At 43.5% G+C, this 144,179-nt stretch overlaps 7 protein-coding genes and 2 pseudogenes across 13 annotated transcripts in view; 4 read left to right on the top strand and 5 right to left on the bottom strand.

The window, feature by feature from the left end:
- Window positions 1-2,019: 2,019 nt before the first annotated feature.
- Window positions 2,020-12,241, bottom strand: LOC121565750 (annotated as a pseudogene).
- A 24,076-nt stretch (window positions 12,242-36,317) lies between these two features.
- Window positions 36,318-44,225, top strand: LOC121565801 (TLC domain-containing protein 1). Its single transcript, XM_041876219.2, has 4 exons — window positions 36,318-36,918; window positions 38,258-38,340; window positions 39,625-39,707; window positions 42,504-44,225. Exons 1-4 carry the CDS (start codon window positions 36,713-36,715, stop codon window positions 42,906-42,908), a joined length of 777 nt encoding a protein of 258 aa, XP_041732153.1. The 5' UTR covers window positions 36,318-36,712; the 3' UTR covers window positions 42,909-44,225.
- A 3,409-nt stretch (window positions 44,226-47,634) lies between these two features.
- Window positions 47,635-52,866, top strand: LOC121565766 (ras-related protein Rab-34). 6 transcript variants are annotated; one of them, XM_041876203.2, is made up of 13 exons: window positions 47,635-47,761; window positions 47,861-47,905; window positions 49,631-49,659; window positions 49,879-49,982; window positions 50,110-50,201; window positions 50,336-50,404; window positions 50,602-50,703; window positions 50,794-50,858; window positions 50,990-51,041; window positions 51,148-51,229; window positions 51,455-51,545; window positions 51,710-51,817; window positions 51,982-52,866. In XM_041876203.2, exons 3-13 carry the CDS (start codon window positions 49,644-49,646, stop codon window positions 52,047-52,049), a joined length of 849 nt encoding a protein of 282 aa, XP_041732137.2. In that variant the 5' UTR covers window positions 47,635-47,761; window positions 47,861-47,905; window positions 49,631-49,643; the 3' UTR covers window positions 52,050-52,866. The 6 variants fall into 6 exon arrangements, with proteins under 6 accessions (XP_041732137.2, XP_041732148.2, XP_041732146.2 ...); XM_041876214.2 differs by lacking the exon at window positions 49,631-49,659; XM_041876212.2 differs by lacking the exon at window positions 49,631-49,659 and having other exon boundaries at window positions 49,873-49,982.
- A 1,973-nt stretch (window positions 52,867-54,839) lies between these two features.
- LOC121565813 (adenine phosphoribosyltransferase) lies at window positions 54,840-58,133 on the bottom strand. The gene is made up of 5 exons (XM_041876224.1): window positions 58,005-58,133; window positions 56,519-56,661; window positions 55,999-56,099; window positions 55,314-55,409; window positions 54,840-55,139 (listed from the first exon to the last, which is right to left on the bottom strand). The coding sequence occupies exons 1-5, from the start codon at window positions 58,131-58,133 to the stop codon at window positions 54,904-54,906; spliced, it is 705 nt and encodes a 234-aa protein (XP_041732158.1). The 3' UTR covers window positions 54,840-54,903.
- A 9,178-nt stretch (window positions 58,134-67,311) lies between these two features.
- On the top strand, window positions 67,312-71,390 carry LOC121565827. The gene is made up of 4 exons (XM_041876226.2): window positions 67,312-68,103; window positions 68,227-68,359; window positions 68,906-69,040; window positions 69,233-71,390. The coding sequence occupies exons 1-4, from the start codon at window positions 67,533-67,535 to the stop codon at window positions 71,121-71,123; spliced, it is 2,730 nt and encodes a 909-aa protein (XP_041732160.1). The 5' UTR covers window positions 67,312-67,532; the 3' UTR covers window positions 71,124-71,390.
- A 707-nt stretch (window positions 71,391-72,097) lies between these two features.
- Window positions 72,098-74,565, bottom strand: LOC121557495 (proline-rich extensin-like protein EPR1). Its single transcript, XM_045220926.1, has 2 exons — window positions 74,550-74,565; window positions 72,098-73,878 (listed from the first exon to the last, which is right to left on the bottom strand). Exons 1-2 carry the CDS (start codon window positions 74,563-74,565, stop codon window positions 72,098-72,100), a joined length of 1,797 nt encoding a protein of 598 aa, XP_045076861.1.
- On the bottom strand, window positions 74,124-110,793 carry LOC121565842 (transcription elongation factor SPT6). 2 transcript variants are annotated; one of them, XM_041876228.1, is made up of 37 exons: window positions 110,610-110,793; window positions 109,921-110,051; window positions 109,562-109,747; window positions 109,275-109,345; window positions 108,907-109,096; window positions 108,723-108,807; window positions 108,198-108,453; window positions 107,495-107,596; window positions 107,260-107,373; window positions 107,075-107,164; window positions 106,835-106,977; window positions 106,498-106,643; window positions 106,300-106,416; window positions 105,911-106,040; window positions 103,965-104,115; window positions 94,358-94,512; window positions 93,888-94,083; window positions 93,487-93,629; window positions 91,923-92,040; window positions 91,562-91,638; window positions 91,234-91,369; window positions 90,869-91,006; window positions 81,612-81,779; window positions 80,749-80,876; window positions 80,346-80,553; window positions 80,026-80,173; window positions 79,684-79,826; window positions 79,371-79,511; window positions 79,084-79,279; window positions 78,536-78,774; window positions 78,251-78,364; window positions 77,924-78,048; window positions 77,303-77,415; window positions 77,105-77,182; window positions 75,984-76,180; window positions 75,633-75,853; window positions 74,124-75,401 (listed from the first exon to the last, which is right to left on the bottom strand). In XM_041876228.1, the coding sequence occupies exons 2-37, from the start codon at window positions 110,018-110,020 to the stop codon at window positions 75,215-75,217; spliced, it is 5,250 nt and encodes a 1,749-aa protein (XP_041732162.1). In that variant the 5' UTR covers window positions 110,021-110,051; window positions 110,610-110,793; the 3' UTR covers window positions 74,124-75,214. The 2 variants fall into 2 exon arrangements, with proteins under 2 accessions (XP_041732162.1, XP_041732161.1); XM_041876227.1 differs by having other exon boundaries at window positions 109,921-110,029.
- Window positions 110,794-120,651: 9,858 nt separating this feature from the next.
- Window positions 120,652-122,241, bottom strand: LOC121567131 (annotated as a pseudogene).
- A 9,918-nt stretch (window positions 122,242-132,159) lies between these two features.
- ca4b (carbonic anhydrase IV b) overlaps window positions 132,160-144,179 on the top strand; it is a 13,309-nt gene continuing 1,289 nt past the window's right edge. Inside the window, exons 1-6 of the mRNA XM_041871111.1 lie at window positions 132,160-132,214; window positions 132,950-132,994; window positions 134,561-134,725; window positions 134,992-135,137; window positions 135,307-135,399; window positions 135,522-135,588. Of these exons, the coding sequence (XP_041727045.1) occupies window positions 132,160-132,214; window positions 132,950-132,994; window positions 134,561-134,725; window positions 134,992-135,137; window positions 135,307-135,399; window positions 135,522-135,588 (571 nt within the window). The remainder of the gene's footprint in view (window positions 132,215-132,949; window positions 132,995-134,560; window positions 134,726-134,991; window positions 135,138-135,306; window positions 135,400-135,521; window positions 135,589-144,179) is intronic.

The raw sequence follows: 144,179 nt of genomic DNA, 5'->3' as shown, positions 1-144,179 counted from the left end.
ACAGTGAGGGAAAAAAGTATTTTATCCCCTGCTGATTTTGTACGTTTGCCCACTGACAAAGAAATGATCAGTCTATAATTTTAATGGTAGGTTTATTTGAACATTGAGAGACAGAATAACAACAAAAAAATCCAGAAAAGCACATGTCAAAAATGTTATAAATTGATTTGCATTTTAATGAGGGAAATAAGTATTTGACCCCCTCTCAATCAGAAAGATTTCTGGCTCCCAGGTGTCTTTTATACAGGTAACGAGCTGAGATTAGGAGCACACTCTTAAAGGGAGTGCTCCTAATCTCAGCTTGTTACATGTATAAAAGACACCTGTCCACAGAAGCAATCAATCAATCAGATTCCAAACTCTCCACCATGGCCAAGACCAAAGAGCTCTCCAAGGATGTCAGGGACAAGATTGTAGACCTACACAAGGCTGGAATGGGCTACAAGACCATCGCCAAGCAGCTTGGTGAGAAGGTGACAACAGTTGGTGCGATTATTCGCAAATGGAAGAAACACAAAATAACTGTCAATCTCCCTCTGCCTGGGGCTCCATGTAAGATCTTACCTCGTGGAGTTGCAATGATCATGAGAACGGTGAGGAATCAGCCCAGAACTACACGGCAGGATCTTGTCAATGATCTCAAGGCAGCTGGGACCATAGTCACCAAGAAAACATTTGGTAACACACTACGCCGTGAAGGACTGAAATCCTGCAGTGCAGGAGAGGAGAGAGAGAAGAGGGGGCAGGAGAGTGGGCCAGAGAGGGATGGAGGAGAGGGGCCAGGAGAGTGGGCCAGAGAGGGATGGAGGAGAGGGAGCAGGAGAGTGGGCCAGAAAGAGATGGAGGAGTGGGAGCAGGAGAGGTGGCCAGAGAGGTTCCAGAGAGGGATGGATGAGAGGGGGGCAGGAGAGTGGGCCAGAGAGGGATGGAGGAGAGGGGGCAGGAGAATAGGCCAGAGAGGGATGGAGGAGAGGGATGGAGGAGTGGGAGCAGGAGAGGTGGCCAGAGAGGATGGAGGAGAGGGCAAACCAGAGAGGGATGGAGGAGAGGGGCCAGCGAGGTGGCCAGAGACGGATGGAGGAGAGGGGGCAGGAGACAGCCACTGATGGGGGATGAGGGGGTAAGAGCAGTGTTGCTCATCGGAGGCGTGTACCACTGACACATACACACACACACCAGAGGAGGCTGGTAGGAGGAGCTATAGGAGGATGGGCATATTGGAATGGCTGGAATGGAATAAATGGAACGGTATCAAACACATCAAACATATGGAAACTCTTCCATTTATTCCATTCCAGCCATTACAATGAGCCTGTCCTCCTATACCTCCTCCCACCAGCCTCCTCTGACACACACGTATACATAAACACACTAGGCATTCATGCACCTAAGGGTATTCTGTTGATGCCTCTCTCTCTCTCTCTCTCGTTGCATCCAATGGCAGTGTACGCGATAAGCTAATGCAAGGAGCTGCTTGTGGATTTGCCATCTCCAACGCAGTTCCACCTCCGATTTGATAGAATCTAGCCCTTCACATTGCATTATCCAGTAACCACATCAACCTTTAATCCACATCTTATACTTTTCTCATATTTTGTGTGTTCTTTCTTCCATATGGGAATGAATGCTGACAAATAAATGCTCATATTATTTTATTGATGAAGTATTCCACTAAATGAAAGAAGATAGAAATGAACTTTTGACCAATGCTAGCTGATAATATTTACTCTTCCATATGCGTTGTGTTCTTACATCTTCTTCAGTATGAGGTCTGGGATGTACACCATGTGATTTTCTTTGCCATATGCCTTTTTCAACAGCTTTTCTCTTTCTTTCTCCCTCTGTTTCTTTTCGTTATAGTTCCTTGCCACCTCGTCCAGGTGGGCTTTCACCCTCTCCTTATTCTTCCTCACTTCTTCCTTACTCTCTGCTTTTCTAGCTCTGAGCAGTTCTTTTACTTTGTTCTTCTCCAACAAGTCTCTTTCTTTCCTCTCCTTTTTCTCCTGCTTTGCCCTGACTCTCTGGGCGCGTTTAGTTTCCATCTGAAAGAGAAAGTCCATACATGTTGGTCAGTGATCTGAAATATTATTATTACTCCTTCTCTAGCATGCAGTCAACTTAATCTGTTGAATCTGATAGTATAACCATTAGGAGGTGACTTATGACCTCCCTGAACTGTGACTGGTTAAATGGAGTACTGTACCTGTGCCTGCTCTTGCTCTCTGAACCTCAGGACAGTCTGCATCTGGTACAGCTTTATGTACGCCTCCTTCATCCTCTCCACCACATCCCTCTTCTCTATTGCCCATCTCTCTTTCTCCCTTTGCATTTTCTCAATTTCACTACTCTTTCTCTCCCGCTCCTCTGTAATCTTCCAGTTCTCCTTCTCCATCTCTCTCTTTTCCATCTCCCATCCCTTCTTCTCTTGTCCATTCAGGCACAGAATCCTCATCTTTTCTCTTTCCAGAGCCTCTATCGCTCTCTCCTTCTCTCTCAGCTCAATTATCCACTCCTCTGCTGCCTGCGTGCTCCTCCTCTTAATCTCCTCCTTCTCCTTCATCCATCTTTCCCCCCGTTGATCCAAGAGGCTTCGTAGGCCAGCCTTGGCCTTGGCCCATCTCCCCTGTCCTCCTTCCAGGCTACTAGGGTCTGATTCCTCTCCTGGTCTGCTTTGGCCAAAGCTGTCTCCAAACCATTTCTTATGAGGTTCCATCCATTCCTCTCTCTCACCCTCTCCTTCCCCACCCTTTCATTCTCAGCTAACAGTCTCTTCTTGTTCTCCACTGTCACCTTCCATAACTTGGCCAAGGACATCTTCACCATTGTTTGTTTGTCGGTCGCTGCGCTTTCTCTCTGTTTGTCCATCACCTCTCGCTGCCTTTCATTCTCAGCTAACAGCCTCGTGTTCTCCACGGTCAACTTCCCTATCTTGGCCAAGTGCAGTATGTTCTGCATCTTCAGCTTTGCCATCTTGAGCTCCATATTTTTTTCTGTCTGACACTGCACTTTCTCTCTGTTTCTCAAACAACTCTCTCTCCAGCTTCCATTGGTAGCAGTTTACCTCAATAGAAGCCTCAGTCTCCCTTATCTGTCTCAGCAACTCTTCAATTAGCCTTTCTCTTTCTTGCTCTGGTTCCACCCTCACCTTGTTGACTTCCTCCAACACCTCTCTCTGCAGCTTCCACCGGTAGTGGTCTACCTTGTTACAAGTCTCAATCTCCTTTCTCATTCTCAGCAGCCCCTCCATTTCTCTTTGTCTTTCTATCTCTCGTTCCCCCCCTCATCTTGTTGCCTTTCTCCATCTCCTCACTTTCAGTCATCTCTTTCTCCATCTCAATGACTTCTCTCTGCATCAATATGTATGGAGAAACATGTATTCCTTATTTTGTTTATTTTGTGTGAATCTTTTCCATGTCATTTTCTTAAAACTGTCTGGCCATGCCAGTTTTCCAACTTCAGTTACCTTCAGGCTAACTGGTATAATTTATTAAATGGTAATAAGTAGGCCTACCTTCACTGATTTCCTTAGAAGTCAAACACTTTTACACATTATTATGTTCTAACTCACCTCTCCTCCGCGATTTCTGTCCACTTATGAAGATTTAAAAAGATATACACTTGAGTAGTTATGGTGTGGTGAATGGATATGCTGGTTGTTTTCTTTGGTTTGGAACTTGTTGTAGCCAAGTTCTAATTCCAAATTATATGGTCGTAGCCTAGCTTAATTGTTGAGTCATAATGAGATTGGAATGTTGGCTTGAATTCTGTATTATGGACAAAAATCTCAGAATTCTGAAGATTTTATAATTATATTTAAAAATTATTGTTTGTCATACATTCTATATACAACATTCTAGCCCTTGGATGCTCTCTCAGAGTTATAAGTCTTATATTCTCAGCCCAAAAGAAATTTGGTCTATTTCAAAAATATTCAAAATAAGGATTACTTTGTAAGTATTGGTTGTCATGGTGCCGTGAGGAAGCCTAGGCAGAGAGCTCTGTTAATATGTGACCGACCGCCTTGATTCGGTCTTATGTAGCGACATTTGAAATTGTGTTTTTACATTGGATAAAAGTAGAGACTCAGAGCTAGAACATTGTATATCATACACTGCAGTTGAGGAACAATGGGGAAGTCATTGTGCTTTGAAAGTTGATAAACTTGTAACCCCAACTTCGAGAAAATGGCCCTTGAATGTTTTGGTACACCTACTGGAGAGCTCTTCTTTGTCTACACCCATTCAGCATCGTTCACACCCTCTTAAGCCTTAGCCCCACCCATCTCTTTAAAGATTCACATGTGAGGCCATGTAGTAAGCACATGCTATATCAAATAAAATCTAAGTTTATTTGTCACATGCACAGGTAACAGAAGGTGTAAACGGTACAGTGATAGTACTTGCATACTTGCATAGTAGCAATATCAAAAACAGAAAGTGTCCAGATACAATTATTTGATAAATATTTTGTCATTATTTGATGACGCTTACCCGACACACTTGTCTAATTTGATGGGTCATGTGAAGGAATGCTATAACCACCCCTCATCAAGTTTGATGGGTCATGTAATAATCCAGCCGAAGTAGTGTCTTTTGTTTAGACATGTAGCTAGCTAGCTAGCTAAACAATTAACCCGGCATAACCCCAACTCATACTACTACCAATACAAACATTGTCATAGCTCTAGTATGAATCTGCAGGTAGCTAAAGCTAACACACTAGGTTCAATGTTAACTAGCTAATATTAGGCTGGAACTAGCAATGCAAATGGATTTCAGATTCAAATAATACAGTGAGGGAAAAAGTATTTGATCCCCTGCTGATTTTGTACATTTGCCCACTGACAAAGAAATGATCAGTCTATAATTTTAATGGTAGGTTTATTTGAACAGTGAGAGACAGAATAACAACAAAAAAATCCAGAAAAGCACATGTCAAAAATGTTATAAATTGATTTGCATTTTAATGAGGGAAATAAGTATTTGACCCCCCTCTCAATCAGAAAGATTTCCTGGCTCCCAGGTGTCTTTTATACAGGTAACGAGCTGAGATTAGGAGCACACTCTTAAAGGGAGTGCTCCTAATCTCAGCTTGTTACCTGTATAAAAGACACCTGTCCACAGAAGCAATCAATCAATCAGATTCCAAACTCTCCACCATGGCCAAGACCAAAGAGCTCTCCAAGGATGTCAGGGACAAGATTGTAGACCTACACAAGGCTGGAATGGGCTACAAGACCATCGCCAAGCAGCTTGGTGAGAAGGTGACAACAGTTGGTGCGATTATTCGCAAATGGAAGAAACACAAAATAACTGTCAATCTCCCTCTGCCTGGGGCTCCATGTAAGATCTTACCTCGTGGAGTTGCAATGATCATGAGAACGGTGAGGAATCAGCCCAGAACTACACGGCAGGATCTTGTCAATGATCTCAAGGCAGCTGGGACCATAGTCACCAAGAAAACATTTGGTAACACACTACGCCGTGAAGGACTGAAATCCTGCAGTGCAGGAGAGGAGAGAGAGAAGAGGGGGCAGGAGAGTGGGCCAGAGAGGGATGGAGGAGAGGGGCCAGGAGAGTGGGCCAGAGAGGGATGGAGGAGAGGGAGCAGGAGAGTGGGCCAGAAAGAGATGGAGGAGTGGGAGCAGGAGAGGTGGCCAGAGAGGTGTCCAGAGAGGGATGGATGAGAGGGGGCAGGAGAGTGGGCCAGAGAGGGATGGAGGAGAGGGGCAGGAGAATAGGCCAGAGAGGGATGGAGGAGAGGGATGGAGGAGTGGGAGCAGGAGAGGTGGCCAGAGAGGGATGGAGGAGAGGGGCCAGGAGAGTGGGCCAGAGAGGGATGGAGGAGAGGGGCAGGGAGAGTTTGCCAGAGAGGGATGGAGGAGGAGCAGGAGAGGTGGCCAGCTGACGGATGGAGGAGAGGGGGCAGGAGAGACAGCCACTGATGGTGGGATGAGGGTAAGAGCAGTGTTGCTCATCGGAGGCGTGTACCACTGATACATACACACACACACCAGAGGAGGCTGGTAGAGGAGCTATAGGAGGATGGGCATATTGGAATGGCTGGAATGGAATAAATGGAACGGTATCAAACACATCAAACATATGGAAACTCTTCCATTTATTCCATTCCAGCCATTACAATGAGCCTGTCCTCCTATACCCTCCTCCCACCAGCCTCCTCTGACACACTTATACATAAACACACTAGGCATTCATGCACCTAAGGGTATTCTGTTGATGCCTCTCTCTCTTCTCTCTCGTTGCATCCAAGGCAGTGTACGCGATGGAGCTATTGCAAGGAGCTGCTTGTGGATTTGCCATCTCCAACGCAGTTCCACCTCCGATTTGATAGAATCTAGCCCTTCACATTGCATTATCCAGTAACCACATCAACCTTTAATCACATCTTATCACTTTTCTCATATTTTGTGTGTTCTTTCTTCCATAAGGGAATGAATGCTGACAAATAAATGCTCATATTTTTATTGATGAAGTATTCCACTAATGAAAGAAGATAGAAATGAACTTTTGACCAATGCTAGCTGATAATATTTACTCTTCCATATGTGTTGTGTTCTTACATCTTCTTCAGTATGAGGTCTGGGATGTACACATGTGATTTTCTTTGCCATATGCCTTTTTCAACAGCTTTTTTCTTTCTTGTCTCCCTCTGTTTCTTTTCGTTATAGTTCCTTGCCACCTCGTCCAGGTGGGCTTTCACCCTCTCCTTATTCTTCCTCACTTCTTCCTTACTCTCTGCTTTCTAGCTCTGAGCAGTTCTTTTATTTGTTCTTCTCCAACAGTCTCTTCTTTCCTCTCCTTTTTCTCCTGCTTTGCCCTGGCTCTCTAGGGCGCGTTTAGTTTCCATCTGAAAGAGAAAGTCCATACATGTTTGGTCAGTGATCTGAAATATTATTACTCCTTCTCTAGCATGCAGTCAACTTTAATCTGTTGAATCTGATAGTATAACCATTAAGGTGACTTACTTGACTCCCTGAACTGTGACTGGTTAAATGGAGTACTGTACCTGTGCCTGCTCTTGCTCTCTGAACCTCAGGACAGTCTGCATCTGGTACAGCTTTATGTACGCCTCCTTCATCCTCTCCACCACATCCCTTTCTCTATTGCCCATCTCTTTTCTCCCTTTGCATTTTCTCAATTTCACTACTACTCTCCCGTCTCTCTGTAATCTTCCAGTTCTCCTTCTCCATCTCTCTCCACCTCCCATCCCTTCTTCTCTTGTCCATTCAGGACAGAATCCTCATCTTTTCTCTTTCCGCCTCTATCGCTCTCTCCTTCTCTCTCAGCTCAATTATCCACTCTCCTTGCCTGGTGCTCTCCTCTTAATCTCCTCCTTCTCCTTTATCCATCTTCCCCCGTTGATCCAAAGAGGCTTCGTAGGCCAGCCTCGGCCTTGGCCCATCTCCCCTGTCCTCCTTCCAGGCTACTAGGGTCTGATTCCTCTCCTGGTCTGCTTTGGCCAAAGCTGTCTCCCCAAACCATTTCTTATGAGGTTCCATCCATTCCTCTCTCACCCTCTCCTTCCCCACCTTTCATTCTCAGCTAACAGTCTCTTCTTGTCTCCACTGTCACCTTCCATAACTGGCCAAGGACATCTTCAACCATGTTGTTTCTGTTTGTCGGTTGTTGCGCTTTCTCTCGTTTGTCTATCACCTCTGCTTCTCTTTCATTCTCCAAGCTATAGCCTTTGTGTTCTCCACGGTCAACTTCCCTATCTTGGCCTAAGTGCAGTATGTTTCTGCACCTTCAGCTTTGCACATCTTGAGCTCCATATTTTTTTCTGTCGACACTGCGCTTTCTCTCTGTTTCTCAAACAACTCTCTCTCCAGCACTTCCATTGTTAGCAGTTTACCTCAACAGAAGCCTCAGTCTCCCTTATCTGCTCAGCAACTCTTCAATTAGCCTTTTCTCTTTACCTTTCTGGTTTCCACCCTCACCTTGTTGATCCTCCAACACCTCTCTGTGCTGAGCTTCACCGTAGTGGTCACCTTGTTACAAGTCTCAATCTCCTTTCTCATTCTCAGCAGCCCCTCCATTTCTCTTTGTCTTTTTCTATCTCTGTTGATGGGTCATGTGAAGGAAATGCTATAACCACCCCTCATCAGCTATAACCAGCCCATCCCCAGGCGACCTGCCACAGAGGGGAACAGATAGGGAACATGAGGGAGCAGAAAGCAGAACATTCTGTTAGAATGCCAAGCTCTTCCACAGACACTGCTAACATAAACCAAGAAGACAGAGAGTGACTGACGACCCCAAAAATAAACTTGCTAATTTACCATTGTCTCCTCTTCCCCAGGAGAATACTTCTCTGTCATTGGTCACAGCAAGCACATGGGAAGCACCACATGACACCTGGACCAGCTCATATCCAAGTAAGGCCTCCACGATCTTGGGCTGGGCATAAATACATACAGAGAAATAATATCAAGCTTTTTCACCAGAACGACTGACCACAATAATGTTTATAACATACCTCAAAATCATAGACATTTACCTGTGTTACGTCATTAAAATTCCCATGTCCGAGACAGCCATTGCTTCCGCTTCCAAACGTCATAATAATACCTCGGTCTGCAAATTGAAAATAAATAGAGGAGATTACGATGAGTTGATGGGTGTGGTTATATCACAGTGTGAGTTTTAATCCCTCACAAGGGAATACTAACTTGCTCCACCACGGTGATAAATGGTGATGAGAAATATAGAGCTGGGGCTCAGAGAGGTTCTTTAATCCTGTGTCATCTGCTTTTGGTATTGGACTAATGACAGTTCCCTCAAGACTTTGACTGTGACTAACGGTGTATCCCGGTTGGAGAAAGTGTACCTCCTAAACGCCAGGACAGCAGTGTGGAGATTACATTCTGTAGGGGAGGACAAACACTGATGAATGTTCTCTTGTCAGAAGTGCAGTAAAAGAGGTGATTACATCCACACGTTCAAATGCAGCTTCCATTCCAATGCTGCTCCAGTGCTTTATGATAGCACTATATACTGCAGTGTGTGTGTGTGTGTGTGTGTGTGGCAGCAAAAACACACAGTGAATAAATATTGATTTCCTATAGTGAAGCTCCCCTACTGAGGCTGATCTGACACGGATGCTGTCGTCCCCAGCAGGAAACACAATGAGAGATGGCGTGCATCCCAAATGGCACCCTATTCCCAATATAGTGCACTATTTCTGACCAGAGGCCCATGGGCCCTAGTCAAAATTAGTGCACTATATATGGAATAGGGTGCCATTTGAGACGCTATTATGGCCTGTACCTGTCATACAGGTGGTAAAGAGATCCCCACAGGACACAGACTTGATGGTGACTCCAGACTGGCCCTCCAGGAAGCGAGAGATTAACTGCGGCTGCATCTGTTCCACTGCACCAGGCAGAGTGGGCTCACCTGATCCTACTGATGGAGCCTGGCACCGCACCATTAGGACGTGGTTAGGAAATGTGTGATAACACTCTCATATTGTTAAAAACAAATCCTTTAATGTGGAATGTCACTGACCTCTGAATGACCTTGTGCCGGTAATTCGCCCTCCTGGTCTACCATGACCTCCTGACTGCACGGTGGACATTGGTTTCTCGATTCTGGACCAGAAATCAAAATGTATTTTGGTAATGTATGTATACATCAGATAAATGTTGTTTTCTTATGATGGGTCTGGTGACTAGAAGCTACAGGCTTTGGCTGCGTCCAAAATGGCACACTATTCCCTATATAGTGAAATGTATAGGGAATAGTGTGCCATTTGGGATACACCCTTTGTGGCATTCATTACCTGCGCATTTTGACATTGCCTATATCAGTGTAGAGGTTGAGCAGGGGTCTGATGCAAACAGGGTGGGCCATGATCTCATTGAGCTGTGGGCGTTTGGACGGGTCCAGATTGAGCATGTTCATGATGAGCTGCCTGAGTTCTGGACTGTACCGGTCTGAGATCGGGGCAAAGGTACCGCTCATGATCTTCAACACTAGGGCAGGTAGGTTCTGTAAGAGAAGGAAGAGTGACTTAGCCCAAGGAGAGGAGTTAAATATTCAAACTAGGTTAATGATTTCTTTATGAGTTTACTTTTGGACCAGTAAGCTTAAGGCATCATCCCACAAATGTAAATACATTTTATATGGAGATGGAAAGATAAACTCTTCAAAGACTCATGTGAGATATGATTAACTTCAATGCTATTTCTGGATCTATTGACACATAATTCCAAAGTGCAAGGACAGTTTATGAAATTGGAATGACAATGTATGAAGTGCATTTGAAAAGATTGTGTACAGCAGCCTCGAAAGCTCTCTTGAGGCTGGCTAGCTCATATAGAACACAGCCCAGGGCCCAGATATCACTCTTCTGGTTGTAGGGCTTCCCCTCACACAGCTCTGGAGAGATGTAGCATGGGGTCCCCACCACCTGAATGGAAATAAAACAAAAACAAAAGATAAACTCTACTGCCAGTGCTGCCTATGACTATGCTTATCATCAGAGTATGCATTTGGCCATTACTATGTAGTCAGGTGACCAATGCTACGTCATGTTCACTCACAGTGTAGGCTTTGCTCTTGCTGACTAGGATTTTGGAGATTCCAAAGTCACCTATTTTGACGATCATTTGATGCTTGTCAAGCAGAATGTTCTGGGTCTTCAGGTCGCGGTGTAGGATGAGCTTGTTGTGCACGTGGTACAGGGCCAGCAGGATCTGGACAAAGAAGTGCAGGATGGTGTCCTCATCCAGCAGGGAGTTACAAGCGCTTCTGAATGTAGTCGGCTAGGGTTCCACCTACAGTAAGAAAGCAGGTAAAGAATACAGTTACAGTAGAATAGATCATGCTCTCAGGCCACCCAGAGTTTTGTAACATAATGCAGTGCCCTTTATTATATATCTCCTGAAGCGCTGCATCAGGGACTGACATCTGATGAGACTGAATAAGATCTCATGGGGAATGTCTGACAAGCAAAACATATTTGCATTGACCCCCCGTATATAGCCTCGTTACTGTCATTTTATTGTTGCTCTTTAATAAATAAATAGTTTTTCTTTTTTTCATTTTGATTTTATTTATTTATTGTTTACTTTAGTTGACTTAGTAAATACTTGAACACTTATTTTTTCTTAAAACTGCATTGTTGGTTACGGGCTTGTGAGTAAGCATTTCATTGTAAGGTCTACACCTGTTGTATTCGGCGCATGTGACAAATACAATTTGATTTGATTAGATATTTGACACCCTATGTTACAGTATAGGTGTCAGACTTTCATGAGAACAGTGAGCTATGTCCCTTATGTGTTATGCAACAAACAATTGAGGGGCTAATGTGATAGTACCTGGTGCATATTCCATAGCGATCATCAGAGCCTTGTCCTCCAGGAAGTTCTCATAGTACTCTATGATGTTGGGGTGGTTGAGCAGCTTCAGCACCTGGCACTCGTTCTGGGCAGCGAGGCGTTCATCACGGGACATCTGCTCTACTGGGATCTCCTTCAGGATCACAAAGGCCCCATCACTGCGCCGGCGACACAGGTGCACTATCCTGTCACACATGACATGGGAAGGTGAAGAATGAGTAGTGTGGGGAAGAGTTGGGAAAGTGTGTTCTGGTGGCTATCCCCTTACAGTGGGCCTACTTGCTTGTACACTCTTGTACATTATTGCCACTGATATTGGTGCTATGTAATGCATGCATGTCTGTGGGCATTAGAAAAACATCCTAGAAACTAGAATTTTACAAATTTATATAATGGGCAAATAACATAACACATTACAGTTATGACTAAAAGACAACACAGTAACTTTGCACTCATCATGTACTAGTATTGTCCTATATTGATTAGGGCGGCCATAGAAATAGAATGAGCGCTTAATTCTACTTGTATCTTAATTCTACTTGTATGCGGGCGGCCTTTTAATAAAAGATGCGCGCGCCGTTCCGTACTCGACTGAACCAATTTACATGCATTCCGTGATTTGGCTGGCAAAGGAGACAATCGGCGACGTTTTACACTTTACCTTAAGTTTGACATGAAGAGAAATAAAACATCACAAACAAAGTATGAATAAGACTACTGTTCAAAGTTCAAAGTTAATCACTTTTGGTTTACCCAAAAGCTCCTCTTCCGACCACTTTGATTTTCTCATACTTCTCCATCTCCTTTGCTCAAGGCTATAAAAAAACGAAAGTCGTCTCCAGGCAACACTTCCGCTGCTCCTACAGGGAACAACTAGGGACAAAAAGCACGCAGTCCTGAAAGCACGCTTCTTCTGTTTTCCTTGGGCTATTTGTGGTTACTTCATACAATTTTACTAAATTAGATTTTGTCATCAGGAATACTGTGTGTGTGTGTGTGTGTGTGTGTGTGTGTGTGTGTGTGTGTGTGTGTGTGTGTGTGTGTGTGTGTGTGTGTGTGTGAGTGAGTGAGTGAGAGAGAGACAGAGAGACAGAGAGAGAGAGAGCGTTAATTCCCACACAATATCTCTCCTGTCCTAGGTATGACTGCAGGTAACAGTGTCTAGACGGCATATAATTATGGAGCGCTTTCCCCTCGGCTGAGATAAGCAGGCAGCTGCCAAGCTTGGCTCCTGTCCTTTCTGCTTCCGTCTCTGCTTTAATGTGGGCCATAACAAACGCATTGTGTTCTCTCTGACAAGGCCTTGTCAGGTCTGTAATGCATTGGCTACACATCACAGCCCTCATCATTTGAAGCAGCAAATGTTCTGCTTATTCTCAGATACATCTTCCAACACCACATGCTGATCTAGACTATACATTACTGTACCTTGGCACTGGTGAAAATCATTCAAACAGTGTCCGTTTACGTGCATGCGTGTATGTGTGTGTCACGGAATGGATGGGATGGTCAATGTCCAGGAATGCACTGTTTGAAGGTGTAGCGTAGGGTGCTCACCGAAACTACTGATGTTAAAGCGCTTAGTATGCACCTGAGTGGGAAGATAAGAACAGCTGAAACTGCTTGACTGGTTCTAAATCAATCTGTAGAGATCATCACATTTAAGAGATCTCATGAGATGAGACGCCTCCTAAAAGTGCCAGGAATCAATGGGTGGAAGTCAGAATCACATAAAAATATGTTATTACCTCACCTCCACTTTTCACTGCAGATTGTTTACTAGATGTGGAAACTAGAGAGGGTGGTTACGTCCCAAATGCTACCCTATTCCCTATATAGTGTACTACTTTTTGACCAGGGCAATAGCAGGGTGCCATTTAGGACTCAGTCTGTGCCTGTCAAATCAAATGTTATTTGTCACATGCATCGAATACAATAGGTGTAGACCTTACCATGAAATGCTTACTTACAAGCCCTTACTTAAAAGCCCTCGTTAGTGGTTCAGTTCTATAATGAGGTTGACTTACTGACCAAGACAATGTGTGGTTTATCTAGTTTATCTACATGACAGAGGTGCAGGGCTCTTGTCTGCTGTGTTCATGGTGGTGTGACTGTATTCACAGCAGTGAAGTGAGGCTCTATTGAGTTGATTTAGTTCTTAGGGCCATGTTGACACCTGCTGCTCCTTGACTCTGTGTGTGTGTGTGTGTGTGTGTGTGTGTGTGTGTGTGTGTGTGTGCGGGCGCGCGCGTTCAGGGAGTGATGGGTTTCTGTTGATTTCAGACAGTCAACAACATTGTTACAGCTTAAACACCGTTCTTTGTCAGTGTGTCAACAAAATAAACCGTCATTCATTAATAGGCAGAGGAATGTGTGTTACGTTTGTTTCCGTCATCTCACCTGTGACTTATGTACAACATAACAACCCTTTGTTCATTGGAACTCCATTTGGGCAATCAATTGACATTCTCTGAATACCTTTTCTATGGCATTCATTGATTTTAATGCTATTGTTTACATTTCTTCATTCTTCAATAGTGCACTACTTTTGACCAGAACCCTATGGGTTAGTGCACTATATAGGGAATAGGGTGCCATTTGGGACAGACCCTAGAATCAATACAGCCCAAATGAGCACTGAACCAGGCACAAAGATTCCATTCAGCCACACCACATCATATTGGGATTGGGACACCTACTTTGGACACAAAGAGGTATTTCATCCATTAGCCTCTACAAGATTGCCAAGCACAACGCACATTTCCACTGAGGATTTACCCCAATGTTTTTACCCAAAGGCTCACGCTTCGAACACACCGACTGCGTCATGGTACACCAGAAGTACATTCATTTCCAATGGAACGCTGCATTTGCCTTGCAGCATTGCGTTGCAGAGACAGTTGCAGTGCGTTCTGTGTGGTGCATATGTTGGATTTATCGAACGTATGCGTCAAACTGTATGTACTCCTGAGTGGCGCAGTGGTCTAAGGCACTGCATCGCAGTGCTAACTGTGCCACTAGAGATCCTGGTTCGAATCAAGGCTCTGTCGCCGCCGGCCGCGACCGGGAGACTCATGGGCGGCGCACAATTGGCCCAGCGTCGTCCAGGGTAGGGGAGGGAATGGCCGGCAGGGATGTAGCTCAGTTGAATCGGTTGTGGGTTCGATTCCCACGGGGGGCCAGTATAAAAAAAAGATGTATTCACTAACTGTAAGTCGCTCTGGATAAGAGCGTCTGCTAAATGACAAAAAAAAAAAAAAAAATGTGTAAAACGGGTTGACAGAAATAATAATATAATAATAATAATATGCCATTTAGCAGATGCTTTTATCCAAAGCGACTTACAGTCATGCGTGCATACATTTTTGTGTATGGGTGGTCCCGGGGATTGAACCCACTACCTTGGCGTTACAAGCGCCGTGCTCTACCAGCTGAGCTACAGAGGAAATGGTAGCAGAAGGTGAATGTTGAACTTTTGTTGCACACATATATATAGATGATGCTGAATACTATTTTGCGCAATGACGCAGTCGGTGTGTTCAAAGCATCAGACTTTTGTGTTTCCATCTACACCGGCCAGCACCTGTGTCTCACTGGGCAATGGCTCCGGTGGGCCTGCTCTAATTTGAAGCCAAGGCAAGGCCCTGTGTACTTTTCAGCTAGCATTTACATAACAATGGCTAACTGTGACCTTTAACACCTTCTCACAAAGCAACAGTCTTGAACGATGCAGAGGTTGTTGATTCTGCTCGCCACAAGTATTTAGTGTCACACTCCTGATGGAAACACAACAACACTATAGCTTACACTACCGGTCAAAGGTTTTAGAACTACTCATTCAAAGGTTTTTCTTTAATTTTACTATCTTCTACATTGTAGAATAATAGTGAAGACATGAAAACTATGAAACAACACATGGAATCACGTAGTAACCAAAAAAGTGTTAAAAAAATCAAAATATATTTTATATTTGAGATTCTTCAAATAGCCACCCTTTGCCTTGATGACAGTTTTGCACACTCTTGGCATTCTCTCAACCAGCTTCATGAGGTAGTCACCTGGAATGCATTTCAATTAACAGGTGTGCCTTCTTAAAAGTTAATTTGTGGAATTTCTTTCCTTCTTAATGCGTTTGAGCCAATCAGTGTCACGTTCGTTGTATAAAGGATTGGACCAAGGTGCAGCGTGGTATGCGTACATAGTAGTTTATTATAGAAACACCGACAAAACAACAAAAGCAACGTAACGTGAAGTTCTAACGGGCTACACATAAAACAAGCCAAACCAGAAACAAGATCCGTCTGTAGCCATGAAGTGCTTTGAAAGGCTGGTCATGGCTCACATCAACAGCATTATCCCAGAAACCCTAGACCCACTCCAATTTGCATACCGCTCCAACAGATCCACAGATGATGCAATCTCTATTGCACTCCACACTGCCCTTTCCCACCTGGACAAGAGGAACACCTACGTGAGAATGCTATTCATTGACTACAGCTCAGCATTCAACACCATAGTGCCCTCAAAGCTCATCACTAAGCTAAGGATCCTGGGACTAAACACCTCCCTCTGCAACTGGATCCTGGACTTCCTGACGGGCCGCCCCAGGTGGTAAGGGTAGGTAACAACACATCCTGCCACACTGATCCTCAACACGGGGCCCCTCAGGGGTGCGTGCTCAGTCCCCTCCTGTACTCCCTGTTCACCCATGACTGCATGGCCAGGCACGACTCCAACACCATCATTAAGTTTGCCGACGACACAACAGTGGTAGGCCTGATCACCGACAACGATGAGACAGCCTATAGGAAGGTCAGAGACCTGGCCGTGTGGTGCCAGGATAACAACCTGTCCCTCAACGTGACCAAGACAAAGGAGATGATTGTGGACTACGGAAAAAAAAAGAGGACTGAGCACGCCCCCATTCTCATCGACGGGGCTGTAGTGGAACAGGTTGAGAGCTTCAAGTTCCTTGGTGTCCACATCACCAACGAACTATCATGGTCCAAACACACCAAGACAGTCGTGAAGAAGGCATGACAAAGCCTATTCCCCCTCAGGAGACTGAAAAGATTTGGCATGGGTCCTCAGATCCTCAAAAGATTCTACAGCTGCACCATCGAGAGCATCCTGACTGGTTGCATCACCGCCTGGTATGGCAACTGCTTGGCCTCCGACTGCAAGGCACTACAGAGGGTAGTGCGTACGGCCCAGTACATCACTGGGGCCAAGCTTCCTACCATCCAGGACCTCTATACCAGGCGGTGTCAGAGGAAGGCCCTCAAAATTGTCAAAGACTCCAGCCACCCTAGTCATAGACTGTTCTCTCTGCTACCGCACGGCAAGCAGTACCGGAGTGCCAAGTCTAGGTTCAAAAGACTTCTCAACAGCTTCTACCCCCAAGCCATAAGACTCCTGAACAGCTAATCATGGCTACCCGGACTATTTGCACGGCCCCCCCACCCCATCTTTTTACGCTGCTGCTACTCTGTTAATTATTTATGCATAGTCACTTTAACTCTACCCACATGTACATATTACTTCAACTACCTCAACTAGCCGGTGCCCCCACACATTGACTCTGCACCGGTACCCCCCTGTATATATAGCCTCCCTACTGTTATTTTATTTTACTTCTGCTCTTTTTTTCTCTCAACACTTTTTTGTTGTTGTTTTATTTGACTTTTTTATTAAAAATAAATGCACTGTTGGTTAAGGGCTGTAAGTAAGCATTTCACTGTAATGTCTGCACCTGTTGTATTCGGCGCATGTGGCCAATAAAATTTGATTTGATTTGATTTGATAAAGGTAGGCAAAATGGCTGCCTAAGTATGATCCCCAATCAGAGACAACGATAGACAGCTGCCTCTGATTGGGAACCACACCCGGCCAACATAGAACTAGATAAACTAGAATCTACACATAGATATTCACACTCTGACCAAACCAACTAGAGATCTCTATGTCAGGGCGTGAAAATCAGTTGTGTTGTGACAAGGTAGGGGGGTATACAGAAGATAGCCCTATTTGGTAAAATACCAAGTCCATATTATGGCAAGAACAGCTCAAATAAGCGAAGAGAAACGATAGTCCATCATTACTTTAAGACATGAAGGTTAGTCAATACGGAAAATGTCAAGAACTTTGAAAGTGTCTTCAAGTGCAGTCGCAAAAACTATGATGAAACTGGCGCTCATTAGGACCGCCACAGGAATGGAAGACCCAGAGTTACCTCTGCTGCAGAGGATAAGTTCATTAGAGTTACCAGCCTCAGAAATTGCAGCCCAAATAAATGGTTCACAGTGTTCAAGTAACAGACACATCTCAACATCAACTGTTTAGAGGAGACTGTGTGAATCAGGCCTTCATGGTCGAATTGCTGCAAAGAAACCACTACTAAAGTACACCAATAAAAAGAAGAGACTTGCTTGGGCCAAGAAACACGAGCAATGGACATTAGACCGGTTGAAAAGCTGTCAAAGCTGTCATCAAGGCAAAGGGTGGCTATTTGAAGAACCTCAAATATAAAATATATTTTGATTTGTTTCACACTTTTTTGGTTACTACATGATTACATATGTGTTATTTCATAGTTTTGATGTCTTCACTATTATTCTACAAAGTAGAAAATAGTACAAATAAAAGAAAAACCCTTGAATGAGTAGGTGTTCTAAAACTATTGACCGGTACTGTACATTAACATAAAACACTAGCGACCCACTGGTGTGAGGATAAGTCTAGATGGAAAAACACCAACATGTATCAGGGCCTTTTCATTACACTGTTGCAGCTTCTTTGCCAGTGTCGACAGACGTAACTATCTGCTTCTTTCAAGAATTCAGATTCGTAAGATGGTATTCAAGATAGGTCCTGTGACAGAACCAGCCCTGGAGGAGGGTAGTAGACCTATCATGGGTGATGGACAGACATGCTGCTTTTTGACTGTAACACCAGTCTATACAACCTTACAGTGAGGGAAAAAAGAATTTGATCCCCTGCTGATTTTTTACGTTTGCCCACTGACAAAGAAATGATCAGTCTATAATTTTAATGGTAGGTTTATTTGAACAGTGAAAGACAGAATAACTACAAAAAAAATACAGAAAAACGCATGTCAAAAATGTTATAAATTGATTTGCATCTTAATGAGGGAAATAAGTATTTGACCCCTCTGCAAAACATGACTTTGTGATTGCCAACAAGGGTTTTGCCACCAAGTACTGAGGTCAGACGTTTCTTGTAGTTGGCAGCAGGTTTGCACACATCTCAGGAGGGATTTTGTCCCACTCCTCTTTGCAGATCTTCTCCAAGTCATTAAGGTTTCGAGCCTGATGTTTGGCAACTCAAACCTTCAGCTCCCTCCACAGATTTTCTATGAGATTAAGGTCTGGAGAATGGCTAGGCCACTCCAGGACCTTAATGTGCTTCTTCTTGAGCCACTCCTTTGTTGCCTTGGCCGTGTGTTTTGGGTCATTGACATGCTGGAATACCCACCCACGACCCATTTTCAATGCCCTGGCTGAGGGAAGGAGGTTCTCACCCAAGATTTGAAGGTACATGGCCACGTCCATCGTCCCTTTGATGCGGTGAAGTTGTCCTGTCCCCTTAGCAGAAAAACACCCCCAAAGTATAATGTTTCCACATCCATGTTTGATGGTGGGGATGGTGTTCTTGGGGTCATAGGCAGCATTCCTTCTCCTCCAAACACGGCGAGTTGAGTTGATGCCAAAGAGCTCCATTTTGGTCTCATCTGACCACAACACTTTCACCCAGTTCTCCTCTGAATCATTCAGATGTTCATTGGCAAACTTCAGACGGGCATGTATATGTGTTTTCTTGAGCAGGGGGACATTTCGGGCACTGCAGGATTTCAGTCCTTCACGGCGTAGTGTGTTACCAATTGTTTTCTTGGTGACTATGGTCCCAGCTGCCTTGAGGTCATTGACAAGATCCTCCCGTGTAGTTCTGGGCTGATTCCTCACTGTTCTCATGATCATTGCAACTCCACGAGGTGAGATCTTGCATGGAGCCCCAGGCCGAGGGAGATTGACAGTTCTTTTGTGTTTCTTCCATTTGCGAATAATCGCACCAACTGTTGTCTACTTTCATCTTCCTTTTCAGTTGTGACTGAGCTGTAATGGAGTTCTCCAGTGATGAAGCGCCAGGGTTGTGGGTTCGATTCCCACGGGGGGCCAGTATAAAAAAATATAATGTATGCACTCACTAACTGTAAGTCGCTCTGAATAAGAGCGTCTACTAAATGACAAAAACAAAAAAAAATTGTGCTATTCTGAGGCCTGAGAAATTGCAGTGTGTCTGGAGGCAAGAACCCTGCTGTAAACAGTGATCGGACCCTGTCATCATGAGATGCCTCAGCTCAGTCAGAATGCATCAGCTTCTGTATCGTTGTGTGAATGTGTGTGTGTTTGATTCTGTGATGGGTAGGACACGCCACCGCAGGCCTCTCTCCTCACACACTAACATTATTTTATTATTTAAAAAAATTAACAGTAGCCAACATATCAGAATGAATAAAAAATGAATAAAGAACAGAGTCTAAGCTTCGTAACGATATTAAACTTGTGTAGGCCTATTCAAAAATTAGGGCAGAGGTGCGTTCAACAAGGGAAATAGTTTGCAAATGTTAGCCAACACTTTCCAATTGTTTTGTGTTAACTGCGATCGTTTGCTAACTTTAGCTAATGGCTTGTGTTAATATAGAGCGGCATCACGAGGTGAAACATCGGAAGCAATTCAAATTCAATGGAAGGAAAGCGAAGAGAAGCGGAGTGGGCAGGGGACCGTCGAGCGAAGCAAGCATGGGCGAGGGAGCTGAACAGGGCAGGACTAAAGTTGGGTAAAGCTGAACTTTAGGCAAATCCTTTGATATTGTGACATGAGTGACCAATCAAAGCTCACAATAGCTTCCAGCCCTTACTGGATTGGCTTACAATGGTTGTTGATACCTAGCTTGCTTGCTAGCTTGTTAGCACCCACGAGGGCGAAGTTAGAGTGGCTAGACGAGTGCCGCTTGCATAGTAAAAAAAAACGGAACCGGCCCGTTAACTATTACTTGTATTCCGCCTCTCCACGCTAGCTTCTGACTGAAATAAGCAACGTTTGGTAAGATTGCATACCGGCTATCCTTAGGCAAACACATTTTGAAGGGAAATAAGTGGGCAGAATACTTTTTTTGAAATTCAATAAAAACTGAAACACTTTAGAAAGGGGGCATTTTGCCCCCACTATCGGGTAAAATAAATTGTGATGTAAGTGGTTTCTGTGAGAATTACAGGACATGGGCGTTTAACCCTGAGGGGTGTTTAACCCCAAGCCACCCTATAGGCATCTCATGATAAAAAAAACCAGGGTTAAACGCCCCCTGTTTTGTTACACTGTTTTGGGTTTGGTACAATAGTCGTTCTAGTGATTTCAAAGAAAATTTCAACCCCTCAAACTAAGGGACTTCTCGTAATTCATAATACCAGCACGACCTGGAAAAATGCAAGGGCTGCGCTACGTCATTGGAGCTTGTACTAACTATGAGGGTTCGACTAATCCTGCCCGTATAGGCGTGTTTTGCATTGTCTGAAGGTTGATTGCATGCGATTTGGAATAGCCAAACCGGGCTGCGTCCCGGGCGTGAGACAGGTGCCGCGTTCAAATTCCAAGGCGAATTCGGCTTAAAACAAAAGTGATGTAGTTAAGCACGTGTCGTAATTACTATTCTGTTTTTTCCCATGCAAAATGGGTTGCTTTTGATAAAAACGCTTTATATGCCTTCCCAATGAAAACTTGGTAGAAAATTCAAACATTTATTTTGCCTTGTTGACAAAATGACTGAGCAGCGCAGATTAGGCCTACTGTTCAATTGGAGAAGTGCGCGCCTCCCTCCCCACTTTCGCCCGATGAAGTGACGGGACTTCAGTGCATTCGGAAATTACTCAGACCCCTTTACTTCTAAATTTGATTAAATCATCAATCTACACACAATACCCCATAATGACAAAGCGGAAACAGGTTTTTACACAAGTATTCAGATCCTTTGCTTTTTACATTTACATTTTAGTCATTTACTCTTATCCAGAGTGACTTAGTTAGTGAATGCATACATTTTCATGAGACTCGAAATTGAGCTCAGGTGCATCCTTTCCATTTATCATCCTTGAGATGTTTCTACAACTTGATTGGAGTCCACCTGTGGTAAAGTTAATTGATTGGACATGATTTGGAAAGGCCCACACCTGTCTATATAAGGTCCCACAGTTGACAGTGCATGTGAGAGCAAAAACCAAGCCATGAGGTCGAAGGAATTGTCCGTAGAGCTTCGAGACAGGATTGTGTCGAGACACAGATCTGGGGAAGGGTACCAAAACATTTCTGCAGCATTGAAGGACCCCAAGTACACAGTGGCCTCCATCATTCTTAAATGGAAGACGTTTGGAACCACCAGGACTTCCAAACTGAGCAATTGGGGGAGAAGGGCCTTGGTCAGGGAGGTGACCAAGAACCTGATGGTCACTTTGACAGGGCTCCAGAGTTCCTCTGTGGAGATGGGAGAACCTTCCAGAAGGACAACAATCTCAATGCAGCACTCCACCAATCAGGCCTTTATGGTAGAGTGGCCAGACGGAAGCCACTCCTCAGTAAAAGGCACATGACAGCCGCTTGGAGTTTGCCAAAAGGCACCTGAAGGACTCTCAGACTATGAGAAACAAGATTCTCTGGTCTGATGAAACCAAGATTGAACTCTATGGCATGAATGCCAAGCGTCACGTCTGGAGGAAACCAGGCACCATCCCTACGGTGAAGCATGGTGGTGGCAGCATCATGCTGTAGGGATGCCTTTCAGCTGCAGGGACTGGGAGACTAGTCAGGATCGAGAGAAAGATGAACGGAGCAAAGGTTCACCTTCCAACAGGACAACGACCCTAAGCACACAGCCAAGACAACGCAGGAGTGGCTTTGGGACAAGTCTCTGAATGTCCTTGAGTGGTCCAGCCACAGCCCGGACTTGAACCCGATCTAAAATCTCTGGAGAGACCTGAAAATAGCGGTGCAGCAACGCTCCCCTTCCAACCTGACAGAGCTTGAGAGGATCTGAAGAGAAGAATGGGAGAAACTCCCCAAATACAGGTGTGCCAAGCATGTAGCATCATACCCAAGAAGAATCGAGGCTGTAAATCGCTGCCAAAAGGTGCTTCAACAAAGTACTGAGTAAAGGGTCTGAATACTTATGTAAATGTGATATTTCCATTATTATTTTTAATACATTTGCACAAATCTCTAAAAACCTGTTTTTGCTTTGTCATTATGGGGTATTGTGTGTAGATTGATGAGGAAAAAAAATAATTGTATCCATTCTAGAATAAGGCTGTAACGTAGGGGTCAAGGGGTCTGAATAATTTCCGAATGCACTGTATGCCCGGTGCCCCGCTGTTCAGAATAATCGAATCCGCCCTATTTCATTCAAAGTAAAGTTTCTGCATGAATATGTGCATTTAGTGAGTATGTCCGATCCCTCTTGCATGAAGTTGACTGAGGACAGGTGTGGGTTTGCCTCAGACACACACACAAACACACACAGTAGGCCTTGATCACAACAGGATGAAAAAAACATAACTGCATTGTTGTATTACATGCCCTCTTTTTGAAGAAAAAAAAAAGGATGAAAAACAAAGTTATTTATACCTGTCAAAAGGATTCCTCTAAGCCTAAAAGCTCTAAAAGTGATCTTAGAAAAATAGCCCTGTAGACGTAAGCATGGAGTACCCCCAAGTGATTCATTTCAGAATTTATCCATGTTCAACTGCTTCCTCTTCACAATGCAACAACATCCCCTTCAAACTCAGTGCAGGGCCTCCAGAGTGGCGCAGTGGTCTAAGGCACTGCATCGCAGTGCTTGAGGCGTCACTACAGACCCGGGTTCGATCCCAGGCTGTGTCATAACCGGCCGTGACCGGGAGTCCCATAGGGCGGCGCACAATTGGCCCAGCGTTTTCCGGGATAGGGGATGGTTTGGCCAGGGGGGCTTTACTTGGCTCATCGAGCTCTAGCGACTCCTTGTGGCGGGCCGGGCGTCTGCAGGCTGACCTCGGTCATCAGTTAAACAGTGTTTCCTCCAACACATTGGTGCAGCTGGCTTTCGGGTTAAGCGGGCGGGTGTTAAGGAGTGCGGTTTGGTGGGTCATGTTTCGGAGAACGCATGACTCGACCTTCGCCTCTCCCGAGCCCATTGGGAGGTTGCAGCGATGAGACAAGATTGCAATTGGATATCACGAAAATTGGGGAGAAAAAGGCGGTTAAAAAAACAAATACAAAAAAAATATATACTATAAAATACTCAGTGCCTCACTTGAGGGTTTGCTGTCACCTGGGTCCGTGTAACGCTTATCAATGTAATGATCTAATACACTCGTTCAAATTGAACAATGGAGTATTAGTTTAAATGTTTACATTTTCTGATCCACTCATTTAAATTGAATAATATAATTTGTTTCAATTTGTTTCAATTTCTCATTGGTTTTCAATTTTACGACTGGGTCAGAACGATTATTTTTACAAAACATACACATACAAACAACAACATATAGACGCACACAAACATCCGCAACATCACCCCACCCAGACCCACCTTCTCACACCCCCATCTCCGGCGCCTGCATCACTTTCCTCCACATGGTCTCAAACTGCACCATTTTGTTTCTCTCCGTGGCCCATGCACTTTCAACATTTACACTGAACAAAAATATAAATGCAACAATTTCAAAGATTTTACTGAGTTACAGTTCATATAAGAAAAATCAGTCAATCTATGGATTTGACATGATTGGGCAGGGGCGCAGCCATGGGTGGACCTGGGAGGGCATAGGCCCACCCACTTGGTAGCCAAGCCCACCCACTGGGGAGCCAGGCCCAGCCAATCAGAATGAGTTTTTTCCCACAAAAGGGCTTTATTACAGACAAATACTCTTCAGCACCCCTTCCCTCCCCTCAGACGATACCGCAGGTGAAGAAGCTGGATGTGGAGGTCCTGGGCTGGCGTGGTTACACGTGGTCTGCGATTGTGAGACCGGTTGGATGGTAGAGAAATGAACAGCTCTGGTGGACATTCCTGCAGTCAGCATACAAATTACACACTCCCTTCAAACTTGAGACATCTGTGGCATTGTGTTGGATGGATTATCTTGGTAAAGGATAAATGCTCACTAACAGGGATGTAAACAAATGTGTGCACATTTTAGAGAAATAAGCTTTTTGTGCGTATGGAACATTTCTGGGATGTTTTATTTCAGCTCATGAAACATGGGACCAACACTTTACATGTTACGTTTATATTTTTGTTCAGTATAGATAATAAAGCATTTGACCTTTCCATTGTGTTAACAATGGAGGATTGGTTGATTTCCAGTTAAGTATACGTTTTTTCAAGATGATCGACAAGAAAAGTATCGTCCAACCCATCTGGTGTCTCACTGCATCCTCATTTGCCATGTCTGCAGACAGATGGATTAAAAATAGATTTATATTGCAATACTTCTGACCGCAAACTTTCTAACTCTGCCCATAATTTTGGGAGTTCATAGCATTCCCAGAAGGCATGGATTATTGAGTCATTGTTAGTTTTACACTTAAGACATGACTTTGCCGTTGTGTTATAGAATTTGTGAATTTTGTCTCGTGTAATAAATTCTATACATTACTTTATAATGGATTAAGCGTACATTTTTGTTAACGGTAATTTCGGTAGTCATGCTCCAACATTCCCTCCATCTTGTGCCAATAGCAGTTCTTTAAGTCTTGGTTCCAATAGTTTCTATTTTTTTCTAAGAGATTATCAGTTGGATAGGCTCTCTGCAAGGTTTTGTATCTACAGTATCTGACCTGTTATATGATTATCCTTACCTGACTCAAATAGGATTACCTCAAGATTGCTCTGATGTCCAAACAATTTCAAATATAAACTTTTTTATATTAAACTTTTTTAAATTAGCATGTATTTTGAAATATCTACATTGGTCAGTCCAAAATTCCTTTTTAATTCTGTTATGGAAGTAATTGTATTTCATATTACCAAGTCATTTACGGTTTCTATGACGTTAGTTTTCCATGCAGACCAATTTATCTGTGAATTCTGAAAAGTTATCCATGGATTGTTCCATAGGGTTGTGTTTTTAGGGAATGATATTGGTTCTAGTAGAATATGTTTCATTTTCTTCCATATTGTTTATACTGTTCTTAACTATGAAGTTGTTCATGTTCTTAGCTTTATCCTTTGAAAATAGACATGTGAAAATATTAAATATATTATTATTTTTTACTTCTACCCCTTTTTCTCCCCAACTGGTAGTTACAGTCTTGTCCCATCGCTGCAACTCCCCTACGGACTCAGGAGAGGTGAAGGTCGAGTCATGCGTCCTCCGAAACATGACCCTGCCAAGCCGCACTGCTTCTTGACACACTGCTCATTAAACCTGGATGCCAGCTGCACCAATGTGTCGGAGGAAACACCGTCCAGCTGGCGACCGAAGTCAGCTTGCAGGTGCCCGGCACGCCACAAGGAGTCGCTAGAGCGTGATGGGACAAGGAAATCCCGGCTGGCCAACCCCTCCCCTAACCCGGACGACGCTGGACCAATTGTCCGCCGCCTCATGACCCTCCCGGTCACGGCCAGCTGTGACACAGCCTGGGATCGAACCCGGATCTGTAGTGACGCCTCAAGCACTGCGTTGCAGTGCCTTAATCTGCTGCGCCACTCGGGAGGCCCACGTTAAAAGATTCTGGGGATGAGCATGCGCATCTTCAATATGTACCCATTGTTCCTCTTTAGTGCATTTAACAAAATGTCGCAAGTAAAAGCCTTGGGTAGCGAGTTGATACAATTCCAAGTTTGGAAGGTTAAAACCACCCTCAGTTTTAGGAAGATGTAAAACTTTCCATTTTATTCTATGAGTTTTATTTGCCATATAAAGTCTTATGACCGAGTACACTTTTTTAAATAATTCCTTCAGTAGGGTAATTGGGATTACCGAGAATAAATATAAAAACTTTGGGAGCCATGCCATTCTGAATAGGTTTATTCTACCTGTAAGATCTATTTAATTAGATCTGCTATCATATTGTTGAGTAATGGGATGAAGTTATCATATGTTGTTTGTTGTCACTTATTAAGCATCTTAAGTATTTTATATTTTTTGTGGCCAATTTAAAGGATTGCTGTAGATCATGAGTTATTGAGAAATGTAAAACATTGAAACTAATTATATTATTTCATTTGAATGATCGTATTCAGTGGCAATTTTAGCATGTAAATCTTGGTGGGGCAAACTCAAGATAAAAAAAAAAATGCATGCCAGCAAAGTCTACTACACTACACAACACTAAACAATACATTAATTGCACTATCACGGTGACAAACGGTGCCCACAAAAACTGTTGGGACAGCTTTATGTAGGTCCTAACCGCAGAGCTTTCTTTTCAGCACCATGGAGTGAATACTTACCACTGCTACACCTGGCTATCAGCAGAGCCTTGTCTGGCAGCGAAACAATTAATTCAGCCTCATTTACTGCCTTAAAAAAACCCCCATAGCTGATATGACTGACTTGCTTGAACAAATGTGGTTTCTACTGACAATTGAGATGTACATACTATGGCATAAGGGGACGACGAGCGCATAAGAGGCAATCCGTAATTTCGATTAAGACATTAATGAGCGAGCTAGGACGGACGTGGTCAATATAACTATTTGTTCAGCACATTTGAAATGTACAGCGACAGAATTCAGAACATGGGCTGTTCTTACAGTATTCTCCCTGTACACCAAGTCAGAACCATAGGATATATAAGGAGACAATGAAAGCTCTTACAATATTTGATGGTGACATTTCTCTATAACAGGCTATAGGCTACATGTGCACCACCAAGTCAGAACAGTTAGGAGGGGGAAAGGGACCAAATTATTAGTGTGAGGCACATGGGCTACTAACAGCTTACTACACAACATACACAAAGTATTACTTTCTTAGCTACAGTATACTTTTTCAACATTGTTACGTTACAGGCTTATTCTAAAATTGATTAAATTGTTTTTTTTCTCCCCCTCATTAATCTACACACAATACCCCATAATGACAAAGCAAAAACAGGTTTTTAGAAATTTGTGCAAATGTATAAAAAAATAATGGAAATATCACATTTACATAAGTATTCAGACCCTTTACTCAGTACTTTGTTGAAGCACCTTTGGCAGCGATTACATCCTCCAGTCTTCTTGGGTACGACGCTACAAGCTTGGCACACCTGCATATGGGGGGTTTCTCCCATTCGTCTCTGCAGATCCTCTCAAGCTCTGTCAGGTTGGATGGGGAGCATCACTGCACAGCTATTTTCAGGTCTCTCCTGAGCTGTTCGATCGGGTTCAAGTCCGGGCTGTGGCTAGGCCACATTCAGAGACTTGTCCCGAAGCCACTCCTGCGTTGTCTTGGCTGCGTGCTTAGGGTCATTGTCCTGTTGGAAGGTGAACCTTCGCCCCAATCTGAGGTCCTGAGCGCTCTGGAGCAGGTTTTCATCAAGGATCTCTCTGTCCTTTGCTCCGTTCATCTTTCCCTCGATCCTGACTAGTCTCAGTCCCTGCCTCTGAAAATCATCCCCACAGCATGATGCTACCACCACCATGCTTCACCGTAGGGATGGTGCCAGGTTTCCTCCAGATGTGACGCTTGGCATTCAGGCCAAAGAGTTCAATCTTGGTTTCATCAGACCAGAGAATCTTGTTTCTCATGGTCTGAGAGCCTTTAGGTTCCTTTTGGCAAACTCCAAGGAGGCTGTCATGTGCCTTTTACTGAGGAGTGGCTTCCGTCTGGCCTGATTGGTGGAGTGCTGCAGAGATGGTTGTCCTTCTGGAAGGTTCTCCCATCTCCACAGAGGAACTCTAGAGCTCTGTCAGAGTGACCAGCGGGTTCTTGGTCACCTCCCTGACCAAGGTCCTTCTCCGCCTATTGCTCAGTTTGGCCGGGCAGCCAGCTCTAGGAAGAGTCTTGGTGGTTCCAAACTTCTTCCATTTAAGAATGATGGAGGCCACTGTGTTCTTCGGGACCTTCAATGCTGCAGAAATATTTTGGTACCCTTCCCCAGATCTGTGTCTCGACACAATCCTGTTTCGGAGCTCTACGGACAATTCCTTCAACCTCGTGGCTTGGTTTTTGCTCTGACATGCACTGTCAATTGTGGGACCTTATACAGACAGGTGTGTGCCTTTCCAAATCATGTCCAATCAATTGAATTTACCCCAGGTGGACTCCAATCAAGTTGTAGAAACATCTCAAGGATGATAAATGGAAACAGGATGCACCTGTTTTCACTTTGTCGTTATGGGGTCTTGTGTGTAGATTGATGTGGGAAAATAATACTTTAATACATTTTAGAATAAGGCTGTAACAAAATGTGGAAAGTGAAGGGGTCTGAATACTTTCCGGATGCACTGTATCTCCCTGGCATATTATTTTACATTTACATTTTAGTCATTTAGCAGACGCTCTTATCCAGAGCGACTTACAGGAGCAATTAGGGTTAAGTGCCTTGCTCAAGGGCACATCGACAGATTTTTCACCTAGTCGGCTCGGGGATTAGAACCAGCGACCTTTCGGTTACTGGGACAATGCTCTTAACCACTAAGCTACCTGCCGCCCATTTATGCAGCAGCACACAATACATTTTTGGACCCACTTGTTGTGCTGTGCTCACTTGAACAAGAAGGTGGCACGGTGGTCCTTCATGGGCAAATTTTGTCATCAAATTTGATCATCAAAGTCTGGCATTCTCTGGATTTATGGTGCTTTCAAGACAACTGAGAACTCTGAAAAAAACAAGGTCGAATCATGACATCAGTGATCTTCAGGTCGGAGTTCTAGAAAGAGTTCCCGACTTGGACTTACGAGTTGGATGACTGTTCAAAATGTATTTTCCCGGGTGAACATGGCAGAAGTCATGCTGGATTGACAGCATGGCCAATGTATTCAACCTTTTCTGGCCCATCGTGTTGAATGTTTATCCTTTTAAGCTTGGAAAAGAGACCCTTAAACCCAGACTTGGACCACACACCCACTTCACTGAATAGCCGGCTAGTGATTGCTTTGTAACTGCTTGCAGTTAGCCACTGATTCCTTCCAAACCACTCATAGTTGAATTTGCGATTTCCAACTTGTTGTGTAATGTTTATGTCCAATGGCCGATGAGCACCGATACGTTTTATCTATAATTTCTCTTTATATGACAAGGATTGAAAAGGATTTGCCAGTAGATTGTCGACTTGATTCATGATGATGACTGTTAGCTTGCTAGCTAAGATTTTGAAAATCTTGACATAGTAGAAAAATCTTGACGGTAGATATAACGTGATTGGACGTCATTTTATCGGTGGCCAATGACCTTGAGCCTTCTTGGATGGGCACTTCTAATGTAACTCTATGGCAGCACCCAAGGGGCTTGAATTTTCTAGCTCTACCCGTAGATTTTGCAGTGACCTAGTGTCCTCATGAGTGACAGAACACTGAGCCAATCACGGCGCAACTAGGGAACATTACCAACCCCTACGCTCCGTATTTTCCGCTGGCTGCCTGCCTCACCACCACAGAAAGCACTGAGCTAGGTTGAAACACCTGCATTTAGGAGCTGCCTTACTCAAGAAAGCAAAAAAGAGACCATGTTTGTTTGCGGCTTTATTTTTTTACATTGTTTGCAAACTGATATGTGACATGTATTAATGCTAAATAACATGCAAAACAGGCAACAAAACAAAAAAAACTCCACTTTGTCCATGACAGCTAACAGAGGCTCATCATTACAGAGGCTCTGCCCCACCTGCCCTGAGTGACGGGGTCGCCACTGATCGTATTACATTATTGGATTGATAAGCGTTACATGCACCCGCCTGGTGGTTGTGTTTTCTTATTGCATGCCAGTGGATGCTAGATCACAACAGCAGGGGGCAGATTTATTTCTGTCAATATAAAATCCTAGTTTTAGGGACTCACTGTCACTAGTGGTTTAAAGTACTTAAGTAAAACTACTTTAAAGTAAAAGTAAAACTACTTTAAAGTACTACTTAAGTAGTTTTTCTGCGTATCTGTACTCCACTATTTATATATTTTTGACTACTTTTACTTCATTACATTCCTAAAGAAAATAAATTTACTTTTTACTCCATACATTTTCCCTGACACCCAAAAGTACTCATTGCATTTTGAATGCTAAGCAGGACAGGAAAAGGGTCCAATTCACGCACTTATCAAGAGAACATCCTTGGTCATCCATACTGCCTCTGATCTGGCGAACTCACTAAACACACATGCTTCATTTGTAAATTGTCTGAGGGTTGGAGTGTGCCCCTGGCTTTCCGTAAAAATAAAAAAATAAATGGTGCCATCTGGTTTGCTTAGTATAAGGAATTTGAAATGATTTGTACTTTTACTTTTGATACTTAAGTATATTTGAGCAATGACATTTACTTTTGATACTTAATTATAATTAAAACCAAATACTTTTAGACTTTTACTCAAGTAGTATTTTACTTGGTGACTTTTACTTGAGTCATTTTTTATTAAGGTATCTTTACTTTTACTCAAGTATGACAATTGGGTACTTTTTCCAACACTGCTCCACACAACCCTTGACTTAGTTTTGATATGTCCATGTTGAACTTTGAATCTCTAGGAATGAGCAACATACCAAAAATAACATGGAGACTAGACACAACCACATTTTGGCTTAATTAGGTTGCCAGTGTACCAAGGTCTTGAATTCCAAGATTGTAAGGGCTAATGATAACAGAATGGGGCTAAGAGAGAATGGCACTGAGTGTATGCCTGTTTGAACTACAATAGCATTATCAATACAAGTGCAACAGGTTAGTTCTTGAAATGCGCCCCTGTTGCCCTGTCAGCAGCAGGTGTGTACAATTGTAATTAAGGGTGGGGCTTCCAAGTAGGCCTGCCATGTGTATACAAACTTGGCCTTTTGGCAAGAGTTGTGGAACAGGAAGAGTAAGGGAAGACACCTGTATAAGATCCAGGAATAGGTGGGGGCAGGGAGGTCCTCAGGCAGAGCGAGAAGGGAGGAAAGTTGAGTCACAAGGCTGAGACTGGGACACACAAAGTGGTGACCACATTGAAAGTGGTGGGGAAACATCCGATTGGAAGGTGTGATCATTGTCAGGAGGAGATGGAGACAGTGGAACATGTTCTATTTCAGTGGCAGAAATATATGAGAGAAAGGACACGATTGCTATTAGATTTGAGGAGTAATGGGGTTAAAGAGCCATGATTAAGTGAACTGCTGGGGAAATCTTCAGGGGATGTAGTATTTAATTATGTATTTCGTTTCCTTAGGGAGACGAGATTATTGGGTATGATTTAGACCTTCACTGTCTCTGGTCCACATTCCAGTCCAGTTGGTGGCGGTAATGCACCTTAAAGTTGGTTGCCAACTGCCATATAAAATCAACAGAAGAAGAAGCACTTGAAAGACCAGTCCCGTTCAGTCAGGTCCGCCTGGAAAAGTTGTGTGCACCAGAGGATTTACAATTGGGATGCGCTGTTGAGCACTACATCCCGAGGGGTTCGTGCTGATTGTACGGAGATTGTGAGAGCCGATTAAATGGCGTCCCTTGACAAGGCAAGAACAAGATGTATGTCAGGAGAAGTGCAGTATTATCAAAAGGAGACGTATACTTGGAATACGGAGGAGGGAAAAAGAGAGGCAGAGGAGGTCTAAGCGAGAGAGGGAGGAAGAGGGTGAGCTTGAGTCGGTTATAAATGGTGGAAAAAAGGGAGATGGTTTGTTAAAAGAAGAATGGTAGAAAGTGTAAGCAGAGTGAGTTGAAGACAGGAGGAGAAATGGAAGTGAATGATGGCGAAGTATCGGAGGTGGTAGGTGTGGTGAAGTCCTCGGAGCCCGAGGCTTGCACCGAGGGTCAGGATAAAGATGAGTCTGTGACAGTAGGAGTGACGTTTTTGGAAAAAGTGGATCCTTGCCTTTTGGCTGATCCATTTGTGGTTTCAGGGTGGGTGAAAACAGAGTTGCGTGCTGTGGAATCGGTGAGGGTAACCAGAAGTGGTCTTGTGATAATTGTTTGTGTTTCTGTTGGTCAGAGGGAGCAGGCGGTCTGTGTTAAATGAATGGGGGCAAGAGATGTGAATTGTTTTGCTCTCAAGAAAAGGGTGCCATTGAAAGGAGTGATTACTGAGGTAGCGGTAAATGTGAAAGCTGAGCAACTGAAGGGGAAGATTCCTGGTGTTTGTGATGCTCGTCGTTTGGTGCGACGCAGACAGGGTGGCGTGAGTGGAGAAACAGAAGAGTCATTGTCTGTTCTTTTGAGTTTTGATGTTGAGTCTATGCCCGACAAAGTGATGTTAGGATATATAAGTTATCCCTCACGAGCTTTTGTGCCGAATACATTACGTTGTTACAGGTGTCAAGCTTATGGACATGTGGCAGCAGTGTGTAGGAGGGAGGTTCCTAGGTGTGAGAAGTGCATGAGACAAAGGAATGTGTAGCATTGGGGAAGGTAGTGGTATATGTTAATTGTATGGGTGCCCATAGGGCTGGGGATCAGAAATGTCCCATGCGAGAGGCAGGTTGAGGTTTCCAGGGTTAGAGTAGTGCAGAAGTTGCCATATGCTGAGGCAGTGAAGAAAGTAGAGGAAAATGGGTCAAGGGGGAGGGATCCTGAGAGGAGTAGTGTGAGTAGTAGATCTGTAGCAGTACAGAGGGATAAATCAACAAGTGATACAGTGAGGGAAAAAAGTATTTGATCCCCTGCTGATTTTGTACGTTTGCCCACTGACAAAGAAATGATCAGTCTATAATTTTTATGGTAGGTTTATTTGAACAGTGAGAGACAGAATAACGACAACAAAATCCAGAAAAACGCATGTCAAAAATGTTATAAATTGATTTGCATTTTAATGAAGGAAATAAGTATTTGACCCCTCTGCAAAACATAACTTAGTACTTGGTGGCAAAACCCTTGTTAGCAATCACAGAGGTCAGACGTTTCTTGTAGTTGGCCACCAGGTTTACACACATCTCAGGAGGGATTTTGTCCCACTCCTTTGCAGATCTTCTCCAAGTCATTAAGGTTTCGAGGCTGACGTTTGGCAACTCAAACCTTCAGCTCCCTCCACAGATTTTCTATGGGATTAAGGTCTGGAGACTGGCTAAACCACTCCAGGACCTTAATGTGCTTCTTCTTGAGCCACTCCTTTGTTGCCTTGGCCGTGTGTTTTGGGTCATTGTCATGCTGGAATACCCATTCACGACCCATTTTCAATGCCCTGGCTGAGGGAAGGAGGTTCTCACCCAAGATTTGACGGTACATGGCCCCGTCCATCATCCCTTTGATGCGGTGAAGTTGTCCTCTCCCCTTAACAGAAAAACACCCCCAAAGCATAATGTTTCCACCTCCATGTTTGACGGTGGGGATGGTGTTCTTGGGGTCATAGGCAGCATTCCTCCTCCTCCAAACACGGCGAGTTGAGTTGATGCCAAAGAGCTCCATTTTGGTCTCATCTGACCACAACACTTTCACCCAGTTCTCCTCTGAATCATTCAGATGTTCATTGGCAAACTTCAGACGGGCATGTATATGTGCTTTCTTGAGCAGGGGGACCTTGTGGGCGCTGCAGGATTTCAGTCCTTCACGGCGTAGTGTGTTACCAATTGTTTTCTTGGTGACTATGGTCCCAGCTGCCATGAGATCATTGACAAGATCCTCCCGTGTAGTTCTGGGCTGATTCCTCACCGTTCTCATGATCATTGCAACTCCACGAGGTGAGATCTTGTATGGAGCCCCAGGCCGAGGGAGATTGACAGTTCTTTTGTGTTTCTTCCATTTGCGAATAATCGCACCAACTGTTGTCACCTTCTCACCAAGCTGCTTGGCGATGGTCTTGTAGCCCATTCCAGCCTTGTGTAAGTCTACAATCTTGTCCCTGACATCCTTGGAGAGCTCTTTGGTCTTGGCCATGGTGGAGAGTTTGGAATCTGATTGATTGATTGCTTCTGTGGACAGGTGTCTTTTATACAGGTAACAAGCTGAGATTAGGAGCACTCCCTTTAAGAGTGTGCTCCTAATCTCAGCTCGTTACCTGTATAAAAGACACCTGGGAGCCAGAAACCTTTCTGATTGAGAGGGGGTCAAATACTTATTTCCCTCATTAAAATGCAAATCAATTTATAACATTTTTGACATGCGTTTTTCTGCATTTTGTTGTTGTTATTCTGTCTCTCACTGTTCAAATAAACCTACCATTAAAATTATAGACTGATCATTTCTTTGTCAGTGGGCAAACGTACAAAATCAGCAGGGGATCAAATACTTTTTTCCCTCACTGTATATGTTTCAGTAAGATTTGAATTTGGGCATTTATAGCAATGGTTATCAACTGTACTGCAGGGATGGAACGTAAGACGCAGAAAAGAGAGGTTGTTGTGGCAGCTGCAGAGAGGTATTTGGGTGTGTGAGACTTGACATCAGAAGAGTTACAGGGTGTGTTAAGTGGTGGTGTCCCATCCTTTAAGGCTGTTGGCATGAAGAAGGACTAAATATATTTAAATAGTATGGTATTTTATCATGATTATTTTTGTATGTTTTGTGAGTGTTAGATGGTAGGGTATTAGTATTATATATATATATATTATTTTTTTAAGCAAAGTATAAGGGAGTTATGCTCCAGTCTAGTAGGTGGTGGTAATGCAACATTTATTGAATGCCAACCGCCATTAAACCTCATCGAAGAAGAAGAACTTGGCCTTTTGTACCAGTAACAAGGTTCCCCTTCACCTTGTGAAGGTTATTGTGGTGGGTGCGTTGTGCTTTAGTCCAAATTCTATGTATCAAGATTTGTAAGTATGTTTCAGGCGTGAGTGCCCATACCCTTGAACTATTTATCTATCAAATCCCCCACATTACACAAGGTCTGCAACAACATCAGAACATCATATGCATCTTCAAATATAACGTTTATGCATTCCTCCAAATCCCTAATTAGATATAGCCTTCATAAAATGACAGGGAAAGCCACTCAAAGTTGTTTGAAGGCATGTCGAGACATTGAACTAATTAATTTAACCACTTCTTAGTATTTGCTTTGTACTGTATGTGGTATCTTGTAATTGACACAAGTGTGTTTGTACACCCATGGCTTAATGTAAAAGGCATGTGTACATGGGTTCACTAGCAACCAAATAGGCTAAAAGGAGGGACTAACCTGAACTTGTCCAATAACAAATGCTGATTTTCCTTTACAAAATGTTTTGCTATGGTGTGCACTAATGAATACACCCCAGGTAGTGGTGCGTTGGATGAGTGTGCAGGCCCTGGGATGTTGCCACTGCTCCCCCCTCCTCACTTCCCCAACTGGGCCAGAGAGGCCAGCTGTGGGGAGTGTGTGTGCTCTGTTTATGGAAAAAGTGTTGGGGAGAGCGAAGGGGAGAACAAGACAGTGGTTTATGGAGCAGCACTGTTTCTCACTAAGTGAGGGAGTGTTAGTTTGTCTTTTAAGACTTGGCTGTTAGGCTAAACAAATTAGTTGCTGGATTTGCATTTACATTTTAGTGAGAAGTTAATTGTTTCAGAGCTGTGCTCTGTGGCTGCCAACAAATCCAGTCGAAGTTGACAAATGTCCTTTGTATCAAACCTCATAAATTCACATTTTATACAGCCTGCTCTGTGAAGGTGACTATTTCTCCAGAGAAACGACAAAGAACATTGTTTCATAGTAACGATTAAGTGACAAAGTTAACAATCTATACCCTGATAATGTTTTTAGCCCTGTCATATAGTTCAACCTTCTTATTTGTGTTTTGTTAAGTAAGATGAAACTGTGGCCCCTCCTTGCTTCTCTGGTTTTCTGGAAGCAGGCCACCACCCACACCACTCCCCCTCCACCACTCCCCCTTCTCTCTAGTCACAGTCAGACACAAGCAGACTGGTTGAGTGGCAACACACTATGAGAGGGGGGAAAAATCTGTGGAATTGGAATGAGCTGTTTAAGGGAGCCCTAGCTAGTCTCCCTCTCTGAGGAAGTGGGAAACGTGAGAAAAGCAGCGCCTATTCTCTGTGAGTAGTTCTGAAAGGAGCACGAGGGGAAAATACCATATCTAGAAAAACGACTCCCTTCAAACCCCTGGAGCTGTGACTGTCCTGAGGAGAACACTCCTCTAACACATACTCGCCAACGGACTGTGGAGGCGTGAGAAGAGCCGTGGAGAGGAGCAGCTGACGTTAAACAGACAAAGCACAAGGAAGAAGAGAGTAAAAAAGAGCGAACGGGAGGAGAAAAGATGGAGGCCTTGCTTCCTGTGTTACAGCGGCACCCTGGACTGTCTGTGTTGGTGTGCGCTCTGATGTTCCGGGTGGCCCACAGACTACTACAGAACCTGCCTGTGCCCAAAGTGGTGGCGGTGGATGACTTCCGCTCCTGGAAGTGGAGGAACCTCTCGGTCTCTATGGTCCACTCCCTCCTGACAGGGACTTGGGCTGTGACCTGGTGAGTCACTCGCTGCACTGGGACACCATTGTTCATTCACAGTGGATCCACATGATGTTGTGTTACGTAGGGGTGTGTGGAGCAGAGCAGTAACAGTCACTGACAGGGGAGAGGAGAGGGATGAGCATGTTCAGACAGGGGAAGGGGTGGGGAGACTAAGGCATTCTCAAGTGGGGAGGGAAATAAATACTTGTTGAACTCTGCAACACTGTATAGGCAGCAAGATGTGTTCATTTTATGCTTGTAGTTTAGAGTAGCTGATTAGGGCAGTAAATGTTCCCCTTTATAGTTAATAACTATCTATGTGTCAGAGGTTATTGCAAATAGGCAGATATTGAGTCAGCAAAGATGGAGCCTTAATCAGATTGAGGCAGTTTAAAAAGCAGATCTGTTTTGATATAAGAAAAGTTGACTATTCTTGAGAATCCACTCAAGTCAATTAGCCTAACTAAAGTAGTGTCATGACATAGACAAAAAAAAAAAAACGATCCTATCATAAGAATGGTGAAGTAGCCCGTTTCAAAGAGAGCAAGTAAGTGAACTGGAAAAACCTGCTGGCTAGATGACTGTTGTAAAAGCTGTTATGTGAGGTGGGGACTTCTGAAGGACTACAAATTGAGCCTCCATTTAGGGCCAGATCAGAGCCATAAAATATGTCATTATGTTACACACATTGTTTTTGTAGTACAAGTAGATATACATTATTATTATATATATATTTTTTACATATACAGTACCTACGCTACTTGTATAGCTGACTACAACACATATGTACATAGGCAGGCTATACGATATAGGCTAGTAATAGATGTATCAACAGTTGTTTCATAAGAAAGTGAAAACAGTTATTCAACAAGCTGCTTGGACAAGCTGTTGTTCATGTAGTTCACTGATTGCCATACACGTGTTCACCCTAACCTGCTAGAAAGCACCAGGTCACTCATTAACAAGGGAATGTACCGTCTTACCGTAGACTTTGCTATAGACCTTGTTAAGGCATGTATAATCTTGTAAAGAAGCAGGAGAATCTGTTACCAGATAGTGATACTAAGTCTGTGCTTAGTCAAGCTATTCTCTACACTGAAGGGTTTCCCAAACTCGCTCCTGGGGCCTCCCCTGGGTGCACGTTTTGATTTTTGCCCTAGCACTACACAGCTGATTCAAAGCTTGACGATGAGTTGGTCATTTGAATCAGCTGTGTAGTGCTAGGGCAAAAAAACTAAACGGGCCCCCAGGACCGTGTTTGGGAAACCCTGCTCCACAGGAGTGAGCCATGTGTGTCTGAATGAGAGGAACTCAGACTTTACTGGCCATAACCATGTATCCCTGTCCTCTCCAGTGTGATCATTTGGCCTGAGATGGCAACCAACATTCACTCCTTCTACACGGCCCCGGCCTACATGCTCATCTGCATCTCATCAGGTCAGTCACTACCCCTTTAAGATGGCTGCTAAAAGAGCTGCGTGTGAAAGAGTTAAATAAAGGTAAACTGGGAATGTATTAACGTTGACCACCACTGGCATGGGAGAGTGGGGTTCATCGTGGGGAATCTGTAAACACTTGAACTTTACTTATAATGGCTTCAGTCTGGCTTGATCAAATAAAAAAAAGTTAAAAGGCATGGAGTGAATTCTGAGCACGTGCTCACACAACACACTGTTGACTAGGCAGGCTGTAATCTTGAAAGAGGGAGGGAGGAGGGCTTGACAGCTACTTTTCCCCCTTGTTCCTGATAATAGCTGGTATATCCTGGGAAAATAGATACTCTCCCACCTTTCAGTGGCAGCCAGATAGAGAGAATGAGCAATGCAGATCCACCCATCTCACCGGGCTTAAATAGGGGATGGGCCACACCTTCGGATTGCTATGGGCACCAAAACTAATCCCCTAAAGACCCAGCAGTCTAGAGAGCTGCTGAAAGATGTGATGACGAGATGTGACTAGCGGTGGGTGTTGTTATTCCGTGTGTCTCGCATGCATGTGTAACTGAGGATGCAGGTCTGAGGAGAGCCAGCCTGACAACTACAAACCTTCAATTCCATTGAGACAGATGGCCATAAATAGAGGTTCACACAACACTCATTTTGAAATCCTGTCTAAAGCGGTTTCCCTGTTTGCCTTTCAAGAGTAACATAAACGTCCATGGTGCTGATAACTAGGATGGACTATGCCAGTACAGTCCAATATATTTCTCTCCACTGATGTACTTAGGACAGGGAAGTCCTGACCAGTTGTTTATGGTACTACTGTTATCAACCCTTTAGATGGCCTCCATCAATTGTTTGGACCTCAATAAGTAATCCATAGAAATATAATATTGGGCTCTGTTCCAATATCCACACTAGCATAGAATTTGGAATTAAGCAATGTATTGGGCATGCATTCAAAGGGGTATGCTGGTATGTACATTGGAACGTGGCCTAAGATTAGATTCTGTATCTAAGAGCTATCTAATATATCTGCACATCGACTCTGTACTGGTACCCCGTGTATATAGCTAAGTTATCGTTACTCATTGTGTATTTACTATGACGTGTTTAACTTTTCTATTGTTTCTCTATTTTCTTTCTCTGCATTGTTGGGAAGGGCCCGTAAGTAAGCATTTCACTGTTAGTCTACACCTGTTTATGTGATGAATAAAATTTGATTTAGAACGCTTCAAAAGGCCTTGAGACTGAGGCATTGATCTTTACTCTCCTTTGACAGGATACTTTGTGCAAGATGCAGGTGACATCCTCCTAACTGGACACGCAAGAGGATCCTGGGAGTTCTTAATTCATCATGTCCTGGTAAGAGAATTGACCTTTTGTTTCAGTTTGTACCTGCTACCTGGTAAGATAATTAATTTATGGCCTCTTAATTATTTTTTGCAGCAGCAGCGACTGCTGGATTGTGTCTGAAGGTTAGATACACCAGTATTTTAATTCACTGGTTTTATTTGATGGCCTTGTGAAACCAGACTGATCGCTGCGTTCACGCTTTGTTTCAATTCCCTTCACTTCACGTGAAACAATGAGAGCTGTGAAGGAATTTTTAATATTGTATGGTGCTAAGAGTTACAGTAAAATCCGCCTAGGAGGAGCGCGGTATCAGTAGTAGAATTTTAAAGGTGCTACAGCGAGGGCCTATTCTGTAATCTAAATGAATGATCCTGTGTGTCTGTCCCTGACTGCAGGGGAACAACACCCACCATTATGTGGGGGGGATGTGTGTTGTGTTGATCACAGTGCATCTTGCCACTGATCAGAGGCACACATCAAGCTGAGCGTCCATGTGTCTCTGATCAGTCAGTGGGCATGTACACTATATATACAAAAGTATGTAGACACCCCTTCAAATTAGTGGATTCGGCTATTTCAGCCACACCTGTTGCTGACAGGTGTATAAAATCGAGCACACAGCCATGCACTCTCCATAGACAACCATTGGCAGTAGAATGGCCTTAATGAAGAGCTCAGTGACCTTCAACGTGGCACCGTCATAGGATGCCACCTTTCCAACAAGTCAGTTCGTCAAATGTCTGCCCTGCTAGAGCTGCCCCGGTCAACTGTAAGTGCTGTTATTGTGAAGTGGAAACATCTAGGAGCAACAATGGCTCAGCCGCTCACAGAACGGGACCGCCGAGTGCTGAAGCTCGTAGTGCGTAAAAATCGTCTGTCCTCAGTTGCAACACTCACTACCGAGTTCCAAACTGCCTCTGGAAGCAACATCAGCACAATAACTCTTTGTCGGGAGCTTCATGAAATGGGTTTCCATGGCCGAGCAGCCGCGCACAAGCCTAAGATCACAATGCGCAATGCCAAGCGTCAGCTGGAGTGGTGTAATGCTCACCACCATTGGACACTGGAAACGCGTTCTTTGGAGTGATGAATCACGCTTCACCATCTGGCAGTCTGACGGACGAATCTGGGTTTGGTGGATGCCAGGAAAACGCTACCTGCCCGAATGGAAAGTGCCAACTGTAAAGTTTGGTGGAGGAGGAATAATGGTCTGGGGCGGTTTTTCATGGTTTAGGCTAGGCCCCTTAGTTCCAGTGAAGGGAAATCTTAATGCTACAGTGTACAGGAAACAGCAGAGGGTGCACCCCCCTATCCACATCGACAGGACCGCAGTGGAGAGGGTGGAAAGCTTCAAGTTCCTTGGCGTACTCATCACCGACAAACTGAAATGGTCCACACACGCAGACAGTGTGGTGAAGAAGGCGCAACAGAGCCTCTTCAACCACAGGAGGCTGTAGAAATTCGTCTTGGCACTTAAAACCCTCACAAACTTTTACAGATGCACAATTGAGAGCATCCTGTCGGGCTGTATCACCGCCTGGTACGGCAACTGCACCGCCCGCAACCACAGGGCTCTCCAGAGGGTGGTGCGGTCTGCCGTACTCATTACCGGGGGCAAACTACCCGCCCTCCAAGACACATACAGCACCCGATGTCACAGGAAGGCCAAAAAGATCATCAAGGACATCAACCACCCGAGCCACTGCCTGTTCACCCCACTATCATCCAGAAGGCGAGGTCAGTACAGGTGCATCAAAGCTGGGACCGAGAGAATGAAAAACAGCTTCTATCTCAAGTCCTTCAGACTGTTAAATAGCCATCACTAGCACATTAGAGGCTGCTGCTGCCTGTTGAAATCACTGGCCACTTTAATAAATGGAACACTAGTCACTTTAATAATGTTTACATATCTTGCACTACTCATCTCATATGTATATACTGTATTCTATTCTATAATATTCTACTGTATCTTAGTCCATGCCGCTCTGTCATTGCTTGTCCATATGTATATATTCTTAAATTCCATTCCTTACTAGTTTTATGTGTATTGGGTATATGTTGTGAAATTGTTAGGTATTACTTGTTAGATATTACTGCACTGTCGGAGCTAGAAGCACAAGCATTTCGCTACACCCGCTATAACATCTGCTAAACACGTGTATGTGACAAATAAAATGTGATTTGATTTCACAATGACATTCTAGACGATTCTGTGCTTCCAACTTTGTGGCAACAGTTTGGGGAAGGCACAAAGCGAGGTCCATACAGAAATGGTTTGTCGAGATCGGTGTGGAAGAACTTGACTGGCCTGCACAGAGCCCTGACCTCAACCCCATCGAACACTTTGGGATGAATTGGAATGCCGACTGCAAGCCAGGCCTAATCGCCCAACATCAGTGCCTGACTTCACTAATGGAAGCAAGTCTCTGCAGCAATGTTCCAACATCTAGTGGAAAGCTTTCCCAGAATAGTGAAGGCTGTTATAGCAGCAAAGGGACCAACTCCATATTAATGCCCGTGATTTTGGAATGAGATGTTTGACGAGCAGGTGTCCACATACTTTTGGTCATGTAGCATACATCCCAATATTCTGATCTTCTCTAACATGGCCCATACTGGAACACCTAAAGACCACTAGTTGGGTGCTAGTATTTTTTGAGGGATCCATTAATCATGCAGTATATTCAATATAAATTGTTATTTTATTCCCCCCCATAGTTTTACTATTGCAAAGATTACAGTATCCCAATCACCCAAGGTGCAGAGTGCCATTAACCCCTTTCTCTCTGTCCTTCCCTACCTCAGGTGCTCTGGTGCTTCCTGTATGCTCTGTACTCGCACCTCTACGTGGCCGGTACTGTGGTGGCTCTCTTCGTGGAGGTTAATAGTGTCACCCTGCATTTGAGGCTAATGCTGAAGCTAGCATCACAGCAGTCGTCCCCTCTGTACCAAATCAACAAATTCCTCAACCTCTTCACCTACGTTGTCTTCCGCCTCAGCGCCCAGTTCTACCTCACGTATTACATCATCCAGAACTACTCCTGGTTGGACAAAGGAGGCTACTTCCTGATTACCATGACCCTCATGAATACCATGATCCTGGTCTACTTTTATCGTCTTCTCCGCGCCGACTTCTTCCCCCGGAGCAGGGCTCACGTGGAGCAAAATGGCACCCGCAACAACAACATCAAAAGATTCCTCACTGAATGACACGGAGAGCGACATGGCCGTATACCAGCTGTTGCGTTTGTGTTTTATTGTTGTTGGTTTGTTCGGTTACTGATATTGTCGTGGAAATTCCAAAGGTCGTGGAAATTATTTTACACAGGGACACTCGAAGTCAATCTTAAATGAATCATAGTTTGTTTGTCAGCACGCTGGAGAGCTTCCAACCAACTCAATGCACCATAATACACATGTATGTCAGAAGCTCTGCTGGGGCAGTCCCAGCAGTCATCTTATATATGGCTATACACAGACAAGTTATATTTGCATGATTTAGCATAATTAATTCATCATTACCGTTTTGTTTCCTCCATGTGACCGACTGGTTCATAACATGTAACAGACCAACACTCACTAGGCTTCTTCTCTCTAAGCTGAGACCTTGAAACTGAGATATATTTCATTCTCAAAACAAGGTCTGGGAATACTGCCAAATTGCAGCTACTGATAGTGAGGATTCTTTCAGTCAGCCACTTGCATGAACACAGAAATTGGTTTATAGAACAACACATGAATAGAACATAGAAATGTATAGAATAGAAAAGCACCAACATTAAAATGTCCATCACAATATCATTCCTCAAGACATTTCATCTGGTTGCATTTTGTCATCACAACAACAACAATAACAAAGCTCTGTGTCTCGACAGCTCGCGTTGAAGTGAGAGGCAGCCAGGAAAGGATGGGGACAGTGGTACATGCCCTATAGTGATGCTTCTCTACTGATGATTGTGCCCACTGTGGCTGATGATCCGTCACAGACACCCAAACAGGGCAGCATACAGTGAGAGACTGGTCTGTTCACACTGACTGGGAGAATCCTACTAAATTACCTCCAGGATACTGTGCCACTTTTGCTTCTGATCATAGCTAATACCTTTGTTTAGAATATAGGAATTTATATGATTCATGTGGAATGCTCTTTAACAGAAAAAATACTTAGAAATGCTAACATAATTTGGTGGGGAAAAAAAGTGTATATATATACAGTAGAGAAACAAACTGCCAAAGATAACAGGCACCACCTTGGTGTTGTACATCCCACCCCACAAATAATGTCAGGTGTAGCTTAGCAACATCGTTTTATTGAAATTTCCACTAATAGGCTTTTGTAAATATATTATATTCATAACTATGGTACAATCAATATATCTGACACTAACAAACTGTCAGACAATACATCCGTTTTACTTTCATTCTTCCTTGCTTGGTCTCACCAGGTCAACACCAATACATGGGTGACCACCATTCTTACATGTTTCATGAGCTGAAATAAAAGATCCCAGAAATGGTCCATATGCACAAAAATCGTATTTGTCTCCAATTTTGTGCACACATTTGTTTACATCACCCCAGGACTCCCGAGTGACGCAGCGGTCTAAGGCATTGCAGTGCTTGAAGCGTCACTACAGACCCGGGTTCGATCCCAGGCTGTGTCGCAGCCGGCCGCGACCAGGGGACGTGTGAGGCGGCGCACAATTGGCCCAGCGTCATCCGGGTTAAGGGAGGGTTTGGCTGGCCGGGATGTCCTTGTTCCATCGCGCTCTAGCGACTCCTTGTGGCAGGCCGGGTGCATGCACGCTGACTTCAGTTGCCAGCTGTACAGTGTTTCCTCTTACAAATCGGTGCAGCTGGCTTCTGGGTTAAGCGAGCAGTCTGTCAAGAAGCGGCTTGGCAGGGTCGTGCTTCGGAGGACGCATGGCTCTCGACCTTCGCCTCTCCCGAGTCCGTACGGGAGTTGCAGCGATGGGACAAGACTGTAACTACCACTTGGATATCACGAAAGGGGCAAAAAGTAAAAAAATATATATATAACATTTGTTTACATCCCTATATTAGTGAGCATTTCTCCTTTGCCAATATATGCCACACCTGTCAGGTGGATAGATTATCAAGAAGCTGATTAAACAGCATGATCAATACAAAGGTGCACCTTGTGCTGGGGACAATAAAATGTGCAATTTTGTCACACAACACAATGCCACAGATGTCTCAAGTTTTGAGGGAGTGTGCAGTTGGCATGCTGACTGCAGGAATGTCCATCAGAGCTGTTGCCAGATAATTGAATGTTCATTTCTCTACAATAAGCTGCCTCCAACGTCGTTTTAGAGAATTTGGCAGTACATCCAACCTGCCTCACAGCCGCAGACCACGTGTAACCACGGCAGCCCAGGACCTCCACATCCGGCTTCTTCACCTGCGGGATCGTCTGAGATCAGCCACCCGGACAGCTGATGAAACCCAGGAGTATTTCTGTCTGTAATAGTCCTACAACTAATTCTGATTGGCTCGGCCTGGCTCCCAAGTGGGTGGGCCTATGCCCTCCCAGGCCCACCCATGGCTGCGCCCCTGCCCAGTCATGTGAAATCTATAGATTAGGGCCTAATGAATTTATTTAAATTGACTGATTTCCTTATATGAACTCAGTAAAATCGTTGAAATTGTTGCATGTTGCATTTCTATTCAGTCTAGTAAAAAATTATAATAATGCAGAATACAACCAAACATAGATATTGAAATGGTAGGGTATACCATGAAAATTTACAGAACATGATCTGTGGTTACTTATTGTAAAAAGTCAAATATACCTGAAGACATAATAAATTATAAAGCAATTGAGTGACTCGAAGATGACATCTGATTTTTATTATTTTATTTCATGTGCCTTATTTTTAAAAGCCTTTTGTTTGTTGAATGCAACTTCATGATCTGTTGAACAAATAAAGACAATTAGTTAAGGAAGGAATACATTGTCTAACTGTTTTGAATTATAGTCCCATTACGTAAAGATAAAATATTTAATGGATCTATGCCGCCCTCTAGAGCTGTTTTGTGTAAACTAAAGACTATTGATGCTGGTGCAAATGCAAGACGAATATACCACCTCCAGGAAAGAAGCTTAGACAGGAGTTAAAACCCTGTCTAATTGTAATTTTCCATTGGCTACTACTGGTAAGACACCGACATCATGTATCCACGAGACAGGAAGTGTCGATGAACATAGAATATAGAAAAAGTGGCAAAGCAACATGGGCCTATAGTAAATATCAAAGGACAGAAAACCCAGCGTTCTATCACTGGAGTATGGCGCCAATGGCTATAATGTTGCATTGTAGCCTACAAGATTTTGTATAATGAACAATGTTGCAAAAAAATTAACTCAGCAAAAAAATAAACGTCCCTTTTTCAGGACCCTGTCTTTCAAAGATAATTAGTAAAAATCAAAATAACTTCATAGATCTTCATTGTAAAGGGTTTAAACACTGTTTCCCATGCTTGTTCAATGAACCATAAACAATTAATGAACATGCACCTGTGGAACGGTCGTTAAGACACTAACAGCTTACAGATGGTAGGCAATTAAGGTCACAGTTATGAAAACTTAGGACACTAAAGAGGTCTTTCTACTGACTCTGAAAAACACCAAAAGAAAGATGCCCAGGGTCCCTGCTCATCTGCGTGAACGTGCCTTAGACATGCTGCAAGGAGGCATGAGGACTGCAGATGTTGCCAGGGCAATAAATTGCAATGTCCGTACTGTGAGACGCCTAAGACAGCGCTACTGGGAGACAGGACGGACAGCTGATCGTCCTCGCAGTGGCAGACCACATGTAACAACACCTGCACAGGATCGGTACATCCGAACATAACACCTGCGGGACAGGTACAGGATGGCAACAACAACTGCCCGAGTTACACCAGGAATGCACAATCCCTCCATCAGTGCTCAGACTGTCCACAATAGGCTGAGAGAGGCTGGACTGAGGGCTTGTAGGCCTGTTGTAAGGTAGGTCCTCACCAGACATCACTGGGAACAACGTCGCCTATGGGCACAAACCCACCGTCGCTGGACCAGACAGGACTGGCAAAAAGTGCTCTTCATTGACGAGTCGCGGTTTTGTCTCACCAGGGGTGATGGTTGGATTTGCGTTTATCGTCGAAGGAATGAGCGTTACACTGAGGCCTGTACTCTGGAGCGGGATCGATTTGGAGGTGGAGGGTCCGTCATGGTCTGGGGCGGTGTGTCACAGCATCATCGGACTGAGCTTGTTGTCATCGCAGGCAATCTCAACGCTGTGCTTTACAGGGAAGATATCCTCCTCCCTCATGTGGTACCCTTCCTGCAGGTTCATCCTGACATGACCCTCCAGCATGACAATGCCACCAGCCATACTGCTCGTTCTGTGCGTGATTTCCTGCAAGACAGGAATGTCAGTGTTCTGCTATGGCCAGCGAAGAGCCCGGATCTCAATCCCATTGAGCATGTCTGGGACCTGTTGGATCGGAGGGTGAGGGCTAGGGCCATTCCCCCCATACATGTCTGGGAACTTGCAGGTGCCTTGATGGAAGAGTGGGGTAACATCTCACAGCAAGAACTGGCTAATCTGGTGCAGTCCATGAGGAGGAGATGCACTGCAGTACTTAATGCATCTGGTGGCCACACCAGATACTGACTGTTACTTTAGATTTTGACCCCCCCTTTTATCAGGGACACATTATTCAATTTATGTTAGTCACATGTCTGTGGAACTTGTTCAGTTTATGTCTCAGTTGAATCTTGTTATGTTCATACAAATATTTACACATGTTAAGTTTGCTGAAAATAAACGCAGTTGACAGTGAGGACGTTTCTTTTTTTTGCTGAGTTGCATGTTTGCGCTAAACTGTGTCCAATGATATTTGCCGCCAGGGGGACTCTACCCGTGCTGAATTTATTTCCCAAATTCCAATGAGAACCTGGAGCTGAGTCCGAGGTCCGCCTAAAAACCTAAATCATTTGCAAACTACGTTTCCCACTCATTTCCGTAGGTCTGGTCTATTTGGTGTAAGCGAATACGGTGAGTGTTTTGGAAAGATTCTGATTAATTTATGTGAAAACCTCAAGTCTAGAAACCAAACTAAAAGTCAAAGCATTATTTTATTTTTTTGACTGAAAGACTGGGTTACCGCTCCGTGACGAAGAAACTCCATCCCGTCACAAGGTATGTAAGCTCCAGTGACATCCCAGCATGGACTCTGTTCCAGTTAGCAGCTTTTATTTTTCCATTGTAAACAAAACTTCGGTTTTGTTTAACCATTTTAGGAGATCATGTTTAAATGTGTCCACGTGTTATGGTTCTTGAAGAGGCTAGAGCTGCTTCTTATCTTGTGAATTATGATTAAGCATGATTACAATTATAAAAAGCAACAATACTTTTTTACAATCTATTCTCGGTTCAATATGAATTAGCTATATAATTGTAAACAATGTACAGTCATTTATTTTCTTTGTGCACAGAACAATAGGATTAAAATAGAGATTAGTGGATAATCTCCAGTTACTGGCTACTGACTCATAGGCTAATCATGTAGTGGTTTGTCATCCCACATGTTGCATAGGCTACTCTTGCTCATAATTGTCATGTTAACAAAACCCAGTGCTTAATTTGAGCCGAATCCTGCCGGAACATGACACCTCTCAGTTTTGGACTGTTTCGTTCCGGAACCTATTTGCCAGGATCCGGTACCTCTCGTGGCATGAAACATAATTTTCACTGTTGGCAATGTAAAAATTCGAATAAACGCGATCAGAGTTAATTCGTGTTGCCTCCTCTGTAATTATCCTAACCCCCTAAAAAAACGTCATGTGAAAACGTAGGTTTTCATCCCGCGCCTGATATTCTAAGAATTTATTTGGGTTGGGCCAGCCCGGGTTTATGACATGAGCCTGCAACTACCATCTCTCCAGAGTTGTACTTCATCATTTATTTCCTAATAGAATCATAGCCATTTGCCAAAGTTATAGAATTACTGTCATCTGTTCAAAAATAAATGAAATAATTCAGAATACTACACCAGGAGTAGGCCTATAATTTAGCCACAGAGGATCAATAACTTCTTCTTTTTAAATAGCCTATCTGTGGATTGTGTGTAGCCCAATCACAAGCCATTGCCTACAGTCGGGAATGCGTGGCAAATCTGTCAGTGAACAGCATGCAGCCAAAACAGGCCAGTCAATATTTGAAATACTGAACAAAAATATAAATGCAACATGTACAGTGTTGGTCCCATGTTTAATGAGCTGAAATAAAAGAGCCCAGAAATTCTCCATATGCACAAAAATATTATTTCTCTAAAATGTTGTGCACACATTTGTTTACATCCCTGTTAGTGAGCATTTCTCATTTGCCAAGATAATCCATCCACTTGACAGGTGTTGCATGTCAAGAAGCTGATTAAACAGCTTGGCTGGGCCTGGCTCCCCAGTGGGTCGGCCTGGCTCCCAAGTGGGTGGACCTATGCCCACCCATGGCTGCACCCCTGCCCAGTCATGTAAAATCCATAGATTAGGGCCTAATGAATTTATTTCAATTGACTGATTTCCTTATATGAACTGTAAGTCAGTAAAATCGTTGAAATTGTTGCATGTTGCGTACAATCGTGGGATAGCACAGGTTGGAAAGCAAATGGCTCCTGCTGAAAGAAAAATACTTATCTGTCTGTAGGCTAAGAAAATATTTTATCAACTTCCAAATAGGCCTATTGAGCAAACAGCATTATTTTTACAAACTAAAACGAGAGAGAGAGGCTTTTGGCACGAGCGCATCGGCCATCAACGGTGAGTGAGCTGCGCATCATTGGGTGAGTCAGTGAAACTGAAAAGCTTTTTTAGGACTATAACTTCCTCCCCATATTGTACAATATGTTTGTCTCCTCCACACACCTAGGCCTAGGCTATTGATGGATTCAAGACGAGGTGATTTTTTATGATCTCAATTTGTAATTGTCAAAGTAGCCTGACATTTCAATCATTTGTGCGGTTTAAAAAAAGATTCTGCTAAAGTCTCCTGTCATGTAAAATGACATAGAATTGCATGAAATGTGTTCAATTTTTGTTCTGGCACCTCCCGATTTACAAATTAAGCACTGACAAAACCTAAATCTCCCCTCCCCTTATTCATTCTGTAAGCTGTAGGTCCCTCTGATGACTGTTATCTTGGCCTAATGTCTGTCCGAGTGCCATCCATGAGTGTGCTGCCTCCTGTTCGAAGGGACCGCATCATTGCCCAGCTTCCTCAGGTAAGCATCATACAGTACATGCTAGCAGTCAAACAGTCATTTGAATGTGTTACCCTGTCTGGGTTTGCCCTCTAGGCTGCTTAAACCACCAGTCTCATGAAGCTGTGTTCATTATGTTCTAATCTAGTGTTACAGTAAGAAGGCTGCTGTGCACGCTAAAGATGAGTTCAACTCCAAAGTGAAGACTGCCTGCCAGGAACAACGCACTGGCACAGTAGGGTGGGTAGGCCACAAAGCCATTTCATGTTCAAGAAATACAGGTAGTTCCCTTATTGCATTATGGGGATGAGGGTGGTATGTTGTCTCATTGTGATTTTTGATTGTCTCTCTGTCTGTGTCACCTTCTCCTCCAGTAGGTTTAAAATCGCTAAGGTCATAGTGGTTGGTGACCTGGCCGTGGGAAAAACCTGTCTGATTAATAGGTAAGCAAAGTTTGGATACTCCTAGTGCGTAGTACTTGATTGCAGTATGAGTCAACTGGGCCGTTTTGGTGAATTAATAACCAGATGGAATGCAGTGCATACACCCACCCAACTGGAATACCGTAGGTTGTGTTTTTTACAGGTTGTTTGCAAGTACAGATTGTCATCAGATTTTCCTAATAATTCATGCCTTTTAGGTTTTGCAAGGATGCATTTGACAAGAACTACAAGGCGACCATTGGTGTTGACTTTGAGATGGAGCGATTTGAAGTGTTGGGGGTGCCTTTCAGCTTACAGTTGTGAGTCTTACTCTACTGGTGTGTTCTACAGTATTAATCCCCAAAGCTAACCTGTGTCCCTTCACTCACCAATATCTCTCTCCTCTACAGATGGGACACTGCGGGGCAGGAGAGGTTCAAGTGTATTGCCTCCACATACTACAGGGGAGCTCAGAGTAAGGGCTTTCTCTTTGAACAGTTTTTATGTTTCCATATCATTCATTACGACCTACAACGTGTTGCCATGTTCTTAGGGACAGATTTGATGAGGTTTGAGTTTACTAATGAAGTTAATTCTGTTTTCCAGCTATTATTATTGTGTTTGATGTAAATGATGTGGCATCTTTGGGCCATACAAGGTAAAATACATTAGAATCAACTGACATGAGTATGAATACGCATTTCAGCTGCACGTGTGCTCTGTAAACTCTATTTAACATATTTGAATGTCGCTATGTTCCACAGGCAGTGGCTTGAAGATGCCTTGAAGGAGAATGATCCTACCAATGTCCAGCTTTTCCTGGTTGGCACAAAGAAAGACCTGAGTGTATGTGTTCACTCTTTTTATATACAATTTTCAGAGGCACAATTGATCCGTTTTCTCCGCCCATGCCAACTTCCAGAAGTTCAGACTATATACTGGATACTAAGATATTGAAAAAGCTTCTGTATACAATGCATGGAATACTGTTTATTATTATTATTATTATTATTATATGTTTTGTATATCTATTGTGTTTGTATTTCCCTCTTCTCTCTGTTATTTCCTCAGTCTCCTGCTCAGTACTCTCAGATTGAACAGGATGCCATCAAACTGGCTGAGGAAATCAAAGCAGAGTATTGGGCCTTGTCATCATTGACAGGTGGGTGGGCTAATACATCAGATCAATGTTGAGATTGGTAGCAATAAGACAGGATGCAGCCTACTTGTTTGTAAGGCGGTATTATCATTTGTGTAAACTAATTGTCTAAACATCTGAAGAACAAATGTGACTTCATGTTTTTTCCCCTCCTGTTCTTGTTGTAGGGGAAAATGTGAGGGAGTTTTTCTTCCGTGTTGCATCATTGGCATTTGAGGCCAACGTTCTGGCAGAGCTAGAGAAGAGTAGATCAAGGCACATTGGGGATGTTATCAGTGAGTATACAGCTGTGCACTGTTAAAATATGGCAACATGCTTTATGTAATATTAATAACATCACTTCTCTCGCTATGTTAACCCTAACTAGGTTACAGACAGACCCTTGTATGAGTAACATAAGAAAGTCCTTTTTCATGCGAGTTTCTTTTGTTTGTTTCAGAAATTAACAGTAATTCAAACAACCTGTATGCAACATCAAAGAAGAAACAGTCAAACTGTTGTCAATGAAGACAAACACATGACTACTACAGTAAAAAGGTACCAAAGCAAAAGGCATAATTTCCTCAGAAGAGAAACTGAGAACCCATGACCACTCCCAGAGACATGGAATTTGCAGTGAGGCAGGACAGACTTTTGCCTTCACAGACATTTTATTTTAATTTCTGCTGGCCCAGAAAGAACAGCTCCTTGGTTGGATGTGGATTCCTGTGGTGCTTGGCTCATTTTTGCCTATCTAGAGTTTTGGAATAGAATTTCCTCTGTGTCATTGCACTCCATACTGTACAATTCCAGTTCTTGAGTCTTGACAGAAATTGTGATCGAGGTACTGCTTAAATGGTTATGGAGTATGGACAATCATGGATGTCTTCAAATACCCAATATGGATATTTTTAAGACACTCCACCATTAGCCCTATTAGATATTTTACAGTGTTGTTTTGTATATTGTTGTTTGCATGCTACATGTTTTTTACACCATTTGTAACTTTTGCATAGATGAAAACTCATGACTCAATCCTGGGATGTTATATTATGCTAGCTAAGGAGGATGATTACATTGTTTAGATAGTCCTATTTTTAACAGCACAATGGCATTCATACAGTATAAGAGATTAGTCAGATGTACCTCATCTACGCTAGATAGATACAATAATATAACTGAGAATTATACATTTTTAATGATGTGCGATATTTGAATGACTGATCTTACATTATCCCTCTAGTTGAATACCATTATCAGAGTGAAAAGTGCATACATACACTACCGTTCAAAAGTTTGGGGTCACTTAGAAATGTCCTTGTTTTCGAAAGAAAAGCAATTTCTTTGTCCATTAAAATAACATCAAATTGATCAGAAATACAGTGTAGACATTGTTAATGTTGTAAATGGCTATTGTAGCTGGAAACGGCTGATACATAGGCGTACAGATGCCCATTATCAGCAACCATCAGTCCTGTGTTCCAATGGCACGTTGTGTTTGCTATTCCAAGTTTATCATTTTAAAAGGCTAATTGCTCATTAGAAAACCCTTTATGTTACGTTAGCACAGCTGAAAACTGTTGTGCTGATTAAAGAAGCAATAAAACTGGCCTTCTTGAGACTAGTTGAGTATCTGGAGCATCAGCAATTGTGGGTTTGATTACATTTTCATTTCATTTTTTTCATTTTAGTCATTTAGCAGACGCTTAGAACCAGCGACCTTTCGGTTACTGGCACAACGCTCTTAATCACTAAGCTACCTGCCTCCCCGAGAAACAAATAACTTTCTTCTGAAACTCGTCAGTCTATTCTTGTTCTGAGAAATTAAGGCTATTCTATGCGAGAAATTGCCAAGAAACTGAAGATCTCGTGCAACGCTGTGTACTACTCCCTTCACAAGTGGATTCAGTTAGATTTTTTTCCTACAGTATCTATCTACACAACCTACTCCACATTTTCATAGTGAATATATATATATATATTGTAATTACTAAGAAATACAAAATGAGGATGCATTGATTATATACTGTATGTCTTCACACCCCAGAGTTAATTTTTTAAAATGTATTTATTTAACCAGGCAAGTCAGTTAAGAACAAATTCTTATTTACAATGACGGCCTACACCGGCCAAACCCGGACGACGCTGGGCCAATTGTGCGCCACCCTATGGGACTCCCAATCACGGCCGGTTGTGATACAGCCTGGAATCGAACCAGGGGGGTCTGTAGTGACGCCTCAAGCACTGAGATGCAGTGTCTTAGACCACTGCGCCACTCGGGAGCCCACTTGGTGGAAGCACCTTTGGCAGCTATTACAGCTGTGAATGATTTTTAATAAGATTCTATCAACCTTACAACTCTTAGGGCAACATACTGTATATCCATTGTTTTTGTCACAATTACTCAAGCTCAGTAAATTTGGTTGGGAATCCTTGATGGACAGCAATATTCAAACATTGTCTATTTATTTATTTTTTTAGCAGATTTAAGTCAGGACAGACACTGGACTATTTATGAACACTCAAAACCTCCTGGAAAGCCATTCTGGTGCATCTTTGACATTACAATTTGGGTAATTGTTGCGTGATTTGTATTTATTCCAGGGTTTTCAGAAGACTGAGGTGGGTTTTTATTTTATTTTCATCCTAACAAACTCCCCAGTCCCTGCCGGTGACATGCATACCCATAACATGACGCTGCCACCACAAACCTGTAGTTTCTCCTTCGACCTCTCTCATCAACAAGCTGTTTTCGCCCACAAGACTGTCGCTGTTGACTGGATGTTTTTTTTCTTTGTCGCACCATTCTCTGTAAACCCTAGACACTGTTGTGCGTGAAAAGGCCAGGAGACCGGCCATTTCTGAGATACTGGAACCGGCGTGCCTGGCACCGACAATCATACCACGCTCAAAGTCGCTTAGGTCACTCGTTGTGCCCATTCTAACGTTCCATCTAACAGTAACTGGATGCCTGTCTGCCTGCTTTATATAGCAAGCTACGGCCACGTGACTCACTATCTGTAGGAGCAAACTATTTTTGTGAACGGGGTGTTGTACCTAATAAAGAGGCCTGTATGTTGCCCTAAGAGTTGTGCGAAGTTGGTCCAATATTATTCAAAATGATTCACAGCTGTAATGTCTGCCAAAGGGGCTTCCACCAAGTATTAACTCTGGGGTATGAAAACATACGCAATCAAGAAACATTTTTCTAACTTTCTATCACTTTGAATATATGGTGGAGGTTGTGTAGATAAAATGGAATCCCTTTTTAGATTACATTTTAAGGCAACAAAATGTGAAGACTGTGCAACCGGTGTGTAGACTTTCACTAGGCACTGTATATACAATATACTTGTATAGAAGCCAAATGTATTGAATGCATTCAACACTCCAAGGCAATACATGATCTTAGTGACTTCATGGACAAAGCACCATACAAGAATAACATAGAATCCTGGTGACCTTGAGTTTGAGCACTTAACTGGCGAAGCTCTTGGAAGGAGTCAGGATATTGTTTGTCAATTTGAATCTGTAGTTCCTCCGGGATGCAGTGAGAGCTTGTCTTCTCCTTGATACACTTCCCTCCCTCGCTGTTCTCAATGGCCACAGCAGCAATACCTGCAAATATGAATTACTTTTACTTGATAATAATTAAGATAGAAGAAAACTTTACAGTATACAGTTGTGATTAAAGTATAGATTTTGAGCACTTTTCAGTGATACAACAAATTAAATTAAGTCTAGCCTACCTACAATGAGACACATTGTCTGACACTGTGATTACACACAGACCTACAACAGTAGCTCCCTGCCTCTCCACCAGTTTGATAGCAGCCTTCATGGTTCCTCCGGTCTCTCTCCACTGGTCCGCTATCAGCACCTGGAGCCCTGCAGCACAGAGACAGACCAACTAGTGGTTGTGGCTCCGTCCCAAATGGCACCCTTTGGGCACTGGTCAAAATAATGGAATAGGGTGCCATTTGGGACATACACTGTATTTCTATTCAACTTCTTAACTCACAGGACCAAACACATTCAGAGAATCTCCTTGAAGGGGAAATGTTTCCTTAAATACAAAGGTGTTCAGTGGCTATACAAACACTCTTTGCTATACAGACTAGGGCCCTTGGTTCCTGCACCAACACTAGCTTATTATATCACAGGAAATTGGAGTGGTTATGTCAGAGGAAATGAGGACATGGTTGTATTCATTGAAACAAATACAAACAGTCAGAGCCAAAACAGGCCATACTGCCTCTTAGCTTGTGGGTTCATTGAGCTTGTCTATCACACTGTATGTTGTCTATTGCTACATTCATGTTAATGAGTCTGTCTCCTTATCCTTCACCTCAGGATTCTACAAACAAGGCAGGACTCTTGAAACCTTAGATGAGTGGTGTCCGTTCATTGGCCATAGACTGAATGGTGACTTATTCACCAAGGAAAGCAATCCTGTCAGACTGTGATGGTGACTCACCTGGCCTTAACACATCCAGGCGAACCTCCATCATCTTCTCTCTGCCTGAGTAGTCACTGTGCTCTGGGTTTGTATGCACAGGTGCCAGAAAGGGTGGTAGCCTTAGCCGATCCTGAAAACCACCAAGATATAAATGACATCTTAGAAACAGCACAGATAGACTTTTGTTTTATTGATGAGATTGTGAGAGTTTATTTCACCAATCAATATTTTCTCTCAGAAGACTTATAAACCTGATTGAAGTGACAGCAGATCAAGCCATACAGATCCCTTTTACACATAGTATGATTAATTTTGCAAGGCTTTTGTTTTGTGTTGAATGGTGTGATATTTTACTCTTAAAGTGTGTCCTTGTTGTGGCAATTCCCCAAGCAGGACCTATATGTGTGCTACCCCTAAATTAAGTATCATTCACAGAGGGGTTAGGTTTCCTGCCCTTTCAGTGGAGCTTGCTGGATGTGAAATATAATTAGTATGCAGTAAGTCGCATGGAGCCACACTTCAGTAACAACACATGAGCAGATTGGTTGAGATTGTATGTTTTCCTGAAACATTGACTGGTTGTTTACCGAGGATGAATCCCATTGCATCTATACCCGCGACCAGGTCAATGGCCTCATTCTGGAATGGACAGAGAAGGTCCTTCAAACAATCTGACAGGGCCTGGATTAGATACAAAATGAACCAGATTGACCACCCGGACTGCTGTGGGTTTCCTTACAGTATCTTTACGGCATATGCACTGGTCAAAATACCGATTTTACACACATACTTATAAGTATTCACCCCCCCCTCAAAACGAGTGACCTAAGCGACTTTGAGCGTGGTATGATCGTCGGTGCCAGGCACGCCGGAGCCAGTATCTCAGAAACGGCTGCCCTCCTGGGCTTTTCACGCTCGACCGTGTCTAGGGTTTACAGAGAATGGTGAGACAAACAAAAAACCAGCTAGTTGATGAGAGAGGTCGAATAAGAATGCCAAGAATCGTGTAAGCTAACAGGTGGGCCACAAACCGACAACGGCATCTCCAAACACAACTCGTCGATCCTAATCACAGATGGGCTATTGAAGAAGACGACCACACCGGGTTCCACTCCTATCAGCTAAAAACAAGAAGAAGCGACTCCAGTGGGCACGCGATCACCAACACTGGACAATTTGAGTAGTGGAAAAACATTGCCTGGTCCGACGAATCCCGGTTCCTGTTTGGCATAAATCCATGGACCCATCCTGCCTGGTACAGGCTGGTGGTGGTGGTGTACTGGTGTGGGGAATGTTTTCCTGGCACACGTTAGGTCCCTTCATACCAATTGAGCAACAAACGTTTCTGACACCTTGTAGAATCCATGAATTCAGGCTGTTTTGGAGCCAAAGGGGGGTCCGACCCTGTACTATATGGGTGTACCCAATATAGTCGTTGCATAAGTGTTTACCCCCTTTTTTAGGCAAGCCTAAATTAGTTCAGGATCAACATTTGGCTTAACAAATCACATAAGTTACATGGATTCACTCTTTGTGAAATAATAGGAGTTTACATGATTTTTGAATGATCTGTAAGGTCCCTCAGTCAAGTATTGAATTTCAAGCACAGATTAAATTACAAAGACCAATGAACTTTTCTAAAGCCTCATAAAGAAGGGCAGTGATTGGTAGATGGGTAACAATAACAACTCAGACATTGAAAAGCTCTTTAAGAATGGTCAAGTTAATAATTATGCTCTGGATGATGTATTAAACCACCCAGACACATCAAAGATACAGACGTCATTCTGAACTGAGCTAAAGTAATACTGCAAAAAACACACAGCAAAGAATAAACTTTTTGGCCTAAATGCAAAGCCTATGTTTGTGGCAAACACAACACATCACTGAGTAACTGCCTCCTTATTTTCAAGCATGGTGATGGCTGCATCATGGTATGGGTATGCTTGAAATCAGCAAAGACTGATCAGGATAAAAAGAAACAGGATGTAAACTAAAGGACCAGGAAACTAAAGGTATATCACTAGTTCCTGGGAATTACAGTAAAGTCTTGATGGGTCCAAACAGGCAAACTTTGGTCCTTTGGTGTTTGGTGCCATTAGGGAAAGGTACCAGCCTTTCTCCCTGTCTGTTGGAACAGCCAAAGCTTTCATTCTGCTAGACCCTGATATGGTTATCGCAATATTTCATATAATTTGAATAATGTCAAGACACATTTTAGATTGCAGAATCAAAATTCACATGTAGTCTCCTTAGTTAAATTAAACACACAATTGGAGCAAAAGTTAATAACATTGGTTAAAATGAAAATCTAATCGTTACTGCAATAATATGAAGTGTATTCAGCTCAAATAGCACAGAAGATTACTCTAAATGGGGCTAAAATATTTGAACGTTTGCTGTTTTAAATGATTAAACAAAATGTCAAATATGCAATGTTGTATTTCATCGATTTTCAGTTGACTTTCCGATAAATTCAGTTCTAATGCTATAATGTTTTACAAGTTAACAATTGCAAAAAAAAGCTTTAACCATTAGAAATTAAATAGACTTACAATGCTGTGGTGTGGTGGAGTCTGTGAAGATATATACTGCATACAAATAACTGGTGAATCCCAAACATAGAGAATGATAAGAGGCCTCTAGTGGCCAAAAGGCTGTTTTGACATGGGCAGCACCATTGAGGGCTTCCACCATGCTTCCGCCATTTTAAAGTAATCAAAGTAGTCAACTGGGTGGAGATTCCTATGGGTTTTAGACGCAATGGCGCTGCCCATGCTGTCAGACACTATAATCGTGCTCAGGGGGACCGAGTGGGGCAGCGGTCTAAGGCACTGCATCGCAGTGCTAGAGGCATCACTACAGACCCGGGTTCGGTCCCGGGCTATATCACAATTGGCAGTGATTGGGAGTCCCATAGGGCGGCGCACAATTGGCCCAGCATCGTCCGGGTTAGGGGAGGGTTTGGCCGGGGTAGGCCGTCATTTTAAATAAGAATTTGTTCTTAACTGACTTGCCGACGTGAGTAAGTAATTTAAGCGTGTTAACCCTCGCAAGATGGCATCCCAAGCCACGTCCTCAGAGCATGTGCAGACCAGCTGGCTGGAGTGTTTACGGACATATTCAATCTTTCCATATCCCAGTCTGTTGTCCCCGCTTGCTTCAAGGTGTCCACCATTGTTCCTGTACTGAAGAAAGCGACGGTAACTGAACTAAATGAGTATCGCCACGTAGCACTCACTTTGTCATCATGAAGTGCTTTGAGAGGCTAGATAAGGACCACCTTAACCCTAGACCTACTACAATTTGCATATCATCCCAACAGATCCACAAACAACGCAATCGCCATTGCCCTGCACGCTGCCCTATCCCACCTTGACAAGAGAAATACTTATGTAAGAATGCTGTTCATCGACTATAGCTCAGCCTTCAACACCATAGAGCCCTCCAAGTTCATCACTAAGCTCAGGGCCCTGGGTCTGGACCCCTCCCTGTGCAACTGGGTCCTGGACTTTCTGAAGGGCCGACCCCAAGTGGTGAAGGTAGGCAACAACACCTCCGCCACGCTGATCCTCAACAAGGGGGCCCCACAGGGGTGCGTGCTCAGCCCCCTCCTGTACTCCCTGTTCACCCATGACTGCATGGCCACGCACGTTTCCAATTCAATCATCAAGTTTGCTGACGACACAACATTTTAAAATTTTTGTCATTTAGCAGATGCTCTTATCCAGAGCGACTTACAGTTAGTGAGTGCATACATTTTCATACTGCCCCCCGTGGGAAACGAACCCACAACCCTGGGGCCCCGTGTAGCTCATGTTGTAGAGCATGGTGCTTGCAACGCCAGGGTTGTGGGTTCGTTTCCCACGGGGTGCCAGTATGAAAATGTATGCACTCACTAACTGTAAGTCGCTCTGGATAAGAGCGTCTGCTAAATGACTAAAATGTTTTAATGGTAGGCCTGAATACCAACAACGATGAGACGTCCTACAGGGAGGAGGTGAGAGCCCTGACGGAGTGATGCCATGAAAATAACCTCTCCCTCAACATCAACAAAAAGAAGGAGCTGTCGTGGACTACAGGAGACAGCAGAGAGAGCACGCCCCATCCACATCGTTGGGTTTGCTGCATCTGCGATAACATCTGGAAATCTGTGTATGTGACCAATGAACTTTGATTTGATTACAAAAACTCCTCCCTTGTTGAGCGAAGAAAAAACGTCACCTGCTGGAGAAGACAGATTTTGTGAACAGTTAACGCTCTTGCTTCGCCTCTTCCTCTCTGCCTTGCAGCATTGTGTTGCAGAGGCAGTTGCAGTGCATTCTGTGTTCTGTGGGTCATAAGGGTTTATCCAACAAAGTTTGACTGCAGAATGTATTATGCAGCATTGACGCAATTACGTTGTTGGTCTGATCGAGGCCTGACTTCCAGAGCGTGGCAAGGGGATCAATAAGCCACTATTCTGCTAGCGCCACTTTTCTATGGTAATGAGGAAACCTTAAAAAATAAAAGCCAGCATTTCAAAACATTCCAAGGTGGATAACACATTCAAAAGATATTACATTTTAATCAATGACGATTTTTTATTGTACTTATAAGCAAATGCAAAAAGGAATTTATGGAGAATTTAAGGAGTAAAAAATATATATACTGTATATATTTTAAGACCACTTGAAAAATACAATGTTCAGACTGGGTTATAGTGATTTTTATTTTATTTGTGCCAATGTAAAAGTGAGGTTGGGTGTACTCCGTAGGGTCTGTAGAATCTACAGTTGAAGTCGGAAGTTTACATACACTTAGGTTGGAGTCATTAAAACTTGTTTTTCAACCACTCCACAGATTTCTTGTTAACAAACTATAGTTTTGGCAAGTTGGTTAGGACATCTACAGTGGGGAAAAAATGTATTTAGTCAGCCACCAATTGTGCAAGGCCTGTAATTTTCATCATAGGTACACGTCAACTATGACAGACAAATTGAGATTTTTTTTCTCCAGAAAATCACATTGTAGGATTTTTAATGAATTTATTTGCAAATTATGGTGGAAAATAAGTATTTGGTCACCTACAAACAAGCAAGATTTCTGGCTCTCACAGACCTGTAACTTCTTCTTTAAGAGGCTCCCCTGTCCTCCACTCGTTACCTGTATTAATGGCACCTGTTTGAACTTGTTATCAGTATAAAAGACACCTGTCCACAACCTCAAACAGTCACACTCCAAACTCCACTATGGCCAAGACCAAAGAGCTGTCAAAGGACACCAGAAACAAAATTGTAGACCTGCACAAGGCTGGGAAAACTGAATCTGCAATAGGTAAGCAGCTTGGTTTGAAGAAATCAACTGTGGGAGCAATTATTATGAAATGGAAGACATACAAGACCACTGATAATCTCCCTCTATCTGGGGCTCCACGCAAGTTCTCACCCCGTGGGGTCAAAATGATCACAAGAACGGTGAGCAAAAATCCCAAAACCACACAGGGGGACCTAGTGAATGACCTGCAGAGAGCTGGGACCAAAGTAACAAAGCCTACCATCAGTAACACACTATGCCGCCAGGGACTCAAATCCTGCAGTGCCTGCCAGACGTGTCCAGGCCCGTCTGAAGTTTGCTAGAGTGCATTTGGATGATCCAGAAGAGGATTGGGAGAATGTCATATGGTCAGATGAAACCAAAATAGATATTTTTGGTAAAAACTCAACTTGTCGTGTTTGGAGGACAAAGAATGCTGAGTTGCATCCAAAGAACACCATACCTACTGTGAAGCATGGGGGTGGAAACATCATGCTTTGGGGTTGTTTTTCTGCAAAGGGACCAGGACGACTGATCCGTGTAAAGGAAAGAATGAATGGGGCCATGTATCGTGAGATTTTGAGTGAAAACCTCCTTCCATCAGCAAGGGCATTGAAGATGAAACGTGGCTGGGTCTTTCAGCATGACAATGATCCCAAACACACCGCCCGGGCAACGAAGGAGTGGCTTCGTAAGAAGCATTTCAAGGTCCTGGAGTGGCCTAGCCAGTCTCCAGATCTCAACCCCATAGAAAATCTTTGGAGGGAGTTGAAAGTCCGTGTTGCCCAGCGACAGCCCCAAAACATCACTGCTCTAGAGGAGATCTGCATGGAGGAATGGGCCAAAATACCAGCAACAGTGTGTGAAAACCTTGTGAAGACTTACAGAAAACGTTTGACCTGTGTCCTTGCCAACAAAGGGTATATATCAAAGTATTGAGAAACTTTTGTTATTAACCAAATACTTATTTTCCACCATAATTTGCAAATAAATTCATTAAATATCCTACAATGTGATTTTCTGGATTTTTTTTCTCATTTTGTCGGTCATAGTTGACATGTACCTATGATGAAAATTTCAGGCCTCTCTCATCTTTTTAAGTGGGAGAACTTGCACAATTGGTGGCTGACTAAATACTTTTTTTCCCCACTGTACTTTGTGCATGACACAAGTAATTTTTTCAACAATTGTCTACAGACAGATTATTTCACTTATAATTCACTGTATCACAATTCCAGTGGGTCAGAAGTTTACATACACTAAGTTGACTGCCTTTGAACAGCTTGGAAAATTCCAGAAAATGATGTCATGGCTTTAGAAGCTTCTGATAGGCTAATTGACATCATTTGAGTCAATTGGAGGTGTACCTGTGGATGTATTTCAAGGCCTACTTTCAAACTCAGTGCCTCTTTGCTTGACATCATGGGAAAATCAAAATAAATCAGCAATTTTTTTGTAGACCTCCACAAGTCTGGTTCATCCTTGGGAGCAATTTCCAAACGCCTGAAGGTACCACGTTAATCTGTACAAACAATAGTACGCAAGTATAAACACCATGGGACCACGCAGCCGTCATACCGCTCAGGAAGGCGACGCGTTCTGTCTCCTACAGATGAACGTACTTTGGTGCGAAAAGTGCAAATCAATCCCAGAACAACAGCAAAGAACCTTGTGAAGATGCTGGAGGAAACAGGTACAAAAGTATCTATATCCACAGTAAAACGAGTCCTATATCAACATAACCTGAAAGGCCGCTCAGCAAGGAAGAAGCCACTGCTCCAAAACCACCATAAAAAAGCCAGACTACGGTTTGCAACTGCACATGGGGACAAATATCGTACTTATTGGAGAAATGTCCTCTGGTCTGATGAAACAAAAATAGAACTGTTTGGCCATAATGACCATCGTTATGTTTGGAGGAAAAAGGGGGTGGCTTGCAAGCCCAAAAACACCATCCCAACCGTGAAGCGCAGGGGTGGCAGCATCATGCTGTGGGGGTGCTTTGCTGCAGGAGGGACTGGTGCACTTCACAAAATAGATGGCATCATGAGGAAGGAAATGATGTGGATATTATGAAGCAACATCTCAAGACATCAGTCAGGAAGTTAAAGCTTGGTCGCAAATGGGTCTTCCAAATGGACAATGACCCCAAGCACACTTCCAAAGTTGTGCCAAAATGGCTTAAGGATAACAAAGTCAAGGTATTGGAGTGGCCATCACAAAGCCCTGACCTCAATCCTATAGAAAATGTGTGGGCGGAACTGAAAAGGTGTGTGCGAGCAAGGAGGCCTACAAATCTGACTCAGTTACACCAGCTCTGTCAGGAGGAATGGGCCAAAATTCACCCAAATTATTGTAGGAAGCTTGTGGAAGGCTACCCGAAACGTTTGACCCAAGTTAAACAATTTAAAGGCAATGCTACCAAATACTAATTGAGTGTATGTAAACTTCTGACCCACTGGGAATGTGATGAAAGAAATAAAAGCTGAAATAAATCATTCTCTCTACTATTATTCTGACATTTCACATTCTTAAAATAAAGTGGTGATCCTAACTGACCTAAAACAGGGAATTTTTATTTTGAAAAACTGAGTTTAAATGTATTTGGCTAAGATGTATGTAAACTTCCGACTTCAACTGTACATTAAATGAGCTTCAGATAAATTCACAATGGCATGCAAGACTATGTTTTACATTAGTTATCAGAAATGACTTAGTTGAAAGAAGTTAAGGTCTAAGGTTAAGGTTGAAGAATACAGCAGACTCGTGTAATGCATTTTAAACTGTAAAGAAAATGCCTTTGCTGACCTTGATAGATAATCATCACAGTATAACTTGTAAATAATCTAGTCTCTGTTATTGTTTTGGAAAATATAGTTCATAGGCCTATTCCTTTACCCTACACAATAGCTTTGAACATACCAGTATTGGTTTAAACCAGGGTTCTTCAATTCCGGTCCTGGAGGGCCAAACACCTCTGTTTTTCATCCTCTCCTTCTAATCAGGGGCTAATTCAGACCTGGGACACCAGGTGAGTGCAATTAACTACCAGGTAGAAATTAAATACAGAAGTGTTTCGGCCCTCCAGGAACGGAATTGAAGAACCCTGGTTTAAACTCTCTAAAGAAATACTGGTATAAATAATACAATATTGAAAGTAAGTCAAATTATCATTTTTTTAAAGGTGGTTGCACTAGAGTTAAAAAAATACAAATAAAGATTTTCCCTAGTTTAGCATGTCTTTGTAGGGGACTCAGATTTTTTGAAAAAAAATCTGTGATCGTGCTGCCAGCATATATCCTGCTGCCAGGAGAACAGTAATCAATATCGGTACACACTAGTGACTTGAATTATGTAATACATTTAAATAATAAAACAACATTCAAAAGAACAAACCCCCCTTGTCGTTATACAAGATATAAACCTCAGTAACAGTTAAACATTTATTTTGGGAGGTAGCCTATTTATTTTGTTACATTTGTCAAGCATCTAAAACAGACAGAAACAAATACACTTGTCATATAATTAGGCACGCCTCTCCATTGTTTTGTATGAAATTGCGCAAACTCCAAACATACAGTATCTCGGTGCTTGTTGGGATAGCACTTCGCTCTGGAGCCTTGGCCAGAGGCTATCGAAGGGCCTAATTAGCCCATACACCCTCGATCATTTTCACTCCCTCAGCTTTGGGACACTTGGGACGCTTTGGAACACGCGTGAACGAGCAAATGGTGGGGCGAGGTGCGAGGGGAAGGAGAAGGGGGTAATTTCAGATTCATCCTAAATTCTCTTACTTATTATTTGGTCTAAGAACGTTTCTATTCATTAACTCTAAAGTTAAGACTGCAAAACCATTATTGGTGAGTGATAACCACCCCAGCACCCTCTTGCGTTTTTTATTTTTATAAAACAGTAACCGCTTTAACTTCATAACTTGATTATGGATGGGGGAAAGAACAATCATATAAACTGTGGGTAAGTAAGTTGAAAATATACTGACAGAAATAACATTTCAAAGAAACGTATAAAAAAATGCAGCAAACTGTTCAGAAAAATTAATCTTCTCTCCGTTGGTCCTGTGTCAAACAGGGTTGTATTAGTGAGGTCTCTGAGCTTTGATGAGGAGGCGCATCTGACTCCTCCTTGACACATCATGTGTTCAATAGTCTGGACTTTTGGTACCTGCAATACCGTGTGTAAATATAGGTCAAAACCATTGGTAGAAATGTGAAAATACTACGGTAATTCATGAAAACATTTGATTTAATGAAAAATGTAATGAAAATGTATTTATTTATAATTTCTATAGCTAATGCCATAGATATCCTATTTAATTACTAGAGGGGGTATGTCATTGCAGCCATGTTGGTAAGTGAGAAATTCAAACCAGTCTAATTGGAATTAATGGCAGTAGAGGAATAATCCAGATGTTACTGCAGGTGGGGAAAAAGTAAGGCGTGTGATATATCAGACATTGTGTAATAGAAGTATTGTCACCCTAAAATATTGTCACCCTAAAATATTGTCAATAAATACAGTTTATATGGGTTGTATACCAATTTTCTGTATAAATAGCCTTTATAATATATGTAAACAGGCCATAAATGTATACAAAAATATATTGGAATGCTTTGAGTGCTATTATACTATATGATACAATATCACCTACTTGTTGCACTTACAACTTGTCTAAGTCCCATCATCAACTGATTTGAGCCAGTGTATGGCTGTGGATTGCCTGCATTTTTTGAATGGAATGTTGGCATATTGGCAGTTCATTTGAAAAAGTAATGGAATCATTCCTCTAAAACTGACTGGCTAGCTAGCTATCAAACATACAGTGCAGATAAATTCTTCAAATTCATTATTTTACACAATATTTTATCACAGCACAGTTAATAGGCATATGCCTTTACCCTACACAATAGCTTTGAACATACCAGTATTGGTGTATTTCCAAGGTTTAGTCGAATGTTGCCTCGGGTGATTTTGCATCATTTCTCTCAACAATCCGATTCCAGTGCATTTGCGGAGAGAATACAAAAGACCTACGCCTCTCCGGGAAGCTCATTGTAAGTCCTTCCTTGTGACAAAACAGTGGCCTGATTAGAACTCACTGCCGATTTTTGTCTGGACTAGGGGCTGCACATGCAGACCTAGCTAATTGGGTGAAATATTTAATAGTCCATAAAACCTAATAAAATGTTGCCAAAGCAGTATATGGATGGCAATATCAAATGAGTTCCATGATACAGCTAGCTACTTTAACAGAATTACCTGCCCGTGCCACCATGCAGTGCCAGTCCAATAAATTACACCATTCGACACCAGGGCAGCATTTACGCTTGGCTTGGGTACAGTAGTGCACCCTCTGACATGACCTCAACCTCAACTCTCCATCCTCCATCGGTAGTAGCCTACTACTAGGCTTCTAGGTTTCAACCTCTGAAAGAACAGTAATTAAACCCAGCTTGCTCAGACATGCTGCTGAGAGAGCGCGGATTGCGTGCGAGGCTTTGCAAACCTTTCCATTCTTGACAAAGAAAGACGTTTGTTCCGACATTCTAATTTAGGTCACCACCAATGCCTTTCGTGGAATCTAAAAGATGTCCAATCTCTTGGGTTGGAAGAATCACGCCATCCTTGTTACCATGGGAAGCGCGAGAAGAACCTCCTCCTTGCCTGCAGCGTCACCAAAGCTAAATCTCGATTTTTGTGAAAAGGGGGACTGGGAGTTACTTGCGGTCAACGCACGGCAGAGTAGCCTAGGCTGCCAGCAGTAGTACACGCCATCCTATTAACCCTATCCGTTCTGCTTTCTTTGATTATTCGCCTATAAATAAAAAGAAAGCGTGTAAAAGACAAAGACGCACACAAACAAATACTTTCCTGCAGTTATTGTCTCATTTGGATTTAACGAAATTCAGGCACACGTAGGCTGATTATTTTCTTGTTGAACTGCTAGTAATTGTAGAATAGTCGTGCTTTTATGTTTAAATTACTAAGCATCCGTTTGCGCACATTCTGAAATTAGCCTGGCCTCACAGTCTCAATGGATTCTGTTGAAATAATGGAAAGTGTGTAATCGGCCACTGAAGGAGTTAATTTTATGTGTCAGACCCCTCCCATTATTGTCAGTCATCGTATTAATAATCGCACCACTAGAAGTGTCGCTATAAAGCTGGTTTTGGCGAGAGCCCGGGAAAAGTAGTGGTGCTGTCTCAGTGCGCGTGGTGCTGAAAGTGCCATCTGAAGTGATGTGGTCGGTATTTTTTTTCTTTCTGTCTTATCTGGACAGAAACTTTGTCAAGGGAGAATTCCCCAATTATTCCCTAGATGCAGAGAAACAGAGTAAAAATGTGTTTTTCATGCTCAACAGCACTTTCTGTGCCAAAATGTCAGGCATGGGGGGAAATTGCCTTTACCAATTGTCAGACGGAATTGAGGAAGTGCGCTCCGTGCATGACCCGGCGGGTAAACTGGTGGACTGCTCAGTAACCATCAACCAGATGCAGGTGAAGTCATTCATGCATGTGTGCAGATTGGGACTGAAGCACCAGAGAACCAACCCAGAAGATATGGAGTTGAGTTTTGCAGACATGACAGAAGCCAAATACAACTGTCAAGCGTTCCAGAGGACATCAAAGCGCACGACGGTCACCACCGAGAGGATAGCCGCGCCAACCGCTCAGACACCGAAGGAGACGAGAGAGACTTCTGTCCACGAGGATGACAAGCAGGTGATACGGAGATCCAAGCGAGGATTCACTTATCCTGGAACCCTGTGGTGTGGAGCTGGCAACATGGCTGATAATTACGACCAATTGGGTAGGTTGTGTAATTGCGTTTGATGTTATTCTGTATTTTAGATACATGATTAACTATTCTGACCACATTTACTCATTCAACTGTTTCAACTGTGTTTTTTTTATATACATTCTCTGTTTGCAGGAGAGTTCGCGGCGACTGACAGTTGTTGCCGCGTTCATGACCACTGCCCCTACGTCATCCATGCGTTTTCCTCAAAATACGGCTACACCAATTTCAAGTGGCATCCCCTTAGTCACTGTGACTGCGATAATGCGTGAGTTGCCTACATTTACATTTACATTTACATTTACATTTACATCATTTAGCAGACGGTCTTATCCAGAGCAACTTACAAATTGGTGCATTCAATTTATGACAGCCAGTGGGACAACCAAATTTTTTTTTGTGGGGGGGGATAGAAGGATTACTTTATACTATTCCAGATATTCCTTAAAGAGGTAGGGTTTCAAGTGTCTCCTGAAGGTGGTCAGTGACTCCGCTGTCCTGGCGTCGTGGGGGAGTTTGTTCCACCATTGGGGTGCCAGAGCAGCGAATAGCTTTGACATTATACATTAGAGTTGAAACTTCTTTTTTTGAATGTTTTAATAGAATGTTATGAGCAAAATGCAATGCACTTGATCCATCAGTTTAAATAATCATTAAAAAATAATTAATAAATATACTGCTTCATACACTTGAGTAATTATGTTGTACAGTCAGAGGCTGAAACCAATTATATGATGTACTGCTGTCAAACCATCCAGACAGGCTATAGTAATCAGGAGTGGCTAATTTTCTCTTTGTCACACTGTCTGTGTAGGTTGAAGGAGTGTCTGAGGAAAGTCAATGACACTTCCTCCAGGGTGGTTGGCCAGGCTTTCTTCAATGTCATCGAGGTGCCCTGTTTCCAGTTCATATATGAAGAGCAATGTGTGGAGCGCCACTGGTATGGCGTGTAAGTACAGTATTTACTGTAGGTTCCAATAATGCGCGTATGTGAACTAGAATCTCTTGCAAATACAATACAAATACACAAATAATCAAAAAAATCTAACAAGAAATAACAATCCAAGCATTTTTAAGTGGCTTTATAGTACACTACAGGGAGCACATCTTAAACCTCTCTCCATCTCTCTTATCCACACAGGTGTAAAAAATATGACAAGCTCCCGGTTGCAGTGCCTAGAGAGTCCATCGCGTATGATTTCGGAGGTATTGAGGTTATTGACGTGCTGACCGTGGCTCCTCTGAAAGAGACAAAGAAAACAGGCACAGAGCAGGACAATCCTGAAGGCACAACACAGTCCACTGTGTCCGGCTCCCAGACCACTGGCCCCGAGGAGCCCTCCCTCAGGAACATGGTCACCGTCGCTGAGGACTTCATCAAATTTCTGGCCACCGTCTCCACCTCTCAGGGCTCGGCTACAGACACCACCAAAGGAGAGACACAGACCTCAGAGAAGAAGAAGAGGAAGAACACTGCAGGGAAAAAGAAGAACAATAACAAGAAGAGGAAAGGAAAAGGAAAAGGGAGAAAGAGGAAGCAGAAAATCGACTCAGTCTCAAAAGGAGCAGAGGAGTCCTACCAAGTTAGTCGTACCAAAGCAGAGGAAGTTGTCAATAAGAGTAACTTTGTGAATGAGCCTGAGAATGTTGACCAGTTAAACAGAAATATCAACAGTTTCAGTGATGGTGAAATAGATCATGGAGGGAAAGAGGAGCTTTTTAATGATGTCATGAGAGATGAACCACGTGTAGATGAAGAAAGTGCTGCAGATGCCTCTGTCACCTCAGTCACTGCTGTCAAGAAGGAGCAGACAATGCTGGAAACCCCGGCTCTGACGGATCACACAGAAACAGCGTTTCTTTCTGCAACCACAGGCACACCCATTGTGACCACACAGAAAACCAAAAGGCAGAGGTCAAGAAAGGGGGAAGGGAGGAAAAAACAGAGCAACATAACACCAACTGTCACCCCTAAAGGAGTTGCACGCCATACCGCAATTAAACAGGACCTCCCAACAACCACAACAGAGAGCTCTGGCACCCCGACCGTCCCTACCAGCACTGCCATAATCTCTGCAGCACAGCCTGTGCAACAAAGGTTAGAGAGCCACAGTGAAAAGGGACCTGTTACGGCTACTGCCGGCACCCCCATTGTGACTTTTATCAAAAGCAAAATGCACAGGTCAAAGGAGAGAGAGAATAGAAATAAAAGGAGGAAAATCACTTCCACTCTTCCCATGGTGGGGGTTACTTTCCCAAACCCCACTGAAGAGGATCTTGAAGTGATCACTACTGAGAGCACAAGTGCTCCAGCCGTCACCACCATCACTACTGTTAGCATTGCAGGGCAGCCAGTGTCACACAGACCAGAAGGTCACAATGAGAAGGGGTCCAATACCACTACGACTGTAACCTCGACTTTGAGTGAGACCAAAAGGCACAGGCCGAAAGAGAGAGAGGGAAGAAAGCGAAAGAGAAAAATAATTCCAACTCTTTTGGCTGAGGGCACATCTCTTCAGAATACCACTGAAGATGCCCTTCATACAGTCACTACTGACAGCACTGGTGTACTGAACATCCCCACAACCACCACTGTAGTCACTGCAGAGCAGGCTGAGACGCTAGCACCACAGAGCATAGAGAGTCACAGTGAAAAGGGACATCTCACCACAACAGCCAGTGACCTCGTTGTGACTGGGAGAAGACAAGGATCAAAAGAGAGGGAGGGTAGAAAGAAAAGTAAAAAAGTGACCATACCCACTGTTGTCAAGGATGAGGTTCCTATCCATGATGACAATGAAACCAAACTTGAAGAAATAATGACGAGTACATGTCTGACACCCTCAGCGTCAGCAATCTCATCCAAAGTTGACGAAGTAGGAGAATTCAATCTACAGGAATCTGAGAACGTCAGAGAACAGGCCCTCTTCCCTGTGCAGACCAGCACACCCACTATAAGTCTGAATAAATCCACTGTCCAGAAAACGGAAGAGAGAGTAGGTAGAAAGAAAAGAAGAAAACCACCACAATGAGACTCATACTAACAATGTTGCTAGTATAGAATGAAAGAGTGCAATGATGTCCTAGATGACTAGCCTAGCTCTTGACTATCAGAAAAACTTGCTATGCAGACTCAAACGTATGTGTATTATGTGTTAGTCATCATTTTGTGTATGTTTTGTAAAATCAACATTTGTGCCACTATTCAACAGGAATTGAAACAAGTGAATGAAGGATCAGGATAATGTTCTGTAATATTGTATGTGAATTTAAACACCAATGATTAATAAAATATTGGAAAGAAGCATATATTGAGTGCAATGAATTCTAAAAGTGATGATTTCATTAATAACACATTCATTTTTGTGCATGTAGGCATATACTGTACTGTACTCCCAAGACACAGCAGGGAATATTTAATACGGAAGAAATTAATGAATTCCAAGTTCAGGGAGTTGTCCATTTCATCTGCTTACCCGTAAACGGATTACTTTTACTTTTCTGCAAACAATGCTTGCAATATTGTATACACAGACAGACTCCAAGCCAAGAAAGCTGAGCCTTCTTCCAGGTTTAAATACTATTTCCTTTGTTCTTTGGGGGACTTTGGACCTCTAGTCCATTCCAATGCGATATAAGGCATTGTGATGAAAGGGGTCACATTCTTAAAAAAGGATTAGGTGCTCACTATGAACTCTATTCTCCCCACCTAAATGAGGGTTGTAAGACCCTGTAACACTGAGGCTCAAATCCCTCAGCTGATTCTCACATGCTACTCTGAGGAGTTTCACAGAATGAGATGTACATACTATACTGTCACTTACTGTACAGACACAGATGTATAGAATAAGTTATGTAATTACGTCCAGCAGTTAATGGAAGGTGCACATTCTTTTTTTGTATTTCCCACTTACAGACTGAAAACACCAGCTAGGATAATAGTAAAACAGTTGGACACTTCAGTAAGCAGTGACTGGAATTCAAAGCTTAATAACAAAGAGGACTTTCATGCTACTGACCGTGTTCCAGACTGGGACAGAGTGGGGGGTGCTGCTGGGGGACAGAGTGGGGGGTGCTGCTGGGGGACAGAGTGGGGGGTGCTGGGGGACAGAGTGGGGGGGTGCTGCTGGGGGACAGAGTGGGGGGGTGCTGGGGGACAGAGTGGGGGGGTGCTGGGGGACAGAGTGGGGGGTGCTGCTGGGGGACAGAGTGGGGGGGGGCTGGGGGACAGAGTGGGGGGTGCTGCTGGGGGACAGAGTGGGGGGTGCTGCTGGGGAACAGAGTGGGGGGGTGCTGCTGGGGGACAGAGTGGGGGGTGCTGCTGGGGGACAGAGTGGGGGGGTGCTGCTGGGGGACAGAGTGGGGGGTGCTGCTGGGGGACAGAGTGGGGGGGTGCTGCTGGGGAACAGAGTGGGGGGGGCTGCTGGGGGACAGAGTGGGGGGTGCTGCTGGGGGACAGAGTGGGGGTGCTGCTGGGGAACAGAGTGGGGGGGGGTGCTGCTGGGGGACAGAGTGGGGGGGTGCTGCTGGGGGACAGAGTGGGGGGGTGCTGCTGGGGGACAGAGTGGGGGGTGCTGCTGGGGGACAGAGTGGGGGGGTGCTGCTGGGGGCAGAGTGGGGGGGTGCTGGGGGACAGAGTGGGGGGGGTGCTGCTGGGGGACAGAGTGGGGGGGGTGCTGCTGGGGGACAGAGTTGGGGGGTGCTGGGGGACAGAGTGGGGGGGTGCTGGGGGACAGAGTGGGGGTGCTGGGGGACAGAGTGGGGGGGTGCTGCTGGGGGACAGAGTGGGGGGGTGCTGGGGGACAGAGTGGGGGGGGTGCTGCTGGGGGACAGAGTGGGGGGGGTGCTGCTGGGGGACAGAGTGGGGGAGTGCTGCTGGGGGACAGAGTGGGGGGGTAATGCTGGGGGACAGAGTGGGGGGGGTGCTGCTGGGGGACAGAGTGGGGGGTGCTGCTGGGGGACAGAGTGGGGGGTGCTGCTGGGGGACAGAGTGGGGGGTGCTGCTGGGGGACAGAGTGGGGGGTGCTGCTGGGGGACAGAGTGGGGGGTGCTGCTGGGGAACAGAGTAGGTGGGTGCTGCTGGAGAACAAGATGTGGGGGGGTGCTGCTGGGGGGACAGAGTGGGGATTGCTTCTGGGGACAGAGTGGGGGGTGCTGCTGGGGAACAGAGTGGGGGGTGCTGCTGGGGGACAGAGTGGGGGGGTGCTGCTGGGGAACAGAGTGGGGGGTGCTGCTGGGGGACAGAGTGGGGGTGCTGCTGGGAGACAGAGTGGGGGGTGCTGCTGGGGAACAGAGTGGGGGGTGCTGCTGGGGGACAGAGTGGGGGGGTGCTGGGGGACAGAGTGGGGGTGCTGCTGGGGGACAGAGTGGGGGGTGCTGGGGGACAGAGTGGGGGGTGCTGGGGGACAGAGTGGGGGGGTGCTGCTGGGGGACAGAGTGGGGGGGTGCTGGGGGACAGAGTGGGGGGTGCTGCTGGGGGACAGAGTGGGGGGGTGCTGCTGGGGGACAGAGTGGGGGGGTGCTGCTGGGGGACAGAGTGGGGGGTGCTGCTGGGGGACAGAGTGGGGGGTGCTGCTGGGGGGTGCTGCTGGGGAACAGAGTGGGGGGTGCTGCTGGGGGACAGAGTGGGGGGTGCTGCTGGGGGACAGAGTGGGGGGTGCTGCTGGGAAACAGAGTGGGGGGTGCTGCTGGGGACAAGAGTGGGGGGTGCTGCTGGGGGACAGAGTGGGGGGTGCTGCTGGGGGACAGAGTGGGGGGTGCTGCTGGGGGACAGAGTGGGGGGTGCTGCTGGGGGACAGAGTGGGGGGTGCTGCTGGGTGACAGAGTGTTTAAGCAGTACTGGCAACGTAGTAGGCTAGTTGGATCTGAGACAAAGTAGAATCATTTCACACCTCATACCACATAATATTAAATAATCTGCTTTGTCAGTGTTTTTCAATGGTCTTTTGAATGGAATCATACTGTATTTTGTATGGTCTGAGTACTTGAGAGGAACAATTGTTCTCAGTTGGCAAAGAAACAAGAGAGTTCTGTATTTTACATTTTTATGAAGGAAAGGCATTCAACAATGCTAACATACCGCTTTAATTAGTACTGCAGGCTGGCACTGATAGATCTCTTTTCTTTGTTATGGACTCATTTTGTTTGTGGAACATGATGAATACTGAAAATAACTGACACTGTTCTTACATGAGTTGAATTCAACTACAGGAAGTGAATTTGATAGGTTTAAAATACATTAATATGGGTTAAATACATTGATAAAGGATAACATTTAAGTGTACTGTATATTACGGGACAGTAGCTGTAATGTGAATATGCTGATGTAGCACAGTAAGCACAGACCACATGTTTCAGTTGGCAATGCATTTAAAAATACTAAAAACATTCAAAATAATACAATTAGTAAAAGTGCTTGAGGTCCTATACCTATTTTGTTCAACACTTCCAAGTAATACTGTCAATGTTCTTCATTGTGTTACACACAGAGTAGACATAAAGCCTGTATAGCTACTGTAGGCTAAAGCCTATACCCAGTCAGCTCTCAGGCAATACACTAAGCAGCAACTGGATATCAAACCAGAAACTTACAAGATAGTCATTAAAATGGCCTAAGACCCATGTGACAAAGATAAAATGGTATAGATATAATATACATGGTACTACAAATAGCCTTTTCAAACCCCTACTGAGAGATGGTTAATATTCATATAGCATATGTTACAATAACCTCAGGTGTGATTCAGAAAGAAATAGTTTTCATTGGTTTTTGTTGCATCACATGCATTTTAAGTTAATACGGTTAAAACCTGGTTTAAACAAGGCATGCAGTTTTCATTGTTTCTAGTACATTCCACTAAAATTGCAATTGAGGAACAGTGCTACCAAAGAAGTGATAATCAACCAACCATTTTCTTTAGGTGAATTTGAAACAAACCACTGTTATCAAATACATTTTTCACGTGCAATTCAGTCATCAATGTTGGTCACCATCATCTTATCCTTCAATGTGACCAACTGAAGCGGTGAAGTGTATGCAGTATTATATAATGAGTCCAGTTCATATACAGTACAGTAGGGGTGAGTAATAGTGGGCTCGGGAGAAAGAGAGTCTCCTCTGGACCTAGCGATCCATCTCATCCAGCAGCGGTGTGGCGTCTCCAGCGAGGGACATGGGCGTGCTCTCGATCATGGGGCTGGGAGAAGGTCGTGGGGTCATTCTGGGCCTCGTCTTCTTGCGCTCTGCCTCTTTCTCCTGGAGCCACTGCTCGGCCATCTTTCCCCAGTCCACCGCTGTGTGGGAAGTTGCCCTGATGGTTGGGAGCAGGGAGAGAAGATAACTCACTATTTACTTACTCACACACAATCTAGCAGTTGTATGCTTCCTGAACAATTAGAGGCAAGTTATCTGCTGTTGGAAACTTCCGTAAGTACCCAGCTACATACATGGACCATAGTCTCGCCATTTGAATTACCCAAACTGAAATAGTTTCTCTATTTGGATAATTCTGTCTAAGAGCTAGTTTTGAGAGGTGACTTACTTTGGTGTTGGTGTCCTGTGGTGGCGGGAGGAGGATGTTGATGATGGTGTGGAGGAAGGGCGGTGTCCATGTCCGTGTGATCCGTGTGAGGACTGGGGAGTGCTGCTGGGGTACTGGGGCGTGGTGATAGTCTGCTGCTGGCTGGGGGTGGGAGTGGTGTACGAATAGCTGGGCGTCAGAAGGGGAGTAGCAATGGGCTGCTGAGCTGGTGTGGCAAACACCTGGGACAGAAAAAATAAAGTTGAAGGGCTCATGTTGAACAGAAATATGAAAAACGGATAGAGATGAAACTCAAATGTTTTTGTGATGACATTCAGATATACAGTAAGCGTCTGTGTATTCCAAACCTACGTGATAGGCGCTACTGCTGCCCCCTCCGCCGCTGCTGCCCCCTCCGCCGCTGCTGCCACCAGTGTAGCCATACTGGCTGGATGCCCACCCGGCAGGTGTGGTGTTGGGGTTCTGGCCCTGGCCCGTTACCGCGGCAATGGCACTGAACATCTGAGAGGTCATGTTCTGAGGGAGGGCGTTCACTGCACGGGTCAGATCTGAGTGACAGACACACAGGGTATACACAACACATACAACTTTATACATTAGGAGAAGATTAAACAGAGAAACTGTTACTTAAAAGTCCTTAAAATGTTGATGATTCCAACCTTAGGATGCATGAAATGTTAAAAACCAATTGAGGTAACATACAGTATATTATAGCCATAGAAATCCTTGGGAGTGAGTATACACAGTAACTGACCTAGGGCCTGACAATACCAGTATCGCGATACTCGTTAGTATCGTGGCAAGGAAACAAAACATGAAGCAGATTTAACTTCTTTAGGAAAACAGCCCTGATGTTGGAAACAAACATCATTATGTTGTCATTCAGAGTCACATTTATTTATTTACCAAGCTATAGCACACAATATTTTACATACAGCAGGTTTTTAAAGGACCAAAGTGTCACGACTTCGGCCGAGGCTGTCTCCCCTCCTTGTTCGGGCAGGCTTCGGCGTTCGTCGTCACCGGAGTACTAACCACTGCCGCCCCAATCATCATCACAATTGTCTTGTCTCGTTATCACACACACCTGGTTCCTATCCCCTAATTAGACTGTGTATAAGTGTTTCCTCTGCCCCCTTGTCCTTGTGGGTGATTGTTTATTTGTGAAGGTTAGTGAAGCTTGGTGGAGCTCGTGTATTTTGTTCGACGGGAGTATTTTCCTGTGTGCCTTGTATTTTCCAGTGCACCTTGTATTTTCCAGTGCACCTGTTTTGTGCCCTGGAGTGTGTTTGATGCAGTTCTGCATAAACCTGTATTTTGCGGATTAAAGCCTGTTATTCTGTGATTTACCCTCCTGCGCCTGACTCCTTCAACACCACCTCATCAAACAAAGAGTTTTGTCTGCTTCGTGTTTTCATTTTTGCCATGGAAAAAATATGGCGATACTGGTATCGTCCTGGCCTTAAACTGACCTGCAATGTTAATATTGGCTGGCGTGGCATTGATAGAGGCTGGGGTTCGTGTTCTACTGCTGCTGCTGGGAGTAATCCCTGTAGGAGAAATACCAAATATCAGATAACAGAAGTGATCCATCATTAGAGCATGATTACCCTGGACTGTAGGTTTCATTGTGAGGCATTTCTAAGGCAGCATTCTGTGTAGGCTCTGACCTGCCACTGGCTCCTGGAAATGGTCTTTGAACCAGCGGAAGAGTCCATTGACTGTGGGAAAAATGTGGCCTCTGTATCTGAACCCCTCAGGCGTGACAGTCACAAACTCAACCCTGCATGCCAGAGAAAAGTCATGACATTCTGATTATGACATTATAACAATGACATTACATTACATTATGTGACATTACATTACAACATCACAGTACAGAACTTTATGAAGGTTCACTTAACAGTGATGATTACTGTGGATACATGTGACAAACCCTCCTGAGCGAGAGGTAAGTAAGGGTTAATGTTTATGTTCATGTCCTTTCATGTCTCTAAACAAGCACCAATAATCACTCTTGCTCTTGACAGGCAACAGCGGCTGAGACAAACAGGCGCTTCATGCTTCCCCTACTGTCCTGACACACATTCTGGGTTTGGGTTTGGGGGTGAGGCAGTTCCATTCCCAACACAAGAGCTTTTTTCTTTAGGGTGTCAATTGCACATGGAAAAAAATGAAGCCAAGCGCATCTCCAGCATTTCTATATCTATGCAAATTCATGCATCGTATGAATGGGTGTTGATTTGAATGACAAAGGCAGCGGCTAGTGTGGTTGGCAGTCCTGAGGTAACCTTGGTTTTCCGCGGGGCTGGTAACCGAGCAGAAACTTCCCTGGCAGCTCTCTACAGGCAGACACATAGTAGGGGATGAATGTAGGCTTCTCCTTCTTGCTTTTCACCAAGACCTCCTCCATTTTCTGCAATTCAGAAAACAGGGACGGCAGCTGATGATCAATCGAAGAGAATTGAAAAGGTTTCTATCCAACCTGTCTCTTTGAAACTATTATTCTCTCTCTCTCCCAAACACACACACACTGGCAGATAGATGGATACACACATAAATACACATTCATACACAATGATACTGTGAATTGAAAGAAAGTATATCCTTGTTCCTACCTTTCGGTCTCCACCATTGCATTCTTGAAAATACTTGTGACCAAGCAGATCGCGAGCAAACGCAGCCATTGGTTGAATGTATCTGGCTGTGATTTCATCCAGATCTTCAAATTCCTGAGAAAAAGGTGAAACACATTGGTTTCGTGCCAAATGGCACCTTATTCCCTACATAGGGCACTACTTTTGTGGATTATATAGGGAAAGGGTGCCATTTTGGACACACATATTTATATTCATACAGGCATATACTGCTTCATAATGAAGAAGCCTGTGAATGGAGCTGACCTCGGTGTTGATCCACAGGGTATGTCCCAGGCTGAAGGCGTTCTCCTTGCCCTCCTCTCGTACGTCAATGTGCTGGTAGATACCATCAGCAACCTTCCAAGTAACAGTCAGGTGGTTCTCTCCCTTACTGCTGGGCCTGATGATCACATCTCCCTGGTCCATGGACTCCATCATCTTCTCTGCCTGCTTGAAGTTGATGTTATGGAACGATGGGTGGGCTATCACCCTCTTGATGTAGGCTATAGGGAGTGGAAAGCTGTATTTTAGCATTTGGTATTATATTATTAGGGCTGGTTTCCCAGACACAGATGTAGCCTAGACCTAGACTAAAAACCTTTTTAAATTGAAAGTTTCCAATGACCATGCTTCTGATTCCAGGACTAGGCTTAATCTGTGTCCCGGAAACCAGCCCAAAATCTACTCTTACTACCATTACCAAAATCAACCAATAATAAAAGATGAATCCAAAATGTAATTTTATCAATTTATCAATTCCAGCTATGTTCTCCATCTAGAGTTGTACAGTAAGCTCTCAGACAGGTACACACTTGTTCTCTGCTGTTTCTTCTTGGCCTCCTCCTCCTGCTTCACATCCTCTGTCTCAGTGTCAAAGTCGTAGTAGGTGTCCTTGGGAAGCTTCCACTCGTTGTTCTTATCCGACAGGTCTGACGTCCGACAGGTCAGATCCACACTGAGCTTCTCAATGTCAATCTTCATGATCCTGCAGTGCACTGTCATGCCCACCTACAGCAAGTTAAAGTGTTATATGACTTTGGTAATTCACTGTTCGTTATACTGAAATCGAGATATATTTTTTGGGAAACTACAGTGATACCTTAACCCTTTCTTCAGGGTGCTTGACCACTTTGTCACTGAGGAACTTGGTGGGGATAAAGCCGGTGACTCCGTTGTCCATGCGACAGCGGACCCCAATAGCTTGGCCAGGGCAGGAGCCACTGTCAAAATGATTCCACACCTGCCAGAGAAAACAGAGGCTATGTCAGACTTTGTTGATCAAAAAGACAGCTGTGGCCAATATAACTATAGCAACAAATAATAATCTAGGAACTTAAAACCCATAACCCACCACTCTTCAGATGGGCTGTCACTCACAGAGCAGCAGAATATGGAGCATATCAGATTCTCACCTCGCTGAGCTCAGGGAAGTTATCCTGCTGACAGAAAGGACACTGCCACAGACCTGTCTCATCATTCCTTATGGCCTGGTCATAACTCTCCCCCTGGGGGCGCCGGTGAGCAATGCCTGTCACCACACTGGTGATCAGTTTACCTAGAGAACCACGAAGACAGACAGACCGAGACCATGAAAACAGTGTTGAGATACCAATAAGGGAGTTATACATGTTTTCTACTATGTCCACATTGGGGCTGTGACTCCCTGCACCAAAAAAGCATGGTAGTGTGTGTGTTAACCCATCACTTTGAAAGAGATATCAATGAGGCCCTGGTTGAGAAGGAACAGTACGTACCAATGTAGAAGGTCTCTGGTGTCTCCTTGGTGAGCAGGTTGAAGATCTCCTCTGTGTTAGGTCCTCTGTAGGTGGACCTCAGGTCTTTGTACCTGCAGCTCAGCTCAGCACGGATGTCATACAGGGTGATGCCCTTGTTACCATAGCCCTGTGGACACAGAGAGTCTCAAACAGTGAGCACTAGAATGTCCTCAGATCAGGAGGAGTATGCAAGCTCTTTATACCCACCCAGAGTAGGACAACGGATGTGTTCCAAATGGCACCCTATTCCCTATATAGTGCACTACTTCTGGGACGCAACCTACATCTCCCACACTGACCTGTCTTTCCAGCTCCTCAGCAAAGGCGTCCAAGTCCAGGTCTTTGAGCCGCTCCGGGTTTTCCAGGATCTCCTCCAGTGCTCCGGCCGGGTTGGCGTCCTCCGCTGACTCGTCATACTCCAGAGCATCCACGGCCATCTTCCTGGCCCACTCGTAGGTCTCTGGGTGCACCCGCGACCCGTCCAGAACCTCAATATAGGAGTCAGTACTGCAGGTAGGGAGAGACTCTTGATGTCAATGATTCAGTTATTTAGTGAATTGGCTGTGTGATGATGTCAATAAAAGTAGTTTTGTCAAGTTATTCAATGTTATGAGTTAAATTTCAAATAAAAATATGTTTTTTAGTCTCAGAAATGTTCTGCAGTATTGCATGAATGACCATGCCCAATGTTCTGAGACCGACCTATCTCCAAGAGAAGCTGTGTCAATCTTGATGAAACCAGCGCAGTTGATGAAGACCTTTGGGCCCATGTGACACATGGTGACCAGCTGAGTGCGGTTTTCCAGACGAGTGTTATTTTGCTTCAGGATCTGGAAACAGAGATGGATAAATGTACATGTAAAAGTATCTGTTCAGAGGTCAGTACAGTAGAGCAGTGGTTCCCAAACTGTGGGGCGCGCAGGGTCCGGCTTTAAACTTACTCTTGAAAGTAGAATAATGTAATAGTAGTAGAATAGTAGAATGCCCAAGGTGCAATTTTGAGTAGTGCATCATCAGTTTTTCTCTTGTCATGTCAGTCATTGCATACCTTAGAGAGCTATATATAACTTGTCAGAAAAGTCCAGATCAACTAGCCCATGTCAGAGAAAGTTTTTTTAGCCCATAGATTTTGTTGTAATGTTTGAGTCACTCAAATATCACATGAATACACATTAGACATGGCAAAATGTATAGAATTGCAAGAAAATTAGCTTTAAACCTGCAAAATGTTCTCTCTGCCAGCAAGAGGGGTGTGAACAGTTTGTGTCATGAACAGTGCTTGTGCCCATAGAAATAGACATGACGTGCGCGCGTGCTAGAGGGGGAGTGGGATGTTCCACAATGCTGGAAGGGGGGCCTGAGTGAAAAAGTTGAGGAACCCCTGCAGTAGAGTACTGAGATACTATAATAATACAAACATAATGGTACATATTGCTACTGTATATTGATCAATTCTATCTGGTAACACTTGGTATATTGTTGCTTTTATATCTGTTTAGTAACACTGTAATTACATTGTATTAACATGTTGGCAATCTAGATGCCTTATGTGATCTATGTCTTACCCTGAGCAGGTGGGATCCCTTCCTGGGCCCCAGGCCACAGACGTACTGCACCAGGCTCTGGGTGTAAGGGTGGGCCATGGCCCGGTTCACATCCACACCCACTTCATTCACCCGGTTGATGAATTCACAGTACAGAGCATTCAGCAGGTCCTCCTTCACTACATGCTCCTGTGTGGGAAGCAGACAGAGAATAGTCAGACTCACTTTTTACAGACACATTGATTCACAGACTTTGATTCAAACCAGACTATGATTACCATGTACAGTCAACTAGACTTGCTACTGCATTTGGGTGATTCCACGCCAGCATGGCCCGAAAATATTTATGTTATCACAGATGGTTCTGGGAATTCTCACAAAAACTTCATTTAGAGGAAGGATGTTTAACATGCTTTTTACATTTGTATCACAAACAATTTTTTATAACCTTTTTAGGCCCTTTTAAGACCTATACCTGCCTCCTGTAAGACCCTATGATCCGTGAACTGTACATGTTACAGACAACATCTTGGTGTTTGGAACAATATACTCTTCAAACACATCAAATTTCAAGAGTGGGCTCTGATAATTTTGAAGAAATTATTCATTTTATACATTGACATTATAGGTCAGTAACCAATCACAGCTAGGGCTGTTACGGTGACCATTTTACCGCCACACCGGCTGTCACGAGTCATGACCGTAGTCAAATTCCACGTGACCGTTTAGTCACAGTAACTAGGCTTCTCCAAGCTCTGATGCTGCTGATGGTCATTAGTAGCCTACCAAACTTGCTAACTGCCTGGTACGCAGCACTCTATTGTCCCTCTAACCACTCTGAGATCAATGCAAATGTTATCGAAAATCTAATCAAACACTTCATGAGTGCCCATGAGCTCATGTTGCGCAACATTTCTATAGGCTATGCAATTGCGTGAGAAAACAGAGTTTTGATGGCCTCTATTAAAAAGAGGAGGTTCCCATCAGCTTTCTATAGGCTAGGCCTACTATATTTATTTCTCAACATTCCTAATATTAAGCACATTGCTTCTCTTTACAACAGGAGTATAGCCTACCTAGCTGGCATGAAAATAAACCATGGGAAAAGCGTCCTCCATTCGTTATTTAAGTGCATAGATTACATGTATTTTTTACCCCCTGCCCCTGTTCCAAAACAGGTGCATGACAATGGTCCATTCTAAATCAAAACTAATTTCACACATACAGTATATTATTTTGTATATGTAAAGACATGATAAAATTATGAATAGTCTGAAGGGTGACAATATTAGCCTATCACTTGTGAATTATGTATTATCACTTGTGAATGATGCCCAGCTTGTGCAGTAAGGCAGGAAACAGCACATGCCTTTTTTTGTGTGACTTTTTCAAATCATAGTCACACACCTCATGTAGCCTAGTCCATAGGCCTGTATGTTCTGATAAGGTTTGTATCATAACTTAAGTGACCAAATTTCTTCTTAAAATTAAGCATATTAATACGCTTTACAACTGGTGTAGTCTAACTGGCATACATAGGCGGCGTGTGAGTTTCAAGTTTGGAGAAGATAATTTTCACCATAGAAATGCACCTTTATAATAAAGCATTACATGAATAATCTCATTTGCGGTCACTTTTGAGAACAGTGTTTTCCGGCTAATTGATTGCATTTTGGAACATTTGCGCTTATAGCCTACTGCGCTTATAATGTGAAGAATAGCCTAATAGTTTATAAACATTTTAAGATAAACACTGATCTGTTGCATTGCTTTTAAAAGTTATTTTGATGCGAGTGGTTGTATTATACTGAACAAAAATATAAACGCAAGATGCAACAATTTCAATGATTTTACTGAGTTAAAGTTCATTTGAGGAAATCAATCAATTGATATGAATTCATTAGGCCCTAATCTATGGATTTCACATGACTGGGAATACAGATATGCATATGTTGGTTACAGATACCTTTAAAGAAAATGGGCCTCAAAATGTACCTCGGGATCTTGTCGCAGTATTTTTGTGCATTCAAATTGCCAATCGATAAAATTGAATTGTGTTCATTGTCTGTAGCTTATGCCTGCCCATACCATAACCCCACCGCCACCATGGGACACTGTTCACAATGTTGACATCAGCAAACCGCTAACCCACATGACGGCGTACACATGGTCTGCGGTTGTGAGGCTGGTTGGATGTACTGCCACATTCTCTAAAACAACGTTGGAGGCGGCTTATGGTAGCGATATTAACATTCAATTCTCTGCCAACAGCTCTGTTGGACATTCCTGCAGTCAGCAGGCGAATTGCACGCTCCCTCAAAACTGAAAACATCTCTGGCATTGTGTTGTATGACAAAACTTGCCATTTTAGAGTGGCCTTTTATTTTTATATTTTTTTGGGGGTAGATCAGCTTAATATTGCAGATAGATTGTAACTTCTATCAATGTAATTGTCTGCATCACTTCCAATCCCCTGTGTTTTTTTTATATATATACTCCCCTTTATTACTTTTCAACCCAGCCATCCTTTCTCTACTTGGGGTAAATTAGTGAACAACAATGCCCAGGCCTCTACTTCCAGCCTATGCATACTATCTACACCTTATGGACACAGTCAATTTTACAATAATTCTATTTTATTTGTGTTTTTTGTTTTTGCTCCTGAACTTCTTCTACTCTCAACCTCTCCGATCATTTTCATGATGTCTATCCGGTTTGCTTCTATATGCCATATCTTTCTAACTGTGCTCTTTCCCAAAAGCTCCCAACACACAACCTATATACTTATTATGGACACAGTATGCTTACATTATTAGTTATCTTGTTATTATTTGTTGTTATTTGTTATTAGTCCCATCCTTCAACTCCATTCAACACCTCCCATCTATCTCTTAACACCATCCATATATGATTTCTATTTGCCATATACATTTCAACCGTACTGTGATGTTTTACAAAAGTTCTGAACCTTTCAATTCTCATTGCTTCTACAGATTGTGAATTAAAAATAAACATTTTTGCTAAAAGTATTATTATATTATTGATCGATTGACTATGACTTTTCAGATCACCCAGTAATGCTATCTGCAAGGTTAGCTCCAGGTAAATATTGCAATCCTTTAGCCATTCCTGGACCTGTGTCCAAAAACAAGCTACAAATGGACAGAACCAAAACAAATGATCTAATGATTCTGTCTCTTCACAGCAAAATCTGCAGAGCTGGGAAGATTGTATCCCCCATATAAATAACATTCTATTGGTAGCAAGAATTTTATATAATAATTTAAATTGAAAGATTCTAATTTTTGATTCCGGTGTCGTTTTGCGTGTCAGTTCATAAACACTATGCCATGGGATCGGTACGTCAAAAATCTCTTCCCAACTATTTTGCAATCTATATGGGACGGCTGTCAATCCTTTGGTCCTTAAGTGAAACTTATATACTTTTGTATTTATCACAGTTTTCCTTAACCAATTATGTTCTTTAATGCAAGGCCGACAGACAAGTTCCTTACTTTCTGCCCCTTCCACTTTCCTCTTCCACTTTTGCGGTAAGGCTGCAATTATTTGGTTGTAATTTTGTGTAGAGCAGACATTTCCATATGTTTTTGTTAGCTGCATGTGCGACATAACTCCACCAGTACTACCGATGATATCATTTACGAAGATTATACCTTTTTTAAACATTCTGTAAAAAAATAAAGTTTTTTTGTCAATTAGTATATTTGAATTTAACCACAATATTTGTTGCATTATTTGTTCTGTCGTTTCTGGAGGATTAAATTGAAATTGCAACCAACTTTCTATGGCTTGTTTTAGAAATAGTGATATTTGGGAGATTATTTCCTTTTCAAATAACTGAAAATGAGTTGTTGTAATCTGAATAAAGGGAAAAAGGCCATTCTTGAACATTGGGTGAGACAATCTTACTAATTTGCTTGAGAACCAGTTCGGATTTAAGTATAACTTTTGTATGACTGAAGCTTTTAGTGATAGGTCTAATGCTTTAATATTTAAAAACAATTCTGTCCTCCGAATTCATATTAATTATATAAATAGGCCCTTTTAATTTTGTCTGGCTTGCCGTTCCAAATAAAATTGAATATTTTTTTCTCATATAATTTAAAAAACTGTTCGCTAGGCGTAGGCAAGACCATAAGTAAATAGGTAAACTGGGATAATACTAAAGAGTTAATCAGGGTGATTTTTCCACAAATTGACAGGTATTTACCTTTCCATGGTAGTAAGATCTTATCTATTTTTGCTAACTTTCTATTAAAATGTATTGAAGTGAGATCATTTATTTCCTTTGGGATATGTATTCTGAGTATATCCACATCACCATCAGACCATTTTATTGGTAAACTACATGGTAATGTAAAAATTGTACTTTTTAGTGATCCAATACGTAATTGTCATAATTTGGTTGTAATCCAGAGAGGTTAGAAAATGTATCTAGATCCTCTATGAGGCTGTGGAGGGATTCTAGTTGTGGATTTAAAAGAAAACATGAATCATCAGCGTACAATGACACCTTTGTTTTTAAGCCCTGGATTTCTAATCCTCTGATATTATTATTGGATCTGATTTTAATAGCTAACATCTCGATGGCCACAATAAATAGATATGCCGATAGTGGACAACCTTGTTTCACTCCTCTTGACAGTTTAAAACTTTCTGAGAAATAGCCATTATTTACTATTTTACACCTAGGGTTACTATACATGATTTTGACCAGTTTTATAAGAGATTCTCCAAAATTGAAATGCTCCAGGCATTTATATACAGTGGGGGGAAAAAGTATTTAGTCAGCCACCAATTGTGCAAGTTCTCCCACTTAAAAAGTTGAGAGAGGCCTGTAATTTTCATCATAGGTACAAGTCAACTATGACAGACAAATTGAGAAGAAAAAAATCCAGAAAATCACATTGTAGGATTTTTAATGAATTTATTTGCAAATTATGGTGGAAAATAAGTATTTGGTCACCTACAAACAAGCAAGATTTCTGGCTCTCACAGACCTGTAACTTCTTCTTTAAGAGGCTCCTCTGTCCTCCACTCGTTACCTGTATTAATGGCACCTGTTTGAACTTGTTATCAGTATAAAAGACACCTGTCCACAACCTCAAACAGTCACACTCCAAACTCCACTATGGCCAAGACCAAAGAGCTGTCAAAGGACACCAGAAACAAAATTGTAGACCTGCACCAGGCTGGGAAGACTGAATCTGCAATAGGTAAGCAGCTTGGTTTGAAGAAATCAACTGTGGGAGCAATTATTAGGAAATGGAAGACATACAAGACCACTGATAATCTCCCCTCGATCTGGGGCTCCACGCAAGATCTCACCCCGTGGGGTCAAAATGATCACAAGAACGGTGAGCAAAAATCCCAGAACCACACGGGGGACCTAGTGAATGACCTGCAGAGAGCTGGGACCAAAGTAACAAAGCCTACCATCAGTACCACACTACGCCGCCAGGGACTCAAATCCTGCAGTGCCAGATGTGTCCCCCTGCTTAAGCCAGTACATGTCCAGGCCCGTCTGAAGTTTGCTAGAGTGCATTTGGATGATCCAGAAGAGGATTGGGAGAATGTCATATGGTCAGATGAAACCAAAATATAATTTTTTGGTAAAAACTCAACTCGTCGTGTTTGGAGGACAAAGAATGCTGAGTTGCATCCAAAGAACACCATACCTACTGTGAAGCATGGGTGTGGAAACATCATGCTTTGGGGCTGTTTTCCTGCAAAGGGACCAGGACGACTGATCTGTGTAAAGGAAAGAATGAATGGGGCCATGTATCGTGAGATTTTGAGTGAAAACCTCCTTCCATCAGCAAGGGCATTGAAGATGAAACGTGGCTGGGTCTTTCAGCATGACAATGATCCCAAACACACCGCCCGGGCAACGAAGGAGTGGCTTCGTAAGAAGCATTTCAAGGTCCTGGAGTGGCCTAGCCAGTCTCCAGATCTCAACCCCATTAGAAAATCTTTGGAGGGAGTTGAAAGTCCGTGTTGCCCAGCGACAGCCCCAAAACATCACTGCTCTAGAGGAGATCTGCATGGAGGAATGGGCCAAAATACCAGCAACAGTGTGTGAAAACCTTGTGAAGACTTACAGAAAACGTTTGACCTGTGTCAATTGAGAAACTTTTGTTATTGACCAAATACTTATTTTCCACCATAATTTGCAAATAAATTCATTAAAAATCCTACAATGTGATTTTCAGGAAAAAAAATTCTCATTTTGTCTGTCATTGTTGACGTGTACCTATGATGAAAATTACAGGCCTCTCTCATCTTTTTAAGTGGGAGAACTTGCACAATTGGTGGCTGACTAAATACTTTTTTCCCCCACTGTATAAACCCCAGTCGTACTTTATCAAATGCCTTTTCGAAGTCTGCTATGAATAGCAGGCCTGGTTTCCCATATTTTCCATAGTGTTCTATTGTTTCCAATACTTGCCTTATATTATCTCCAATGTATCTTCCATGTAAAAAACCTGTCTGATTAGAATGAATAATATCCGACAATACCTTTTTAATTCTATGCGCTATACATTTTGCTCGACTTTTTGCATCACAACACTGAAGTGTAAGGGGCCTCCAATTTTTTAAATGGACTGGATCTTTATATTTTCCACTTGTATCCTGTTTCAGTAATAATGAGATCAGACCTTCTTGAGTGTCAGATAATCTACCATTTACATAGTAGTGGTTAAAACAGGCTAATAACGGTCCTCTTAGTATATCAAAAAAGGTTTGGTATACCTCGACTGGTATGCCATCCAACCCTGGAGTTTTCCCGGACTTAAAGTATTTAATTGCATCCAGAAGTTCCTCCTTTGTAATTTCACCTTCACATGAGTCTTTCTGTATGGCTGTTAATTTGACATTATCAATAGAAAAAAAATCTCTACAATTAGCTTCAGTTAGAGGAGATGGAGGCGACTGAAAAGAAAACATATGCTTAAAGTACTTTGTTTCCTCCTTCAAAATATCATTTGGTGAATCATGGGTGACTCCATCAATTGTAACCAGTTTCATGAAGTTATTTTTGGTAGCATTCCTATGTTGAAGATTAAAAAAGAATTTTGTGCATTTTCCCCCATATTCCATCCAGTTTGCTTTATTTTTATAATATATTACACTTGATCTTTCTTGAATAAGTTTCTCCATTTCTATTAGTTTTTCCTCTAATTTATTCTGAGCCTCTATGTTACAATTTTTATTGCCATCTATCTGTTCTGTTAGACTTTCTATTTCCTTTGTTAGTATAAACTCTTTTGACCTAAATTGCTTTTGTTTTCGAGATGAGTACTGAATTGCATGGCCTCTAAATGCACATTTAAAGGTGTCCCATACAATAAGGGGATTTGCTGTACCTATGTTATGTTGGAAAAAGTCAGTTATAAATTCCTTTGGTCTAATTATAAATAAACTATCATCCAATAGGCTTTGATTAAATTTCCAATATCCTCCCCCACGTGGAAATTCAGTAAGAGTAATGTATATGCCAATTATATGATGGTCCGACCGCATTCTGTACCCTATCAACACTTTTTTAACTTTTGGTGCCAACGAGAATGAGATAAGAAAGAAGTCAAGACGACTAGCTTGATTGAGTCTCCGCCATGTATATCTCACTAGATCAGTATATTTAAGCCTCCATATATCTACTAGTTCTAATGTATCCATGACATTCACAATTTCCTTAAGAGCATGTGGGTGATTGTTTGTGGTGTGATTTCCTTTACGGTCCATTGAGCTATTTAAAACAGTATTATAATCCCCCACCATAATAATATTGTCTTGAATTGCTTGCAGGGTTGATAATTTATTATATATATTGTCAAAGAATTGTGGATCATCATTGCTTAGTGGGTAAGAGCGTTGTGCCAGTAACCGAAAGGTCGCTGGTTCTAATCCCCGAGCCGACTAGGTGAAAAATCTGTCGATGTGCCCTTAAGCAAGGCACTTAACCCTAATTGCTCCTGTAAGTCGCTCTGGATAAGAGCGTCTGCTAAATGACTAAAATGTAATGTAAATGTAATGAGCCATATCTGTTTATGGTCCAATAACATATTTAAAATAATCCATCTACCTTGCGTATCTATTTGGACAATTTGCACATTCGGATCGAAATTACCATTAATTAATATCATCACCCCTTTTGAATTTCTTTGCCAATGGGAGAAGTATATTCCCCCCCATTCCTTTTTCCACGCAACTTCATCTCGAATTGTTGAATGAGTTTCCTGTATACAATAGATATTATATTCCTTCTCTTTGAGCCATGTAAATATTGTTATTCTTTTGTTATTATCAGCTAAGCCATTACAATTATAACTGGCTATACTTATTTCACCATACACCATAATGAGATACAAGTTTCAAGTCTATTTATCATTATATATGTTTGTAAATTTACCAATAAAAAATACCGTAATGATTGAGTGTCCATAAAGCTGTACCGTGATATTTGCATTGCTACTGAGTAACCCTTCAATTGTTCTCCACTAATTCCCCCGCTAAAGCCCCTCCCCATCCCAAGTTGAGCCGTCATCCCAGTGATCGGCATCCCACCCATGTCCCTCCGGATCCCTAAGGCCCCGAGAGGCCAGGACCCATCCATCGAAAACAGCACACAGTGCCACCCACAAAACAGAAGCAGATTAACCGCCAAAAGCATTTCCAATGCTGTCACCTCTATATAACTATTAAAAACAAATTATGCATATCCTATTTTCCATCATTATCAATTAATATGCGTAATAATGTCGGCAGTTCATGCGTAGGATTTTAACATATAACCCGGATTGCCATTGTATTACATTTAATTTATTGACAAGCAATTATTATCCTAGCAAATAATTCCCGTGGTCCATCCCTAAAATGGCCACTTTCATCATGATTTTATCAAAAATGGTTTGTGTTACAAATGTAAAAAGCACATCAAACATCCTTCCTCCCAATGAAGTTTCTATGTCGGAATTTTGTGAACAATCTAAGATACCCCCTCAAAATTGGGCCATGCTGGCATGGAATCGTCCATTTAGTTTGGGTCTCTAAAGGATCTCTGTAAACCCCCAGTGTGTTTTCATCAAAGCCGCCACTAGGTGATAATGATCTCTCAAGCATGCCTGGCCTAATGGATACAGGGGTTACGTCCTGAATGGCACCCTGCGTCCTGAATGGCACCCTATTCACTATATAGTGCACTACTTTTGATGAGAGCCCTATTTGGAACTCAGTCTGGATGATGTCATTAGTACCTGCAAAGGGTGCAACTTGAGGCAGAGGATATCCTCGTCACTGCTGCACACCTGAGCGTACTCCACCAGGGGGTCCTGGATCTTCCTGGCCACAGACACAGCCTGTCTCAGGAGAGGGGGGTAGTCCCGGAAATCTGCCTGTGGATTGGAGAAATAGAAAAATATGTAGAGTTAAGAGAAAAATCTATTTAAGTGTCACTCACTCCACAATATTACAGTCATTGGCAATACATATTACAGATTTTAAAAAACACATTGTGGACCACTCAGAGAGTTTCTGGAGGTACAGTATGTAGAATACCTCCAATGTAGACAAATTTGTCTTGTGAGAAAACATGCTTAGGGAAATGAGGGCAGGACTTGACCTCTGATTTCTTGCTGTTCATGTAGAGCATGGCCAGTTCATTGTCAACCAGCTCCACCCCGATGGTGGGGAAGGAGGACTCCTGCTCCAGCTCACTGGCTGTGCGTTTAATGTCTTCAATCACCATCTGGGCGTCCCTGCACAGGAAGTGGAGTGGGGAACATTACAAGCATTCAGGATGCGTCCCAAATGGCAAATGGCACCCAAGTAGTGCACTATATAGGGAATAGGGTGCCATTTGGGATGTACCCTCAGTCATGTTTGTAAGCTTCTTTAAACAGGAGTCTAAGAAGGCCACAGGTGAAAGAAAGCAGTAGAGGGTTGCACACCTGTTCTCCCCAGCTATAGCGATGATGTGAGGCTTCTTACTGTTCAGAAACTTCTTCAGGGTTTCAATATCGTGGATCTAAAGGTATGATAGGACAAATATTAGAACATGGTCAACACTGGATGGTATGGTTATCTGAGCTTCTTCAAAACTCTTGCACTATGTCCTAAATGGACCCTATTCCATACATAGTGCACTACTTCTTACCAGAGCCCTATGGTACGAAACAAAAATATGAAAATGTATGCACTCACTACACTAACTGTAAGTCGCTCTGGATAAGAGCGTCTGCTAAATGACTAACATGTAAATGTAAATAGGGTGCCATTTAGGACCCACCCTTGGTTTGGTTTCATAAATACCTTTTTCTCCCTTTCATCCTCCCTCCATGCGTTCCTCCTCTTCAGGAAGTAAGGAAGCCTGAGGAAATCCCCCACCTCTCCGTCACCATTCACCAGGGCACAGAACACTGGGGTGTCTCTGCGAACAGACATTGGTTTGCAGTGAATAATAACTAAATCATAAACATAGAGATCCTATTAAATTACTAGAGGGGCTATGTCATAAACCCTAGAAATTCCAGAATGGGGTGAAAATGGCAGCTATATTGGCCAGGGAGAAATCCAAACCAGTCTAATTGGAATGAATGGCAGTAGAGGCATAATCCTGATTATACTTTGCAGGAAAATTAAAGTAAGGCATGTGATATATAAAAAATTGTGTGATAGAATTATTGTCAACCTAAAATATTGTCATATAATTATAAATACAGTTTTATACAAATAATCGGGATAAATAGCATCTAACATATTTACAAACAGACCATAAATGTCAAACATTTTGTTTTCTTGGAAAGATTTGAGCGCTATTATATTGTATGATACAATATCAGTACTTGCATTTACAACTTGTCTAAATCCTATCATCAACTGATTCAGCCAGTGTATGGCTGTGGATTGACTGCATAGAGGTCAATGGAACTCAACCAAAATAATGGAAATACAATGGAAACACGTGGGGTGAACGATGCCGTGGGGGAAAGACTGAATCTCCTCATTGCCCTCCAGCAAAATTAGCCTACATTTAGGCTATTGTTTATTTGTGTCATGGTCACCAATCAACTGCATTACAGTTACAAAGACTGACTACCCCCACCGATTTCTCTGTGCTAGCTATGCTACCAGCTTATACAAACGGGAGTTAGCATAGCAGTCACTCAATACTCCTACACCTGAGAAGGAACTACTTCTAAATGTTATGCAGTGAAAACAACCAAATATATCAAAATTGGACTTTAGTAACCACATTATGGGCCGGATTTGACAAATAACCACTTTGTTTGATCAGATTTGTTGAATGTGCGCCAATCCGGTGTCCTTCTATCCCCCACAGTCTGCATTCCATTGACCTCTTTACCACATCTATTGATTGAATGGAATGTTGGCATATTGGCAGTTCATTTGAAAAATGTATGGAATTATTACTGTAAAACTTGCTAGCTAGCTTGCTAATAAACATACAGTGCAGATAAATTCTTCAAATTCATTATTTTACACAATATTTTATCACAGCACTGGCAAACCATGGTTGACCAACTTCCTGACCAAAATGGCTGACCTTTATCCCATCATAAGAAGGTTCATGTCCATTCTAGTATTCTAATTCCTAATTCTATGGTCACAAACACATTCAATAAATAAGTCATTCAATTTAGCTCACTGTAAAAGTGGTAAAGACAATGAAGTGAAGTTAAACTGAAGTTAGAGACAGTGTCAGTGTCCCAAATGACACCCTATTCCCTATATGGTGCACTACCTTCGCCCAGAGCCACAAAGGGTCTAGTCAAAAGTAGTGCACTACATAGGGAATAGGATGCCATTTGGGACACAACCAAAGTGAAGTCAGAGACGGTGTGCAGTACTCTACCTGCTGGATGAGAAGGCCACTCCCAGCACGCGGATCCCTTTGCCCTGGGCCTCAGACATGAGCTCCTCGTCCTCCTCCTCCACTTGTTGGTCGGGCCGATAGGGCGCCACCTTCAGCCAGTTATACAGCTTCCTGCTGCAGGCCTGAGGGGCGGGCAACCACTATCACAACACTGTAGCAGGCTCAACATACATCAATGCTCTGAGCCGCCTGCTTTGGAAAGTCAATACCAGAATAAGAAAATAAGTCATCAATACCACAGTAGCAACGACATCACATCAAAGTAAAGAAAATAAGAAGAAAAATCAAATTAAATGTTGAGGTAATGTCTTCACAATATATCATAATAGATGCAGAAGATGTATCCTCCTCCTTGGGTGTGTGTGTGTGGGGGGGAGTACCTTGATGATGTTCTCCTTTGCTTCTGCAATAAGTTTGTTCTTCAGCTCTTTAGCCATCTGCGGGTAAAGGAACTGTTTGAGGGATCGTTCGATGGCCAGAGTGCGCTGTCTGTTCCACTCCTGAACCTGGTGGCTGAACTCGTCTCTGTAGTAAAACTGCTTTATCTCTTCATAGTACGCATGGTCACCTCCGTACCTGCTCAACACACATAGTGATATAATGGATACTTGACTGACTCAGGACAGTATACATGTAAACAGAGCACATTTTGGAATATGTTATTAGATGTTATTAATATGTTATTACACAAGCTCAGAGGCTGCGTCGCAAACGGCACCCTGTTCCCTACATAATGCACTACATTTCACCAGAGCATAGTGCACTATTTAGAGAATATGGTGCCATTTGGGATGCAGACTATAATGTTATTAATATGTTATTACACAATGTTATAATAACAAGCCCTCACCCCTTCACTCCAATCAGGTCAATACAGATGTTTATGGCGAGCAGGCCCTCTTCCTCTGCCTGGAACATCTTGAGGAACTGGTCTCCATTCAGCTCCTTTACAGGCTTGTTTTTCAGGTACTTAAAGGAGTAGCCATAATGGGCCTCATCCACATCCTATAGGAGAGATTAGACCACATAGATGTATGGTAGAGTACTCCAAACTAGATAATGATATAATAATACATGCACTAACTGTAAGTCGCTCTGGATAAGAGTGTCTGCTAAATGACTAAAATGTAAAAATATGAGTCGATTAAAAGAACATAACTTGTTAGATGTGTTTTTTATATACAGTATGTATAGTGCCTTCAGAAAGTATTCATACCCCTTGACTTATTACACAATTTCTTGTCTTACAGCCTGAATTCAAAATGGATTAAATGGATTTGGTTTCTCTCACCCATCTACACACAATACCCCCATAATGACAAAGCGAAAACATGTTTTTTGCTATTTAAATAAATTTACATTAGTATTCACACCCCTGAGTCAATACTTTGTAGAAGCACCTTTGGCGGCGATTACCACTTTGAGTCGACTTGGGTATGTCTGTATCAACTTTGCACATCTGGATTTGGGGATTTTCTCCCATTCTTCCTTGCAGATTTTCTTAAACTCTGTTAAGTTAGATGGGGAACGGCAGTGAACAGCAATCTTCAAGTCTTTCCAAAGATTTTCAATGGGATTCAAGTCTGGGCTTTAGCTGGGCTGCTCAATGACTTTCACATTCTTGTTCTGAAGCAATTTGAGCGTTGCATTGGCTGTATGCTTGGGGTCATTGCCCTGTTGGAATGTAAATCTTCGCCCCCCCAGTCTTAGGTCATTTGCACTCTGAAGCAGGTTCTCATCAAGTTTTTGCCTGTATTTAGCTCCATTCATTGTTCCCTTTATCCTTACCAATCACCCAGTCCCTGCCGCTGAAAACCATCCCCATAGCATGATGCTCCACAGTCGGGATGGTGTTAGATGGGTGACGAGCTGTGCCTGGTTTTATCCAGACAAAGCGTTTTTTTGCATTCAGGCCAAAGAGTTCAATTTTGTCTCATCAGACCACAGGCTCTTTTGCCTTATGCTCTCAGAGTCTTTCATGTGCCTTTTTGCAAACTCCAGGCATGCTGTCATGTGCCTTTTTCTCAGGAGTGTCTTCCATCTGGCCAATCTCTCATAAAGCACAGATTGGTGAAGTGCTGTAGAGACTGTTGTCCTTCTGGCAGGTTCTCCCATCTCAGCCAAGGAACTCTGTAGTTCTGTCAAAGTGGTCATTGGGTTCTTGGTCACCTCCCTGACCAAGGACCTTCTTGCCCGGTTGCTTAGTTTGGTCGGACGGCCAGCTCCAGGCAGAGTCTGGGTAGTTCCATATTTTTTTAAATTTCCCAATTTATTTTATTTATTTATTTTTATTTTTATTTAACCTTTATTTAACCAGGAAAGGCTCATTGAGATTTAAAATCTATTTTTCAAGAGCGTCCTGGCCAAGATAGGCAGCACCAAGTCATTACAAAAAATTACAGACAGACAACATGAAAAACTACAAGTAATCTAGTAAAAACCATTCATGAATTCACAAGAGTATAACAATATCAAAAACAGCAAATTAAAAACATTGACAGGTCAGGGAATCAGCCTCAAAATCCTTCATCAGAGATTTAAAAACACCAATCGGGACAAGTTCTTCCAGTTTAAAATTATTTTGTAAGGTGTTCCAAGACGATGGCGCAGAGTACATAAAATACCTTTTACCAAATTCAGTTCGGACATTTGGAACAGTTAGCAGGATAAAGTCCAGTGAACGAAGAGAGTACCCACCACATTTCTGAACAATAAAAATGCCCAAATAAAAAGGTAGTAAACCCAAAATGGCTTTGTAAATAAAAGTATACCAGTGACTGAGCCTACGAGTGACTAGAGAAGGCCAGCCAACCCTGGTATACAAAGTACAGTGGTGCGTAAGGGTTTTGCAGTTAAAATAAATCTCAAAGTACCATGGTAAAGAGTGTCAATTGATCTCAAACACTGAGCGGAAGCATTCATATATAAAATATCCCCATAGTCTAGTAAAGGCATAAATGTAGCTGATACTAGCCTCCTTCTGGCTTCAAAAGAAAAACAGGCCTTATTCCTAAAATAAAATCCCAATTTCAGCTTCAATTTTTTTGTAAGTTGTTGAATATGCAATTTAAAAGAGAGGCCATCATCAATTAGAATTCCAAGATATTTATATGAGGTTACAACCTCAATCTCCTTGCCCTGACAAGTAGTAACAGGTGAAAGGTTCAGAGGTCTATTTCTTGCATTAGAAAACACCATTAGTTTAGTTTTGTCAGTATTGAGGATAAGCTTCAATTGACACAAGGGCCAATGACAGAGACCTCTGTGCTCTTGGAAACTTTCAACACTCTAGAAATTGTTTTATACCCTTCCCCAGATATATGCCTCATCACAATTCTATCTCGGAGATCTACGGACAGTTCCTTGGACTTCATGGTATAGTTTCTGCTCTGACATGCACTGTCAATTGTGGGACCTTACATACAGTGCATTCGGAAAGTATGGGCCTTGGTCAGGGAGGTAGAACCTTCCAGAAGGACAACCGTCTCTGCAGCACTCCACCAATCAGGCCTTTATGGTAGAGTGGCCAGACGGAAGCCACTCCTCAGTAAAATGCACGACAGCCCGCTTGGAGTTTGCCGAAAGGCACCTAAAGGACTCTCAGACCATCAATCAATCAATCAATTTTATTTTATATAGCCCTTCTTACATCAGCTAATATCTCGAAGTGCTGTACAGAAACCCAGCCTAAAACCCCAAACAGCTAGTAATGCAGGTGTAGAAGCACGGTGGCTAGGAAAAACTCCCTAGAAAGGCGAAAACCTAGGAAGAAACCTAGAGAGGAACCAGGCTATGAGGGGTGGCCAGTCCTCTTCTGGCTGTGCCGGGTGAAGATTATAACAGAACCATGCCAAGATGTTCAAAAATGTTCATAAGTGACAAGCATGGTCAAATAATAATCAGGAATAAATCTCAGTTGGCTTTTCATAGCCGATCATTAAGAGTTGAAAACAGCAGGTCTGGGACAGGTAGGGGTTCCATAACCGCAGGCAGAACAGTTGAAACTGGAATAGCAGCAAGGCCAGGCGGACTGGGGACAGCAAGGAGTCACCACGGCCGGTAGTCCCGACGTATGGTCCTAGGTGCTGAGAAACAAGATTATCTGGTTTGATGAAACCAAGATTGAACTCTTTGGCCTGAATGCCAAGCGTCACATCTGGAGGAAACCATGCACCATCCCTAAGGTGAAGGATGGTGGTGGCAGCATCATGCTGTGGGGATGTTTTTCAGCGGCTGGGACAGGGAGACTAGTCAGGATCGAGGGAAAGATAAAGGGAGCAAAGTACAGAAGGATCCTTGATGAAAACCTGCTCCAGAGCGCTAAGGACCTCAGACTGGGGCGAAGGTTCACCTTCCAACAGGACAACGACCCTAAGCACACAGCCAAGACAACGCAGGAGTGGCTTCGGGACAAGTCTCTGAATGTCCTTGAGTGGCCCAGCCACAGCCCGGACTTGAACCCGATCTAACATCTCTGGAGAGATCTGAAAATAGCGGTGCAGCAACGCTCCCCATCCAACCTGACAGAGCTTCAGAGGATCTGCAGAGAAGAATGGGAGAAACTCCCCAAATACAGGTGTGCCAAGCTTGTAGCGTCCTACCCAAGAAGACTCAAGGCTGTAATCGCTGCCAAAGGTGCTTCAACAAAGTACTGAGTAAAGGGTCTGAATACTTATGTAAATGTGATATTTCAGTTTTTAATTTGTAATACATTTGTTAAAATGTCTAAAAACCTGTTTTTGCTCTGTCATTATGGGGTATTGTGTGTAGATTGATGAGAAAAAACAAACAATTTAATCCATTTTAGAATAAGGCTGTAACATAACAAAATGTTGGAAAAGTCAAGGGGTCTGAATACTTTCCGAATGCACTGTAGACAGGTGTGTTTCTTTCTAAATCCTGTCCAAACAATTGAATTGGCCATAGGTGGACTCCAATCAAGTTGTAGTGACATCTCAATGATGTTTAAAGGAATTGGATGCACCTGAGCTCAGGTAGCTTAGTGGTTAAGAGCGTTGTGCCAGTAACCGAAAGGTCTCTGGTTCTAATCCCCGAGCCGACTAGGTGAAAAATCTGTCGATGTGCCCTTGAGCAAGGCACTTAACCCTAATTGCTCCTGTAAGTCGCTCTGGATAAGAGCGTCTGCTAAATGACTAAAATGTAATAGCAAAGTGGTGTCAATACTTATGTAAATGAGATATTTCATTTTCTAAAAATAAAATAAATAAACATGTTTTCACTTAATGAATTTTGAATTCAGAATGTAACAAAACAAAATGTGGAATAAGTCAAGGGGTATGAATTTATTTATTTATTTTATTTCACCTTTATTTAACCAGGTAAGCCAGTTGAGAACAAGTTCTCATTTACAACTGCGACCTGGCCAAGATAAAGCAAAGCAGTGCGATAAAAACAACACAGTTACATATGGGGTAAAAAAAACATAAAGTCAAAAATACAACAGAAAATATATATACAGTGTGTGCAAATGTAGCAAGTTATGGAGGTAAGGCAATAAATAGGCTATAGTGCAAAATAATTACAATAGTATTAACACTGGAATGCTAGATGTGCAAGAGATTATGTGCAAATAGAGATACTGGGGTGCAAAAGAGCAAAATAAATAACAATATAGGGATGAGGTAGTTGGGTGGGCTAATTTCAGATGGGCTGTGTACAGGTGCAGTGATCGGTAAGGTGCTCTGACAACTGATGCTTAAAGTTAGTGAGGGAGATAAGAGTCTCCAGCTTCAGAGATTTTTGCAATTCGTTCCAGTCATTGGCAGCAGAGAACTGGAAGGAATGGCGGCCAAAGGAGGTGTTGGCTTTGGGAATGACCAGTGAGATATACCTGCTGGAGTGCAGACTACGGGTGGGTGCTGCTATGGTGACCAATGAGCTAAGATAAGGCGGGGATTTGCCTAGCAGGGGATTTATAGATGGCCTGGAGCCAGTGGGTTTGACGACGAACATGTAGTGAGGACCAGCCAACAAGAGCGTACAGGTCACAGTGGTGGGTAGTGTATGGGGCTTTGGAGACAAAACGGATGGCACTGTGATAGACTACATCCAATTTGCTGAGTAGAGTGTTGGAGGCTATTTTGTAAATGACATCGCCGAAGTCAAGGATCGGTAGGATAGTCAGTTTTACGAGGGCATGTTTGGCAGCATGAGTGAAGGAGCCTTTGTTGCGAAATAGGAAGCCGATTCTAGATTTAACTTTGGATTGGAGATTCTTTATGTGAGTCTGGAAGGAGAGTTTACAGTCTAACCAGACACCTAGGTATTTGTAGTTGTCCACATACTCTAGGTCAGACCCGTCGAGAGTGGTGATTCTAGTCGGGTGGGCGGGTGCCAGCAGCGTTCGATTGAAAAGCATGCATTTAGTTTTACTAGTGTTTAAGAGCAGTTGGAGGCTACTGAAGGAGTGTTGTATGGCATTGAAGCTCGTTTGGAGGTTTGTTAACACAGTGTCCAATGAAGGGCCAGATGTATACAAAATGGTGTCGTCTGCGTAGAGGTGGATCTGAGAGTCACCAGCAGCAAGAGCGACATCATTGATATACACGGAGAAAAGTGTCGGCCCAAGAATTGAACCCTGTGGCACCCCCCATAGAGACTGCCATAGGTCCAGACAACAGGCCCTCCGATTTGACACACTGAACTCTATCTGAGAAGTAGTTGGTGAACCAAGCGAGGCAGTCATTTGAGAAACCAAGGCTATTTAGTCTGCCAATAAGAATGCGGTGGTTGACAGAGTCGAAAGCCTTGGCCAGGTCGATGAAGACGGCTGCACAGTACTGTCTATTATCAATCGCGGTTATAATATCGTTTAGGACCTTGAGTGTGGCTGAAGTGCACCCATGACCAGCTCGGAAACCGGATTGCATAGCGGAGAAGGTACGGTGGTATTCGAAATGGTCGGTGATCTGTTTGTTAACTTGGCTTTCAAATACTTTCGAAAGGCAGGGCAGGATGGATATAGGTCTGTAGCAGTTTGGATCTAGAGTGTCACCCCCTTTGAAGAGGGGGATGACCGCGGCAGCTTTCCAATCTCTGGGGATCTCAGACGTTATGAAAGAGAGGTTGAACAGACTAGTAATAGGGGTTGCGACAATTTCGGCGGCTAGTTTTAGAAAGAAAGGGTCCAGATTGTCTAGCCCAGCTGATTTGTAGGGGTCCAGATTTTTGCAGCTCTTTCAGAACATCAGCTGTCTGAATTTGTGTGAAGGAGAAGCGGGGGGGGCATGGGCAAGTTGCAGCGGAGGGTGCAGAGTTGGTGGCCGGGGTAGTGGTAGCCAGATGGAAAGCATGGCCAGCCGTAGCAAAATGCTTGTTGAAATTCTCGATTATTGTAGATTTATCAGTGGTGATAGTGTTTCCTAGCCTCAGTGCAGTGGGCAACTGGGAGGAAGTGCTCTTATTCTCCATGGACTTTACAGTGTCCCAAAACTTTTTGGAGTTAGTGCTAAAGGATGCACATTTCTGTTTGAAAAAGTTAGCCTTTGCTTTCCTGACTGCTTGTGTATATTGGTTCCTAACTTCCCTGAAAAGTTGCATATCGCGGGGGCTATTTGATGCTAATGCAGTACGCCACAGGATGTTTTTGTGCTGGTCAAGGGCAGTCAAGTCTGAGGAGAACCAGGGGCTATATCGGTTCTTAGTTCTGTATTTTTTGAATGGGGCATGTTTATTTAAGATTGAGAGGAAATCACTTTTAAGGAACAACCAGGCATCCTCTACTGACGGAATGAGATCTATATCCATCCAGGATACCTGGGCCAGGTCAATTAGGAAGGCCTGCTCGCTAAAGTGTTTTAGGGAGCGTTTGACAGTGATGAGGGGTGGTCGTTTGACCGCGGACCCGTTACGGACGCAGGCAATAAGGCAGTGATCGCTGAGATCCTGGTTGAAGACAGCTGAGGTGTATTTAGAGGGTATGTTAGTCAGGATGATATCTATGAGGGTACCCATGTTTACAGATTTAGGGTTGTACCTGGTAGGTTCGTTGATAATTTGCGTGAGATTGAGGGCATCTAGTTTGGATTGTAGGATGGCCGGGGTATTAAGCATATCCCAATTTAGGTCACCAAGCAGTACGAACTCTGAGGATAAATGGGGGCAATCAATTCACATATGGTGTCCAGGGCACAGCTGGGGGCTGAGGGGGTCTGTAGCAAGCGGCAACAGTGAGAGACTTATTTCTGGAAAGGTGGATTTTTAGAAGTAGAAGCTCAAACTGTTTGGGCACAGACCTGGATAGTATGATAGAGCTCTGCAGGCTATCTCTACAGTAGATTGCAACTCCACCCCCTTTGGCAGTTCTATCTAGATGGAAAATGTTATAGTTGGGGATGGAAATTTCAGAATTTTTGGTGGCCTTCCTGAGCCAGGATTCAGACACTGCTAGAACATCAGGGTTGGCGGAGTGTGCTAACGCAGTGAATAACTCAAACTTAGGAAGTAGACTTCCTGATATTTACGTGCAAGAAACCAAGACTTTTGCGATTACAGAAGTCAGCAAATGATAGCGCCTGGGGAGTAGGAGTGATACTGAGAGCTGCAGGGCCTGGGTTAGCCTCTACATCACCAGAGGAACAGAGGAGGACTAGAATAAGGATACGGCTAAAGGCTTTAAGAACTGGTCTTCTAGTGCGTTGGGTACATAGAATAAAGGGGGCAGATTTCCGGGTGTTGTAGAAAAGATTCAGGGCATTATGTACAGACAAGGATATGGAAGGAGATGAGGAAAGTGGAGGTAAACCTAAGCGTTGGGTAACAATGAAAGAGATAGCATCACTGGAGGCACCAATTGAGTCGGTCTCCGCGTGTATGGGGGGTGGGACAAAGGAGCTATCTAAGGCAGGTTTAGCTGGGCTGGGGGATCTACAGTGAAATAGTACAATTAGAAATAACCGAAACAACAATAAGCTAACCATGTTTGGGCTGAGGCTAAACATTAACAGGATGTAGTACCGTAAAAAGGAACAGTCCAGCAGACATCAGCTGTATAGCTGAGTTATCATAAGGTCCGGTGAACAGCAATAGGATAGTTCGGAGGCTGCTAAAGCACTAGCGAGTAAGAGGCCACGGCTAGCGTGTGCTAGCGGGCCGGGGCTAGCAGATGGAATCTTCGTGGTCGACGTCGTAACCACATCAGACGATTTCATCGGCAGACCAGTCGTGTAGGATCGGCGGGGCTCCGTGTCAACACTAGGTGGTCCCGTCCGGTTGACAGAGAGGTAGATAGCCGGGAGATGGGCCTAGCTCAGGATGATTAGCCAGACCACAGCGTCCATTTTGTTGCAGCTAGCTGGTAGCGATGAATCCGGAGTTAAAGGTCCAGTGATTCAGTGATTCCGGCAGAAAACTGATAACGCGCTGTGCAGACTGGCCGAATAATAGTCCAGACTAGAGCTGGCTGGTGAGTGGTGCAGGCCACGGACAATGGTGAAAAACCGCTAACGGTAGCTGATAGCAAGTAGCTAGTTAGCTGGCTACTCCCGTCCGGTAGACCTAGAGGTAGATATGAGCCTGGATCTAGGCTAGCTCGAGGCTAACTGGTGCTTGCATCGGGGGCAGTGGTGATTAGCCAGACAGCAACATCCATTCGGTTGCGGCTAGCTAGTTGCGATCCGGTGATTAATGTCCAGTGATTAAATTAATCCAGCAGAAAAAAAATCCAATGTTCTGGGTGAAATACCGCTAACTGTGGCTAATAGCAAGTAGCTAGTTAGCTGGCTAGCTAGTTTCAACTGGAGATTCTAGATAAAAGGTAAGTCAATAATAGAATCCGTTCCACATTGAGTGAGGCGGGTTGCAGGAAAGTATATCTTGTAGAAGGATGAAAAGTCTGATAGGGAAATATGTACGAAAAATACAAAAAAAACAGGGTATTTACAGGCTATTTACAGACACACGACAAAAACAGAACTGCACTACTACGCCATCTTGGATTATGAATAGGGAAAGGGGATACCTAGTCAGTTGTACAACTGAATCCATTCAACCAAAATGTGTCTTCAGCATTTAACCCCTCTGAATCAAAGGAGCAGTTGTTGTGGGGGCTTAACTGCCTTGCTCAAGGGCAGAACAGCAGAATTTTCCACCTTGCCGGCTCAGGGATTCAAAGAAGCAACCTTGCGGTTACAGTCCCAATGCTCTAACCGCTAGGCTACCCGACGCCTCTGAAGGTACTGTATATCCCATGAAAGACCTAAATAAACCACTAATACAATCAACAAAGAAGTGGAGGTAATTGCAGAATATGGTTACAAAATTGCAGTAACTTTCCCCAAATTCCCAGGTTTTCCATGAAATCCTGATAGAAGGATAAAGGATTTCTTGCTTTTCACTCCTGATTCCAGAAATCTTCCAACCGGGATTTCTGGAAAAACTGGGAATTTTTGGTAAATTACCATGATTTTTCAACCCTATTGCAAATAGATGGTGTATACCTTCTTTCCCTTCTTGGTGGGTTTGATGTTGATCTTGGCTCTCTCCTGGAACGTCTGTCGGAGCACATGTCTGACTAGAGGCTCTCGAGCTATCTGCATGGCCACCATGTAGCGAGTCCCCTCCAGTACTGCCTCCGCTGTGCTGAATTGGCTGCACAGGCAGAGAGAACATACAGTGGGGAAAAAAGTATTTAGTCAGCCACCAATTGTGCAAGTTCTCCCACTTAAAAAGATGAGAGAGGCCTGTAATTTTCATCATAGGTACACGTCAACTATGACAGACAAAATGAGGGAAAAAAATCCAGAAAATCACATTGTAGGATTTTTATGAATTTATTTGCAAATTATGATGGAAAATAAGTATCTGGTCAATAACAAAAGTTTCTCAATACTTTGTTATATACCCTTTGTTGGCAATGACACAGGTCAAACGTTTTCTGTAAGTCTTCACAAGGTTTTCACACACTGTTGCTGGTATTTTGGGCCATTCCTCCATGCAGATCTCCTCTAGAGCAGTGATGATTTGGGGCTGTCGCTGGGCAACACAGACTTTCAACTCCCTCCAAAGATTTTCTATGGGGTTGAGATCTGGAGACTGGCTAGGCCACTCCAGGACCTTGAAATGCTTCTTACGAAGCCACTCCTTCGTTGCCCGGGCGGTGTGTTTGGGATCATTGTCATGCTGAAAGACCCAGCCATGTTTCATCTTCAATGCCCTTGCTGATGGAAGGAGGTTTTCACTCAAAATCTCACGATACATGGCCCCATTCATTCTTTCCTTTACACGGATCAGTCGTCCTGATCCCTTTGCAGAAAAACAGCCCCAAAGCATGATGTTTCCACACCCATGCTTCACAGTAGGTATGGTGTTCTTTGGGTGCAACTCAGCATTCTTTATCCTCCAAACAAGACGAGTTGAGTTTTTACCAAAAAGTTATATTTTGGTTTCATCTGACCATATGACATTCTCCCAATCCTCTTCTGGATCATCCAAATGCACTCTAGCAAACTTCAGACGGGCCTGGACATGTACTGGCTTAAGCAGGGGGACACGTCTGGCACTGCAGGATTTGAGTCCCTGGCGGCGTAGTGTGTTACTGATGGTAGGCTTTGTTACTTTGGTCCCAGCTCTCTGCAGGTCATTCACTAGGTCCCCCCATGTGGTTCTGGGATTTTTGCTCACCGTTCTTGTGATCATTTTGACCTCACGGGGTGAGATCTTGCGTGGAGCCCCAGATCGAGGGAGATTATCAGTGGTCTTGTATGTCTTCCATTTCCTAATAATTGCTCCCACAGTTGATTTCTTCAAACCAAGCTGCTTACCTATTGCAGATTCAGTCTTCCCAGCCTGGTGCAGGTCTACAATTTTGTTTCTGGTGTCCTTTGACAGCTCTTTGGTCTTGGCCATAGTGGAGTTTGGAGTGTGACTGTTTGAGGTTGTGGACAGGTGTCTTTTATACTGATAACAAGTTCAAACAGGTGCCATTAATACAGGTAATGAGTGGAGGACAGAGGAGCCTCTTAAAGAAGAAGTTACAGGTCTGTGAGAGACAGAAATCTTGCTTGTTTGTAGGTGACCAAATACTTATTTTCCACCATAATTTGCAAATAAATTCATTAAAAATCCTACAATGTGATTTTCTTTCTCATTTTGTCTGTCATAGTTGACGTGTACCTATGATGAAAATTACAGGCCTCTCTCATCTTTTTAAGTGGGAGAACTTGCACAATTGGTGGCTGACTAAATACTTTTTTCCCCCACTGTACTATTAGTATTATTGTGGAAGGTATAGGTTTGCATCTCAAATGGTGCCACTTGAGATGCAGCCATGTACAAGTTTGCATATTCACCTCTCAACACCACCCCTGTTACTGCTGAAATGGTTGGGTTATCTTTATATGAAAGTGTATTCTGTATAAAGTGCAATAATGTGTCGCTGGTTAACCTGCAGATGTAGTCCTTAGCCAGCTCCATGGGCTCAGCAGGAAACTGCTCCGTCTCGTGACGCTGGTAACTGTCACGTAGGTTCTCTCCAAACTGCTCTGGAGTCAGACCAAACTTTTTGGCCAGGCCATCTGATGAGAGAAGCCTTTAAATGGTGGACTCAAAAACAGCTGCAAATACAGTCGGCTTGTGATACAGCAAGTGCACTTCGATTGGCAAACTCTGTTTAAGTACACTAGTCACAGTTTTCCAGTCGCACATTCTTTCGCAAGTTTTTGTATAATCACGAGCTAACTGTATAGACCTGAAGATGTACTGTATGGCACACAAATATGTCTGTAATAGGTGCTGATAGTGGCACCTACTGGACACACATGATAAAGCACTCACCCAGTCCTGCACACTGGCAGATGCTGTACATATCCCTGCGAGACGCAAGCTTCAGGTCCGGCCCCTTCGACTGCTCCTCTTCTTCCTCTTCCTCCTCCTCTACTTCCTGCTCATTACCTGCGAACAGAAGACATGAGAATTACTCTGGTGAGGGCAAAGGTGCTTTCACAATCTTACAATATATAATCTAAATCGTACCATCTTCATCCACTTCTTTGATCTTCTTCAGCTTCTTCTTGCTGGACCTGGCTGCATTCTGCATCTTTGGAATATCCCGGCCATAGTACAGCAGGAAATGGTTGTAGACGTCGCCCAGTTCATCACTAGACTGGACATCCTTCAGCCTTGTCAGACAAACATAATCAGGTAAGCATTCCGATACAACAAAGATAATAAAGGTGTCATAACATAACTAGCGTACTGTCCAGGGGGTGTACTTGTACATCAAGCTGCCTCACGCTACAGAAACAGAAGATGGGCCGTTCTGGCTCAGACAACCCTTACTTACAAACATGTTTGACATGACAAGCCTTACCTCTCTAAATCTGAAGTGTCTAGTGGTCGAATGCCATCAGCCAGTGGCTTATCTGGGTCTGCTGAGATCTGTTCAAACTGGTATCCTTGCATCTTCTGGAACAGGCGTCTCAGGTTCTGTTTGCGGGTTTTCAGCTGGGTCCACTGAGGAGGAAAGAAAGTCCCACATTAAACAGTAATTAAACAGAGAGAATAAATGAAGGGTTAAAGTTAACAAAAATCCAATGCTACAGTATATTACCTTCTCATCCCACTGCCAAACCTTCCACAGATCATTGATATTGAGTTCAGGCTCCACATACTCTTTCCTGTAGAACGCTATGAACGGAACCTAAAGGTGAAACAATGAAGAAAGTTGTATTAACTGTGAAAAATTATATGGAAGAACTCAACTTTACCTACAGTACTAGAGGGACTGTGTAATACCTCAAAATGTTGGTTTCTCATGAAATTCAAAGCCTCTTTTATCTTCTGGATGGTGCTGGGGCCTTTTCTGCTGAAAGAAGTGGTTGGACCTCTGTCCAAATAGTCTGCATTCTCCTGAAAACACAGAATATTAGATTTTAAAAAACACAAGCATTTTAAAAACAGACCTAGACTGTAGCTTCAGCTTGAACTAATTGTCTTATGAGACCTAGCTAAAAGATCATCACTCCAGTACCTGCATGGAGATGGTGAGAGTAGAGAAGGCATTCCTATAGATCCACTCAGCCTCTTGTTCCAGCTCATCATCCTCTGCTGGCTTCACACGAGTGGAGCGTAGCTAAAAACAACAAGACCACACACATAGAAAAGGGTATGCAGTGGTATTCAAAGTCAGTGGTATTCAAAGTCAGTGGTATTCAAAGTCGGGGTCGCGGGGGAACTACAGTGAGGTCGACCCCGGGGGGCAAAAATTAAGAGTACAGATTATTGTATGGGACAATATGCAAAGGTTTTTGAGAAAGATAATTATAATTTTTGTATTTTATTTAGTAAATGTATTTATTGGTTTCTTTTCATTTTGATAAGAGATGAAAATGTAATGAATTTAAGGTTATTTGTTGATGTAAAAATCGAAATGTACCGATTTTAAGGTTGTGTCATTATATTTGGCGTGGGGTGGGGTCACGCGATATTGCAAAAAAAATGTGGTCCCCAGAAATTCTGGCTGAAGAAATGGAGTCCCCCCTGAAAAAGTTTAAATACCACTGGGCTACAGTCAAGCCCATAACAGTTATAGGTGAGTTTCAGGTGCTCACGTGTCCTAATGACTATAACTGTGTCCCAAATGGCACCCTATTCCCTATATAGTGCACTACTTTTGACCAGAGCCCTATGGGTCCGGGTGCCATTTGGGACGCTTCCTATAGAAGTATACACACCTGGAACCTCTCTGGCATGTCAGTGGAGCGGATCTCATTGTCCTGATCCGTCATGTGACTGCTCTCCAGTTCGCTAGGCTCATAGATCTCAAAGATACTGCGTCGACCCACCCTCTTCTTGGCCTGCTTCTTGGGCCGGTCCCATGACTCTTCATCTGCATCCTCTTCCTCCTCCTCTGCATCTTCATAGGCTTCAGTGTCAAACTCGGCAAAGTCAAAGTCCCCTCCAAATATCTCCTGGGCCTCCTGAAGGGCTCTGTAAAAAGGGAGTGGTGCTCAGTACTAAATATTGCATGTGAGTAAAGTAAACATGTCTATGTCCCAAATGGCACCCTCTATGTCCCAAACGGCACCCTATTCCCTTTATAGTGCACTACTTTTGACCAGGGCCCATAGGGGAATAGGGTGCCATTTGGGACACATCTACCATATCAAATTATATTGCACAGATAAGACTTCTTGCAGGTGGAGAGGCTACTGCAAATGGGGATCTAAGTGATTAAATTAAATGTCAGAATCACTTACGCATCTGTATATCCAGGCAGCTTCTTCCTCCACTTGGGTTTCTTCAAGGGCTGTCCGTCATCGTCCACAATAAAGTCATCGATATCTGAGGAAATAAAAATAAAAAAATGACTCAAATATTTTCAAACGGCTAACTCAAAACAACTCCACTGTTTATAGATGAAGCAACTAAAATGTTTCATACCAGACTCTTCATCATCCTCCTCCTCATCCTCCCCGGGATGCAAAGGCACATCCAATGCTTCGCCCTCATCCGCTCCCGTCCCCATGAAGATCTCATCCGCTATCATGTCCTTCTCATGGGCCTCCCTGACGTCTTCATCTCCCTCCTCATCCTCATCGTCCGACATGTCTCGCAAACGACGGAACTTTTGCTGTTTATGGGGATAAGTAAGGAGTAGAGGTATCAGGGAAACATTTCTGTCAATATCCTTTTACATAGTATTTTTAGAGAGTGGGACTGTGGGACATGACATGAGACCTCAGCTGTGTGTTATACAATGTCCTGATGACAATGCATTTTGCTTGTCAGAATGGCATCGGAATACTTACCCTTTTCACTTTTACTCCCAAATTCTCCTCAATGAGATCAATATCATCATCATCCAAGCGGTCGTCAAAGCCTGTAGACAGAAAACGCAAGATACTCAAACACTAAAGGTGATTATTACTGATATTCATGATTCTGCTGCACACTGTTTGGTGTCACAAATCATGAAGGCTTGAATCTGAATGGGCAAAATATAATCAAAGGGTTTACACCATTATAGTTTATTCAAAGACTGAAGAGAAGGAAGCAATCACAGTGCATTTACACCAATTTATGAATGACCACTTACTTCTCTTCCTCTTACGGTGTCCAATTTCCTCCCCAGAGTCACTATCTCCTTCTTTATCTTTCTTCCCTTCTTCCTCATCCTCTTCCTCTTCCTCCCCTTCTCCTTCATCCCCACCATCATCAATCAGACCACGGAGGTTTCCATCCTCATCTTGGTCCTCTGTATTCTCCTCTTCCTCCTCCTCATCTAAGTCACAAATCAAGAAGTTGCACATCAAGTAAGATGACACATGACGTGTGCAGCCTGCACATTGTTACCATCGATCTTATTTAGGGTAGTTGTGATGATAAAAACTCTGTCAAGGGACATCTTTGAAATAAAATCAAAATTATTATCATGCTGTACAATGAATAGATTACCATCATTTGCTCTAGCATGCTTCAGTGCCTTTTTCTCTGTGTTCTCTGGACTCCCAAATTCCTCCTCAGACTCCTCTGCTTCCCTCTCGATGAAATCCATGTTTAGGGGCTGTTGAATAGATAATAAACAACTAAACAACATGATTTTCATTAGCTAGTTATGTGTCAAAGAAAAGTATTTGGAAACAATGTTATGGGACATGACATAGGACAAAATTATTCCATCATTTTAAAAACGTTAACTAATTTATTACATCATATTTTACAGTTTAAGTGTTTAAGTATGGCTATGTCATAAGGAAACCTTATTGTCAACAAAGAAATATTAGGCTACAATTCGCTATGATGATAAGACGCTGCTGTCTGCCATGGCTGACTGGTAAAATGCAGAAGAACATTATTATAGCCAGGGAGCGAGGACATTGCTAGATATCAAAAGGTTTAGCTAGTTAGCTACGATACAAATGCATATGACTTTGCAAATAGTCAAAGGTAGTCTTAGCTATCCAACGGATATCAGGCTGGAGCTGCAGGTATCATTCTTCTTAGCTACAACAAGATAGCTAGCTAGCTTGCATAACAACAATGGAAAGAGATGGCTACCGAGCTAGCCCCATCTACTGTAGCTAGCATGCAGTTGTATTGCCAGAAACAGCTGGCTGACTCCCATTGCCCATAACAGTACATACCTATGTGACAGGATTCAGGACCGGCTCCTTTTTAAGTTGACTAATTAGCGAAGTGTGATATGGAAAATAGATTCATTTCCCCACGACCAAAATGTATTAGCTAGCTAGGCGCAAGCACATTTCCAAGACTGGAATGCAGAAAAATCCCTCAATCTCTAAATGAAGGCGAGGCACGTCACAGATGGAACACAGATCTCCTTGGATTGTAGAGTGCAATCCTTGCATTATACTTTTCAATGTCTTCGTATATTATTTTTCAAGTGTTATGCTATGCAACATAAGACATTTTGGTTTTGCATTACTTTTCAATGTCTTCTTTTTGTAATATTTTTATGTAACATAGAAAATGTTATTCAGTTTAATTGGACCTTGTGTTTAAAGTATTATATCATCAACACCAGTACACAAAATTAACTTGAAATATAACTTTCTTTTAGAAAACACATTCATTAAAAAATAATCAAAATACTGATGGAAAACTGTAATAGTGTTGTTACACAATGTCACAGAAAATTGAATTTATCTGAAGCTCATTTAATGTACAGTTGAAGTCGGACGTTTACTTACATCTTAGCCAGATACATTTAAACTCAGTTTTTCACAATAAAAATTCCCTGTTTTAGGTCAGTTAGGATCACCACTTTATTTTAAGAATGTGAAATGTCAGAATAATAGTAGAGAGAATGATTTATTTCAGCTTTTATTTCTTTCATCACATTCCCAGTGGTGGGTCAGAAGTTTACATACACTCAATTAGTATTTGGTAGCATTGCCTTTAAATTGTTTAACTTGGGTCAAACGTTTCGGGTAGCCTTCCACAAGCTTCCTACAATAATTTGGGTGAATTTTGGCCCATTCCTCCTGACAGAGCTGGTGTAACTGAGTCAGGTTTGTAGGCCTCCTTGCTCGCACACACTTTTTCAGTTCCGCCCACACATTTTCTATAGGATTGAGGTCAGGGCTTTGTGATGGCCACTCCAATACCTTGACTTTGTTGTCCTTAAGCCATTTTGGCACAACTTTGGAAGTGTGCTTGGGGTCATTGTCCATTTGGAAGACCCATTTGCGACCAAGCTTTAACTTCCTGACTGATGTCTTGAGATGTTGCTTCAATTTATCCACATAATTTTCCTGCCATCTATTTTGTGAAGTGCACAAGTCCCTCCTGCAGCAAAGCACCCCCACAGCATGCTGCTGCCACCCCCGTGCTTCACGGTTGGGATGGTGTTCTTCGGCTTGCAAGTCCCCCTTTTTTCCTCCAAACATAACGATGGTCATTATGGGCAAACAGTTCTACAAAAAAGTACAATCTTTGTCCCCATGTGCAGTTGCAAACCTTTTTATTTATTTTTTATTTATTATTTATTAATTATTTTTTTCGGGGGGGAATGGATCAGCTTAATATTGCAGATAGATTGTATCTTCTATCAATGTAATTGTCTGCATCACTTCCAATCCCCCATGTTTAAAAAAAATATATATATCCTCCCCTTTATTACTTTTCAACCCCACCATCCTTTCCCTACTTGGAGTAAATTAGTGAACAACAATGCCCAGGCCTCTACTTCCGGTCTATACTTACTATCTACACCTTAAAAAGTATTTGATCCCCTGCTGATTTTGTACGTTTGCCCACTGACAAAGACATGATCAGTCTATAATTTTAACGGTAGGTTTATTTGAACAATGAGAGACAGAATAACAACAAAAAAATCCAGAAAAACGAATGTCAAAAATGTTATAAATTGATTTGCATTTTAATGAGGGAAAAAAGTATTTGACCCCCTCTCAATCAGAAAGACTTCTGGCTCCCAGGTGTCTTTTATACAGGAAATGAGCTGAGATTAGGAGCACACTCTTAAAGGGAGTGCTCCTAATCTCAGTTTGTTACCTGTATAAAAGACACCTGTCCACAGAAGCAATCAATAAATCAGATTCCAAACTCTCCACCATGGCCAAGACCAAAGAGCTCTCCAAGGATGTCAGGGACAAGATTGTAGACCTACACAAGCTGGAATGGGCTACAAGACCATCGCCAAGCAGCTTGGTGAGAAGGTGACAACAGTTGGTGCGATTATTCGCAAATGGAAGAAACACAAAATAACTGTCAATCTCCCTCGGCCTGGGGCTCCATGCAAGATCTCACATCGTGGAGTTGCAATGATCATAAGAACGGTGAGGAATCAGCCCAGAACTACACGGGAGGATCTTGTCAATGATCTCAAGGCAGCTGGTACCATAGTCACCAAGAAAATAATTGGTAACACACTACGCCGTGAAGGACTGAAATCCTGCAGCGCCCGCAAGGTCCCCCTGCTCAAGAATGCACATATACAGGCCCGTCTGAAGTTTGCCAATGAACATCTGAATGATTCAGAGGAGAACTGGGTGAAAGTGTTGTGGTCAGATGAGACCAAAATCGAGCTCTTTGGCATCAACTCAACTCGCCGTGTTTGGAGGAGGAGGAATGCTGCCTATGACCCCAAGAACACCATCCCCACCGTCAAACATGGAGGTGGGAACATTATGCATTGGGGGTGTTTTTCTGCTAAGGGGACAGGACTACTTCACCACATCAAAGGGACGATGGACGGGGCCATGTACCGTCAAATCTTGGGTGAGAACCTCCTTCCCTCAGCCAGGGCATTGAAAATGGGTCGTGGATGGGTATTCCAGCATGACAATTACCCAAAACACACGGCCAAGGCGACAAAGGAGTGGCTCAAGAAGAAGCACATTATGGTCCTGGAGTGGCCTAGCCAGTCTCCAGACCTTAATCCCATAGAAAATCTGTGGAGGGAGCTGAAGGTTCGAGTTGCCAAACGTCAGCCTCGAAACCTTAATGACTTGGAGAAGATCTGCAAAGAGGAGTGGAACAAAATCCCTCCTGAGATGTGTGCAAACCTGGTGGACAACTACAAGAAACGTCTGACCTCTGTGATTGCCAACAAGGGTTTTGCCACCAAGTACTAAGTAATGTTTTGCAGAGGGGTAAAATACTTATTTCCCTCATTAAAATGAAAATCTATTTATAACATTTTTTACGTGTTTTTCTGGATTCTTTTGTTGTTATTCTGTCTCTCACTGTTCAAATAAACCTACCATTAAAATTATAGACTGATCATGTCTTTCTCAGTGGGCAAACGTACAAAATCAGCAGGGGATCAAATACTTTTTTCTCTCACTGTATATATATTTATTTTTTTATTTTTTTGCTCCTGAACTTCTTCTACTCCCAACCTCTCCGATCATTTTCATGATGTCCATCCGGTTTGCTTCTATATGCCTGTCACGGTTTCGGCCGAGGCTGCGCCTCCTCCTGGTTCGGGCAGGCGTCGACGTTCGCCGTCCCCGGAGTACTAGCTGCCACCGTTGAATGTTTCTATGTGTGATTGCTTTTGTCTGTCGGTCTGTCACACCTGTGTCTGTTTGTGTCTGATTACGTGTCCTATAAGTTCCCTGTTTTGTATTGGTTAGATTGTGTGTTGTTGTTCGCCTGTCCGTAGTGCTGCGTGTTTGTTCTCTGTTTTTTATATTACGCTTGTTGCGTAATTGCTCGCCTCTGTTTGTTCATTGTGGCCGTGTATTTTGTATCGTTGCCTTTTGGTATTATTAGTAAACTCTGTTGGACTGAGCCTCGGTGTCCTGCGCCTGACTTCCACACCACATACACCTCACCTTTTGACAGAACAACACACCAAGATGGAGTCAGCAGGAGCAGTGGCGGCACTCAGGTCGCTGGAGGATCGGATCAGCGACCAAGACACCATGATCCGGCAACTTGGGGCCGCCATGAACGAGGTTTCCAACACGCTGCGCCGGTTGGTGACTGGGGAGGTGCCCACGCCTTCGCACACCATCCCATCACCAACGGCCAGTCCTCCTCTCTCAGCACCGGAACCCAGTGGTATTCGGCTCTCGCTCCCGAGGGCATATGAAGGTTCTGCAGCCGGGTGTCAGGGATTTCTCCTGCAGGTGGAACTTTACCTGGCTACTATACACCCGGCGCCCTCTGGATACGAGAGCGTCTCCGCCCTCATCTCCTGTCTATCCGGCAAGGCGTTGGAATGGGCCAACGCCGAATGGAGGGGAATAGACGCCGCAACCATCACCTACGCGGAGTTCTCCCGCCGCTTCAGGGCTGTCTTTGATCATCCACCTGAGGGTAAAGCGGCGGGAGAGCGTCTGTTCCACCTCCGACAGGGGAAGAGGAGCGCCCAGGAGTTCGCACTGGAGTTCCGGACACTAGCAGCGGATGCGGGGTGGAATGAGAGGGCCCTCATCGACCACTACCGGTGTAGCCTACGAGAGGACGTTCGTCGTGAGCTGGCCTGCAGGGACACCAACCTGTCATTTGACCAGTTGGTAGACATTTCCATCCGTCTAGACACCCTGCTGGCTACCCGCGGACGTCCCGAGTGGGGGTCGTCCATTCCACCCTCCAGCACCTCCGAGCCGATTCCTATGGAGCTCGGGGGTGCTGGCGCTAGAGAGAGGAGGAGAGGGAACCTGAGGGGGGCCATCCCCTGCACCACCTGCGGTCGTGGAGGGCACACCGCGGCCAGGTGCTGGGGAGGGTCTCCTGGGAGGGGTGACAACAGGCCACGCACTGGGGAGTCATTTCAGGTGAGTAGGCGCCCCACTTACCCAGAGCTTTCTGTTGGTCACATGAGTATTCCTGTGAGATTTCCACAGGTGGCACCTCATTCCCAGTATAAGGCGCTAGTAGATTCAGGCGCTGCTGGGAACTTTATTGATCGGGCATTTTGTGGTAGGTTAGGGATTCCCCTTCGGCCGGTAGAAGCTCCATTTTCTGTCCACGCATTAGACAGCCGGCCGTTGGGGTCGGGCCTGATCAGGGAGGTCACAGCACCACTGACAATGACAACGCAGGGGGGTCACGAGGAGATCATTCAGTTTTATCTGATTGACTCTCCTGCGTACCCCGTGGTGTTGGGACTTCCCTGGTTAAGCACCCATGATCCTACTATAGCGTGGCAACAGAGGGCTCTTATGGAGTGGTCTGCCCAGTGTGTAGGGAGATGTCTAGGTGTTTCCTTAGGGGCGACCTCGGTAGAGAGTCCGAACCAAGTGCCCGCACTGCGCATTCCCCCTGAGTATGAGGATTTAGCACTTGTGTTTAGCAAATCGAGGGCAACACGGCTGCCTCCTCATAGACAGGGGGACTGTGCGATAAATCTCCAAACAGGAGCGGCTCTGCCACGGAGTCGTGTGTATCCCCTGTCTCAAGAGGAGACAGCGGCTATGGAGACTTACATAGCCGAGTCCTTGGCACAGGGATACATACGGTCCTCTACTTCCCCGGTCTCCTCGAGTTTCTTCTTTGTGAAAAAGAAGGATGGGGGATTGCGCCCGTGTATTGATTACCGTAGTCTCAATCAGATCACAGTTAAATACAGCTACCCACTTCCACTGATTGCGACGATGACGGAATCATTACGCGGCGCGCGGTTCTTCACAAAGTTAGATCTCAGGAGCGCGTATAATCTGGTGCGCATTAGGGAGGGGGATGAATGGAAAACAGCATTTAGCACCACCTCGGGTCATTACGAGTATCTCGTCATGCCATACGGGTTAATGAATGCTCCTTCAGTCTTCCAATCCTTTGTTGACGAGATTTTCCGGGACATGCATGGGCAGGGTGTGGTAGTTTACATCGACGACATCCTGGTGTACTCTTCCACACGAGCCGAGCATGTAGCTCAGGTGCGCCGAGTGTTGAGAAGACTGCTGGAGCATGACTTGTATGTCAAGGCAGAGAAATGCCTGTTCTTCCAGGAGTCCGTCTCCTTTTTGGGTTATCGGTTGTCCGCGTCAGGTGTGGAGATAGAGGTAGACCGGGTATCGGCCGTGCGTAATTGGCAAACCCCAACTACTGTAAAAGAGGTGCAGCAGTTCTTGGGTTTTGCTAATTACTACCGGAGGTTTATTCGGGGTTTTGGACAGGTTGCAGCTCCCATTACATCTCTGCTAAAGGGGGGTCCGGTTCGTTTGCAGTGGTCGGCTGAGGCGGACAGGGCATTTGTCAAACTGAAGAACCTGTTCACCTCGGCTCCGGTGCTGGCGCATCCGGATCCCTCTTTATCCTTCCAAGTAGAGGTGGACGCGTCCGAGACCGGTATTGGGGCAGTCTTGTCACAACGGTCCGGCGCGCCACCTAAGCTCCGCCCCTGTGCGTTCTACTCGAAGAAGCTCAGCTCGGCGGAGCGCAACTATGATGTTGGGGACAGGGAGCTGTTAGCCGTAGTCCAGGCCCTAAAGGTGTGGAGGCATTGGCTTGAGGGGGCTCAACACCCTTTCCTCATTCTGACAGATCACCGTAACCTGGAGTACATCCGGGCAGCGAGGAGATTGAACCCTCGTCAGGCTAGGTGGAACATGTTCCTAACCAGGTTTGTTTTTAAGATCACATACATCCCAGGGTCCCAGAATGGTAAGGCAGACGCCCTGTCCCGGCGGTATGACACAGAGGAGAGGTCCAACGAGCCTACTTCCATATTGCCGGCGTCTTGTTTGGTGGCTCCGGTGGTATGGGAGGTCGATGCGGAAATCGAGCGGGCACTGCGTACCGAACCTACTCCCCCTGAGTGTCCTGTGGGGAGGACGTACGTTCCGCTCGAGGTTCGTGATCGACTGATTTATTGGGCTCATACATCACCCTCCTCTGGACATCCAGGTATTGGCCGGACAGTGCACTGTCTTAGCATGAAATACTGGTGGCCAACGTTAGCTAGGGATGTGAGGGTTTATGTCTCCTCCTGCTCGGTATGTGCCCAGTGTAAGGCGCCTAGACATTTGCCCAGGGGTAAGCTACATCCCCTGCCCGTTCCACAATGACCATGGTCCCACCTATCGGTGGATTTCGTAACTGATCTACCCCCCTCCCAGGGGAATACCACCATTTTGGTCGTTGTGGATCGGTTTTTTAAGGCCTGTCGTCTCCTTCCAATGCCGGGTCTCCCTTCTGCCCTACAAACCGCTGAGGCCCTATTCACCCATGTGTTCCGGCACTATGGGGTCCCCGAGGATATTGTGTCTGACCGAGGTCCCCAGTTCACCTCCAGAGTTTGGGGGGCGTTCATGGAACGGTTGGGGGTCTCGGTAAGCCTTACCTCGGGGTACCACCCAGAGAGCAATGGGCAGGTGGAACGTGTCAACCAGGATGTGGGTAGGTTTTTGAGGTCCTATTGCCGGGACCGGCCGGAGGAGTGGTCTAGATTCCTCCCCTGGGCAGAGATAGCCCAGAACTCTCTCCGCCACTCCTCCACCAATTTAACACATTTCCAGTGTGTTTTAGGCTATCAGCCGGTCCTGGCACCATGGCACGAGAGCCAGATCGAGGCTCCTGCGGTGGACGAGTGGATTCGGCGCTCGGAGGAGACGTGGGACGCTGCCCATGTCCATCTGCAGCGTGCCATACGTCAACAAAAGGCGAGCGCCGATCGCCACCGCAGTGAGGGACCGGTGTACGCACCGGGAGATCGAGTCTGGCTCTCGACTCGAAACCTGCCCCTCCGCCTGCCCTGCCGGAAGCTGGGTCGGCGGTTTGTGGGGCCCTTCAAAGTCCTGAGAAGATTGAACGAGGTGTGTTACAGGTTACAACTACCTATAGAATACAAAAATATTAACCCCTCGTTCCATGTGTCTCTTCTCAGGCCGGTGGTAGCTGGCCCACTCCAAGAAGTTGAGATAGGAGAGACCCCTCCGCCCCCTTTGGACATCGAGGGGGCCCCGGCGTACAGGGTCCGGACTATCTTGGACTCGAGGCGCCGGATGAGTGGTCTCCAGTATCTCGTGGAGTGGGAGGGGTACGGTCCGGAGGAACGGTGCTGGGTGCCCAGGAGGGACATCCTCGATCCATCCCTCCTGACGGAGTTCCACCGTGGGCATCCCACGCGCCCGGGTCCGCGTCCTCCTGGCCGTCCCCGAGGCCGGGGTCGGCGCACGGCTGGAGCCGCGCGTCAAGGGGGGGTACTGTCACGGTTTCGGCCGAGGCTGCGCCTCCTCCTGGTTCGGGCAGGCGTCGACGTTCGCCGTCCCCGGAGTACTAGCTGCCACCGTTGAATGTTTCTATGTGTGATTGCTTTTGTCTGTCGGTCTGTCACACCTGTGTCTGTTTGTGTCTGATTACGTGTCCTATAAGTTCCCTGTTTTGTATTGGTTAGATTGTGTGTTGTTGTTCGCCTGTCCGTAGTGCTGCGTGTTTGTTCTCTGTTTTTTATATTACGCTTGTTGCGTAATTGCTCGCCTCTGTTTGTTCATTGAGGCCGTGTATTTTGTATCGTTGCCTTTTGGGATTATTAGTAAACTCTGTTGGACTGAGCCTCGGTGTCCTGCGCCTGACTTCCACACCACATACACCTCACCTTTTGACAATGCCATATCTTTCTAACTGTGCTCTTTCCCAAAAGCTCCCAACATACAACCTATATACTTATTATGGACACAGTATGCTTACATTATTAGCTATCTTTGTTATTATTTGTTGTTATTTGTTATTAGTCCCATCCTTCAACTCTATTCAATACCTCCCATCTATCTCTTAACACCATCCATATAGGATTTCTATTTGCCATATATATTTCAACTGTACTGTGATGTTTTACAGAAGTTCTGAACCTTTCTATTCTCATTGCTTCTACAGATTGTGAATTAAAAATAAACATTTTTGCTAAAAGTATTATTATATTATTGATTGATTGACTATGACTTTTCAGATCACCCAGTAATGCTATCTGCAAGGTTAGCTCCAGGTAAATATTGCAATCCTTTAGCCATTCCTGGACCTGTGTCCAAAAACAAGCTACAAATGGACAGAACCAAAACAAATGATCTAATGATTCTGTCTCTTCACAGCAAAATCTGCAGAGCTGGGAAGATTGTATCCCCCATATAAATAACATTCTATTGGTAGCAAGAATTTTATATAATAATTTAAATTGAAAGATTCTAATTTTTGAATCCGGTGTCGTTTTGCGTGTCAGTTCATAAACACTATGCCATGGGATCGGTACGTCAAAGATCTCTTCCCAACTATTTTGCATTGCAAACCTTAGTATGGCTTTTTTTATGGCGGTTTTGGAGCAGTGGCTTCTTCCTTGCTGAGCGGCCTTTCAGGTTATGTTGATATAGGACTCGTTTTACTGTGGATATAGATACTTTTATACCCGTTTCCTCCAGCATCTTCACAAGGTCCTTTGCTGTTGGAAATTGCTCCCAAGGATGAACCAGACTTGTGGAGGTCTACAATCTTTTTTCTGAGGTCTTGGCTGATTTCTTTTGATTTTCCCATGATGTCAAGCAAAGAGGCACTGAGTTTGAAGGTAGGCCTTGAAATACATCCACATGTACACCTCCAATTGACTCAAATGATATCAATTATCCTATCAGAAGCTTCTAAAGCCATGACAACATTTTCTGGAATTTTCCATGCTGATTAAAGGCACAGTCAACTTAGTGTATGTAAACTTCTGACCCACTGGAATTGTGATACAGTGAATTATAAGTGAAATAATCTGTCTGTAAACAATTATTGGAAAAATTACTTGTGTCATGCACAAAGTAGATGTCCTAACCGACTTGCCAAAACTATAGTTTGTTAACAAGAAATTTGTGGAGTGGTTGAAAAACGAGTTTTAATGACTCCAACCTAAGTGTATGTAAACTTCCGACTTCAACTGTAAGTATCAGATTGTGAAGGAGCTGTAGAGTAGCCTACAATAATTTTCATGGCAAATAATAATCTTCATTCATAAAAAAAAAAATCAAAATACTGATGGAAAATTGTAATAGTGTTGTTACACAATGTCACAGAAAATGTAATTTATCTGAAGCTCATTTAATGTAAGTATCAGATTGTAAAGGGGCTGTAGACTAGCCTACAATAATTTTCATGGCAAATAATAATCTTCAGATCAGACAAAATAACAATGAAAAAACTCCACAATCCTACAGCTTTAAGCCAACTTTCAATCCTCTTTGAGATGATCAAGGTGCATCAGATTCCTCCTGCAGGACTGCTCTATGACACTTGCTCCACAGGTCGCATTTGAACATCTCCAATCTAGATATGTAAAGACAGGAGTACAGTAGTTATCATTTGTTAAATTCATTCAAAGATTGATGGAAGTGAACAGGGTGTGCAGAGAATACTGAGACAGACATAAGATAGACAAGTGTCCTACTTACGTGAACATGTGGCGGTGCGCCTAAGACATACGCTACAGCACTGCCAATGTCGACTGCTTCTAAACACTGTAGGAAGGCAGTAGAATTATAACGTACACATTCAAACACAATCATAAAGCCTGTATGCACAGATATCTTTTTTTTTTTTTATCATTCACCTTCAAACTGTCGTAGGTAGCAGCAGCCTTCTCTGGATGGAGTCTGTGAAGCCGGAAAGCAAATTCTGTTTCCACCATACCACATACACTGTCCAGAGGAAAACAGAAACACTGGGTTAGTTTCAGCTTTACATTAATGGCTCTAATGATTACATTGTGCATTAGCTAGATAAATCTGTTGATTTTAAACATCAATGTAGTCTGTCATGAGGACACAATGGCCTGATATTGTGGAACGTTACCAATAATAGAACACATTGTTTTCAGCAGTGTAATGTTGGTGTACTGTACTCACAATATGATAAATGAGCGCAATTCAGTGCTGGGTGGCTACGGACGACTGATCAGCTCATTGACAATATAATGAAATATTTCTAATAAGAAGACTAGGAATTAACAACTTACCATGGCTCGAATGTGGGTTTTAGCCTCTCGCAGCTCTTGCCGCAGCCCTTCTGTCAGTCAGGGCAGTCACAGCATACTTGGTAGCACTATAGAAGTTCGTATCAGCACTGGAAACTACACGATGTCCACTCATACTATAATAGAAGAAGATACATTATGGTTTGTACTATCAGTGGATTGTCCAAAGAAAAGCATTCACTGCAACCTGAGTCCAATTGCATATCTGAAGGTAGAGATAGAGTTGTACGGTACCTGTTTATGTTTCTGATGTGCCATCATCCACCTTCCTCTCCTTCATAGACTGGTATGCCTCTCGTGTGCAGATAGACAATGCAATGATGTTCACCTGTAAAATACATCCATTGAATATCAATGTGATATTAAAAAATTGAGTGAATGACACAGAACGTGTGACGGCCATCCCTTGTTTTTTTTAGATAAATATGGTCAGTGACATTAACACAGAGATTGACAGTTACATCAATAAGAAATGCTATTAAATGATGCAGAGCATGACACAGGATAGTGAAAACATCCCTTGCTTTTTGACTGTGAGTCGCTCTGGTTAAGAGTGTCTGCTAAATGAAAATAAAAATAAAAGATAAATATGGACAGCAGTTGACATAAACACAGAGATCATTGACAGTGACACCTACATCAATCATTGTCCTCCAGCCATCGGTTTTGCCATTCAACTGTGACTCTGAATGGGCCAGGCCAGCATTGTTGATGCACACATCCACTCCCTGACGGAGAGTCTTGATGGCAGAAAACATGGAAAGGATCTCCTCTTCATTTGAAAGGTCACATTTGTAGGGAACAAGGGTGCCACTGTGCCCAGCGCTCTGACATTCTGCTGCCAGTTTCTAAAATCAAGAGGTAAGAGGACTTCATGCACTATGTTCCATAGGTTAAAACACCATGGTGAAGCCATATTTACATTTACATTTTAGTCATTTTCAGATGCTCTTATCCAGAGCGACTTACAGTTAGTGAGTGCATACATTTTTCATAGAGTAATACTTTTTCATAGAGAGTAATTCACAAATGTGCTTCATTTGACACAGAATATTTTCTACAATATTATATACTACTGTGAGTACTGTGGAACACATCATAAAAGTAATGAAACAGTTTGCAAAGAATACTTCACAATTGGCATAGATCAGGTGTCATTAGACTGTAGATCTGCTGAGGGAATTCTTCCGCGCTGCCGCATCAGGTCAAGTGGGCTTGATACTCCTCAGTACTCCTGACAACGAAAACCCCAACCATGGCTGGGAGACCACTTCGGCCGTCATCATAACTAAGGGCACGATGATGATGGTGCAGGCCGAAGGGAGTAGAAATGGGAGGACACGGTAATGAAAGGGCCCCCCAACCATATTGCCTGGGATGTGCCCGACCGGCGCCATCCCCTCTCCCCGCTAGTCACGGCCACATGGGGCAGGGATTGGGGAAGCCGGTGAACCGGGTCTTCCCACCACGGTCTCACATATCAAGCGATTGGGTCCTGCCCACGACCCATTCGCGGCCCCAGGTACCTAGCAAACCACTCTGCGCCCCCGGGCAGGCGGCGGTATAATGTCTCCCCTCCCGTCGCCTTGGCGACGGCGGCGGCGGATCGCCTGGACGCTTCAGCTCTATCTAAAACCATTCTGCGAACAATGACCAACACCATGGTGAAAGGCCGACAGGGAGAAGAATGGCAAACTTCCAAACCCTGCACAGCCTCTAGCCTCGGTGGAAAGCAAACAAGGGAGGGCACGGTAATCCAAGTTTCCCCCCACCACAACACACAGCCATCAATACTGACACGCATGCGGTGAGGTGCGAGGGGCAGGAACGGTAACAAGTATCACATAAGCATAAGCGAACATAAAATCAGAACATCTTCATACAACGGCTGAGGGCGCTACCTCCGATTACCGGTCGAATAATCCCTTTTGTTATATTGCCCTCAAGGTTTCTTACGGTGCCAGACGGAGACAAGCAGTAGGAAACGGATGCCCATCCTAGCTGAAGGTTGCCAGATACAGTAGCGCTAGTCCTTGGCGATCTCAATCCGGTAATTAGTGCGTAGCACATTGATGACTCTCAGGACGACTGACGGCCAGTCTGTAAGACGGAAAAGGGTCCGCTCCCGCCAAGCGGATCAACCGAATGTCAAAGGGACGAGCCCCGCTTGGCCGAGGCTCCTCATGTCAAGTGAAGAAATTCAATGAAGCCAGGGCAAACTACAGTGCATTGGGAAAGTATTCAGACCCCTTGACTTTTTCCACATGATGTTACATTACAGCCTTATTCTAAAATTGATTAAATAGTTTTTTCCCCCTCATCAATCAACACACAATACCCCATAATGACAAAGCAAAAACTGGTTTTTAGAATTTTATGCAAATATATTGAAAATACAAAACGGAAATATCACATTTACATAAGTATTCAGACCCTTTACTCAGTACTTTGTTGAAGCACCTTTGGCAGCGATTACAGCCTCGAGACTTCTTGAGTATGACACTACAAGCTTGGCACATCTGTATTTGGGGAGTTTCTCCCATTCTTCTCTGCAGATCCTCTCAAGCTCTGTCAGGTTGGATGGGGAGCGTCACTGCACAGCTATTTTCAAGTCTCTCAAGAGATATTAGATCGGGTTCTGGCTGGGCCACTCAAGGACATTCAGTGACTTGTCCCTAAGACACTCCTGTGTTGTCTTGGCTGTGTGCTTAGGGTCATTGTCCTGTTGGAAGGTGAACATCCCCACAGCATAATGCTGCCACCACCATCCTTCACCGTAGGGATGGATCCAGGTTTCCTCCAGACGTGACGCTTGGCATTCAGGCCTAAGAGTTCAATCTTGTTTTCATCAGACCAGAGAATCTTGTTTCTCATGGTCTGAGAGTCCTTTAGGTGCCTTTTGGCAAACTCCAAGCGGGCTGTCATGTGCCTTTTACTGAGGAGTGGCTTCCGTCTGGCCACTCTACCATAAAGGCCTGATTGGTAGAGTGCTGCAGAGATGGTTGTCCATCTGGAAGGTTCTCCCATCTCCACAGAGGAACTCTGGAGCTCTGTCAGAGTGACCATCGGGTTCTTGGTCAACTCCCTGACCAAGGCCCTTCTCCACCGATTGCTCAGTTTGGCTGGGCGGCCAGCTCTAGGAAGAGGCCACTGTGTTCTTGGGGACCTTCAATGCTGCAGACATTTTTTGGTACCCTTCCCCAGATCTGTGCCTCGACACAATCCTGCCTCGGAGCACTACGGACAATTCCTTCGACCTCATGGCTTGGTTTTTGTTCTGACATGCACTGTCAACTGTGTGACCTTATATAGACAGGTGTTTGCCTTTCCAAATCATGTCCAATCAATTGAATTTACCACAGGTGGACTCCAACCAGGTTGTAGAAACATCTCAAGGATAATCAATGGAAACAGGATGCAACTTAGCTCAATTTCGAGTCTCATAGCAAATGATTTGAATACTTATGTAAATAAGGTATTTATTTTATATTATTTTAAATAAATATACAAAAATATCTAAAAACCTGTTTTCACTTTGTCATTATGGGGTATTGTGTGTAGATTGATGAGTAAAACAATACATTTAATCCATTTTAGAATAAGGCTGTAACGGTACAAAATGTGGAAAAAGTCAATGGGTCTGAATACTTTCCAAATGCACTGTATAAAAGTGAATTGGTGAGGCTAAATCATGTCTATGACCAGGGGAGGTGTAAGGGTTGGTGTGAGGTGTGACCCAGGTCCGGTGCAGGATAGACAGTAGGTAGAGATGGTGAAACAAGGATCTTTACTGGTGGTCCCAAAACCAGGATATAAAATAGCGGACTTGTCACAAAAAAATAAAGGAGGAGCAAATTGGTCTCCAAAAACAGGCTGACAGCAAACATACGAAATACTAACTACGACTGGAAACAACAATGAAACAGGGAGAACACTTCTCAAGTACCTGTACATACGTCTCGCGATCAGACACTGATTAGTACTGTTTGGCCTCGAGAACTACCAGAGAAAACAGAGCAAGGGAACACAGGGAAGTGAGGGCATAAATACACAGGTGAACAGGTAGACACAGATGACACCAATAGGATAATGATTAGTCCAGACTGTGAGTGAGGAGGTGCCTAAGGTTGTCAGAGGATGACACCTAGTGGGTTGCTCCGGAACTGCGACCCCATCCTGTAACAGGGAGGGAAACAAGATAAAGACATAAAGAGCATGTTGGCAAATGACGGTGGTGGAACCACTTCACACAGGTGTCTGTTTCTTAACAAGTCTTCATTTACTTACTTAGAAAAAAAGGTTCTATCTACAACCTAAAATTGTTATTCGGCTGTTCCCATAGCTGGGTTAGCTGACAACATCACGAAAAAGATGTGCGCGCCCTCCATGGGGCAGAAGTCAGTGTGTTGTTGTTGTGATTCTGGATGGCCAGATAGCTAGCAAGAATGACAAGAAACTGTGGGGAATCGTAAGTGGCTCGTTTCATCATGTTCTTGATACCATGTCTTGGTTTGAGGTATTTTGACTGATTTCATGTCAATGCTAATATGGCTAAAATTCCCTACCTAGCTAACCAACAACTGTAATGGTGTATTTGACAGACAACAAGTGCTCATTGTGCAAATGTATTAATGTTTTCAATAAACATTGGAGACCATATACAGTGCATTTGGAAAGTATTCAGACCCCTTGACTTTTTCCACATTTTGTTACGTTACAGCCTTATTCTAAAATGGATACAATTGTTTTTTCCCCTCATCAATATACACACAATATATCTCATCATTATACACACAATGCCCCATAATGACAAAGCAAAAACGGGTTTGTAGATTTTATTTGCAAAAAAATAAATAAACTGAAATATCACATTTACATAAGTATTCAGACCCTTTACTCAGTACTTTAACAAAGGCTTGAGTAAAGGGTCTGAATACTTATGTAAATTTAATATTTCAGTTTATATATTTTTTTGCAACGATTACAGCCTCGAGTCTCATTGGGTATGACGCTACAATAGCAAAGGGTTTGAATACTTATGTAAGTTTGATATTTCAATTTTTTGTATAAATATTTATTTTTACCTTTAACCAAAAAGGGTTCTCCTATGGGGACAGCTGAATAACCCTTTTGAAACCCTTTTTTCTAAGAGTGTATAACAGTGAGCTCCAACATGGATTTGTAAATGCTGTCATGTGAGGAGTATTCGAGAAGCGTTGAAATTACACATTGACTCCTGGTGGTGCTGGTGTGGTCTGACATCCAGGGCTGGTTCCAGGCATAACCCACCTAGCAAAATGTTGTTGAAAAGACATTGAAAAGACAGCTCTGCCCGACGCCCAATCGACGTTCGGTTTTGGTTGAAAGTGTCGTTGAAAATACATTTTTATGTCGTTGAAAAAACGACTATACAAAGACGTCAGTCGACGTTCGGTTTTGGTTGAAAGTGAAAGTTGAAAATACGTCTTTTTCAGGTCGTTGTTTCAACGATTTAAACGTAATTTCAAAGTACTTGCATACATATAGACACAGTATAAAAAATTGGTCTATGAACAATTTTATTAACAATCATACATCCCTCCAGTATTTACACACAGTATTAATTTACAACATTCAAGTGCTAATTGTCTTTATTCCACTACTGAAGAAGTGTCACGATCGTCTGAAGAAGCGGACCAATACGCAGCGCGTGGAGTGAACATGATGACTTTATTTAATAAAGCAACCACGAAAAACAACAAATGACGATAGTGAAGTCCTCTGTAACACTGACAGAAACATGGAACAAAAACCCACAAACACACAGTGAAACCACAACAGTTTAAATATGGCTCCCAATCAGAGATAACGAGCCGACAGCTGTCACTCGTTACCTCCGATTGGGAGTCACATGAATAATAACCACCACAACATAGAAATGAACACCTAGAAACCAACATAGAAATACACCCAAAAGAAAATGAACAACCCTGGCTCAATAATCAAAGTCCATGGAGCCAGAGTGTCACAGTACCCCCTCAAAGGTGCGAACTCCGGGCGCACCAGCATACAGTCTAGGGGAGGGTCTGGGTGGGCGTCTGTCCATGGTGGCGGCTCTGGCACTGGTCGTGGTCCCCACCCCACCATAGTCACTACCCGCTTACGTAGCCTCCTCCAAATGACCACCCCCCAACTAAACCCCACAGGATTAAGGGACAGCACTGGACTAAGAGGCATCACCGGACTCAGGGGCAGCACCGGACTAAGGGGCAGCACCGGGCTAAGGGGCAGCACCGGGCTAAGGGGCAGCACCGGACTAAGGGGCAGCACCGGACTGAATGGCGGATCCTGGCTGGCTGGCTCTGGCGGATCCTGGCTGGACGGCTCTGGCGGATCCTTGCTGGACGGCTCTGGCGGATCCTGGCTGGACGGCTCTGGCGGATCCTGGCTGGACGGCTCATGGCTGGCTGACGGATCTGGCTGCTCATGGCTGGCTGACGGATCTGGCTGCTCATGGCTGGCTGACGGACCTGGCTGCTCATGGCTGGCTGACGGATCTGGCTGCTCATGGTTGGCTGACGGATCTGGCCGATCCTGTCTGGCGGAAGGCTCTGGCTGATCCTGTCTGGCGGAAGGCTCTGGCTGATCCTGTCTGGCGGAAGGCTCTGGCTGATCCTGTCTGGCGGAAGGCTCTGGCTGATCCTGTCTGGCGGAAGGCTCTGGCTGATCCTGTCTGGCGGAAGGCTCTAGCGGCTCCTGTCTGGCGGAAGGCTCTAGCGGCTCCGGTCTGGCGGACGGCTCTGAAGGCTCATGGCAGACGGGCGGCTTTGCAGGTTCAGTACAGACGGGCGGCTTTAGCGCCCGTTGGGCAGACGGGCAGTTCAAGCGCCCGTTGGGCAGACGGGCAGTTCAGGCGCCGTTGGGCAGACGGGCAGTCCAGGCGCCGTTGGGCAGACGGGCAGTTCAGGCGCCGTTGGGCAGACGGGCAGTTCAAGCGCCGTTGGGCAGACGGGCAGTTCAGGCGCCGTTGGGCAGACGGGCAGTTCAGGCGCCGTTGGGCAGACGGCAGACTCTGGCCGTCTGAGGCGCACCTTAGGCCTGGCGCGTAGTGCCGGAACTGGAGGTACCGGGCTGAGGACACGCATCTCAGGGCTAGTGCGGGGAGAAGGAACAGGCCGGACCGGGCTGGCGACGCGCACCGTAGACTTGGTGCGGGTGGCAGGAACAGGCCGGGTCGGGCTGGCGACGCGCACCGTAGACTTGGTGCGGGTGGCAGGAACAGGCCGGACCGGGCTGGCGACGCGCACCGTATCCCTGGTGTGAGTGGCCGGAACAGGCCGGGTCGGGCTGGCGACGCGCACCGTATCCCTGGTGCGAGTGGCCGGAACAGGCCGGGCCGGGCTGTCGACGCACACCGTATCCTTGGTGCGTGGAGCAGGAACAGGCCGGGCAGGGCTGTCGACGCACACCGTATCCTCTGTGCGTGGAGCAGGAACAGGCCGGGCTGGGCTGGCGACGCACACCGTAGGTTCTGTGCGTGGAGCAGGAACAGGCCGGGCAGGGCTGTCGACGCACACCGTATCCTTGGTGCGTGGAGCAGGAACAGGCCGGGCAGGGGGCTGGCGACGCACACCGTAGGTTCTGTGCGTGGAGCAGGAACAGGCCGGGCTGGGCTGGCGACGCACACCGTGGGCTTGGTGCGTGGAGCAGGAACAGGCCGGGCAGGGCTGTCGACGCACACCGTATCCTTGGTGCGTGGAGCAGGAACAGGCCGGGCAGGGCTGTCGACGCACACCGTATCCTTGGTGCGTGGAGCAGGAACAGGCCGGGCTGGGCTGGCGACGCACACCGTAGGGTCTGTGCGTGGAGCAGGAACAGGCCGGGCTGGGCTGGCGACGCACACCGTAGGTTCTGTGCGTGGAGCAGGAACAGGCCGGACTGGGCTGGCGACGCACACCGTAGGTTCTGTGCGTGGAGCAGGAACAGACCGGGCTGGGCTGGCGACGCACACCGCGGGCCTGGTGCGTGGAGCAGGAACAGGCCGGGCAGGGCTGTCGACGCACACCGTATCCTTGGTGCGTGGAGCAGGAACAGGCCGGGCTGGGCTGGCGACGCACACCGTAGGTTCTGTGCGTGGAGCAGGAACAGGCCGGGCTGGGCTGGCGACGCACACCGTGGGCTTGATGCGTGGAGTAGGAACAGGCCGGTCCGTACTGGGAACACACACCACTGGCTTTAACTGGGGATCAGGAACGGGCCGGACCGGACTGGTAACACACATCAGTCTCTCACGCCGTGCCGCAACAACTTCCCTTCCTCTACTCGCCAATGGCTCCCGTAATCCGATAGCCTTCTCTCCACGTCTCCCTGTGGCAGCCTCCTGCTGCCCAGCCGCTCAAGCCATGTGCCCCCCAAAAAACTTTTTGGGGGTTGCCTCTCCTCCTTCCAACGATGATGGCCCTGCTGACGCCGTTGCTCCTCTCTCGCCAGGGCCTTGATCTTCCCCCAAGGTCCCTTGCCCCCGAGCATGTCCTCCCAGGACCACGATTTGCCCACCTGGGCCATCGCCAGCCTCTCGAGCTCCTTACCAGGCGCTTCCTCCCATGTCCAGCTGTCTTGCTCCTGGACACGCTGCTTGGTCCTTCTATGGTGGGTTTTTCTGTCACGATCGTCTGAAGAAGCGGACCAATACGCAGCGCGTGGAGTGAACATGATGACTTTATTTAATAAAGCAACCACGAAAAACAACAAATGACGATAGTGAAGTCCTCTGTAACACTGACAGAAACATGGAACAAAAACCCACAAACACACAGTGAAACCACAACAGTTTAAATATGGCTCCCAATCAGAGATAACGAGCCGACAGCTGTCACTCGTTACCTCCGATTGGGAGTCACATGAATAATAACCACCACAACATAGAAATGAACACCTAGAAACCAACATAGAAATACACCCAAAAGAAAATGAACAACCCTGGCTCAATAATCAAAGTCCATGGAGCCAGAGTGTCACAAGAAGCATGACTCAAATCACCTAATCATATTTCAAACATCCAGCAAGACAAAAGCAAAAAATATTATTCCATGCCTCACTATTAAGTTAATTATTACCAATACATATTAACAAAGGTGTTTCCATTCGGTTTTGATTTTCATATTTACATTTCATGTAACATTTAGTAATCATCATTATTTATGCAACCAACTGAGAATGTATTTGTACATTTCTATTGTTTACAGACAGGTTAAATAAAGATTTTAAGCCTTGAGACTATTGAGACAAGGATTGTGTGTGTGCAACATACTGTAAGCGGTCGCTTAGGGCCCCATGAAATGTTTATTAAATTGCAACGTTTTCTCTCCGCCTCATGGAAAAATGTGTAGAATTGCAGAAAACTTGCTTTAAAACTGCAACATTTTCTCTACGGCCCATCGCAAAATGTGTAGTATTACAGAAAATTAACAAAAACAAATCTCTCCACTGGTCAAGAGGGGGGCCACTAAAATGTTTTGGCGTGAGGTGTGAGCCCCCCAACCAAATCTCGCTTGGGGCTCCCTGTTGACATCTCTCAGGGTGACTCTATTTCTGCCTCAAAGGTCAGTACCCAGCTAGCACATAATGTTCTGAGAACCATGTGTTTCTTAGAGCTTGGTGAGAGCGTGGTTGTCCTATGGCTATTTTGCATACAATCTTCCCACAACATTCTGGGAATGGTGCAGGATAGTTGCTTGGCTTTGGAACATTCACAGTACATTTAACCTTTTACTGCAGTGGGCTAAATCAGGGTCACACAGAGTGTTTCTTGGTAGTCTTAAACAAATCTTCTTTGAAACAAAAGTATACACGTCACACTAATGGTTATGGGCTTAAAAACAAGAAGACACCTGTACCATGTCAGATATAGAATTGAAATTTATTCAATTTTGAGTTATAGAAGACTGAAATATAACAAAACCGTTTCACATAGAAACACCGGATTTTCTGTGGCAAAATGTTTTATAATGTTTATTAATTAACTTGACCAAAAAAGATATACATTCCGTTCTCAGCATCAACAAAACTCTCTCTATCCTCTATCTTGTTAAGTGTGTTCAGGTTTGTTGGCCGCGCCCACTAATTGGCTACACCTAATCTTAATGAGTGCTTGTTTCCTTAAAAAAGTCTTATTGAAACATTCAGTGAAAAGTTTTAAGGAAGTTATTGAAAAATCTCTAAATAACCTATAATTTCCCTTCTCAGAGCGTTAATAAAACCACCCAGAGTAAAACATTCTCAGAATCTCCCTGCAACCAAAAATAAACGTTCCCAGAACAGGCAAAGTGTTCACTTCCATTAAATGGGAAACCAAAAACGTACGTTCCCACAACTTCCAAGGAAACAAATGTGCTACTGTTTACTCTATGTGTGAGAGTACACCACATCTCAAAACATAAAATTATATGCCAACTATCTAATCAGAATAGTTTTGAGGAAATAGCCTACAAGGAGTGTCTCGCTAATGTATTCAATCATTTTGACTCATATGTGTCTATAAATCGCTCTTGTTTGGGGTATATGACATTTATTAACGAATGTCTAACAATTTATAGATACCAACTGATAAGGGAACAGCCCTCTGTAAATAAATCTTATCAACAGGTATGGATACAACCTAGTGGGTGGGGTTTCCTTTTCTAGAGGAACTTGCCACCCAACATTTATGAACAAGTTGCTCTGCTTATTGGCATCATTAGAAAATAACTTCATCCGTTTGACCCAACCAAACACAAATCACAATGTATTTACTTATTTCATTTTTCTTCGCCATCATTGTGAAGATTCAAGGGGCAAGTGAGTTTGTTTATTTATTTATTCAAGCCTAGTAACTAAAATGGGTTGAAACTTGATCTATGTGTACTTGCATTGGGTATACAATGTTGGGGAAGCTACTCTGAAAATGTAGTTAGCTAAGTTATAAAGCTAAATATATTACAAACTACAGTAAACACTTGGTACGCATTAATAAAATAGTAATTTTGGCTGAAATGTAATACAACAAAGAACTAATGTGACTCACAGTAGCAGATCAATCAGAAGGCAAAATGCTCAGTGTGTATGAAATATAAATGGTCAATTATAAAGACTTGATCAGCCCAACAGCCTGCTTATTGTAAGGAGTATGCAATGTTTTCTCATGAAATGCACTGGAATGAGAGGGAAATTGTGACATTTTGTCAAAGCTTACCTCACTATGTGGCGATGAAACTATTGAATTAGACAAATTATTTTGAAATTCAACTACCACTTTCTCAGAGAATGAAATGTTCTGAATATACATTTCTATCAACTGTGGCAATTAAATCTTTCTAATGGTATAGGTCAAAAGCCAATAATATTGGATGTTCCTTTATAGCTGTCTGTATCTAATTGACAAAGGTTGACCTTAACAGTGAACTTTGCAACACATCTTATATCATTTATTTTGAATGTAGGAAGTGAAATACTCAGACAGAACTTGTTTATGCTGTATCTTAAGCACTAACATACCATTGGATGATTCATGATGTCCTTAAATCTCTTCTCTAGATTGGTGCTACCAGTCCCAGGTTACATGTGGTGGCAACTGCACAGGTAAACCATATACAGTACATACAGTGCATTCGGGAAGTATTCAGTCTCTTCCCTTTTCCACATTTTGTTACGTTACAGCCTTATTCTAAAATTTATTAAATAAATAAAAAATCCTCATCAACCAGATGCTCCAAGATTGAACTCTTATGCCTGAATGCCAAGCGTCACGTCTGGAGGTAATCTGGCACCATCCCTACAGTGAAGCATGGTGGTGGCAGAATCAAGTTGTGGGGATGTTTTTCAGCGGCTGGGACTGGGAGACTAGTCAGGCTCGAGGGAAAGATTAAGGGAGCAAAGTGCAGAGAGATCCTTGAAGAAAAACTGCTCCAGAGCGCTCAGGACCTCAGACTGGGGCGAAGGTTCACCTTCCAGCAGGACAACGACCCTAAGCACACAGCCAAGACAACGTAGGAGTGGCTTCTGGACAAGTCTCTGAATGTCCTTGAGTGGCCCAGCCAGAGCCCGGACTTGGACCCGATCAAACATCTCTGGAGAGACCTGAAAATAGCTCTGCAGCGACGCTCACCGTACAATCTGACAGAGCTTGAGAGGATCTGCAGAGAAGAATGGGAGAAACTCCCCAAATACAGGTGTGTCAAGCTTGTAGCGTCACACCCAAAAAGACTTGAGGCTGTAATCGCGCACAAAGGTACTTCAACAAAGTACTGAGTAAAGGGTCTGAATACTTATGTAAATGTGATATTTCAGTTTTTTATTTTTAATGCAATTGAAAACATTTCTAAAAACCTGATTTTGTTTTGTCATTATGGGGTATTGTGTGTAGATTGATGAAAAAAACAAACAATTTAATCAATTTTAGAATACGGCTGTAACGTAACAAAATGTGGAAAAAGTCAAGGGGTCTGAATACCTCCCGTATACACTGTATGTGACCATGTAGATTGCCTCTATGTTGTATTTTGATTGGCGGACAGGTGTCCAGAGGATCAGGGTTGATCTAATGATGATTTATTTTCTGATAAAGAAACAAACAACATCCATAAATGAAATGTTGTGCTGCCCTTATGCACCAACTCCTCTGTAAAGTATAAATGAACAACAGGGGACATGAATAGCCATGCTAGCCCAATGACGACATGTACAGAGAAAAGTACAATAACTAGCTAGCATGTACAGCATTCACAAATCAACAGATGAAAAGTTCATAAATGCATGAAATCACAATATACTGGTAGAAGGTCATATTATTACAATGTCAGTGACTATATAAACTCAATATCTGTGTTTTAACATATTGGATTGATGAGGATTTTCATGGGACAATTTTACATGAACCTCTTCCACATACAGTAGAAAGGGAAGAGGTAAAGGGGGGAGGGGGGGAGGCAGGGAATACAGAAGGAGAAGGAAGTATGCGACATTAAAAAGGGCACTTACAACAACAAAAGGAATGTACACTAATACCAGGCATGGGAACTATTCAGATTTTGTGTAATTATAAAACATGAAATTCAACACTTGTTACACATACATTTGCTAAAATACCCATTGGAATCAAAGTTCTTTAAACATAAATAATGTTCTGTCTCATTGTTCGCTGTGAAGGACCTGATGGTTGGGCAACGGTTGCTGGAGCATGTGGCAGAAGAGCCCAGTCTCCAATTAATATTATGATGAGAAGAACTCTACCAGATGGACGCCTTACACCATTTACATTCACTGGGTACCAAGAGGCCTTCCACAGTATCATCACAAACAATGGTCACACTGGTAAGTTTCTATATAGACGCTGCATTACATTTACAGTACAATGTCCCCCTGCTAATGATACAGTATATCAGCATGGTGTATTGTAGTTGTATTGAACACGAATAGCAAGGCCTATTCACCCTTTCAATGCCTTGATATTTCACAGATCTGATCTAAGCTCAAAGCTTCATAACATAGACTGAACAATACAATAGTACGGTACATGTAAGGTCCAAGGACTCCACATATCTGCTCTTACATGGACTAAAGCGTTCATCTTTCTGCAGTTCAAGTGGACCTGCCTTCCACAGCGAAGGTTCAGGGTGGAGATCTGGCGGTGCCATATAAGGCAGTACAACTCCACCTGCACTGGGGCAAGGATGGAGGCCCTGGATCAGAACACACCATCGATGGAGAACAATATCCCATGGAGGTTTGATGACCAAAAGAAAGGAAACATTCACAGTACATTTTCATACTCTTGATTTGTGTTTATCGCATTGTTTTTTACAGTCATTTGGGTACAGTATGTGTACAGTAATTATACAGCAATCACATTTACATACACCATGAGTATTCACATTTCATTTATTTGTCCTCAGCTGCATATTGTTAATATAAAAGAGGAATACAACTCTTTGGCGGAAGCTCTGAAAGACCCTGCAGGGGTTGGAGTTCTTGGATTCTTTTATGAGGTATTTTTCATCTTAATTCTGTTAACTGATTATTATGAGATTATCCGTGAGATGTACAACTGTGCGAATTTTATTTGGGTTGTTAGGACATATAATTGATGATACTTATCGTATATTTTCAGGAATCAGGAAGCTCCAACAAGAAATATGACGCCATTGTAAATGCTCTGAACACTATTAAACATCCCAGTAAGTTATATAATCCTATAAACAACAGCCATTGTTATGTAGCATTTTAAAGGATAGATCCAGGTAGACAACACTCCAGGATCGGGATCATAAAGGGATAGGCCTATGTGAAAGTGCCCATAGTACAACTGCCATGTTTGAAAGGTTTCAAAAGTTTCATTGTCACATGTACAAGATACAGCAGCTGTAAAACAGTACAGTGAAATATTAACTTGCAAGCTCTTTCCCAACAATGCAAAATAAAGTTAATATACAGTGCCTTCAGAAAGTATTCACACCCCTTAACTTTTTCAAAATTTTGTTGTGTTACAGCCTGAATTTAAAATGGATTACATTGAGATTGTTTGTCACTGGCCTACACACAATACCCCATAATGTCAAAGTGGAATTATGTTTTTAGAAATGTGTACAAATTAATTAAAAATGAAAAGCTTGTGTCAATAAGTATTCAACCCCTTTGTTATGGCAAGCCTAAATAAGTTCAGGAGTAATAATTTGCTTAACAAGTCACATAATAAATTGCATGGACTCACTCTGTGTGCAATAATAGTGTTTAACATTATTTTTTAATGACTACCTCGTCTCTGCACCCCACACAGTCGAGCAGTGAATTTCAAACACAGATTCAACCACAAAGACCAGGGAGGTTTTCCAATGCCTCACAAAGAATGGCACCTATTGGTAGATGGGTTTAAAAAAAAAAGCAGACATTGAATATCCCTTTGAGCATGTGAAGTTATTAATTACACTTTGGATGGTGTATCAATACACCCAGTCACTACAAAGATACAGGCATCCTTCCTTACTCAGTTGCCCAAGAGGAAGGAAACAGGGATTTCACCATTAGGCCAATGGTGACTTTAAAACAGTTACAGAGTTCAATGGTTCAACAACATTGTAGTTAATCCACAATATTAACCTAATTGACAGAGTGAATTGAAGGAAGCCTGTAGAGAATAACAATATTCCAAAACATGCAGCCTGTTTGCAACAAAAGCATTAAAGTAATACTGGAAAAAATGTGGCAAAGCAATTCAGTTTTTGTCCAGAATACAGTGTTATGTTTGGCGAAAATCCAATACAACACATTACTGAGTACCCCTCTCCATATTTTCAAGCATAGTGATGGCTGCATCATGTTATGCGTATGCTTTTAATCGTTAAGGATTGAGGAGTTTTTCAGGATAAGAAATAAACGGAATGGAGCTAAGCACAGGGAAAATCGTTGAGGAAAATCTGATTCAGTCTGCTTTCCACCAAACACTGGGAGATTAATTCATCTTTCAGCAGGACAATAACCTAAAACACAAGGCCAAATCTACACTGGAGTTGCTTACCAAGAAGACAGTGAATGTTCCTGAGTGGCCGAGTTACAGTTTTGACTTAAATCTACTTGAAAATCTATGGCAAGACCTGAAAATGGTTATCTAGCAATGATCAACAACCAATTTGACGTGGCTTGAAGAATTTTGAAATAATAATGGGCAAATGTTGCACAATCCGTTTGTTGAAAGCTCTTAGAGACTTACCCAGAAAGACTCACAGTTGTAATCGCTGCCAAAGGTACTTCTACGAAGTATTGGCTCAGGGGTTGTGAATACTTATATAAATAATATATTTATGTATTTCATTTTCAATAAATGTACAAACATTTCTAAAAACATGTTTTCACTGTCATTATGGGGTATTGTGTGTAAAAAAAGAAGAAAAAAGTCAAGGGGTATGAATACTTTCTGATGGCACTGTATATGAGAAGAAAAACAAAAAAAAGAGAAAGACGAGAATGCAGTTATATACAGGTGCCAGTAGCATTAATACAATGTGCAGGGGTACTGGAGTGATTGAGGTAGGTATGTACTTGTAAACAGGGGTAAAAGTGACTAGTAGCAGGATAAATAGCAATGGTAATAATAATTATAATAATCAATATAGCAGCAGCGAACAGTAATAGTAATCACTATAATCACTATGGCAGCTATGTGGTGTGTGCATGGTGATGAGTGGGTGTGTGTGTCCAGATGTAGGATCTTAATTGGAGCCAGTTTACTACAGTAGGAAAATAATCCTGCAGCAACAGGAAATGTGAATTATTATGTGGATTATAATTAATGGACATTTTTGTAGGGGTTGATACATTTTTTGTAAGGGAAAATAAAGTCTGAAATTTCAAAGTGAAAATGTGAGAGTTTCCTTTAGCGAGGGTGGAGACCAATTTTTAACATGTATGGACCACTGAGGTATAAAATAACCAAGAACTTAATCACGCAGCTGACCAATTTACGCAATATTTTAGTTCTGGGTCAACCGAGATTACACTGCTCGAAGAAGTGACTGGCTGCAATCATTATTTTACTCAGCATAAAGTATGTCTGAAGTTACACACCACACAATTACAACAGTGTGTCTGTTTTGGAATAAAATTGTCAATATATTCTCTTAAACATCCACTGTATTGTGTGCTTATTGTTTAACCATTGATATGTTCTAGTGGCCATTTTGAGACCTTAAGGAGCATCAGGTAACAGAAACGAAAACCGAAAAATAACAAAATGTTCAGAGGAACGGAAACAGAACCAGGAACGAAAGTGATCTTTAGTGTTCCGGAACATAACCGTTTATTTCAAATCTTGAGAACCAGTTAATAACGTTCTTTTTAGTTCCAAAAATATTCCTAATGTCTAGTATATAATAGGCCCTTTTCACGATGACGTCATCTAACTTCCGCCTTTCCGCGTAGCAGGTTAACTTCACTTCCGTTCGCCCGTAACCTGAGACTTCTCAACGAAAATACAACTGTTGACCACTAACTAGCAAGCTAGCTACTTGAAGAAATTCCAAAAGGTACGTTTAAGTTAAATTAGTAAAGTTAAGAGTAATAATGTTTACGTATATGCAATGGTTTGTAACTTGCTAACGTTATTGTTAATTCATAATTGTTCACTGCCTTAGTTACTTAAAAGTGGGCTAACGTTAGCTAACAACAACTTAGTACCAGATACCGATAACGTTAAAAGGTAGCGTTACATTGCTGCCTGGCTGTAATGTAACAAGTTTACTTAGCTAGCTATCTAACCCTTTGTTAGGCAGTTAGTTTATTCATTAATGTATAGTAACTCACCTATTCAAATACTGTTGTGCATGATAGCTAGATAAATATTGATTCCTGGTCAAAGCTGAATGTTAATTTAGCTGTTTCTTTTCTCTCGGTGTCTGTATCGCAACAGTATCCCATCCAACACCGAAGCATGGCACAATCTTCGAGAAGATGCTATTGCAGTGTACCATTTTGTTCAAACAACAAACAGAAATTCCCGTATCTGAGTTTTCACGATTTCCCTGTTGATGGAGAAATACGTGCCCGTTGGGTGAGGGCGATCAGGAGAGATGAGGGACCAAGTTTTAAGATTCTTCGTGGGAGCACCTTTGTTTGCAGTCAGCACTTTCCCCCTGAGGATAGATACACATCGGCCAGTGGACGGATCCGTATTAAACAGGGATCAGTGCCGTCTAGATTCCACTGGAATGATTGGGGTAAGGATAGGTAGACAGCGTTAAACGTAATACTACTGTAATCCAATAATATATTACTTGTACAAAATGTTTAATAATTTAATCCTGATGCAATATAGCTGCTACATTTTGTCATTTTAGGGACTGAAAAGTGATTACCAAAATGTATCATGACAAGCATATGGTTAATTTCACACATATAGGAGGCGGCTCACAAGCTCGGGAGTCAGTTTACCAGCGAGCAAGAAAGCGTCTTGGTGTTGCTGTCCTGGATGATTCTGATCATGAGATGCCTGACAGCACAGAGGGTGCTTTGCCTGCAGTGACAAACGATCACGACTATGCCTGCCGTCCTTCTCCTGGTTAGTATTACAAATAAGAGTAACCATGTATCTGTTTGGCAAAAAAAGTAAAAGTATATGGCAGTTAAGTAAAAATACTATTTTATACTACGATTTGGAGTAACTGGTCTCTCTGTGAAAAGACTTGGCGTTTTAAACCTCATCCATCTTAGAAGCTTCTTCAGTTTTATTTATTGAAAATGGGATGGGATAGATGAGTAATAACTAACCTACCAACATGTATGCTTTTTCTTCCCCTTAAGGTAAACTGGACAGTGCTACTCAAAGAATTCGAGAGTTGGAGCTGCAAGTGTTGTCCCTAGAAATTGAGATCCAGCACCTGACAGTTAAGAAGCAGCATCCACTCCTTTTTAATTTTTGTGTCACAGATGAGGACTATCGCTACTACACACGATTCAGCTCAAAGGAGGTCTTCACCGTGTTTTGGGATTCTGTTTATCCCTCTGCTTCACGGCTTGTATACTGGTCTAAGGCACAGCAAACGGCACATGTGACACCTAGCCCTCACCGAAAACTTCCACTTATTGATGAACTATTTATGTTTCTGTGTCGTGTTGCAGCTGGGCTTCAGGAGAAAACCTTGTCTACCATCTTTGAGGTCAGCCTGTCCACAGTTAGCCGCATCATTTTAACATGGACTAGCTACCTTTACCAGGTTCTTGGCTCACTGCCGGTGTGGATGACAAGAGAGCAGGTGCAGGCCACAATGCCTGATAAGTTCAAGCTCTACTGCCCTCAGGTGAGAGTTATAGTAGACTGCACCGAGATCCGCTGTGAAACACCATCCTCCCTCTCACTACAGTCAGAAACCTTTTCGAGCTACAAAAATCACACCACCTTTAAAGGGCTGATTGGTGTAGCTCCATGTGGTGTTATCACATTTGTATCAAAGCTCTACACAGGCTCCATCTCCGACATGGAAATAACACGGAAATGTCAGATCTTGCATTTACTTCAGCCCGGAGATGAATTAATGGCGGACAAGGGTTTCCTGATCGAGAGGATGTTGTCAGAAGTGGGGGCAACACTCGTCATCCCTCCACTGAAAAAAATCTCCTCAGCTCAGCAGGGAGGACACTCTTAAGACCCAGGCCATCGCCCGGCTGAGGATTTTAGTCGAGAGGGCCATACGGAGGGTGAAGGAGTACCATATCTGGGATGGGCTTGTTCCTCTTTCCACAGTGGGTTCAGTGAATCAGCTGTGGGCCATCTGCTGCCTCATGTCGAACTATCAGGGACCTCTTGACATTAAAGGAGACAAACCAGTCTGATGTTTTTGTCAACTGGAAGTTGTATATTTCCTGAGTAAGCTAGATGGGCTGTAAATAGAAGTACTTTTATATTACTGTATTGTATGTACAAAAAAATGTAAATATGAATTAACTTTGTTGGTAATTTAATTGATCTAATGTTATACTGTATGTTTTTGTTAAGGGTAATAACTTTTTCATAGCTATTAATGAACCTAATGTGATATATTGTAAAAATATCCAACTATTAACCATGTTATGTGCTTATGTGTCATGGCACTGATGGAACTATTAAATATATGTTTGCAAGCAACTGCTTCCAATCCTTTTTGATTTTGGTAAGAGCATTTACAACATCGCAATCCTTTTCAAAATTTGTATTTCAATACATAGATATACAGTATATAACACAATGAAGTTCATTTGCAGTTAAAGAAAAACATGTCGACATTTACATCACAATCCTTTTCAAAATGTGTGTTTCAGTACATAGGAGATATACAGTATATGACAAGTTAATTTGCAGTTAAAGAAAAAAATGTCAAAGGTTCACCTTCCACATTTACCTTAACACTATTTACACATAAAATTCTGCCTTATGTTTTATAACTTAAGAAGACATCCATGTAGATGTTATAATAGAAATGATCAAGCTTCTGTCGCATTGAGTGGATAATCTCCTCATCCCTAAAGATTCTCTCAACTGTGAAGTCAGTGCGGGTATCTGTAATGAAGTCACACCACTGAAGTCCGCTTAAGGCGAGTTGGCCTTGAACCTGATAGTAGTATTTGTGGCTCTTCTTAAGGCAGGCCTGGCCTTTAACTGTGATCAGGTGTTTAACTTGGGTAACATTTTCAGCATCGCAACTCTTAACCTCAGCAAGACCAAATGGTGGTGCTTCTGTTGGGCAGAAGACTTTAGCATCCGGGCTGGCTGCAAGGTGAGGTGAATCAGGGTGGATGATGACCCCGCATTGTTTCAGAGAGACATCACAAAAATCAGAATATTGCCTCAGTATCTCAGGTTCCAGATCCAACCCTCTTCTCATAGCAGCTGTCTGAGGAGTTCCTCTCAGAATGCGGGTTGCCAAAGCCTTGGCAGACAACTCCCCACGAACATGGCATATTTCACGGAATCTGCTGGCTGTCAGTCGGGGTTTGCGTACCTGGCTCCACAGCTGGCATTCTGACTGCATTCTTGTTTCTGCTTCAATAGCAGCAGACATCTCCTCTGACACAATCAGGCTGTCCAAATGACATTGTTGTATGTAGTTGGGCTCAAAATCAATGGGAAATTTAAAGTTGTAACCTTCAATAGGCAACTGAGGAAACTCACTGGCACCAGGGTGTTTAATAATATCTCTACTTAATTCTAGAGGGCACTGGTAAGAAAGCACAGACCCAAATGGCACAGGGCCAAATTTAGAGTCCACCAAATTAAGGCCCTCAAGCCCGTGCAGCAATTTGCAAATCCCTGGTTGTGGACGGATGTCTTTCAGTTTCTCAGCACTGGCCATGACGTGAGGATCCGGAATAGGCCCTGGCATGAAAGTGAGATATGTCAAGTTTAGATTTCATTAAATGCCACCTTATCTTTTTCACTAAAAAAGACAACCACACTCATCCAGTCTCGTACATGCTTCTAATACAAATAAAAAATATCCACTGAAAGTCTATATAAAAAGTAACAAATAATAATCACTTTTATGTTTGTATTATTTTAGAAATGCACTAAAGTCTTTGTGCTCTAGTACAGGCGGGGGCTCATTCAGACTCACCATCATAGGCTCGGTACAGTGTGCACTTCACACCAGCTCTGACACTTGTTTTTTTCTTAGCCGCTGGTTTACACACCGCCATATCATTGGTGGCCTCTGGTACAATTCCCTGTGATATAATAATGATGAACAATACATTGTCAAAAGTCAATACAAACTGCAAAGTTCTGCATCAGTGTAACAAATAATGTCTGACCTGTGTCCTAGGCCGGTGCCAGGTCTGCAGTGCGCTGGTGCATGACAGAGGCAATGGCACTGTCTTAAAGCCCATGGTAACATAGTGAGCACTTTGAAAAGAAGTGCTACTATGTGATTACATAGTGCTTTCCCAGCAGAGCAGGAACATGACATGTGATTGAGTACCACAGGAACCTCTGCAGAGTCTAGTGTAACCTGTTCATAGAGACATAACAATTAGTGCTGTACTTACGAAACATTTTTTCTCGTTTCATTATAAACTACTGTACACAATTTTCAAAACCCAATTTCTTTTTTTTAATTAAGAAAAATTGGCTGTTCTGAAACCTTTGACAAGTAGTGCCAACACTTATCGAAAATTTGAACATTTTGAGTTATCACAGAATCTTTCCCAGTCTTTATTGCCGTCAACAACCCACATCGGTTTGTAAGAATTTCGTTGTGTATTAAGTTTAATGATACAAAATCAGAGCTCAGACTGAGAAACAAACTGATCCACAGTGGAACTTTGTGGAATCATTCTTATTAAATCTGCAACCGCAGCAAAACACAACAAAAAGAAAACTTATCTATCTTAACCTATCTTATCATAATGTTAGAGAACTGTTTATCTGAGAAACCTGAAGCCGATGAGCCTCCTCATTTTTCTTCATGGACCTGTAACATCGCCCTCTCACTGTCACCTCACCGTTAACTACACTTGAGACTGTTTCAATACAGTGATTGGGAGAAAGGGCGCAGCATTAGCCATTAATACATTACTGACTCTTATTTTACGGTCGATACAAACAGCAGTAATATTAAAAAGAGGCTGCAAAACAGAAACTCGTCAGCTCATAACCTTCGCTAGCATAGGGCTAATTTAAGCTAAATAAAGATAAACACGTACCTTCATAATCAAACAGGTAACCTTCAACGAAGAACTTGTAGCCTTTATCAAGCTTCGATCTTGAAGTAAGGGACCACTTGTCAGCAAGTCGTTCTACGTCGTTAAGTCGTATTGGTGGCAGATGTGAAAGGGACTGGGTGAACTCCATAATGATGTGCTACTAGCTAAGCGTTCCTAAGCGACACCGGATGTAAACATAACCTGCATCGCGGCAGAACGGAAGTTGTCTGACGTCACGTGAAAAGGGCCTATTCTGTAATTTTGTGAAGTTATAATGCTAGTATAGCGTAAACATGTTCCAATTCACGTCATGTCATGATGTTCAGCGCTTCAAGCCAAGCAGCATTTCGCTCTCTCCCCATCTGTGAAATTTCAGTCGCATCTTGCGCCTGCACTTATCTGACCAATCAAACATGTAAACAACTCTTACCTGTTCCACAGCAAGCTGCGCTATCGACACTAATTGGAGGAGTAAATGAATTAGCTAAATCTAAAAATGATGTTGATTTCACAGTTTAAAAAAGGAACGAAAAGGAACTTTTTGGTTCGAACCGCTTCAGAACTTTATTTTCTGGTCAGAACACTGGAACTCAAAACATTTATA

Source organism: Coregonus clupeaformis, chromosome 6 (genome assembly GCF_020615455.1).
Source record: "Coregonus clupeaformis isolate EN_2021a chromosome 6, ASM2061545v1, whole genome shotgun sequence".
NCBI lineage: Eukaryota > Metazoa > Chordata > Actinopteri > Salmoniformes > Salmonidae > Coregonus > Coregonus clupeaformis.
Note: the sequence above shows the minus strand (reverse complement) of the source record. Positions and strands in the feature narration are given on the sequence as shown.

Coding starts and splice junctions, on each gene's coding strand:
- LOC121565842 (XM_041876228.1), bottom strand. CDS start 110,020: ATGGATTTCATCGAGAGGGAAGCAGAGGAGTCTGAGGAGGAATTTGGG. Junction 107,165..107,259: donor TGAGAAACCAACATTTTGAG/GTATTACACAGT, acceptor TTTCACCTTTAG/GTTCCGTTCATAGCGTTCTA. Junction 80,174..80,345: donor CTGAGGAGCTGGAAAGACAG/GTCAGTGTGGGA, acceptor CTGTGTCCACAG/GGCTATGGTAACAAGGGCAT.
- LOC121565813 (XM_041876224.1), bottom strand. CDS start 58,133: ATGAAAGCTTTGGCTGTTCCAACAGACAGGGAGAAAGGCTGGTACCTT. Junction 56,662..58,004: donor ACTGTAATTCCCAGGAACTA/GTGATATACCTT, acceptor TATCTAATCCAG/GCCCTGTCAGATTGTTTGAA. Junction 55,140..55,313: donor GCAGGGAGCTACTGTTGTAG/GTCTGTGTGTAA, acceptor TCATATTTGCAG/GTATTGCTGCTGTGGCCATT.
- LOC121565801 (XM_041876219.2), top strand. CDS start 36,713: ATGGAGGCCTTGCTTCCTGTGTTACAGCGGCACCCTGGACTGTCTGTG. Junction 38,341..39,624: donor GCTCATCTGCATCTCATCAG/GTCAGTCACTAC, acceptor CTCCTTTGACAG/GATACTTTGTGCAAGATGCA. Junction 39,708..42,503: donor TCTTAATTCATCATGTCCTG/GTAAGAGAATTG, acceptor TCCCTACCTCAG/GTGCTCTGGTGCTTCCTGTA.
- LOC121565827 (XM_041876226.2), top strand. CDS start 67,533: ATGTGGTCGGTATTTTTTTTCTTTCTGTCTTATCTGGACAGAAACTTT. Junction 68,104..68,226: donor TGATAATTACGACCAATTGG/GTAGGTTGTGTA, acceptor CTCTGTTTGCAG/GAGAGTTCGCGGCGACTGAC. Junction 68,360..68,905: donor CACTGTGACTGCGATAATGC/GTGAGTTGCCTA, acceptor CTGTCTGTGTAG/GTTGAAGGAGTGTCTGAGGA.
- LOC121565766 (XM_041876203.2), top strand. Junction 50,859..50,989: donor ATACTACAGGGGAGCTCAGA/GTAAGGGCTTTC, acceptor TCTGTTTTCCAG/CTATTATTATTGTGTTTGAT. Junction 51,230..51,454: donor GCACAAAGAAAGACCTGAGT/GTATGTGTTCAC, acceptor TTATTTCCTCAG/TCTCCTGCTCAGTACTCTCA.